This window comes from Carcharhinus amblyrhynchos, chromosome 13 (genome assembly GCF_965287045.1).
Source record: "Carcharhinus amblyrhynchos chromosome 13, sCarAmb.v2.hapA, whole genome shotgun sequence".
Lineage (NCBI taxonomy): Eukaryota > Metazoa > Chordata > Chondrichthyes > Carcharhiniformes > Carcharhinidae > Carcharhinus > Carcharhinus amblyrhynchos.
This window is the reverse complement of record NC_137336.1, coordinates 15235600-15379778: the sequence shown is the minus strand read 5'-3', so window position 1 is coordinate 15379778 and position 144179 is coordinate 15235600. Positions and strand designations below refer to the sequence as shown.

At 42.2% G+C, this 144179-nt stretch overlaps 1 protein-coding gene across 1 annotated transcript; it reads right to left on the bottom strand.

The window, feature by feature from the left end:
• Positions 1-80930: 80930 nt before the first annotated feature.
• Positions 80931-127570, bottom strand: slc36a1 (solute carrier family 36 member 1). Its single transcript, XM_080201328.1, has 11 exons — positions 127355-127570; positions 115432-115608; positions 114836-114926; positions 112606-112694; positions 108754-108849; positions 108043-108127; positions 104275-104493; positions 103099-103197; positions 98833-98999; positions 97635-97804; positions 80931-84429 (listed from the first exon to the last, which is right to left on the bottom strand). The coding sequence occupies exons 2-11, from the start codon at positions 115587-115589 to the stop codon at positions 84161-84163; spliced, it is 1443 nt and encodes a 480-aa protein (XP_080057454.1). The 5' UTR covers positions 115590-115608; positions 127355-127570; the 3' UTR covers positions 80931-84160.
• Between the last annotated feature and the right edge of the window lie 16609 nt (positions 127571-144179).

Sequence of the window (144179 nt, the reverse complement as noted above, 5' to 3'; positions counted from 1 at the left end):
TTCCTAAATGCTCTGTCTGCAAGCTAACTTGCTGTGATCTGGTGTAAAGGTTATCTGGATGTTTCTGAGCACTAACATTTCCCAATCTCTCACCAATTACAAATATTCCTTCACTATTTTTCATTCCGATATTCATGATTTTGCATTTTACCACATTCTAGTTCATCTGCCTGGTTCTTGCCCACACACTTAACATATCTATATAACTGTTACAACCTCTTGGTTTTCTTCTCACAACTAACTTTCCCACGTGGCTATGTACCAAAAATAAATTTAGTTGCAGTAGACTCAAATCCTTTATCTAATTCATTGATATGGGGAAGGAATTTTCACCACCGCAATGTGTTTTGTGGAGGCAGAGACTGCCTGCCTTTGGCCAGCATCAGTATCTTCTGATCTCGCTGCTATCAGTGAGGTTCCCCATTGTTCACACTCTCAGTCACTGGGGAACTCCTGGTGTTGGGGGGGAGGGGGGGTGCAGAAGTGGGGGGGTGCAGTTGTGTTACCATAGGCAGAACTGGAAGATCCCACTGGCAGAACAGCTGGAAAATCCTGCCCATAGAATGTAAGTAGCTAAGTCCCAGCATTGTTCCTTGAATTACCCCAATAGTTTCAGCCTGCCTACCAGAAAATGACCCATTTACTTATGTTCTCTGTTTTCTGTCCAGAAACAAATTCTCAATCGATGCAAATATATTCCCTCCAAGACAATTAACTCTAATGTTGTGGAATAGCCTCTTATGTGGCAACTTGTCAAATTCTTTTTGGAATGAAATTATCTAAATTAATTATTTTTTACATTATCTAACCTGCTAGTTACAACTCAAAATAGATTTGCCAAACACGATTTCTCTTTCATAAATCAGTGTTAACTTTGTCTATTCACATCACAATCTTCTAAGTGCCCTGTTACCTGACAATTAAAAGAGATTATAGCATTTCCCCCAATACTGATCCTCTGGTTCCCTGTTTACTTTCTCTCTCACTTCCTAGACAACATTTGCAGCCTTCCAAACCATAGGGACCATACTGGAACCTGTGGCATTCAGGAAAATAAATATCAATAAATCCACTATCTCTGTAGCCACCTGTCATAAAATTCTAGGATCCAAGCCATCAGGTCCATGTGTTTGCTTTTTGTTCCATTAATTTCTCCAATACCAGTTCTTCATTAATACTAATTTCATTAAAATAAAACTCTGGTGACTAAGAATAACAAGATTGCAGCAATCCCATAAGGAGGACAACTGCCAGCTTGTCAGAGAAATGAAAAATGTAAATGAATATGATTTGACACTTTAAAAAAATTAATGAATGGGATGTGGTCTTCGCTGGCTGGGCCAGCATTTATTGCCCATCCCTGAGGGCATTTAAGAGTCAATCACATTGCTGTGGAGCTGGAGTCATATGTAGGCTAGTAGGTAAGGACACATTAGTGAACTACATTTTTTTTTAATAACAATAGTTGCATCGTCATCATTAGACTTTTAATTCTGATTTATTTTTGTTGAATTCAAATTACAGTACCGTCCATAGTGAGATTTGAACCCAGGTCTCTAGATCGTTACCCTGGATCTCTTGGGTTACCGCTCCAGCAACAAAACCACTGTACCACTGCCTTACATCCCATTCAAAAGAGGAAGTAGAGAGAAAGCAGGGAGCTATATACCAGTGAGCCTAACGTTGGTACTGAGGAAGTTGCTAGAGTCTATTATCAAGGATTTCATAACCCAACATTTGGCAGGCAGTGCTATAATCAGACAAAATCAGTATGGATTTGCATGGATGTGGTTTATTTAGACTGTCAGAAGGCTTTCGACAAGGTCTCACATAACAGATTACTGTGTCAAGTGAAAGCACATGGGATTACAGATAATACCTTGAGATGGATAGAAAGCTGGTTAGCAGACAGGAAGCAAAGAGTTGGCATAAATGGGTCTTTTTCTAATTGGCTGTCAGTGACTAATGGGGTTCTGCAGTGATCTGTGCTAGGACCCCAACTGTACACATAATATGTTAATGACTTGGATAAAGGAACTGAATGTATTATCTCCAAATTTGCAAATGATACAATGTTGGGTGGGAGGGTGAGCTGTGAGGAGGATGCAGAGATGCTTTGGCATGAATTGGACAGGCTGAGTGTGTGGGCATCTGCATGGCAGATGCAGTATAATGTGGATAAATGTGAGGTTAACCCCTTTGGTAGCAATAGTAGGGAGACAGATTTTTATTTGAATAGGTTTAAATTGAGAAAGGTGGATTCTCAATGAGTCCTTGTGCTTCAGTCACTGAAAGTAACTGCGCAGGTACAGTAGGCAGTAAAGAAGGAAAATGGTAATGTTGGCCTTCATAGCGAGAGGATTTGAGCATAGGGATAGGGATGTTTAAATGTAATTGTACAGGGCATTGGTGAGGCCATACCTGGAGCTTTATGTGCCATACCTGGAGCTTTGTGTTTCGGTGTCCTTATCTGAGGAAGGATGTTCTTGCTAAAAAGGGAATATGTGAAGGTTTACCAGGCTGATTCCTGGGATAGCAGGTCTGAGGAGACACTATATAGGTTAGGAGTTTATTCACTGGAGTTTAGCAGAGTAAGAGGAGATTTCATAGAAACTTACAAAATTCACAGCGTAGATTCAGAAAGAATGTTCCCAATGGTGGGGAGTCCAGATCTAGGAGTCATAGTTTGAGGATAAGGGATTAGCCTTTTCGAACTGAACTGAGGACAAATTTCTTCACTCAAAGGGTGGTGAATGTATGGAATTCACCACCACCGAACGTAGTTGTGGTCAAAACGTCTGTTTTGAAGAAGAAATTAGATATAGCTCTTGGGGCTTAAGCGATCAAGGGATATGGGGGGGAGAGGGATCAGGATATTGAATTTGATGATCAGCTGTGATTAAAATGAATGGCGGAGCAGGCTCAATGAGTTGAATGGCCTACTCCTGTTTATAGTTTCTATGTTTCTATGAACAAATTCATGAAAAGTAGGGAAGAAAACTATAATGGTAATTTGTTAAATACCTGTTTGATGCTATGTCACTATGATTGTCGAGAATAGCCAATACTAGCGATCACAGATCGGAATTCTATTTTAACCTGGTCTTAAATCATTTGAAATGGGTTAATGACTCCATTAAAATTGGACAAAGGAATGTGTAATACAGGCATTAAGTGATTATCCCCTAATATCATCACCATAATTTCTAGGCTTCACTCTGAAAAATCATCACCATGGAAAATACAACTGTGCAGAACAAAGCGAGCTCTTCATTTTAGTAGAAACTTTATGAGGCTGTATCTCCCCTTATAGGGTGGGAAACAGAGGTGGAGACCATATTAGAGTCACCAAACCCTGCCCTGGGCAGAAACACACACTCATTGTGATTTTCAGTGCAGATCCCCTTTAATCGGCATTTATTAAAAAAAGCTATCTGCCATTTTTTTGAGTAAGATAGACAGTAACCAGGGAGAGAAAATTCCTGAGTATGCAAAATATCTCGTCCATTCTCTGCACTTAAAAAAGGAATTGTAATTGTTAAAAGAGGCATAATTTGATAGAAATGTTTAAAATTCTAGCAAGTAGTTGAGAAAAGGAGAAATAAAGGGATGCAGGAAGAAAGCAGGCAGGTGCAGGAGCAAAATACAAACAGACTCATCTGAACAGCCTTTCACTGTGTTGTAATTGCTATGCAATTCTTTCAGTTTTACCTTCGATTCTTCCTGCTCTCTCCCTTTATATGCTGTTGGCAGTATTGACTGAAGCACCTTGGATATGTTTATTGCAGTAAAGTCTAAAGTTGCTGTTGAGTGATGACTTCTGGAACACACTGTACTCTGGTTTGGCTAGGAAGAGCCCAGCTTGACTGTCATTTTAACCACTTCAGTGGCATGTTCCTTTGTTCTTTCTTTATTGAAATGTTTCCTATTCAGACACAGTAAATAACTCTGGAAGATTTATCAGTGATAAATGTCCCCTAACGCCTTTTCGTCCTTTGCCCATCCAATCAGTTTAAAGGAAAATGAGGATTCTTCCACCGTACATTGAACCCATTAGCAATTGAGAAGCGTTCCTGGGTCACTTAAAATTGCTAACAGTTATTGTCTGGTGGCAAAATTCTATTTCATTTCAAGTTCAAATGAATAACTTTGAAAGGTAATTGGGCTACATCACAACTTTGTTGCACTGAAGTTTGACTGAAATGGGGGAAACCATAGCAACAAATGTGTCTGACTTTGATGCTGTCTGCTGATCAGCGAAATCCTTTCAATTTTCATTATTTCCGGGAATACAAAGTTCATTCAATTAGCTTGGTGTCACTTTGTGTAAATTTCACATGGTTGTATGTTTGGGACTGCTTTCATTGTTTGTATATCCATGTATTGCTACACACTGAGATATCACAAGTATATGTGGCCTTAGTGCAGGCATTTAACAGCAGTACGCGTTCATAGAAGAATGGCTGTTCTGTTGTTTTGACACTGATATATCCTTTGGTGTAGAATAAGCCACAGAATTGTTTAAAATTGCTTACTTGAAATTAATCCCTGGTCAAGAAATTTGTCTCACCAAGTATTTCAATAGAGGTTACATTTTTAAGATTTGAGAAGAGACTCAGCCATTTATTTACCATAAGACCATAAGATATTGGAGCCAGAATTAAGCGACTCAGTCTATCAAGTCTGCTCCGCCATTCAAATCATGGCTGGTAAGTTTCTCAACCCCATTCCCCCACATTTTCCCGTAATCTTTGATTCCCTTACCAATCAAGAACCTATTTATCTCATGTTAAGTACACTCAATACACAAAAAAAACCTATAACTTTAAAATGCTGTTATCTCTCTTTTTCTCTTTCTTATATCTGAAGTTTCTTCTTTCCATGCCTTTTATGACATGGCTGCACCCATTCAAGTTGTTCTTAACTAGAAATGCTCTCCAATGGTATCAGACAATCTTAGCAGGTTGTGAAAATGGACTCAATAAATCTAATGAAGTATTGGGGTGGCACAGTGGCACAATAATTAGCATTGCTGCCTCACAGTGCCAGGGACACAGGTTCAATTCCCAGTTTGGGTGACTGCCTGTGTAGAGTTTGCATGTTCTTCCTGTACCTGCATGGGTTTCCTCCGGGTGTTCCAGTTCCCTCCCAAAGTCTGAAAGACATGCTAAATTCTCCCTCAGTTTACCTGAACAGGTGCCGAAGTGTGGTGACTAGGGAATTTTCACAGTAACTTTATTACCACACTCAGGCCCTTGTTTGGATACACTGAGGGAGAATTTAGCATGGTCACTATATTTAACCAGCATGTCTTTCGGACTGTGGGAGCACCCGGAGGAAATTCACGCAGATACAGGGGGAGCATGCAGACTCTGCACAGACACAGACCCAAGCCAGGAATCAAACCCGAATCCCTGGTGCCCTGAGGCAGCAATGCCGTTGTGTGACATACCTTCTGCAGGCATATGCTATCCCACTTCCTAATCTACAACACCCTCAACATTTGTTCTCTTGAGGAACTACCTGACTTTTCCTCAGTTCAATGGGATCTCAGGTTCATCAGTTTCCCACTTGAAGTCAATCCCTCCTCACAGCTATGGGCTACCATATCTTAAAGGATGGAAGGATAAATGTACAAATTAAATAAAATTCGGGTACCTGCTTGTAATCCTTAATAGGTGCATTAACATACATGAACACACACAAATGAATGTGAAGCTTTTATGCTAGTATTTAAGAAATCAGTGAAGAGACACTCTTTGGTAGGGTGGGATATAGAGGACAAAATGTTACTTCCAGGTGTGATGATACTGTGCCTTCAAGAAACTGACATGTTTTTTGTAAAGGCTTTATTTAAAATTCAGCTCTGTTTCATGTGATGCTGATTTGTCTAGACAGCAGGCAGCTCAGATATTGAGAATGCAGGGTAATGACTGATTTCAATGAATGGTGTATTTACCTAAAAAACGTTAATGCATTTGTGTTTACTTAATTTTCCTGGGATTTCAGAGTAGGGTTTTTAATCAGGTTGATTGACAGAGAACATCATGTGTTAATTGGTAGAGCTAAGCTTGTACGAGGGACAGTGCTTAAAAATACAAGCAGTTTCGTCCTGGTTCTGAAAGCAGCAAGACAAGTGAGCCTGTGTACACCAGTGGAAGAGAGACTGTAGCCAGGGTGAGTTTCAGCCTGAGTGAGGGCATCAGGAATTCGGAGCTGAGTGGGAGTTCAATGCCAGGGAGAAAGAAGTGTTCACCTTTGGGAGAGGTGGACCTGTGAGGGAGACTTGAGGACAAGTGAGAGGTAGAAGGAAATCGAACGGTGCTGTCACAGCCAGCAGGTAAGTGATTGGTTGTGACTGATAAGTAATTTTTTAATTTTCTTTTTACTCTTGGCATTGTATTTGTTGTTGTTGATGTACACTACAGCAGTGTTTCTGTATAATTTCTGTGATTTATAGTTTGTAAAGGTTATATTAAGTAGTAACGAGGAGCAGGAAAGAAGGGCCCGAGAGAATTGGATATAATCTGAAACAAAACATCTTTCAAAAGTTTAATTTAAAGAGGGAAGACATGACAGGAGAACTCCAAGCTGTGATTTGCTCCTCTTGCAGGTGGCAATTCTAGTCCTCCAGGTCAGGAAGGATTGTGTGCAGGAAGTGTCTCCAGCTACAACTCCTGGAAGCTCGAGTTGCAGGGCTGGAGCAGCGGCTGGAGACACCGTGGAGAATCCATGAGTCAGAGAGTATCATGGATAGCCCATATAGAGAGCAGATCACACCGCAGGCTCAGACTCCACAGGCAGAAAGGAAATAGATAACCACCAGACAGAGCAAGAGAGGTAGGCAGATAGAGCAGGAATTTCTTGTAGCCATTCCCCTGCAAAACAGATATACCGCTCTGGATACTGTTGAGGGGAATGACTTCTCTGGGGAAAGCAGCTATAGTCAAATCCGTTCTGCTGCTAAAGGCGAGGGTTAAAAAGTGTGCCTGTGCAACGGTTATAGGGGATTCAATTGTAAGGGGAACAGACAGGCGTTTCTGTGGCTGCAAAACTCCAGGATGGTATGTTGCCTCCCTGGTGCTAGGGTCAAGGATGTCTCAGAATGACTGCAGGACATTCTGAAGGGGGAGGCAAATAGCCAATGGTTGTAGTACCTGTTGGTACAAATGACATAGGTAAAAAAAGGATGAGGTCCTAAAAGCAGAATGCAGGGAGCCAGGGAGAATGTTAAAAAAATCGGACCTCAAAGGTAGTGATCTCAGGATTACTACTGCTGCCATGTGCTAGTCAGAGTAGAAAATGACAGGATAGCTTGGATAAATATGTGGCTGAAGAGATGGTGCCAGGAGGAGAGTTTCAGGCTCCTGGGGCATTGGGACTGGTTCTGGGGGAGGTGGGACCTATACAAATTGGATGGGTTACAGTTGGGCAGGACTGGGACTGATGTCCTAGGAGAACTGTTTGCTAGAATGGTTGGGGAGGGCTTAAGCTAATATGCCAGGGGGATGGGAACCTATGTAAGGAGCCAGGGAGAATGGAGCAAGGATAAAAACAAAACAGGGTTCTTGGAAAAATATTGGGAGCAGGGCGTACAATGTTAAAAAGACTTAAAAAGCTTAAAGGTGCCGTGCCTTAATGCATGGAGCATTCGCAAAAGAATACACAAATCAGATGCCAGAAATGTTGGAGAATGCAAGAATTAGTGGGAGGGAGATCAATATTAGTAGGAAATGGTGCTGGGAAAGCTTTTAGGGTTGAAGGTGAATAAATCCCCAGGGTTTGATAATTTACATTCTAGAGTACTTAAGGAAGTGTATCTAAAAATAATGGATGCCTTGGTGGTCATTTTCTAGGATTGTATAGACTCTGGAACAGTCCCTGCAGATTGGAGAGTAGTGAATGTCACTCCAATGTTCAAAGAGGGAGGCTGAGAGAAAACAGGGAATTATAGACTAGTAAGCTCAACACCGGTAGTGGAGAAAATTCTCAAATCCATTTTCAAGGACTTTATAGTAGGGCATTTAGAAAGCAGTGGCAGGATCAGACAGAGTCAGCATGGATTTATGAAGGGGAAATCATGCTTGACAAATCTGTTGGAATTCTTTGAAGATGTAACCAGTAGAGTTGACAAGGGGGAACCAGTCAATGTGGTATATTTGGACTTCCAGAAAGCTTTTGACAAAGTCCTGCACAAGAGATTATCATGTAAGATTATAGCGCATGGGATTAGAGGAAGTGTATTGAGATGGATAAAAACTGGTTGGCAAAGAGGATACAAAGAATGGGTGCTTTTCAAATTGAAAGCAGTAACTAATGGTGGGGGGGCACAGGGATGGGTGCTGGAACCCCAGTATTCACAATATATATTAATCATTTGGATGAGGGAACAAAATGTGACATCTCAAAGTTTGCAGATGATACCAAGTTGGATGGGAGGGTGAACTGTTAAAGGATGCAGAGATCCTTCAGAATAATCTGGACAGGTTGGGTGAGTGCGCTAGTCAATGGCAGATGAAGTATAATTTGGGTAAGTGTGAGATTATTCACTTTTGAAGCAAAAACAAGAAGGTAGATTACTGAACAGCTGTAAATTGGGAGAGGGGAGTGTGCAGCAGGACCTGGGTGTCCTTGTGCCCCAGTCACAGAAGGTAAGCATGCAGGTGTAGCAGGCAGTAAATATGGCTAATGGCACGTTGGCCTTCATTGCAAGAGATTTTGAGTACAGGAGCAGGAATGTGTTGTTGCAATTATACAGGGCTTTGGTGATGTCACACCTAGAGTATTGTGTGCAGTTTTGGAGTGTAGGTTTACCAGACTGATTCCAGGGATGGTGGGACTGGTGTATGAGGAGAGAGTGACTAGGTTAGGATTGTTTTCACTGGAGTTCAGTTGAATGAGGGAGGATCTCATAGAGACTTATAAAATTCTAACAGGTCTAGACAGGATAGATGCAGAGAGGATGTTCCTGATGGTGGGGGAATCCAGAACCATGGATCACAGTCTGAGGATAAAGGGTAGACCATTTAGGACAGAGGTAAGGAGACATTTCTTCACCCAAAGAGTGATGAGTTGTGGAATTCATTACCACATGAAACAGTTGATGCCAAAATATTTAATGTATTCAAAAGGCAGCTAGATATAGCACTTGGAGCAAATGGATCAAAGGTTATGGAGAGAAAGCAGGATTAGACTATTGAGTTGGATGGTCTGTCATGATCGTGATGAATGGCGGAACAGGCTCCAAGTATCAAATGGTCTCCTTCTGCTCCGATCTTTTATGCTTCTATGTAACTGGAATTTTTTGAGCACCTGACCAGCATAGTGGATGAGAGGGAACCAGCGGATGTGGTTTATTTGGACTTTCAGAAGGCTTTCAACAACATTGGCCTGACAGAAATCTTGGCTTGTGATATGAGGAGGTAAGCTGCAGGAAATTCAGCCACCAATAACTAGCTTAAAATTCTGTCAAAACCTGACTAGCCTTCCACCATGTGGATCAACAAGAAATACAGAAATGTCATGAAACTGATATACATTCATTTAAAGGAATGGACTTCACAGATAAGCAAAGCACTTTCCATGACCTACAGCTGTCCCATAGCACTCAACTGCTTTTGCAGGTCACCATTGTTGCAATATAGATAAACAGAGCAGTCTACCTGTAGGTAGCAAGACCCCATGAGTAAGAAGAAAATAGATGCTAGATTTTAATGATGCTGGTTACGTAATAAGCATTGGTTGGATTTCTTATGTTCACTTCAGAGTTCGAATGGGCCTCAGCTTAATATCTCATCCTGCAGTGTCAGCCTAGCTTAAGTTGAAGCCTATCGAGCAAGACCAACAACTTTCTAACTCACGAAGTGTGAATATTAATTGGCAGCTAAGGCTGACTCTGGTACACATACTCATGAAGGAAAAATCAGTTTGATTAACTCATTGCATCGAAAGGTCAATGGAACGCACACCAATTTTGAAATTCAAAAGCACTTTGCTCAATTATATAATTATTAAAAGTTAATTAGTTAAATCGGCCAGCACATGAACATTGCAAATATCAAGTCGTCATGGGTGATGGAGATGATGACAAGCCGAATTCTCAAAAGGCAAGTAAAATTAAATATGAAAAGCATCATAGCAAGGATCTATTTAATTGGGGGAATTGTTTTTCAAATAAACAGAGCAGACAGTGGCACAGTGGTTAGCACTGCTGCCTCACACCACCAGGGATCTGGATTCGATTCATGGCTTTGGTCACTGTTTGTGTGGAGTCTACAGCTGGAATTTTACTGTCCCACCCACCACAAGAATCCGAGTGGGTGAGGGGCAGACCATGGAACGATCTATTGCACTGGGGCAGGATTTTATGTTTTTGGGGCGAGTGAGGCCGTGAAATCCTGCCTTGCACATTTTCCCTATGTCTGCATGGGTTTCCTCCAGATGCTCCGGTTTCCTCCCACAAGTCAGAAAGACGTGGTGATTAGGTGGACTGGCAATGCTAATTCCCCCTCAGTGTACCTGAACAGGTGCCAGAGTGTGGCAACCAGGGGAGTTTCACAGTAACTTCGTTGCAGTGTTACTGTAAACCTACTTAGATTCCCAGGCCAGCCACACAGACTCCCATCAACTATGATAAGGTCTGCAAGACATAACTGGATACCCGATGAAGGCATGTAAAATTGCCAGCACCAATACACCCCTCCCCAATGAGCTCAACACATTCTATGCCTGTTTTGAGCAGGAGGTCAGTGAGACCCTACCTTCCACCCTGGAAGCCTTGACCGAATCCATATCCAAGGTCACTATTGCAGATGTCAGAGCAGCTTTCTCAAAAGTCAATCCACAGAAAGTGACTGGTCCAGATGTGGTACCTGGACAAACACTCAGATCATGAGAGGACCAGCTGGCAGGGATATTTGCAGACATCTTCAACTTTTCTTTACACTGGGGAGGGGTGCATTGGTGCCAGTGATTTTACATGTCTTCATCTTGTAGCCTATTGTGCCTTGCAGACCTCGTCATAGCCGCTGGGAGTCTGTAGCTGGCCTGGAACTCTAAGTAGGCTTACAGTAACACTGCAATGAAGTAACTGTGAAGATCCCACAGTTCCCACACTCTGATGCTGCTTGGGTGCACTGAGGGAAAAATTAGCATGGCCAATGCACCTAACCAGCACGTCTTTTGGATTTGTGGGAGGAAACTGGAGCACTCATCTTTACACCAATTGGAGGTCCCTATCTGCTTTAAGAAGATGGCCATCACCTTGGTACAAAAGAAAAGCCAAGCAGCGTGCCTTAATGACTATCGTCCGGTGGTTCTGACATCCATCATTATGAAGTGCTTCGAAATGTTAATCATGGCATGGATCAATTCGAGCCTCCCTGACTGCCTGGATCCACTATAATTCACCTATTGCCACAACAGGTTCATAGCAGATACCATCTCTCACCCTGGAACACCTAGATAACAAAGACACTTATATCAGACTCCTAATTATTGACTGCAGCTCAGCCTTCAACATGATTATTCCTACAAAACTTATCTCCAAACTCCTTGCCCTGGGGATCAGCTTCTCCTTCTGCAACTGGATCCTAGACTTTCCTTACTGACATAAGGAGAAGCAACAACACCTCCTCCACGAGTATCCTCAACAGCGGTGCCCCACAAGGCTGCGTTCTCAGCCTCCTACTATATTCCTTATACACCTATGACTGTACGGCCAAATTCCCCTCCATTTTGATTTTCAAGTTTGCTGACAACATCACCAAAGTGGGTCGGATCTCAAACAACGATGAGATGAAATACAGGAAAGCGATAGGGAATCTGGTGAACTGGTGCGATGACAGTAATCTCTCCCTCAATGCCAACAAAACAAAGGAAATAGTTATCAACTTCAGGAAGCGTTGTGGAGGACATGTCCCTGTCTACATCAATAGGAACAAAGTTGAAATGGTCAAGAGTATCAAGTTTCTAGTTATCCAGATCACCAACAACCTGTCCTGGTCCCTCCATGCCGATGTTATAGTTAAGAAAGTCCAGCACAAGAGGCTGCGGAAATTTGGCATGTCCACTACGATTCTCACCAACTTTTACAGATGCACCATAGAAAGCATCCTTTCTGGTTGTATCGCAGCTTGGTATGGTTCCTGCTCTGTTCAAGGTTGCAAAAAATTACAAAGTGCCGAGAATGAACATAAGAACATAAGAACATAAGAAATAGGAGCAGGAGTAGGCCATCCAGCCCTTCGAGCCTGCCCCGCCATTCAATAAGATCATGGCTGACCTGTCGCTGCTCAGTTCCACTTTCCCGCCCTCTCCCCATAACCCTTAATCCCCTCTCCTATCAAAAACCCATCAACCCGCGTCTTAAAAATATTTAGCGAGGCAGCCTCCACCACTTCAACGGGCAGAGAATTCCAGAGATTCACCACCCTTTGAGTGAAGAAGTTCCTCCTCAACTCCGTTCTAAACCGCCCCCCTTTTATCTTGAGGCTGTGCCCCCTAGTCCTATTGTCTTTTTTGAGCGGGAAGAGTCTTTCCACCTCTATCCTATCCATCCCATTCATCATCTTATACGTCTCAATGAGATCTCCCCTCATTCTTCTAAACTCTAACGAGTACAAGCCCAGTTTATTCAGCCTCTCCTCATAGCTCAACCCCCTCAACTCCGGTATCAGCCTAGTAAACCTCCTCTGCACTCCCTCCAAGGCCAAAATATCTTTGCGCAGGTGCGGCGCCCAAAAATGCACACAGTACTCCAGTTGCGGCCTCACCAATGCCCTATACAGCTGCAGCAAGACCTCCCTACTTTTATATTCAATCCCCTTCGCTATGAAGGCCAGCATCCCATTCGCCTTCCTGACCACCTGCTGCACCTGCAAGCTGGGTTTTTGCGACTCATGCACAAGGACCCCGAGGTCCCTCTGCACCGTCGCCTGCTGCAGTTTTTCGCCACGTAAGTAATAGTCCTTCCTACCATTTTTCTTACCAAAGTGGACCACCTCACACTTGCCAACATTAAATTCCATTTGCCATTTCCTGGCCCATTCGCCCAGCCTATCTAGATCCTTCTGCAGACTCTCCACACCCTCCGCACAATTTGCCGTTCCCCCAATCTTGGTGTCATCAGCAAATTTCGACACTCTACACTCGGTTCCTTCCTCCAGATCATCTATATAAATGGTAAAAAGCTGAGGTCCCAGCACCGACCCCTGGGGCACTCCACTAGTCACCATCCGCCAATCCGAATAGCACCCGTTGACCCCCACTCTCTGCCTCCTATTTGACAACCAATCCTCTATCCATGCTAACACCCTACCCCCAACTCCATGTCCCTCGACCTTCTGCAATAACCTCTTGTGAGGCACTTTGTCAAACGCTTTCTGAAAATCTAGAAAGACCACATCCACCAGCTCTCCTCTATCCACCACCCTAGACACATCCTCATAGAACTCCAGTAAATTTGTCAGACACGACTTCCCTTTAATGAAACCATGCTGCGTCTGCTCTATTAAGCAATTCCCTTCAAGATGCCTCGCAATTTCCTCCTTAATGACAGATTCTAACATTTTACCTACCACAGATGTTAAACTAACCGGCCTATAATTCCCCGCCTTTTGCCTGGCACCCTTCTTAAACAACGGCGTAACATTAGCCGTTTTCCAATCATCCGGCACTTCCCCGGAATCCAGCGACGTTTGGAAAATAACCACCAAGGCATCCACTATCACCTCTGCCATTTCTTTCAGAACCCTCGGATGCATTCCATCCGGTCCTGGGGACTTGTCCACAATGAGCCCCTCCAGTCTGTCGAGCACCGCCTTTCTAGTAACAGTAATGTCATTAAGACCCTCCAGTCCTACCACCTTTCTATCGCTAACACCCGGCAAATTATTCACGTCCTCCTCCGTGAAGACAGAAACAAAAAAGTTATTCAATACCTTAGCCATATCCCCATCCCCTACCACTAGGTCCCCTTTCTCATCCTCTAAAGGACCAACATTCACCCTAGCCAGCCTCTTATAAAAACTCTTGCTATCCTTTTTTATATTAAGCGCTAGCCCAGCTTCATAGTTTCTCCTACCCTTCCTTATCAACTTCTTTGTCAATCTTTGTTGACATTTAAACCTCTCCCAATCCTCTTCTCGCCCACTACTCTTAGCTACTCTAAATTCCTCCGCTTTTAGTTTAACACTTTCCTTCACCTCCTTCGTTATCCACGGCTTATTACCTCTCCTCTTACTATCCTTTTTGACCATCGGAATAAATTTCCGTTGAGCACCAAGAAAGATCTCCTTAAAGATCCTCCACTGCTCCTTAACAGACCCTCCCTCCAACGCGCTCTCCCAGTCCACATTCGCCAATTCTTCTCTCATCCTACCGTATTTCCCTCTATTCAAACAAAGGACGCGTGTCCGGGAACCCACTTTCTCCTCCTCCATCTGCACCAGAAACTCCACCAACCAGCCTCCCATCCATTGACTCTGTATACGCTTTCCGCAGGCTCAGAAAAGGAACCGGTATAATCAAGGACCCTAGCACTCCAAACATACCCTCTTCCACTTTCTTCCATCAGGAAGGAGATACGAACATCTGAGGTCATGTATCAACCAACTCAAGAACAGCTTCTTCCCTGCTGCCATCAGACTTCGGAACGGACCTACCTCATATTAAGTTGATCTTTCGCTACACCCCAGCTATGACTGAAACACTACATTCTGCACTATCTTCTTTCCTTCTCTATGAATGGTATGCTTTGTCTGTACAGCATGCAAGAAACGATACTTTTCGCTATATAACAATTCGTGTGACAATAATAAATCAAAACTTGTGACACTAATAAATAAACTGAAACTAAACATTATGTTCCTCTCTATGGCAGGAAGTTATATTTACTGGTATCGGTACTGAAAATTAACTGCTGCAAACGGTTTGAAGTACTTTAGAAGTTGCTCCAGCCGAAGGAAATTAGGCATTTTGAATTTGGCTAACATTGATATTCATAGCCAGAGGCCAATGAAGTAGATTTTAACACTGATTTCTGCTCATAAATTGCCAGATTTTTCCAGTAAAACTGATTGTGGATCGCATAAGAGCAGGCTTTTCCTGAGAAGATGAATCCCATCATACTTGTGACCACATCCTGAACTTTGCCTGATGGCACAAGTGTGCAACATGTGCATTTACATCACTAGTGCAAGGCATGTGTTTCGGGGTGCAGGCTTCCAGCACCAAATTCAGGGAGATGGGATGATTTGAGAAGTTTCTTTGAGTGTTTCCAAGAGTTTTAGCAAGTGCTTAAGCCTTGCTTGCTAACACAGCCAACTTATTCCAAAATAAAAATGAAGTGATTCTCAAAACTTAGACTCCTGCATCTCATGCATATTCTGATTACTGGCCTCCTAATATGCCTGAAGCACGTCATTAAGCAAGATCAAAGAGACTCAGCAAAGTAAAGCAAGAGGAATTATGGTTTAGACTGAGGATGGAGGAAGGCAGGAATGAAAATATGTCAAAATGTGTGTCACGTAAGATTTTTTTTACAGTGAAATGGTGACAGGCTCTGAAGCAAAACATTAAAACTAGGGATCTTTGAGGAATCTTGAGAACAGTTACTCATGGTATGTATCTGAAAAATTAATGATCAAATATCTCACAGTAGTAATTCCCTCATTCTTAATTCATGATTTGAAATTAATTGGAAAAATATTTTTTGTATAAAAAATCAAAAAATATAACTGAAGTCATAATTAACTCCAGCCACTTAATTCAACGAACAACAAATGAATGAACACCACTCGACAATCACCAGGCAAAAGTGTTCCCTACCAGTCGGGGAACACTTCAGCAGTCATGGGCATTCAGCCTCTGATCTTCAGGTAAGCATTCTCCAAGGCGGCCTTCATGACACACGACAACACAGAAACGCTGAGCAGAGACTGATAGCCAAGTTCCGCACACATGAGGACAGCCTCAACCGGAATCTTGGGTTCATGTCACACTATCTGTGACCACAAGAACCTGCCTGGGCTTGCAAAATCTCACTAACTGTCCTGGCTGGAGACAATACATATCTCTTTAACCTGTGCTGAACCCTCTCTCCACTCATATTGTCTGTACTTTAACATTTGATTACCTGAAAAGACTCGTATTCCAACCATTATCTGGTAAATTGAGTTTGTGCCTTTATATGCCTTGTTTGTGAGTACAAGTCTTCACTCACCTGATGAAGGAGCTTGCAAATCTGAAAACTAGTGCTACCAAATAAACCTGTTGGACTTTAACCTGGTGTTGTGAGACTTCTTACTGTGACTTCAGATATACATTGTTACAAGTCTCATGCATTTACCTTGTTGTTACAACCTTAATGCTATTCCAATGTTATTACTATTACAATTTTTGTATTAAGATTCTCAGTATTCCACCTTGTTGTACATTCCCCTCTCTTAATTTTTAGCCATTCAGATAATGATCTTTGTGTTTTTGCCACCAAGGTGGATAACCTCTTATTACCCACATTACACTGTATCTGGGATGCATCTGTTTAGAAGTTGACTGTAAACAGGGCTGATCAAATAAATAGATATCCTATCCCTTGGGTAGGAAATTTCCAGAGGGGTCATGTATCTGGACAATGTCTTAATAACAGTGGCCAATTTAGAGCAAGTGCTCCAAAGATTCAAAGAAACTGGCGTCTGCTTGAAAAGGGAAAACTGTACTTTTCAAGCCAGTTAGGTCACACAATTAGGATTCAGAGTCGATGCAAAAGGATTGCACCCACTTGAAGAAAATGTAAAGGTGCCTGCGCTAAAGAATGGAACAGAGGTTCCAACTTCTAAAAAGCAACAGGCCTGGGCGCAGGAAATTGGAAATGATAGATTAATTTTAATTCATATGAGGTGATAATCTAAAATAAAATTAAAAATAAGTTTACATTTAAGGGGATTTTAAGGAAACATTTAAAAAAAACATACAGTGCCTGTGATTTTTATGGTTATTAGAACAAAGTTTCTTTTGAAGAAGATCTGAAATGAGCATTAATAGCAATCTGTCCACCCAATAACAATTATTTAAAATTGAGACAATTCTAAGGGGAGTCACGGTGGCACAGTGGTTAATCCCGCTGCCTCATGGCGCCAGGGACCTGAATTAGATTCCTGGTTGGGTCACTGTCCGTATGGAGTTTGCACATTCTTCCCATGTCTGTGTGGGTTTCCTCTGAGTGCTCTGGTTGCCTCCCACTGTCCAAAGATGTGCTAAATTGCCCCATAGTGTCAGGGGGATTACCTAGGGTAAATGTATGGGGTTATGGGGATAGTGCCGAGGGCGGGGGGGATTGTGGTTAATGCAGACTCTTTGGACCGAATGGCCTGCTTCTGCACTGCAAGGATTCTATGATTCCGGGGATTCTATGGAGATATAAAAAGTGCAATGTAATTTAGTAAGCTAGTTCTGAACTGATGTCATCTCAGATAAAGGACAAGCAAGCAAATTATGTTATTGCCTGGAATCAAACAGAAATATTTGATTGCTGTTTCAAAGAGATGAGAATATTTTATTGGATTGCAAATCTTTTCCAGGGCTTGTGACTGGAATAAAATGATAACTAATGGGATGCATCAAATTAGATAAGGTTGAGAGCTGTAGGTAGAATGTAGAGACTGGAAATCCAAATTGCAAATGGGATATTGGGTGCAATTCAATTGAATATTTCAGTCTGGCATTAATGTGTGTTCTAGTGACAGGCAAATGTAGAGGAACTAGTAAATTGATCATTTTCTTTTGGTGATGTCTACGTTCTTGCCTATGTTTTTTTTTAAGAGAACAAAATTTGATACTCTGGCCACTACTCAAAGTATCTGGACCATACATATAGATCAATAAAGAGCAGAAAGAGTTCAAGAATGGGTGGCAAGATACTTGGGGCACTGAATAAGCATGTAGATGAGTTCGGAGTGACTCATGCAGGAAACCAGTTCAAAATAGACCCGGTCAAGGGTTTGCAAGTACTTATAATGATGCATGAAGAGCAAGTCTCAGATGCACACTACTTGACAAACAACCTGAATTAAATTATGGGGCAGCACGGTATAGTGGCACAGTGGTTAGCACTGCTGCCTCAGAGTGCCAGGGACCCAGATTCAATTTCCTGCTTGGGTGACTGTCTATGTGGAGTTTGCACATTCTCCCTGTGTCTGCGTGAGTTTCTTCCAGATGCTCTGGTTTCCTCCCACATCCAAAGATGTGCAGGTTAAGTGGATTGGCCATGTTAAATTGCCCCTTAGTTTCAAGGGACTAGCCAGGACAAATGCATGGGGTTATGGGGTAGGGCTGGGTGGGATTGTGGTTGGTGTAGACTCAATGGGCTGAATGGCCTCCTTCTGCACTGTAGGACTCTATGATCAGTAGAGTGAAACTACATCATTAAATGATCAAAGCATTGACACATACTCCATAGAGAAGCTGATTTTTAAACTATTGGGACAGAATTAAATACATTGATAATCCTGTCGATATGAGCAAAATCAAATCGAAAAGGTAGACAGGAACAATTAAGAGCCTGATAGCAAATAAATCTGTTGAGGCGTATCCACAAAAAGGGTACAGATGAATGGAGAACTGGAGAATATTTTCAGTCCATGCATGTTGTTCATAAGAATTAATCTGTCACCTCATTTCAGAACTATTAACTGTAATTAGATATCAATGATTTCAGATCAAATTTATATATTGATAATGTATAAACGTTGAAAAGTGAAAATGGAAAGGAAGTTAGAACAGGAATTGTCCATACAAAAACATGAACAAATGATAGACATAACTAAAAGTAACCTGGCATAGATTTGAATATCTGCTTACAGGAGGTGGGGCATTTTTAGAGATCTGTTGTGATCCAACTTGCCAACACTTAATGAATCCAAGGGGGGATTGTCACTGGGTGGCTGACAAGCTTAACTTCTGCAAAGCATGATGGGAAAAATAGTTACACACAACACAAGGTCTGCAGAATGACTTGTTTTTCAAGCAACTGTGAAAAGGATGGTATTGTGGCACAGTGGTTAGCATGGCTGCTGCACAGTACCAGGGACCCGGGGTTCAACTCTGTATGGAGTTTGCACATTCTCTCTATGTCTGCGTGAGTTTCATCTGGGTGCTCCAGTTTGCTCCCACAGTCCAAAAATGTGTGGGTTAGGTTGATTGGCCATGCTAAATTGACACTCAGTGTCACGGGGATTAGCAGGGTAAATGTGTGGGGTTAGGGAATAGGGCCTGGGTGGGATTGTGGTCAGTACAGGCTTGATGGGCTGAATAGCCTCCTTCTGTACAGTAGGGTTTCTGTAGAAGGTGTACTCAACAGAGGAAATAAGGCCAGCAGACGTGGACTTTTTTGCATGCTAGTATTGCGGGAAAAGGGTAACAGATCATCCTTGTACTTGGCAAAAAAACTTTCTTGATGCTGGAGGAAACTGGATAAAAGGAAGAAGTTAGAAGACTTAGGAGCAGGATCTGTTAGAAGTTAGAAGACAGCCTTTCGTTCAGTACTCAGTGGCACCTTGCAATGTGTAATGTTTAAGTCCAAGCTGTGAATTTTGTGATTCATTGTAACTTATAAGTAGTCAATACTCTAACAAGTAAAGAGCAGTTCACTGTTTATAAAGTGCTTTAAACATTAATAAAGTGAATTGTACGAAATAGCTCATGTTAGTGTGTCACATCAGTTGACACCTTAATTTGAGGGTCAACACTGCCTTTTGGCATTTCATTTGCTTGCGCTATCTTTCAGCGCAACATGGAAATCCTCCTGCAAGGGATCCCCGAGGTGTGTGTGTATCTGGACAGTGTCTTAATCACGGGGACATCAACCGTGGAATACAGGGCCAATTTAGAAGCCCCAAAAGATTCAAAGAAGCTGGCATCCACTTGAAAAGAGAAAAATGTACTCTTCAAGCCAATTAGATCATTTAGGATTCAGAGTTGATGCAAAAGGATTGCACCCATCGGAAGAAAATGAAAAGGCAATAAAACAGAAGTGCCTCTATTGAGGTGAAGTCCTTCTTTAGGATGGTCAATTATTAGGAATGTTTTTGACCCATCTCATCTATCATTTTGGCACCCTTACACCGCCTTCTAAAAAAAAAATCAATGTTATCTTTGGGAAGCTGCCGAGAGCAAAGCTTTTAACCAAGTTAAAACAGACCTTACAATGATCGACCTCACTTGTTCATCTTGACCCAGGCAAGCAGATCATAGTGATGCATGATGTATCACCCTGTGGCATAGGGGCTGTACTTCCTCCTCGATGTGAAATGGCCTGTTGCTTTTGCTTTAGGGCTTTGACAGATGCCAAAAAGAGGTATTCACAGATTGATCAAGGGAACCTAGCAGTTATACTCAATGTTAAGAAAATTCATCAGTGTGTGCACGGCTGCCATTTCGCCATCATTTTGAATGACAAGCCATTACTAGGCTATTCCACAAAGACAAATCGGTCCAGCCAATCACATTGGCCTGAGTTCAAGGATGGGCTATGGACAGCCACACATTTCAGTGCAGGTCAGGGACACAAATTTCTATTACTGATGTTCTAAGTCAGCTCCTACTTCCTCAGATATCTTCACCACCCTGTTTCACAGGAGACACATCTACAGGAGATGGTACTATTGTTCTTTGTTCTTTAATATTAATCTCATTTATATGTTACAGAAACAGGCCATGGGAATAGTGAATAAGGTGAACTTTCAAGAACATAACAATAAATTATTCATAAGTGTACAGTCTTTGACATTCAGGGAATTAATCGAACGGAAAACTGCAATGTTTATGTATCAGCAAAAAGTGAATTATCTCCTGAACATTTGCAAAAAAAAATTATTTTAAGGAATGATGATTATGAATTAAGAAGCACAAAACTTCTAAAATCTTTATGTTTGAACCACTTTGAAGCTTATGGCCAGGAATAGCACTACTCCCCATCCCCGGCCCCCCACAACACAGTTACCGGAATTCCACCACCCATGGATCGGAGCAGGTGAGGGGCGGACAATGGAAATGTCCATCATCCTCAGGCAGGATTTTCCAGCCTCGCTCGAGTGAGGCCGTAAAATCCTGCCCAATGTGTTTTCCTGCAATGGGGACGGGCCACCAGCAGGATCTTCCAGTCCTGCTGAGGTCTGTGGTGTTTTGTATGGCTCACCCTTCCCATTGTCAGGGAACCCATCGCAGACAGTCGCCTACACTGGGACTGAAAGATCCTGTCAGCGGGAAGGGCTGGAAAATCTTGCTTGTATTACAGTTTGTGGGGCAAATCTTTGGAATGCTTTGGATGGGGACTTGAGAAGATGTCCAGATATTTATAGGTTTAAAAAATGCTTAAGTGTCTGAATTTTAGTGAATATAAAGTTGAGGAGTAAGAGGACAGTATTGTTTAGGACCGGGTTTTTCCAGTCCCCCTGCAGCATAGCTGCCTCATCATTGGCTGTCTGAGGCTAAGTGGTACTATGCCAATAGCTAGAGACCCCCGCAGTAAATAGTTGAACAATAAGCTTAAGGTATGACAGGACAGTTTGACTGTGGGGAATGCCTATCCTATGGTATGTGGGAAGTTGTGGATGCGGGGGGTGGGGGTGGGGTGGCTAGACAGGCACATTTGCAGAAATTATCATCAATTGCAGAAAATTGAGTTCCAGGTTTTAGAACTCAGGTGGTGGTTGGAATTATTGTGGCACATCTGCAATTCTGTGAGCTACGTGAATAGCATGTTTACATAGAACATAGAACATTACAGCGCAGAACAGGCCCTTCGGCCCACGATGTTGCGCCGACCAGTTAAAAAACAATGACCCTCTAACCTAAACCAAACCCTTTCCATCCATAAACCTATCCACGGATCTCTTAAACGCCCCCAAACTAGGCGCATCCACAACTGCAGCAGGCAGGGCATTCCAATCCCTCACCACCCTCTGGGTAAAGAACCTACCCCTGACATCCGTCCTATAACTACCACCCCTTAATTTAAAGCTATGCCCCCTCGTGCTAGCTTTCTCCATCCGAGGAAAAAGGCTATCACTGTCCACCCTATCCAAACCTCTGATCATCTTATATGTTTCAATAAGGTCCCCTCGCAGCCGCCTTCTTTCTAATGAAAACAACCTCAAATCCCTCAGTCTCTCCTCATAGGACCTCCCCTCCATACCAGGCAACATCCTGGTAAACCTCCTCTGCACCCTCTCCAAAGCCTCCACATCCTTCCTATAATGTGGGGACCAGAACTGCACACAATACTCCAAGTGCGGACGCACCAGAGTTTTGTACAGTTGCAACATAACGCTGCGGCTCCTAAATTCAATCCCCCTACCAATAAACGCCAAGACACCGTATACCTTCCTAACAACCCTATCTACTTGATTCCCAACTTTCAGGGATCTATGTACACATACACCTAGATCCCTCTGTTCATCCACACTATTCAGCGTCCTACCGTTAGCCCTATACTCTACACATCCATTATTCCTGCCAAAGTGAATTACCTCACACTTTTCCACATTAAACTCCATCCTCCACCTCTCAGCCCAGCTCTGCAACTTGACCAAGTCTCCCTGTGGACTAAGACACCCTTCCTCACTATCTACCACACCTCCGACTTTGGTGTCATCAGCAAAGAGGTGATTGCACCATAGTTTAGGCACACTCAGGGGACAAGTGAATGGGCAACCACCAAGCAGTCTAGGAGGACCAGGTAGGTAACGGAGAAGTCCTCTGAGTCGTTCACTCACTAGCTAGTTTTCTATTGTGGACACTAGTGAAGATGATGGTTCCTCAAGGGAGCACAGAAAAAAACTATTTTTGGCACCATAGGTATTTCTGTACTACCGGTGTGAAGGAAGAGAATGGGAGAGGAATAGTGTTAGGGGTTTCCATAATTAGGGGAACAGGCTGATGTTTCTGCAGCTGTGGACAGATGCCATGTTGCCTCTCTGGTGCCAGGACCAGAGTGGCTTCATAATAACATTAAGGGAAAAGGTTCACGTTGGTATCAATGATGAAAGAGGAATCAGGTCCTGTAAGCAGATTTTAGGGAGCTAGGTAAGACATTAAAAAGCATGACTTCAGAGGCAGTAATCTCTGGATTACTACCAGCGTCACGCACTAGTGAGCATATAAATAAAAAGTGAGCTGATGAATGTGTGGCTGGAGAGATGGTGTAGGTGGGGGGATTCAGATACCTGAAGCATTGAGATTGGTTCTGGGAGAGGTGGAACTATATAAACAGGACAGTTTGCACCTCAATGAAGATAGAACCAATATCCTTGTTGGAAGGTTTGTTAATACTATTGGAGAGGATTTAAACAAATTTGACAGGGGGGTGGGAACCTGAGAGTAAACTTAGCTGTGGCAAAATCAGATGACAATTGAAGGCAGAAAATCAGGGAGTGAGCCTGGATGACAGGAAACAAAGATTTTAAACAAGCAAAAGGGAATCTGGCAGTGCTCACAGATCTAAACTTCACAGAAAGGAGTATAGCAAATAAAGTAGACAAGCTGAAGATAGAAATGCGACAGTACGATTTCTATAAAAATAGCTACTACAAAGAATCATGACTTAAAGAGGGACAGTAACGACAGTTCAATATTCCTGATTACAAGGTTTTCAGATGAAATAAAGGTGGATAAAAAGGGAGGTGGGCTGTCAATTGTAGTTAGAGGAGTATTTGCATCTGTGGTAAGGGATGATATGTTAGAAGGATTATTGATTGAGTTCAGGAACAAAATGGGGCCAGTATCATCACGGAAAGTGTAATATAGACCCGCAAAAGGTCTGAGGGCAATGGAAGAGCAAATATGTAGGTAAATCCCTAAGAAGTGCAAAAACGGTAGAGAATTAATGGTAGATTTTAACTACCCCAATATTAACTGGGATACTTTAAGAATGAAAGGAATAGAAGAAAGAGAATCCTTAAAATACATTCAGGAGAACTTTGTGGGTCCAGATGTTAATAGTCCAATAAGCGAGCACACGGTTCTGGACTTAGCTTCAGGAAATCAAGCTGGCCAGGTGGGAACAGTGACAGTGGGAGAACATTCTGGCAATAGTGATCATAATTCAGTTAGTTTCAACAAAATTATCGAAAAGGACAAAGATAAAACAGGAATTAAAGTTCTAAGTTGGGCAAAGCTGAGGAATGATCTAGCAAAAGCGAACTGGAAACAACTAATTGAAGAATCTATTTTCCTTCACTATTATGACACTAAGGAAAGACTAAGGCCAATAAAAGACCAAAAAATTAACCAACGTGTGGACCTGAAGGATGTCGGTACGGTTCTTAATGAATACTTTGTGTCTGTCTGCACAAAAGAAGGGGACAATGCAGGCACTATTGTTAAGGAGGAGGAGTGTGAAGCATTGGATATGGTAAAGTTAAAGTTTATTTATTAGTCACATGTAGGCTTACTTCAACATTGCAATAAAGTTAATGTAAAAATCCCCTAGTCACCACTCTCCGGCACCTGTTCAGGTACACTGAGGGAGAATTTAGCATGGCCAATGCACCTAACCAGCACATTTTTGGACTGTGGGAGGAAACAGGAGCATCTGGAGGAACCCATGCAGATACAAGGGAAATGTGCAGACTCCGCACAGACAGTGATCCAAGCCAGGATTCAAACCCAGGTCTCGAGCGCTATAAAGCAGCAGTGCTAACCACTGTGCCACCGTGCTGCCCGACAGGGAGAGAAAAGGCATTAAAGGGATTAAAATCCGTGAGCGTGAATAACACACCAGGGCTGGATTAAGTGTACCTCAGGCTGTTAAAAGAAGCCAGGGAGGAAATGGGAGGGTAGGAGTATCCTGACCATCATTTTCCAATCCTCACTGAGTTGGTGAGGTGACAAAGGATTGAAGATCTGGTGACATTGTATCTTTGTTTAAAAAGTTAGTTAGGGATAGACCGAATAATTCTAGGCCAATCAGTCTTTAAGAAGCACTGTAGAAAGCATTATTTCTGGTTGTATAACAGCTTGGTATGGCTCCTGCTCTGACCAAGACCACAAGGAACTACAAAAGGTCATGAATGTAGACCATTCCACCACACAAACCAGCCTCACATCCATTGACTCATTCTACACTTCCTGTTGCCTCGGCAAAGCGGCCAGCATAATTAAGGACCCCATGCATCCTGGACATTCTCACTTCCACCCTCTTCCATCAGGAAAATGATACAAAAGTCCGAGGTCACGTACCAACGGACTCAAGAACAACTTCTTCCCTGCTGCTGTCAGACTCTTGAATAGATTTGCCTTGCAAATCTAGGACGGATGTCAGAGGTAGGTTCTTTACCCAGAGGGTGGTGAGGGATTGGAATGCCCTGCCTGCTGCAGTTGTAAATACGCCTAGTTTGGGGGCGTTTAAGAGATCCGTGGATAGGTTTATGGATGGAAAGGGATTGGTTTAGGTTAGAGGGTCATTGCTTTTTAATTGGTCGGCGCAACATCGTGGGCCGAAGGGCCTGTTCTGCGCTGTAATGTTCTATGATCTATGTTCTATGCATTAAGTTGATCTTTCTCTGCACCCTAGCTATGACTGTAACACTACATTCTCACTCTCTCAAGAATTGCATATTTTGTCTTAGTGTGCAAGAAACAATACTTTTCACTGTATATTAATACATGTGACAATAATAAATCAAATCAAATTATTGGAATTAATTCTGAGGCACAGGATAAACCAACACTTAAAAAGGCAATGGATACAAAGGCAGTCAGTATGGATTTGTTAAGGTAAGGTACAGTCTCACTAATCTGATTGAAACTTTTGTGGAAATAAAAATGAAGTTAGATGAGGCTAGGGCAAGGGATGTGTTTTATGTGGATTTTAGCAAGGTTTCTGAAAAGATTCCACATGGCAGATAAGTTAAAAAAAAACTTATCCCATAAGGGGTCCAGGGGAATACAAAGTAAGCTGGATTTAACATTGGCTCAATGGCAGAAAATGGAATTGGTGATGGATTTTTTTTTGATTGGAAGGATGCTTCTTACGGGTGGAGTACTAGATCCCCTGATTTGTATAATGTGATTTGGACATAAATATAATGGGAATGATTAAACAGTTTGCAGATGATACAAAAATTAGCCATGTGGTAGCTCGTGAGTGGGATTGTTGCAGACTGCAGTAAGATATCAATGGACTGGTCAGATGGACAGAAAAGTGGCAAATGGAACTTGACCCAGAGAAATGTGAGCAGTTGCATTTGGGAAACTAAACTAAGAAGTGTAGAGGAAGTGAGAGACCTTGGAATGAATGTTCTCAGATCTCTGAAAGTCGCAGGATAGGTTGATGAAGTTGAAGAAGGCATATGGTATCCTTTCAAAATATAAGTTCAGGGAGGTTATGCTGGAACTATATAAAACATTAGTTAGGCCACAACTTGTGTATGGGTGCAGTTCTGGTAACATCATTACAGCAAGGGCGTAATTACATTGGAGGGTGTACACAGGAGATTTATGAGAATGTTGCTAGGATTGGAAAATTATAGCAATGAGGAAAGACAGGCTAGGGTTGTTCTCTCTGGAACAGTGGAGGCTGAGGGGAGATTTAATTGAGATGTACAAAATTATGAGGCACCTGGATAGAGTGGATGAATAGGGTCCATTTACTATAGCAGAGAGGTCAGTAACTAGTAACTAGATTTAAAATGATTGGTAAAAGGATTAGAGGAGCAATGAGGAAGATTATTTTTTGCCCAAAGTGTTGGGGGTGGTTTGAAACTCACTGCCCGAAAGGGTATAATGGGCTCAGAAATTGTCAACTCATTTAATAGATAGCTGGACACACATCTCAAGTGCTGCAAAGTACAGGACAATGGTTAAAATGTTGGCGAGTGGGCTTTGGCTGCATGGCATCATTACTTGGCTCACACAGACATGATGGATTAAGTAGCCTCTTTCTGCACTGCAAACATTCTATGATTCCACAGTCTACCCAAATGATTGCAATGAGAATAAACTGGCCCACGGAAGAGTTACAAGCTGCCCTGCACGGCAGGCACCTGCTGTCGAACGCCCTCCAATCTCAGCCCCCTGCCAAGTCTTCTCTAACCCCCACTAGCCTTGTTCTGAAACAGCGTCCCTGCGGTCCCTCAGTATTCAAGCAGCTCTTGCAATTAATGAGCGTGCATGATAGGTGAGCATAATAAAAAATCATGAAGCTGTTTCATTGGCCTCATCTCAGCAAGCAATCATGCTGAATCTCTTTTAACTTTGTCTCAATTCATTTTAAACCTGTCTTACCCGTTATATAAAATATAACACAACATTTCAATTAGCCAAAAATGAATTAACCTGAACAAAGATTTTCCACTCATTTTTAAATCTGTTCTAAAAGTATTATATTTTGGTGCATTAAACATTGAACATCGACAGACCTTGAATTAAAACCAGGATCAGTAAGTAATATTGAAGAGATTGGCACAACAAGAGTTATTGGAATCGATTACAAGGAGCAAGTGCATCTGTCAGTGTTTTTTCAGCCCAGCCACTGTATTATTTCTAGATTTCCTCGCCAATTAGGTCAAATGGGTGTAATGGTAACACATAATCAATTTGAACTCCAGTATTTAAAGGAGCATTTTCGAACTGGGAGCAGAACACAAGGAAGCAGAAGATTAGAATACATATGCCCAAAGGCTGTGCCTCACTTTACTGACACCTCCCTAAATGTGATGCTAGGAGCTGTAAGATCCTGCAGGAGGATGCTGTTTCATGTTAAAAGAAAGAAAGAAGTCGGCCAATAAATCAAAAAGACCATAGCTGGAGGCCAGAGAGAAGGTGAGTAGCAAGATGTGATATCATGCTCTTAAAGTCCGTGTTGAACACTGTTGAATGACTAAGCAAAGCAGGAAAGGTGAGTACTGTTAGATATTCAACTACATCTTGATATGCAACTCTCACCAACACTCAGTCTGCCTTCTCAGGCCTACTAAGCACATCAGCCCGCTCACCAACAGTTACTTTAGTTCTATTACAGGATGTGAGCATCGCAGGCAAGACCAGCATTTATTACTCACCCTAAATTGCTCTTATGAATAGTCATAGAGTCATAGAGGTTTACAGCATGGAAACAGGCCCTTCGGCCCAATTGGTTCATGCTGCCCTTTTCTTTTAAACCCTAAGCTAATCCCAGTTGCCTGCATTTGGCCCGTATCCCTCTATACAAATCATACCCATGTAACTATCGAAATGCTTTTTAAAAGACAAAATTGTACAACCTCTACTACCATCTCTGACAGCTTGTTTCAGACACTCACCACTTCTGTGTGAAAAAATTACCCCTCTGGATACTTTTGTACCTCTTCCCTCTCACCTTAAACTTATGCCCTCAAGTTTTACACTCCCCTACCCTTGGGAAAGATATTAACCATCTAGCTGATCTGTGCCCCTAATTGTTTTAAAGACCTCTATAAGGTACCTCAGCCTCCTACACCCCAGAGAAAAAAGTCCCAGTCTATCCAGCCTCTCCTTATAACACAACCTATCAAGTCCCGATAGCATCCTTGTAAATCTTTTCTGCACTGTTTCCAGTTTAATAATATCCTTTCTATAATAGGGTGACCAGAATTGCACACAGTATTCCAATTGTGGTCTTACCAATGTCTTGTACAACTTTAACGAGACATTCCAACTCCTGTATTCAATGTTCTGACTGATGAAACCAAGCATGCCGAATGCCTTCTTCACCACCATGTCCACCTGTGACTCCGCTTTCAAGGAGCTATGAACATGTATCCCTCGAACTCTTTGTTCTGTAATTCTCCCCAACGCCCTACCATTAACTGAGTAAGTCCTGCCCTGGTTCAATCTACCAAAATGCATCACCTCACATTTGTCTAAATTAAACTCCATCTGCCATTCGTCAGCCCACTGGCCTAATTGATCAAGATCCCGTTGCAATTGGAGATAACTTTCTTCACTATCCACTATGCCAGCAATCACTGTTTGGTTAGGTTCATAAGCCCCATGTGGTACCTGATCTCTTAAAAGTGCTCTGACCTGGCAGTTTCAACAACAAGATCTCCCTGCTTTCTCTCATAAGCCTGAGCTGCTCTGAAACCTCTTTGAACTGCTTTGATTGACAGGAGGCTGTCAGTTTTGCATGATCTATTAGGATTTTTTTACACAATCAATTTGGGCTCCATTGAGTTTTGTGAGGCCGCTAGACTAACAGGCCAACAGATCAAAGAAGGGATTAATGGCTTTGTTGACATATAGAGATGATGCATTTGCAATGAAATGTTTTTTGACTGACAGCTCCAGGGGAGATCAAAGTTTGCATTGTTGACACAATTATTCCACCCCTCAGCAACCCTGAAGAAGTTCCTCTTTTTACTAAGCTATTGCGTCTGGCCCCATTTTTTTTTCAAGTCTCTGAAGTTCCAAGAAAGCAGAACTTTCCAGTGGTTAGCACTGCTGCTTCACAGTGCCAGGGACCCGTGTTCAATTCCTGCCTTGTGTGACTGTCTGTATAGAATTTATACATTCTCCCTGTGTCTGCATGGGTTTCCTCCCTGTGCTCTGGTTTCCTCCCACAGTCCAAAGATGTGCAGCTTAGGTGAATTAGCCCTTAATGTCCCAAGATGTGTAAGTTAGGGGGATTAGCAGTGTGAATGTGTGGCGTTACAGGAATGTGGCAGAGTAGAGGGCCAAGAATCAGTGCACGACTTGATAGACTGAAATACTTCTTCTGCACTGTAGGGATTCTGTGAATCTATAATATACCTCTTTTTTTAACCACCCTTTCTTTCAGTCCTGCTTACAAAGCTTCTCACTGAAGCTATAAGCTTCATTCCACTTACTGTGCTTTTTTTTACTCTGCCAAGCTTCAAGATAGGGTAGGCTGTGGTTTTTATCTTTGAGATAGAGGAGGTTGAGAGACTACTTAATTTAACTACATAACCAGTGGAAATGTAAGGACCCATTTCTAATGGCAGAGGAGTCCCTGTGAGTGTGGATTAAAAGAAAGTGTCTGGAGGAATAAAGGGAAGTTGAGGGAAAAATATTTAAACCAGAGAGTTGGGGAGGGTGGGGGTTTGGGGGTGTCAGAGGGGTTGGGGGTGAGGAGATGGAGGAGCTAAGTAAGTAGAGGCAAAAATCTTAAGAATCATACGAGTCGCGCTTATGCATTAGAAGTTCCAAGATCGACGGAGCTCCAGCCAATAGCTGAAAAATTGTTTCTCTTTCAGATACCAGACATGTGATGGGCTGATTGGCCGCCTCCTCTGCTAGTATTCTCTATAAATCTTTAGCTACTCTCCTCACATCATCTAATTGAGATCCTCAGATGGACCGTTTGTATAAGTTAAGTCAGACATCAGGCTCCTGTTACCAATGACATATAGCATGAGAATGTAGAATATTGTCCATTTGAACATTGCTCATAAGGTTATTCATGGGCTTCGAGATGCCTGACTATTGTTGTGGATATCTTGGATTTGAAATTGACCTCAGAGTAATGACAGTATCACACTTTCAAACATGCCAGATCTTTCAGGACAGAACTGGTCACTAAAGCACCAGTCTCTTTCTGCATGATTTTGCTTTCTCCTGATCAATGTTCACCTTCTTAGGTCCTGTTAATACTATGACAATGTCATTCCTTAGCACTTTGGGACATTATAAGAACTATGAAAGTCTACTTATGATGGTTCTCCCATTATTTTCAGCATCTATAAGTGAGATGGTGGGCAGTTGTTCACTCGGAGGTATACATGGGCTGGCAATGGGGTAAATTCCTTGCCTGAATGGGGTAGAGTCAAAGAGTTATAGAGAGCTATAGCATGGAAGCAGGCCCGTCAGCCCAACTTGTCCAGTTTTTACAACTAGTCCCAATAGCCCACATTTGGCTTATATCCTGCTATACCCACCTTACCCATGTAACTGTCTAAATGATTTTTGAAAAACAAGAATGTACCTGCCTCTACAACTACCTCTGGCAGCTCGTTCCAGACACTTCACACCCTCTGAGTAAAATAATTGCCTCACTGGACCCTTTTGTATCTCTCCCCTCTCACCTTAAACCTATACCCTCTAGTTTTAGATTCCCCTATCTTTGGTAAAAGATGTTGACTACCCTTATCTATGTCCCTCATTTTTTTGTAGACCTCTATGAGATCATCCCTAAACCTCCCAGTCTATCCATCCTCATAATTTAAACCATCAAGTCCCAGTAGCACCCTAATCTCTTCTACACTCTTTCTAGTTATAATATCCTTTCTATAATAGGGTGACCAGAACTGTACACAGCATTCCAAGTGTGGCCGTACCAATGCCTTGTATAACTTCAACAAGACATCCCAATTCTTGAATTCAATGTTCTGACCAATGAAACTGAGCGTACCAAATGCCTTCTTCACCACCCTGTCTACCTGTGACTCCACTTTCAAGGAGCTATGAACCTGTACTCCTAGATTTCTTTGTTCTGTAGCTCTCCCCAATGCCCTACCATTAACTGAGTAAGTCCTGCCCAATTCGATCTACCAAAATGCATGCATCACCTCACATTTATGTAAATTAAGCACCATCAGCCATTCATTGGCCCACAGGGTAGTGTTTGCCTTTTGGGATTGGAAACTTGTGAGGCATTATATGTGCCGTCTGTCTGCTTTATTATCTATAAGTTGAAAACCCTAGTGTACTATGCCACCCTGATACTCCTACACTAGATCCAGTTTCAGAACTACACCTCATGGGGGTGTGAGAAGGTTAGAACCATTGAGATGCAGTCGTCATGGGGAAAACTATACGTCTGCTTCAGCTATATCACATTTTTTAACATGGACATTGTGTTTAATATCTATTCAATCTTATAATGAACTAATTTTTCGGGGAATAATTCAGTCGCACAATTGAATGTTTGTTTCTGTGAGCAGACTGTCGGAGGTTAATCCATTGTTCCAAGTCAAAAATATTGGTTCTGATGAAAGATGTAACATGAACTGCTTCCTGCAGTAATGTGACAATTGGTTATTGTTCCTTCAGATCTTGTGACAGAAGGAAAAGCAGGAAGTGGTCTTGACTGTTAGCTGAAGATCCGATTGCCAATTGCAGCAGTACATGCATTTGGAGTGTGCAGTGCAGAGTCGGGATGGAGGTAATTTATTTAAATTAGCTGCATAGGATCTGAACACTCCAAATTTCCCGCTGGTGGCAGCACTTAGAATGCAATCTGGAGAATCGCAGCCACCTTGTATTCACAACAGCACAACAAAGACATTGATCGGCCGTTCATGTCCTGCCACCACTACAAGTGATGATGGAGAATTTGGTGCTGAATCTCCATTCACTGCAGCAGGACTAGAAAGTCCCGCCAGCATGAATGGCCAGAATGATTCCACCCATGGAGGGCAGAATCTTCCCCCAAAAAACTAAGGGTGATAAAAAATGGCAGAATGCTGGAGAGAAAACCAACGTGCTTCTCTCCAGAGAACACCAACAAATCTCCCCCCATCCCCCTATTGAGGCTTCAGGGGCTCCCCTTCCCATTCCCTACTGGGATCTACTCCGAACACCCCTATTTTCCAGCCTGCTATGTTCCGGAATCGGCGCGATCTGCACCAGGCACGGTAAGGTCAGAAAATCACCCCCTGATCCTTTAATAACCTCTTTGTGCTATCAATAATACTGTGAACTTTTCGTCTCCAATGAAATAATTGTAGGATGTGGAAAGCAGCCAAGCATTAATAATGACATGGTGATCACTCTTCGGGTAATGTCAAGAAAAGGCCATTGTAACTGCAAGAACAGTTTTCCTTCCCTTCTCACTGACAAAGGCAGGCTGTTCACTTTAAGTTTTAAACGTAAAATAAAGTTTATTTATTAGTCATAGGTAAGGCTTACATTAACACTGCAATGAAGTCACTGTGAAATTCCCTGAGTCACCAGATCCAGGTCAATCCATCTAACCAGCATGTCTTTTGGACTCTGGGAAGAAACCAGAGCACCCAGAGTAAACCCACATAGACACAGGAAGAACATGCAAACTCCATACAGACAGTGACCCAAGCCAGGAATTGGACCAGGGTCCCTGGCACTATGAAACAGCAGTGCTAACCACTGTGCCACCATGCCACCCAATTTAAAGAGCTTTAAATTAAGAATTTAAATAATTTCCTGATTTCAGGAATTCTAGAATAGAATGACATTTCTAGAGATGTTATCCATCTTTCATGCACGTTTAAATGACTCCAAAAATTCATGACTCCCATATAATGGCTTAAATCCTATTCCACAGAGGAAATGGCATTTGTCTGAACTCAGCACTGAATTCCAATGAGGTTGGGTTTCCCTCATGTGTGAGTCATGCCTTGCCCCCTTTTATCTAACAGCAAGAACGAGATCTGTTAGAAATAGGACTAGGACCTCTGATTCCAGATCATACCTTCCACTTTTAAAGGTCTGTGGCACCTCCATGACTCCACGAAAATCCAATCCATAGTGTCTAATCAAAAAGGTGCAAACACTCGAACTTCCATTGAGATTTGTTGGAACAGTGTTGGAGGCCGAGGACAGAGAGGGCAGAGCCACAGTGATGGAGGCATTGCCGTACCATTCAAATCGTCAGTCTCTCACACCCAGAGGATGAGAAAACTGTATAACCATCAGTATCTCATCCAAAGATCCTGTTGGAGGCATTGCATTGGAACAAATAAAAAGGCAGATGTCCCCCAGTCAATAGCTGGAGAAGATCCAGGAAGAGACCTGGACAAAGGCTTGTTGTTTACATTGATTGTGACTAGTGCAATATTCTAATAATATCATTCTACGTAACCATTTCATATGAACATAAAGCAACATGGAATGAAGTAAAAATATTTGACATTGCAGTAGTGAGATTTGTTGAGGATTGTTCCAGACCTGTCTAAGCCCTTTGAATAAGACTGTTCAGGTGACCAGACTCATTCTCCTGATTGTGTAGAATAAAGCCAATAGATTCATCACATTATTAATCTTCACAGCAAAAGAAGCTCATTTCATGTACGGTGAAGAGTCTGACCCCTACTGATTTCAGGACATTTTGATCTTCTTTGTGAGAATTTACAAAGGCCTATTTCCTTTATGTGGTACGTGTAAAGCATAAAAAAAGGAAATAAATCCTCGGCATACCCTGAATAATGAATCTGTAAACCTGTCTATAAAGAAGTTGTGGTTTCATTTAGTATTCAGTGCACAAAGTAAAACTTATGAAAAGACCTTTTTTGATGGAATATTGATGGGTATCAAGAGGGAAATACTGCCATCACTTGGTTGCCAGCAGCACTGCAACTTCTCTAAAATAGACCTGCGTGAAGTCACAGGTGGTTGTTCGATTTGTATATTTATATAAGAAATGTCTTACATAGAACTCACTCAAACTGCAGGTATCATACGTGTAAACCTCTGCATCATGTTAGAGTTACTAATATTAAATGCAGAGAGTATATTGTTAGAAGGAATGAAATAATATTATTTATAGTGTTTTTTTAGTTTTTATTTACAAATAGGTTTACATTACATTGCAATGAAGTTACTGTGGAAATCCCCTAGTTGCCACATTCTGGTGTTTATTCAGGTACAATGTTGGAGAATTTAGCATGGCCAATGCACCTAACCAGCATGTCTTTCAGACCGTGGGAGAAAACTGGAGCACCCCGAGGAAACACGTACTGACGCAGGGAGAATGTGGAGACTCTGCACAGACAGTGACCCAGGCTGGAATTGAACCTGGCTCCTTGGTGCTATGAAGCAGCAGTGCTAGCCACCCTAATACACATATTACATAGGTACTACTTTGCAATTAATTGTATAGAATTATATCAAGATTTATGGCACAGAAACAGGCATTTGGCCCAAATAGTTTATGTTGGTGTTGATTATCCACACAAGCCTCTTCTCATGACCTCTTTATCTCCCCCTCGAATATCCTTCCATTTCTTTCATGCGCTTATCAACTTCCCCTTAAACATATCTTTGCCAACCACCTCAGCTATGTCTTATCTGAGTGAGTTCCAGCTTCTCTCCACTCTCTGGAATTCTCTGCATTCTCTCCGTTGCCTTCACATCCTTCCTCAAATATGGCACCCAGAACTAGACACAGTACTCCAGAGGATGTTTAATTGATACCAGTACCTGCTGCTACTGCTGTTTGACTGGTGCATTAAACACTAAAACCTTGCTCTCGAATTTAAATGTGACAGGACTGAAATCCATCCTAGTGAGTATGGTTTATAGCATTTCCTCATTCCAAATATTGCATCGTTAATTATTAGTGATTAACATACGCTGTCCAAGACTAATAGATAGAACGGTACATGTTCAGCCTCAAATAAATAGGTTTTTCACTTCCCTCATGGCAACTTATTAATTATTCACTCCAAATAACATGGAAAGTAGTTGTGAATTTTGAGTAAGATAGATGTATCCACTAAAACTTGAGTTAAGAACAGCATTAGTGCTTCATTCTAATTTTCAGAGGAAAGGGCTGGCTGCACTTGATCGAACCTCAAGGCAGAAAGGAGAAATCAGAATGAAACTACATTCTGCCTGTCACTGCACAAGAATCTGCAGAAGGAGAAAACCAGCTATGGGGGCCTCTGGCTGGAAATTTACTCCCCCCTCCAAGGTAGTAAAGGTGAGTTTGGTGGTGGGTGGCCATTGGATTAGGCAGGAGGTTAGTGGGTGGAGGTCCTGTTTTCTTCCCACTTCACTTCTGGTTAAGTCCGGGGATGGGGGTGATGGGGAGGGGCTCGTGGGCAGCTTTCCTGGCCCCTGCGACTATTTGAGGCCCTTAAGTGGGCAATTAATGCTCATCCATGGGCCTCATCCCACCGGCACTGGCATTCACCCAGGGGCACGGTCTCATTATGCGGGCAGCTCAAAAAGGAAGCCCTGTCTAGTCCTTGGAGTTCTCCCTCGCCATCAGGCACCCAGTGCCTCTTTTGAGGGACTCAGCACTGGGAAAGGGGTCCCGCCCGCCGACAGCCACACCCCTGCTCTCGCTGCCAAACTCCCTCAATTGTAAAGCGGTCAATTATAATTTTTGAATAATATGAAATACTGGTCCAGGTTACCTGACAACCCTTCAGCTGGAAGCAGAACCAACAGGAAGGAAGTTACGATATGGAGGCTGTTTGGCACACAAAGAGAAAGCGGATAGAAGCACAAAGAAGAAAAGGGAAAGGAGTGCAGTATATAGGGAAGATTCCATGTGTAGAATCCTGTTAATATGGAAGCTGCTGCCTGTGGATGTTTGGAATTCTTTTCTTTAAATTTGAGATTGCTAGATACTAAAGGATATGGAGAACAGACACACTTATGGATCAGCCATGTTCTCACTGAATGGTCCTACAGGCTAGAGGGTTTACCAGCCTGATCCTGTTCCTACGTTCTGGCTCTATCCATCTGAAGTCTTCTTAACTATGTTTCTGAGTTTTACACAATTCTCAAACTTTGAAATTGTTCCCCATATACCCAACTGCAGATCATTCATATATATTTACGTCACTCACTTGTTCAAGGAGCAGCATTCCCAAAGCTTGTGATTCCAAATAAATCTGATGGACTTTGAGAGTTCTTACTGTGCCCACCCTAGTCCAACACCAGCATCTCCACTTCATATATATCTAAAAGGGCAGTGGGTTCTAATAGCAGCCCCTGGAGAATACCACCATGCACCCCTCTGCAGCCTGGGCAACAACCACATACACAAGTCTCTGTTTTCAGTTCCCTCCCAGTTTTGTATCAATGCAACTATTGCTCCTTTGATTCCATGGGCTTTGCATTTTGTTAACAAGTCAACTACACGGCCTTGGATTTCTATGGGTATAAGTTGTTGAAATGGAACAACCGTAGGCCATGTTATATGGCTACTTTAAACAACTTCCACTTCTGCCCACTCTACAACTTCAAGCGTACATGAACTCTTGACATTACCCATACAAAATTGTTGCAGTAAATTTAACTTTCCCACACCTAATCAAATATCTTCTTTTGATTTGAACTGTTGAACCCTACTTGCTTCTCCCTTTCTCTATTACTCAATACAAGAATGGCAATGCAATGATATGGATACTAAATAAAAAATAAAATGGTACATGAAGTATTGTGAAGCGTTAAATGCACCAGGTCAATCAGTGTAACTATTCTCAGATTTGGACATGCTTACATAGTACACCATTCAATTATATGTTGAGCATATCTTTCATAAGGTTGCCGTTCATGCTATGGAACTATTGGACATTAATTCTGACGAGTAAAATGGAAGTTAGAGAACCACACTGAATAGAGAAGCAAGTGGCTATGAGTGTTAACATCAAATTTTTATCGATTTTCCAAAGGCAGTGAGAAGAGATGGCATGAGAATGCAATACTTACCAATTCGCCAAGCAGCTCACTTTCTCATTCATCATGGGTTCAATTTGAGGCCAAACTTGGGATTCTGCTTGGTGAAGAGCTCTGTGGCAATTCATAATTGAACCCAGAACAAATATAGAGACTTCCCATTACCTTGTGTCAAACACAGTTAGTGTCAAAGTTAGTCTACAGAAGGAGGGCCGGACACTTAACCTCACTGTAATGAAAGTATGAACGAAGAATCCAGGGCAGTGAAGCAATCAGATAAAAAACCCAAACCCAACTTCACTTGTCCATACAAGACAGTTGGTATTACATCAGGGACATCAAGTTTACTCTAGCTCCATAGAAAGCCATATCCATACTGTGAAAAAGTAACAAACTCTGCTAAGTCTAGATCCACAAATCAAGGAAACTATGATGGTCAGGGGCATGAGTTGGCTATGATGGAATGGGGAATGTTATTTCAAGGGCTGACAGTGGAAGACCAAAGGTAAACATTCAAAGAGTGCATGGGTGAATTGCAACACGGCCAGTAATATTGTGAGAGGTGAGAAATCGGGCACAAACACGGTTTTTTGTCTCTTACCGGCTCACCATGTCGATCGGCCGGTGTGACAAGCTGGTAAGATGACCACCTGTTGGTGACCAGATCACCGACAGCCTGTCCTGTTTCCTCCACACCCATGTTAAAATAGCCCTCCAATCCTTCTACTTTCTCAGGAGGCTAAAGAAAATTTGGCATGTCCGCTATGACGCTCACCAATTTTTACAGATGCACCAGAGAGATCATCCATTCTGGTGTATCACAGCTTGGTCTGGCTCCTGCTTTGACTGAGACTGTAAAAAACTACGAAAGTTTGTGAATGAAGCCCAGTCCATCATGCAAAGCCTCCCATCCTTTGACTCTGTCTACACTTCCCGCTACCTCAGGAAAGCAGCCAACATAATCAAGGACCCCACGCACCCCAACATTCTCTGTTCCACCTTCTTCCATCATGATAAAGGTACAAAAGTCTGACACCATATAGCAAACATCTCAAAAAATAGCTTCTTCCCTGCTGCTATCGGACGTTTGACTGGACCTACTTTATATTAAGTTGATTCTTGTCTGCACTCCAGCTACATTCTGCACCCTCTCCTTTTCTTCTCTATGAACAGTATGCTTTGTATAGTGCACAAGAAGCAATACTTGTCACTGTATAACAATACATGTGACAATAATAAATCAAATCATGTGTGTTTTCAAGAAGGAATTAGATATCGATATAGCTCTTGGGGTGAAAGGGATGAAAGGATGTGGGGGGGAACGCAGGATCAGGCTATTGAGTTGGACAATCAACCATGATCATAATAAATGGTGGGCAGAACAGGTTTGAAAGGCCGAATAACCTACACCTGCTCCTACTTTCTATGTTTCTATGGCCCAAAGCCCAAAGCCAAGAAAATACACAAAGTGATGAATTGACCTGTAAAAATGTACCAGCTTGAATAATCGCTTTGTTTAAATCTAAGCCTATCTCTTGTTTGAGTGCAAGATTGTAAAATATGTGACATAAGATAAGCAAACATTGAACTCAGGCCTCCTTAAAAGAAGCTATGCCGATCTCTTACTGCATCTCTGGATTTCCAGCGGGCAGACAAGACCCCTATCACCTCCATTGAACACCGTCCAGTAAATATTTCTCTCACCATAGCTGCCGCCTGACCGGAGTAGTTCCAGCATTTTCTGATCTTTTCCTGATTTAATAAATCTGTGCACATGTAGCTAAGATGCTCATCATTACATGAAAATCCATAAAGCAATATTAAAGTCATGTGGGGGCAGGGCACATACAGGAAACATACAGGAAACAGCAACTGCAAAATATGTTGAATAAAAGACACCCTCCCAACTAGAAAATGCGTAGAACTGCAGATTATGTGTGTGTGTGTGTGTGTGTGTGTGTGTGTGTGTGTGTGTGTGTGTGCGCGCGCGCGCGCGCATATACAAGTGGTTTATGGCGTGTGTGTGGTGTGTGTCCCTGTGTGTGCGCATGTGTGAATGGTTTGTGATGTGTGTGTGTGTGTGTGTGTGTGTGTGTGTGTGTGTGTGTGTGTGGTTTATGGTACGTGTGTATGTGTGTGTGTGGTGTGTGTCTGTGTAGGGTCTTGCTTGCTTTTACTGGTTGTGTGGTTTTATCCTTCCCCATTCCCTACACACGTCAAAGCTTTCCAGGTTATTTTTAAACATGTGGACTCCACTTAACAACAGTGTTTTATCCACTTATAAAATATTCCAATTACTGAACACAAGGCAGTCTTCCCGTGTGTAAAGCTGTGCAGTGAGCACCTGAGTAGCAGCACGCAGGCTTGGCCAGACTGCAAGAGCCCAGCCCGGGGATTGGAAGGTTCACTTACTCCAACATTGCACCGCCGTGTCCAACACAAAGCCAAACCTGCCACCCCAACACCCACCCCCCCCTCCCCCAGCTCACTCAGCCTCGTCAGGGCAGGATTGCTTCAGCAGTTGTTGAACAACCATGAACTGAAAATACAAAATTGAGTCCATTAGTCCCACAAAATTCAAACAATGAAAATAATGGACTCCCCAAAACCATTAGGGAAGCAGCTGACTGGTAGCAACAAGACATTGCATTTCCTGTTAATGTACTGACTGTTAACTATGCTAAACCGCTGATCCAGCAAAACTAGTTACCACTACAATGAGGAAACCACTGAGTATATGTCACGAATCCCATAGGTTGCAATGCCTCAGCATTCTCCCTTGCAGACACTTGAGTGAACTGGTGGAGTTTTGTCTTGTCTGTGAGAAACGGGAGGGAGTTTGAAATCAGGTCACCCTTTCTCCCAGCTTCCTCCCATTTTCAACTGGACATAATCCAATTCTTTTTCCAGTTAAAACCAACCTCAGTCAGATGTTTTGCTTCTTCTCTTTCATTTTCATTTTCACTGCAAGGCTGCAGGCGTCTCTCTCCATGCCTGTCCTTGCCACCCTCATCTGACAGCTGTTTAAGACCTGTGTCCTCTGCAGCCATTAAGCCAGCTCAGTATTCATTCGAACAGTGGGTGCCAAGGCACAGAATCTGGTGCAACTCAACCAGTTCCTGCTTTCTTTCATTTTTTAATCCTTTGTGGGATGTGAGCTTTGCTGGCTAGGCCAGAAATCGTTGTCTGTCACTAATTGCCTTTGAGAAGGTGGTGGTGAGCTGCCTTTTTGAAATGCTCAGTAAGATTATTACAGCCCCTACATCAGCTCCTTTCAACCAGCACCTTCTCCCCACATTAATATCGATGTGTAGTGCCTTTTATGATCTCAGGATCGGTGTTTTACAATGAAAGAAATGCTTTTAAATGTATTCACACTGTAATGTAGGAAATATTTTAAAGATATGACAAAACTGGGGCGGCACTGTGACACAGTGGTTAGCACTGCTGTCTCACAGTGCCAGGGACCTGGGCTCAATTCCCGCCTTGGGTCACCTTCTGTGTGGAGTTTGCACATTCTCCCCATGTCTGCATGGGTTTCCTCCAGGCTCCGGTTTCCTTCCACACTCCAAAGTGTAGCTTAGGTGGATTGGCCATGCTAAATTGTCCCTTAGTGTCAGGGGGCATTAGTAGGGTAAATGTATGGGGTAATGGGGATAGGGCCTGGGTGGATTGTGGTCGGTGCAGACTCGATGGGCCGAATGGCCTCCTTCTGCACTGTAAGATTCTAAAGTGAGCTAAACACTTGAATATGTTCAATGACCTCCTGAAGTTCATGAGATCATAAAATTTGTAAACTAGCCAGCAGAAGTGCAGAGTGATCTGATAATCTATTTATTATTTGCAAGTGTAGGAAGAAATGCATTCTGTATTGCTATGGGGACAGAAAACTGATTAAAATACAAGCTGGGAGGCATGTGTGTAGTTTCAACATGATCTCCAGCAGGTACTTAGGACTGAAATCTTATTACCACATGAAGCAATTATGTAACTTATGACTCGAAATTACTCTTTAAAATGCCAGTAAATGAAGGCAGATAATTTAATGGAGTTAGAACTGTTAAACTGGATAAAGAGAGCAAAGATAGAGTATAAGGAAAGAATCTGAAAATATATTAAGGATCTTATCCTACAAATTGTATCAGTATAAATAAAGTGGTGTCGCTACACACAGCAAAAAGGGAAATAGTGAATATGACTTGGAATCGACAAGGCAGAGGACAGGGGATAAACAGAAATTGGAGAGAAGATTGTTTACAAAAGAGAGAGATAGTGGGGACGAGGTAAATCCTGAATGGTTTAAAATAAGAGAAAAGATATTAGAATAAATAAAAGAAAAACTTCAAAGAGGTTAGTTAAGCTAAGAAAAAGGATAAAGTGCTGGAAGCTAATGAGAAATATTTAAGGAATCCAAGAGGGGCAAGATTAAAAGACAATATAGAGACCAGTTTCATCTGGACACCAAATGGGATTAGCAGAGTTAATGAGGGCAGGGGGTATGTTACCTGTTATATATTCCACCAGAACTCCCTTTCCATTGGTCGACTGGAACAAGTGTATAAAATCCACTTCTGTTGGTTTTGCCCTCTTCAAATATTGGACAGGATTTCCCGGCCACACTCGCCCCAAGACTGGAAAATCCCACTCAAGTGGCACTGCTGCTTCATAGTGCCAGGGACCCGGGTTCAATTCCCGGCTTGGGTTTGCACATTCTCCCCCTGCCTGCGTGGGTTTCCTCTGGGTGCTCCAGTTTCCTCCCGCAGTCCAATGATATGTAGGTTAGGTGAATTGGTCATGCTAAATTCCCTCTCAGTGTACCTGAACAGTGTTCCCCCTCAGTGTAGTTGGTGCCGGAGTGTGGCGACTAGGGGATTTTCACAGTAACTTCATTGCAGTGTTAATGTAAACCTACTTGTGACTAATAAATACATTTTAAAAAGGATCAATGGACCTTTGCATAGTCCTGTCCCACGCATTACGATTGCCATAGTGGGCAGACAGAAAATTTCACCCTGTGTTTCAAAGTTTGATTGAGGTTAGCTTTGTGCTAATAGTTTGGTGTAATATACATTTTCAAAAAAGCAACACTAAACCACAGTGGTCAGCATTGCTACCTCACAGCGCCAGGGACCTGGGTCTGATTCCAGCCTTGTGTAGCTGTGTGGAGTTTGAATGTTGTCCTGTATCTGTGTTGGTTCCCTCTGGGTAATCCTGTTTCCTCCCACAGTTCAAAGATGTGCACCTTAGGGTGGATTGGCCATGCAAATTTTCCCTTGGTGCCCAAAGGAGTGTAGGTTAGGTGGATTAGTGTCCAAAAATATTTAGATTGGGGGATTAGCTGTGGTAATGAATGGGATTACGGGAATAGGACGGGAGAGGGCTGGGTAGAATGGTCTTTTGCAGATTCAGTGGGCACAATGGCCTCCTGCACTGTAGGGATTCTACGGATTTTAACTGTGCATTAGGGAAAATGTGTAATCATTAGTTAAAGGGAATGGACCAAATATCCAGATAATTCCAAAATAACAGCACGATAAACTTGCATTCGTCAAGCATCTTTAACACTGTAAAGCATTCCAAGGTACAAGTATTGACAGGCAGAATTTGAGAATAAGAAATTTGAGTAATTCTTACTCACAGATGTATATTTTAAGAAGGGTCTAGAAGGAGAAAAGAGAGGTAGTGAGGAAGAAAGGTTGAGGGGGGTGATTCTAGAGTCTTAGGTTTGATCACTAAAGCTACAGCCACCAAAGTGAAGTGAAGGAAAGTGGTATCAAGGTGCAACAAAGATAGTTTTCCCAGTATAGTGCTGACAAGTGTGAGAGTATTCTTTGAGGAGCTGATAGAGAGAGCGAGAGAGAGGGTGGGGTGGATGGGAGAATAATAGTGACTGCTGTTTTGCCTTTGTAAAGGTGGCACACAGGAGACTATTGGAGAAATTAAGTGGTGTGGAATTAGTGCATTAAAAACTGGTGAGTAGAGAGGAAAGCAGTCAGAACAGTTTCATAGAATGCCTACAGTGCAGAAGGTGGCCATTTGACCCATCGAGTCTGCACTGACGATAATCCCACCCAGACCTAATTCCCATAACCCCACATATTTGCCCTGCTAATTCCCTCGACACTAGGGTCAATGGCCGATCCATGGCCATAGCATGGCCGATCCATCTCACCCGCACATCTTTGCACTGTGGGAAGAAAACCAAAGCACCCAGAGGAAACCCATGCAGATACAGGGAGAATGTGTAAACTCCACACAGAGAGTGACCCAAGTCAGGAATTGAACCCAGGTCCCTGGCGCTGTGAGGCAGCAGTGCGAAGCACTGTGTTACCATGTGCCCAAGTTTCTCATACTGTTTACACTTCCCCCAAGATTCTCTTTTTAAACTATTTCCATTCGCTATCACATGGGTGATTTGGATATAACGTTAGAGGCAGCAATTGCCAGATTTAATGAAAGTACTGAAATGGGAAACAAGTCTCAGGGTTAGATGAATCTGTAAGGGATAGTGAAATGATGGTGGAATTGACAAAAAGTAGCAAATGGTATTTAAATCATAGTAAATGCAGGGGGATATATTTGGACGTACAATCTTAGAATAGAGCACAGCCACTCTCCCAAGAGAAGCACTGATGTTAAGGCATAGCTAAGAGAACAGAAATGCGGCCAGAGAGTTAGAGTGGCACTGAAATGCAAAGCATGTTTTGATATCGTGCCGAGCTACTGCTGCACATTTGTTTTAGTTGGAGCGATACTGATATTTCCATGAAATATAGAAACAGATTCCAACCTCCAGAGATCACACAATTGATGGACAAAACATTTTAGAAAAGATTTTAACTATTGGGTAACCTGAAGATCGGAGCAGGCTCGTAGAGATGTAGGCATGGTGATCGGCCCATATTATTCTGTAAAAGCCTGAAGGAGCCCTTTTGCTCTTTCCGGTCCATAAAGATAATATTACTGCCATTCCTTACATCATTCCTTTTGCTGACAAGGTTTGAATGAACACAATATTTTTAAAGCATATGCAGCTTAGTGTTAGAATTACACCAGTATCTCCTGTACACCACTAAGGAAAAATCTATATGACCCTACCTTGACCAAAATACCTTTCGCAGATGCATCTGTTCCAGACAATGTTAGTTGAGGTGACCATTGCACACAGTCCTTGTGGAGATAAGTCCTGCTTTTACATTGAGGATATACTCCATTGTGTTGTGTAGCACTACCACCATGCTAAATGGGATAGATGATAGAATCATAGAATGGTGCAGGGCAGAGGAGGCCCTTTGGCCCATCGAGTCTGCACTGACACATGAAAGATCCTGACCTACATACTTAATTCCACTTAGAGTCATAGAGGCTTACAGCATGGAAACAGGCACTTCGGCCCCACTTGTCCATGCCACCTTTTTTTTAAACCGCTAAGGTAACCCCAATTGCCCACATTTGGCCCTCTATACCCATTTTACCCATGTAACTGTCTTAATGCTTTTTAAAAGACAAAATTGTACCCGCCTCCACTACTACCTCTGGCAGCTTGTTCCAGACACTCACCACCCTCTGTGTCCACCCTCTGGACATTTTTGTATCTTTCCCCTCTTACCTTAAACCTATGCCTTCTAGTTTTAGACTCTCCTATCTTTGGAAAAATATATTGACTATCTAGCTGATCTATGCCCCTCATTAAGGGTAATTAAGAAGGCAAATGGAATTTTGTCCTTTTTGCTAGAGGGATGGCGTTTAAGAACAGCAAGGTTATGTTGTAGCTGTATAAAGTGCTGGTGAAGCCACACCTGGAGTACTGTGTACAGTTTTGGTCTCCTCACTTGAGAAAGGATATACTGGCACTGGAGTGGGTGTGGAGGAGATTCACTAGGTTGATTCCGGAGTTGAGAAGGTTGGCTTATGAGAAGACACTGAGTAGACTGGGGCTATACTCATTGGAATTCAGAAGAATGAGGGGAGATCTTATAGAAACATAAGATTATGAAGGGAGTAGATAAGATAGAAGCAGGGAAGTTGTTCACATTGGCGGTTGAATCTAGAACTAGGGGGCACAGCCTCAAAATAAGGGGAAGACGATTTAGGACTGAGTTGCGGAGAAACTTCTTCAAACAAAGGGCTGTGAATCTGTGGAATTCCCTACCCAGTGAAGCAGTTGAGGCTACCTCATTGAATGTTTTTAAGGCAAGGATAGATACATTTTTGAACAGTAAAGGAATTAAGGGTTATGGTGAGCAGGCGGATAAGTGGAGCTGAGTCCACAAAAAGATCAACCATGATCTTATTGAACGGCAGAGTAGGCTTGAGGGGCCAGATGGCCTACTCCTGCTCCTAGTTCTTATGTTCTTATTATTTTATGGACCACTATAAGAATGCCCCTCAGCCTTCTGCGCCCCAGAGAAAAATGTCCCAGTCTTTTCACTCCTTTACGAGAAAAATTCTAAGTGACCAGCAGGTGTGAAAATGGAAGAGTTGCAGATCCATTTTTTGGTGAGTTTTTACTCCCAATCTCGAGTGCATGAAAAAATAGGCTAGACTGTTTCTAGCTGCTACATGCAGTGGGTGAGGTTTAATTTGCCAGCTAGCAGCAAAGGGAGCCATTGTGCATGAACTGACCTCTGTATCTGCACATGCACAATTCCAACAACAGAGGGCTGACAGAGAGGAAGAGAGCTAGCGGGCCTAAGCTGCTGGAGCCAGCCTGAACCAACCTGTGGGCAGTGCCAAGGTGCCAGGCTGGCAGTGCCCAAGGGGCACTTCCCCTTGCCCTCAACCTCCTTGGAAGGCCTCAATGTCCTCTGGTTCTACCAGTAAGGGCAACGTGGACAGTTCCCTGTTCACAGGGGGCAGGCGTTTTCCTCGCTGAAGAGACCCTCTCCAGGCGAGATCATAACGCAAGTGAGCCCAGATGATTATGTGCCAGGCTCATTGAACACATGCAAGTTAACACATTAGTACATTTACATAAATTACTCAGCCTCTCACTGGAAATGGGCAAGCTGACCACACCACAAATCTGGTTCTGGTAAACTGCGAGAGCAGAGAATCGGGCAAGGGTCCTGATTTCTCAGCCCTCTTACGATTTTATCAGCTCGCTCCGGCCATCGATGGGTGGGGCAAGCTGGTAAAATCGCAGCCTACATGTGAATGAAATTCTTTTTTACCCTGTTAGTTTCAATTTAATTTTAATCCAAATTTACTTCAATAGTTGGACTCACATGCTTTAGTTTGATTCTAACCATAATCTTTCCTGTCTCTGCTGTACAGTTCTAAGTAAGAAGTGTCATAACACCAGGTTAAAGTCCAACAGGTTTATCTGGTAGCAAAAGCCACTAGCTTTCGGAGCGCTGTCCCTTCGTCAGGTGAGTGGGAGTTCTATTCACAAATAGAACCAAAAACAGAATAATTCCAATGGCAGAATGTGGAACTCAGTGAACCAAAAGCAACACGGATCCAAAGCAATTAAAATATTGAAAAGAGAATTATTTACTTACATTAAGCTGTGTGGAAAAAGGGTAGACGATTGGGCTTGAAAAGGTAAAACTTTCATATCTAACCGAGTGTTAATGAGCTGAATGTCAGGTTTCTGATGCTCTGTTTCGCAATTGAAAGAAACATGTATTTTCTTAATTCATGTTTTAAAATACTAAACAAGGGCATGGTTATTGATTTAATGTTTAAAGTTTATCAACAGCAGAACAGGCTTGAGGGCCTAAATGGCTCATAATTTGTATGTTCTTATGGATATTAATGGAGATTAGGGCTCACCCTTCAAATTTGTGAGCAGGAAATACGATGTAGACAACTGGGCAGTGAATTCAAAGATTGTCAATCTATTTCAGCACAGTCGTTCACCGACCTTTGATCATTATTGAGTTGGAATTCTTGGATCCATTCTGCTGCGTGAACCTCATTCAGGCTCCAGATTTCAGTTAAAATTATTAAATGCATTAAACTCATGATTCCCCAATTGCTGCATATGTTTCCTTTCCCTTGAGCAAGTGCAAGGTAAGTTCACTCGCCCCTGCTGAGCTCCTCATGGTGTTTGTTGGATTTTTCTTGGTGTCATGTTGACAGTACACTTTTAGCACAGTGCTGCTTTTCATGTTTGGAATCAACGAGGAACACCACACAGGCTGAACAGACAGTATCCCACGGTGCTGCCTACCCTGGGGAATTGATGCCACTCTGCACCCGCACTGCATTTGTAAACCTGCTAAATACACTGCCTGCTATTATTTTGGGGTGGCATAGTGGTTAGCACTGCTGCCTCACAGCGCCAGGGACCTGGGATCGATTCCTGGCTTGGGTCACTGCTGTGCGGAGTCTGCGCATTGTCCCCGTGTCTGCATGGGTTTCTTCCGGCTGCCCTGGTTTCCTCCCACAGCCTGAAAGACGTGCTGATTAGATGCATTAACCCGTACAGGCACTGGAGTGTGGCAACTAGGCAAATTTTACAGTAAGTTCATTGCAATGTTAATGCAAGTCTTACTTGTGACTAAAAAATAAGCTTTTACTTTTCGATCGTACAGCAACCATTCAAAGTGGGTGAGCTGCTTGCAACATTTCAGAAGAAGATTGAGATTTGGAAAATTTAAGCAATGGCGTTTCAAATTTTTTACTGCGTTGGTTGAATTTCTGCGTGGGTTGAGTGTGTGAAAGTACGATCACTGCTCATCATATAATGTTGGCTGAGTGCTGCGGTGTTTCTTTTGAAAGCATAAATTTTGATAAGTACGATTAGGTTCAAGATCCATTTTTGACGTTTTCTACATCATCTCATTGCCAAAGTGGACAAATAGAACGTGAGCTGGTAAAACTGAAAATGATCTTTCAGGAGCAAAGGACTTGCCAGTTTTTGGCCACCTGTGCTGCAGCGCATCCAGAATTGGTAGAAGAAGCAATAAAATTGTTAGTACTTTTCCAAACAACATGCATTTGTGAAACATAATTTTATGGTACGCTTGCAATGAGGACAAAGTGCAGGTCCTGTCTGCACATGGAGAATGATTTATGAATGTCATTCTCAATATCACACCAAAGATTGCCAGACACTGCTGATGAAGTAGACACACCTAGCTCACTATTCTATCTCGTTTGTTAAAAGCATTATTAAAACATTTTTTACATGTAACACTTATATATTATAAATATAATAGCATATATTTTATATATATAATTATTCAAACAAATAAAATTTATATGTTGATTGTTAGAATCATTTGTTCAAAAATATTTTTATCTTTTATAAAGGAGACATTGCATTTTCTGGATACTGACCTGGAGTGTTTTTTAAATGGAGGGTCACAAGTTCATCTTTGAACTAAGAGTAAGAGTGCTTGTTTCCAAGAAATCATCTGACCAGCGTGGTACTTGAGGGAAATAAGTTGTCTATTTGTTTTAAGCAGCAATTACTTTAATTAATTGGGGATAAAACTGGCAAAGACTAGTGATTTACTAGAAATCGCGTGACAGAGACAAACTTTTGGACTTCTGGCACATTGGGTTGTATCACTAACTCTGAGCCAGAAGCTCCAGGTTCAAGTCCTGAGGCAGCTCGGTAGCACAGTGGTTAGCACTGCTGCTTCACAGCTCCAGGGACCTGGGTTTGATTCCTGGCTTGGGTCACTGTTTGTGTGGAGTTTGCACATTCTCCTCGTATCTGTGTGGGTTTCCCCTGGGTAGTCCAGTTTCCTCCCACAGTCCAAAGATGTGCAGGTTAGGTTGATTGGCCATGCTAAAAATTGCCCTTAGTGTTCTGAGGTGCTTAGGTTAGAGGGATTAGTGGGTGAATATGTAGGGATATGGGGATAGGGCCTGGATGGGGATTGTGGTTGATGCAGACTCGATGGGCCGAATGGCCTCTTTTTGTACTGCAGGATTTCTATGATTTCTAAGTCCCATCCCAGGACCTGATGGCAAGGAAGGGTGCATTCATAACATGGCTGGGTATCAACATGCAAAATCCTTCCAATATATCAATGGCAGATGTTAAGGGTGGGAGAGACTCCTATGCAACCACGCTTAGTGTGGAATGGTGCTGCTCCAGGTATAAGCCTCTGGTCTAGCGACCTGCTTCAGGACCTGAACCTTGTGCAGAACTAGAAGTGGGAAGAGAAACAATGACAACGTGATTTTTGAAAATCTGTGTGTTTTGACGAAGAAGCTGGTAAGGTGAACCATCTAACTCATGTTCTGTCTGCAACTCTGTGCATAATTATCAACCCACTGCCAGAGAATCCTCATCTGAGTATAACTGATCTGCATCTGGAAACCTGAAAAGCTGAAATACGAAGAATTGATCCAGCACTATAATGACCTCCATGTCAAAGCTCTGTTGGTGAGAACCTCCAGTCATCTACCAGGCCCAGTGGTCTATCGTCAAGTGTGTGTGTGTGTGTACGTGCATGAGGACAGGCTTGTGTGTGTGGCTGCTGGGGTATTTCAAAAAAGGATACATACTTCCAGAGTACAAGTGTGTGCGTGACTTCTTGCAAATTGTTTTAAAAAAGAAATTTTGTTTTATAATCAATTCAAATGGAAAGAAGCCTGGCTACAGTCTCTTTTAGTCTGGGTCAAACAGCTGTGAATGTAAATAATTGGCCATTTTAGTGAGTGAATTAGATTTTTAAATTAATGATGTGACTTGTGCGGTAATGCGCACTCCTCCCATTCCTGTCAAAACAATACAAGTCATTTGGGAGGACCAGATTACGAACCTCTGAAGAGAAGTACTTCAAGCAAACAGTTTTAAAATCGCTGAACTGGGTCTCTATTCCTCATGCTTTTAAAAGACCTAATTCCCTCTGAGTGTAGATGGACACCTGGATCTCCTCTAACAGGGAGCCACTAATCTTGACACAAATCTCACTAGTTCCGTTGTCATTGTCCAGGACACAAAGCATGCCCACTTGATGCAGATGGATTTGTGTGCCACGATCGGATCCGAAAACAGATGAGGCTCTCAATTGTTCAAAATGTTCCTTTCCCAATCAACCATAAAGCTTTTGAGAAAGAGCAAATTTAAATTGCTGACTTTCTTTCACAATTCTGAACATCTTTGGCTAGAACAATCAATCCCCTTAATGCTGCAACATGGCACAGCTTCCAAATTTGTAATAATCCCCCTTCCTCTTTGAGTTAAGCAAGCTGTCCATAATGGAAATACTGCACATCGAGAGATGACCATGACTGCAGGAGTTAGAATGTGTTGAGGAATGTGGTAGATTTCCTCTGTAAGAAGTCTCACAACACCAGGTTAAAGTCCAACAGGTTTATTTGGTAGTAAACACCACTAGCTTTTGGAGTGTTGCTCCTTCGTCAGGGAAGTGGGGAGTTCTGATCACAAATAGGGTGTATAAAGGCACACAGTTTACAAAACATGAGTCTTAAAGGTGCAGACAATGTGAGTGGAGATAGCATTAAGCATAGGTTAAAGAGACGTGTATTGTCTCCAGACTCACACTAATCAGTATTTTGTAAACTGTGTGTGCCCTTATATGCCCCGTTTGTGATCAGTACTCCCTACTCACCTGATGAAGGAGCAGCACTCCGAAAGCTAGTGGCATTTACTACCAAATAAACCTGTTGGACTTCAATCTGGTGTTGTGAGACTTCTTACTGTGTTTATCCCAGTCCAATGCCAGTATCTCCACATTGTAGATTTCCTCCCACAGTCCAAAGAAAGGCAGGTTAGGTGGATTGGCCATGCTAAATTACCCCTTAGAGTGGGATTTTCCAGCTGCGCTCACCTCAAGACCAGAAAATCCTACCAGAGGTCAACAGAACTTTAAGAACATAAGAACATAAGAAATAGGAGCAGGAGTAGGCCATCTAGCCCTTCGAGCCTGCCCCACCATTCAATAAGATCATGGCTGATCTGTCGTGGCTCAGTTCCACTTTCCCGCCCTCTCCCCATAACCCTTAATCCCCTCTCTTATCAAAAACCCATCAACCCGCGTCTTAAAAATATTTAGCGAGGCAGCCTCCACCACCTCAACGGGCAGAGAATTCCAGAGATTCACCACCCTTTGAGTGAAGAAGTTCCTCCTCAACTGTTCTAAACCGCCTCCCCTTTATCTTGAGGCTGTGCCCCCTAGTCCTACTGTCTTTTTTGAGCGGGAAGAGTCTCTCCACCTCTATCCTATCCATCCCATTCATCATCTTATACATCTCAATGAGATCTCCCCTCATTCTTCTAAACTCTAACGAGTACAAGCCTAGTTTATTCAGCCTCTCCTCACAGCTCAACCCCCTCAACTCTGGTATCAGCCTAGTAAACCTCCTCTGCACTCCCTCCAAGGCCAAAATATCTTTGTGCAGGTGCGGTGCCCAAAACTGCACACAGTACTCCAGCTGCAGCCTCACCAATGCCCTATACAGCTGCAGCAAGACCTCCCTACTTTCATATTCAATCCCCCTCGCTATGAAGGCCAGCATCCCATTCGCCTTCCTGACCACCTGCTGCACCTGCAAGCTGGGTTTTTGCAACTCATGCACAAGGACCCCAAGGTCCCTCTGCACTGTCGCCTGCTGCAGTTTTTCGCCATGTAAGTAATAGTCCTTCCTACCATTATTCCTACCAAAGTGGACCACCTCACACTTGCCAACATTAAATTCCATTTGCCATTTCCTGGCCCATTCGCCCAGCCTATCTAGATCCTTCTGCAGACTCTCCACACCCTCCGCACAATTTGCCATTCCCCCAATCTTGGTGTCATCAGCAAATTTCGACACCCTACACTCGGTTCCCTCCTCCAGATCATCTATATAAATGGTAAAAAGCTGAGGCCCCAGCACCGACCCCTGGGGCACTCCACTAGTCACCATCCGCCAATCCGAATAGCACCCGTTGACCCCCACTCTGCCTCCTATTTGACAACCAATCCTCTATCCACGCTAACACCCTACCCCCAACTCCATGTCCCTCGACCTTCTACAATAACCTCTTGAGGTACTTTGTCAAATGCCTTCTGAAAATCCAGAAAGACCACATCCACCGGCTCTCCTCTATCCACCGCCCTAGACACATCCTCAGAACTCCAGTAAATTTGTCAGACACGACTTCCCTTTAATGAAACCGTGCTGCGTCTGCTCTATCAAGCAGTTCCCTTCAAGATGCCTCGCAATTTCCTCCTTAATGACGGATTCTAACATTTTACCTACCACAGACGTTAAACTAACCGGCCCATAATTCCCTGCCTTTTGCCTGGCACCCTTCTTAAACAACGGCGTAACATTAGCCGTTTTCCAATCCTCCGGCACTCCCGAATCCAGCGACGTCTGGAAAATAACCACCAAGGCATCCACTATCACCTCCGCCATTTCTTTCAGAACCCTCGGATGCATTCCATCCGGTCCTGGGGACTTGTCCACAATCAGCCCCTCCAGTCTGTCGAGCACTGCCTCTCTAGTAACAGTAATGTCATTAAGACCCTCCAGTCCTACCACCTTTCCATCGCTAACACCCGGCAAATTATTCACGTCCTCCTCCGTGAAGACAGAAACAAAAAAGTTATTCAATACCTTAGCCATATCCTCATCCCCTACCACTAGGTCCCTTTTCTCATCCTCTAAAGGACCAACGTTCACCCTAGCCAGCCTCTTCCTTTTTATATATTTATAAAAACTCTTGCTATCCTTTTTTATATTAAGTGCTAGCCCAGCTTCATGGTTTCTCCTACCCTTCTTTATCAACTTCTTTGTCAATCTTTGTTGACATTTAAACCTCTCCCAATCCTCTTCTTGCCCACTACTCTAAATTCCTCCGCTTTTAATTTAACACTTTCCTTCACCTCCTTCGTTATCCACAGCTTATTACCTCTCCTCCTACTGTCCTTTTTGACCATCGGAATAAATTTTCGCTGAGCACCAAGAAAGATCTCCTTAAAGATCCTCCACTGCTCCTCAACAGACCCTCCCTCCAACGTGCTCCCCCAGTCCACATTCGCCAATTCTTCTCTCATCCTACCGTACTCCCCTCTATTCAAACAAAGTACGTGTGTCCTGGAACCCACTTTCTCCTCCTCCATCTGCACCAGAAACTCCACCATATAATGATCACTCCCCAAGAGGATCCTTCATTGCAAGGTCCCTAATTCTACCCGCCTCATTACACAGCATGAGATCCAAGATAGCTCGCTCCCTCGTCAGCTCCAACACGCACTGTTCCAGGAAACTATCCTGGCAGCATTCCAAGAACTCCTCCTCGAGCCCACCGTGACCAATCAATATGCAGATTGAAATCCCCCATAACTACGGCTGTCCCATTCCTGCACGTGGTCCTGTCCTGCCTGCTATGATTCCTGTGGCAGATGGGATGAGAAAATTTCACCCTTAGTGTCCAAAGATGTGTAGGTTAGGGGGATTAGTGGAATAGATAATATGGGGTTATGGGTAAAGGCCAGAGAGTGGGCCTGGCTAAAGATGCTCTGTTGGAGAATTGGTGCAGACTTGATGGGCCGAATGCCCTCCTTTTGCACTGCAGAGATTCTTTGATAAATTTTCACTCAGACATGTGAGCCACTGCACTTCCAGCAGAATATTTGGTCTCTTACAAACATAGACTGAAAAAACAAACTCACAAATTAATTCAAAATACAGCCTGTAAACAGCGCATCATTTATTTACAATGTGGCTTTCAACCAAAAAAATATTTTTGACAAAAGATGGAGCAATAGCCAAATAATGCACCAAAACAGAACATTAAAATGGGCAGAAGAAACGGAACATGTAATATTGTCTTTGCTGAAACATTGCTCTGAAAATTCTCACTGAATAATTTGATTCTATTGTTCCAACACCCAAATTGTTAGGATTAATCATTATATAAAATGCACAGCAATAATTAGCGAAGGTCCTTCCAACCATTTGTAAATGTTCCAGTTCACTAATCATGTTTCCTGCACAATCCGTTCACAGTTACTGTTGTCATAATCAATTTCCTTATAAAAAGGCTTTGTAATGTCCTCAGTTTAAGTGTTGACTGAAATCAGACAAATAAAATTCAAAGTTTTGTATTTTATAGACCATTTGTCCATTTTAAAGTATTCAGATTGAGGACAACAGTGACTTGTAAAGAGTAATGTAGTGGTTGAGGTTAGGTGTGTACTGCATTGGATACAATAGGGAGGGAGAGATAGGTGTGTACTGCATTGGATACAATAGGGAGGGAGAGATAGATGTGTACTGCATTGGATACAATAGGGAGGGAGAGATAGGTGTGTATCGCATTGGCCAAGACAGTGAGGGAGAGGTGGATTTAGACTGCACTGTGAGAGACAGTAAGAGAGAGATAGGTATGTACTGTGCTGGCTAAGGTGGTGTGAAAGAGATAGGTGCATGCTGCACTGGGTAAGGTAGTGAGGGAGGAATAGGTGTGTACTGTACTGGGCTAAGGTAGTGAGAGAGAGATAGGTTTATACTGCACTGTGCAAGATAGTGAAGGATATAGGTGTATACTGCACTGGCTAAGATAGAGATAGGTGCATGCTACACTGGATAAGATAGTGAGGGAGGGATAGATGTGTACTGTACTGGCTAAGGTAGTGTGAGAGAGATAAGTGTGTGCTGCGCTGGGTAAGATAGTGATAGGTGCATACTACACTGGCTAAGATAGTGAGGGAGAAATAGGTGTGTGCTGTACTGTCTAAGGTAGAGAGGGAGAGAGATAGGTTTGTACTGTACTGGCTAAGATAGTGAGGGAAAGATAAGTTATACTGCACTGGCTAAGGTAGTGAGGGAGAGATTTTTAGCACAATTAAATTTCCAACTCATCTCCTTGCAGTGTTCTCAATTGAACTTCTGTTAAAGCCAGAAGTGGACAGGTTAGGCTGAGTTTAGATCAAGAAATAGTTTTTTCATGCATTAACTTTACACCTGGCCCAAATCCCTGCTAAAAAGTCCCCTGACTGACAGGGTAAATTTCAGTAACTTTCTCAGATTTAATTAGGATTTGCAGTTTGGTATCAAAAGAGTTTGATGAGACAAATTACATGGAGGTTTTCAAAGGATATTAAATAATTAAATGAGGTTAAAGGTAGGAAGTTGTGTGGAAATTAGGTAGATTGAATAACAGGAGTCATATGTGGAGCATAAACACCAGGACACTCTAGTTGGGCTTAATGACTTGTTTCTATACTGTAAATATACTATATTTTCCACTTTTATTCTGTGCAATCCATGTAATTTGAATGACATTAGACTTATATATCTGTAGTTATCTGGCTTCTTGCCTTTTCTTCTTAAGTAGCAGATTGACATTTGTAATTTTCCAATCAAAAGACAAAATAATTGCATGTTGAGAGCTTCAGAAGATTCTGACTAATGCAAATATAATTTACTCACCTACTACTGTTATGCCTTGAGAACCCATTAATTTCCGTTATTCTGATTTTTGTTTGTACTAAATCCACTAGTTTTCTTGCTGAGTTGATTTTTTTATTATTTCTTTTTATCCCTCTTATTTTCTGCTTCTACTCAGGAGCATTGCCAGATTCTAAAGTTAGGGGGAGCTAGCACATAAAGGCACCACGATGCATATCAAATAATTTTAAATTAATTCTTGATCTCTGCAATATATTTAAATGAGCCAGTTTATTTAAATTAAAGCCGCCAATGTTGGACTCTAGTGGGTTAAATTCTTCAAGTGATAATCACCAAATCTATTTACTCACCCAACCTCAGCTGGTGATGTCCATCGATGAGGGATGCTTGGTCTCAACTGTCCGTTCGTCGCGGTGGCTGCATATTTATGTCCTTTGCGGCCTCTGCGATTATCCTCATGATTGCACGCCCTCTCAGGAGATTGCATGCCTTCCTCGCTGCCTGAAGTCCCCGCATCCGTATTGCATCCCACAATTGCAGTACACGGATTGAGGACTTCAGATCTCGGGAAGAGATCTGAGGGGCCTGTGAGGAACACCCCATTGAAAAGGTGCCACTTTTGAAGAATGTGATCAAGGGGAGCGGTCGCTCCCTCTCTAGCTACGCCACTGCTCTTACTTCATAGTAAAAATGGATACCAAGTGCCATCCAACCAATATTTGCCTTTATTATCCACCTTAGCCCTTAATAAATCAAATTTCCACTTCTTTGCCAGCTTTTTCTTACTTTAACTGTTAGTTCTTCACTTTTTCCTTTTGTACTTCATTGCTTTCTTTCTTTCTATTTCTTGGGTGACTGCTCCAACTGCTGGATTTCCACTTTACTTTGCATTTGGTGTTATTCTGAAACTGTCTCTTGCCTTATTTGTTGAACCAGGACATATCCCAGAAATGCAAAGACTCCACTTAGGTAAGTAAGCAGCTGGTGTCCGGTGAGCTTTTTAAAGATTACATTCCCCTGAAGTATGGGTGTGATGGGTCAAATGGCTTACTCCTGCCCCTATTTCTTATCATCATATGAACTTAAATTGGCCAAAGCAAATTAGGCTGGACTGTTAATGGATAAACCCCACACCCAAATTTAAGAAAGTATTTAATAGAAAGCCAGGACATATACAGGAAATGCAAAGTCTCCACTTGGATAAGCAGGTAGTTGTGTGTGGTGATCCTTTTAAGATTACATTTCTCTGAAGTATGTGCAGAAGTTCAAATTGGTATTGGGGAGATATGTCTCTGACATTTCCCTGTACAGGGCATTGGTAAGACTGCACCTGGAGCACTGTGTACTGTTTGGCCGTCTTATTTCAGGAAGGATATAAGTGGAGTCTTTGTATTTCGCGGATAAGTCCTGATTTTATATCAAATACTTCCTTAAATTTGAGTGTGGATTTATCCATTAACAGTTCAGCCCAATTTGCTTTGGCCAATTTAAGTTCCAAGGTCATAAGAAATAGGAGCAGGAATAGGCCATTTGACCCATCATGCCTGCTCAGCCATTGATAAGATCATAGCTGACCTGATTATCTCCTCAACTTCACATCCCTGTATGTTTCCCGCAACCTTTAACAGTATTGTCAATCAAATCTAACCCAGCCCTGAGTATATTCAATGGCCCACACTCCAAACGCTATATTTTTAAACTGTGCCCCCACGAGGAGAAACATCTTCCCGATATTTGCCTGCACCTCAGAATCTTACATGTTTCAGAAAGATCAACCCTCATTCTTCTAAACCGCAGTGAGCAATCTGCTCAATGTGTCCTCCTAAGACTTCATGCCAGGAATCAGTGTAGTGAACTTTCTCCATACTTATTCCAAAGCAGTTATATTCTTGCTGAAATAAGGAAGCCAAACTGCACACAGTACTCCAGATGCAATCTCACCAATGCTCCCTACAGGGAAATGGTAGAGACTTATCTCCCCAATACCAATTTGAACTTCTGCCCATATTTCGGAGGAATATAATTTTAAAAAGATCACCAGATACTAGCTACTTGCTTATCTAATTTTAGCTGTGAAAACTTACCAACTTCTGGAGACTGAAAGAAAAGACATATAAAGCACCCTTCTCAACCCCCTCTGGACCAAATTCCCTCTCTGTAGTGAATTCCCAAATTAGCACTCATCATCATGCACTCATGAATTATCACATTTTGCGCTCACACACACTCAAATTTATACCTCAACCCTTTAAATTTGACCTCACTTAAATTGAAAGTGTTTCTTTGTGATGCTGTCTCTCAAACCTAATGCCAAGTTAGAGGTTTACAGCATGGAAACAGGCCCTTTGGTCCAACTTGTCCATGCTGCCTTTTTTTTTTTAAAAACCCCTACGCTAATCCCAATTGCCTGCATTGGGTCCATATCCCTCTATATCTATCATACCCATGTAACTATCTAAATGCTTTTTAAAAGATAAAATTGTACGCACCTCTGCTACTACCTCTGGCAGCTTGTTCCTGACACTTACCATCCTCTGTGTGAAAAAATTGCCCCTCTGGACACTTTTCTATTTCTCCCCTCTCACCTTAAACCTATGCCCTCTAGTTTTAAACTCCCCCACCTTTGGGAAAAGGTATTGACTATCTACCTTGTCTATACCTCTCATCATTTTATAGACCTCTATAAGGTCACCCCTTAGCCTCCTACGCTCCAGGGAAAAAAGTCCCAGTCTATTCAGCCTCTCCTTATAACTCAATCCATCAAGTCCTGGTAGCATCCTCGTAAATCTTTTCTGGACTCTTTCTAGTTTAGTAATATCCTTTCTATAATAGGGTGACCAGAATTGCACACAGTATTCCAAGTGTGGCCTTACTGGTACCTTGTGCAACTTCAACAAGACGTCCCAACTCCTGCATTCAATATTCTGACCGATGAAACCAAGCATGCTGAACATCGTCTTCACCACTCTGTCCACCTGTGACTCCACTTTCAAGGAGCTATGAACATGTACCCCTAGATCTCTATTCTGTAACTCTCCCCAGTGCCCTACCATTAACTGAGTAAGTCCTGCCCTGGTTCAATCTACCAAAATGAGTCACTTCGCATTTGTCCAAATTAAACTCCATCTGCCATTCGTCAGCCCACTGGCCTAATTGATCAAGATCATGTTGCAATTGGAGATAACTTTCTTCACTGTCCACTGTGCCACCAATTTTGGTGTCATCTGCAAACTTACTAACCATGCCTCCTATATTCTCATCCAAATCATTATTATAAATGACAAATAACAGTGGACCCAGCACTGATCCCTGAGGCACACTGCTGATCACAGGCCTCCAGTTTGAAAAACAACTCTCTGCAACCACCTTGGGCTTCTGTCAAGAAGCCAATTTTGTATCCATTTAGATACCTCACCCTGGATCCCGTGAGATTTAACTCTATGCAACAACCTACCATACAGCACCTTCAATCATGTTTTGGCCCACATGATTGATGTCTCTTCGCTATCAGATTATGTCATTTTGATTTGAGGCATCAATAAATCCAGCAAAAAGGGGAAATATTGTTGATCCTAAAGGATTAACGACACGGAAATAATGTTGTGCATTTTCATCTTTTCAAAGATTGTTCTGAATGCAACCCACATAATTCAAATGAAAGGTTCCCTCTGCTGGTTGGAAGTGAACAGTATGAAATGAATTTGGATGGGCAAAGCCTTGCGCACAGCTAATACTGGTCCTTGGTTGGCAATCTTACTCAAAGAGCATGAGAGTAGATTGTTCTTAGAAATAAAAATAATACATTGCTGTGGGAGAATGTAATTTCTGAGGTGGGGCCAAAATACAGTATTGGGGTAGAGTAAGGAGTAGTAGCTAGTCAAGATTGATCACTGGAACTATTCTTTGTCTACTCATGAGGTTTCATATATTGCATTTCTGAACTTGGTTTTATTGACTGCTTTATTTAATTAAGATATGGAGTTGCCAGCATTGGACTGGAATAGGCACAGTAATCTCACAACACCAGGTCAACACGAGTCACATGTCACACTATCTATAACCCCCATGACTTGCCAGGGCTTGCAAAATCTCACTAACTATCCTAGCTGGAGACAAATAACACCTCTTTAACCTGTGCTTAACCCTCTCTTCACTCATGTTGTCTGCACCTGTAAAGAATTGATTACCTGTTAAGACTTGCATTCCAACAATTATCTTGTAACTGAGTTTGTGTCTATATATGCCTTGTTTGTGAAACAAATCCTGCATTCACCTGATGAAGGAGTGGTGCTCCGAAAGCTTGCACTACCAAATAAACCTATTAGACTTTATTCTGGTGTTATGAGACTACTTACTTGGATAATTAAGAAGGCCTTTTTTTTTAAAAAAAAAATCATCTATTTGCACCACTCTGGATCAAACATTGTATAAATAAGGCAGAGCCCTTTGTTAGTGACTTCACCTCAAAATGGGCCACAATATGGGCCTAATGCAAATACAGGATTCTGAAGTAAAGACAGAAAATGCTTCAAAAAAATTCAGTAAGCCTGGCAAGATCTTTGGAGAGAGAAAACGAGGGTAGGATTCTTTGTGGCCCAGTACCCGAGGGCACATCCAGTATTAGATCAAGGTTCACTTGCGAGGGATTGGGGGCTTGCTTCAGAAATAGACTTTTCAGTCAGACACAAAACAAATATATCTGCAATGAGTTTCTAATTTAGGATCAGCCTATGTAATTACCTTGTAACTGACTTCAATAGATGCCTGCACACAGCAATTAGACATTGTAGCACAGTGCAGTCAAAGTTATCCAACATAAAAGTAAAGAAGATATTGTGCGTAATGCTCCTGTCCTCCCAAAAAAGGCCCACATTTTTTTTTCAGTGGGAGATTTTCAGTGTTAGAATCACTACAGTGCAGAAGAGGCCATTTAGGCCATTGAGTCTGCACTGACTCTGACAGCAGCTTACCCAGGTTCTCTATCCACTCTAATCCCTCTAACCTACTCATCTTGAAACACAAAGGGACAAATTAGCAATTGGCTAGTCCACCTAAACAGCAGATATTTGGACTGTGGGAGGAAACTGGAGCATCTGGAGGAAACCCACACAGACACAGGGAGAATGTGCAAAATCCATACAGTCACCCAAGGCCTGAACATTGTGAGGTGGAGGTGCGTATGCCCCATTTGAAGCTCAGTTTTCCCTATCCTGCATATCAAGGTTCTACACCCCTCCTCCTCCTCCCCCCCACCCCCTCCCCCGGACATGACTGACGGCTATGACATTATTTGAACAGGTGCTTGAATGTGCTGCCTTCAGCCCAGGTGCTGAGATTCACATTTGCTGCACTCTAAGAATACACTAAACATCAGTGAATATTTATGCAGGAAATTAAATTATTTGCGGGGGGAGGTGAAGCTTTTCTCCTATTAACCGATCAGCGCTACAATTCTAACATACTTCTGAAGCTCATCTAGTTGCCCAATTCTTCTGGAGCTTTTTTGAAAAATTTCCACACTGTGAACAAGGGATTAAAGCAAGGAGAGCGATTAGTGCCACTTTGTGCTATTAGTCTAGAATGAATGGGCATCAGTGTTTAACTTTCCTGATTCCCTACATTGTCATTGAGAGGCTGATTGCATGTCTCAGCTGTGCCTTGCTCCTCATTTGGAATGCACAGTTCAGTTGGATGCCCTTTTAATCATGCCCCAGCCAGTGCACTTGCCCTCCAATCTGCCCTCAAGTCCGCACCAGAGCTTCTCCTCATTTTAATTTTGTACTGCACCATCGCTGTGGGTTGGAAGATGGTGATGAAATCTCATTGCTAGACCAGCTTGACCCCACTTTGTGTGAGCATGGGAATCCCTCCAATGTTCAGGTTTGCCTCCATCACAGACTTTCAATCCTCCCTCTATTATCATAGAAAACTAGAATCATAGAATCCCTACAGTGCAACTATGTTAAAATGATGTTACTGACCTGCTGGGGCAGGGAACACCCCATTGATGGCTAGACTACACAATCACAGTCTGGTTTTACAGTCACATAAAACCATTACTTGTCTATCTCACAATATTTTCCACTCCTGGCCACAATGATGCCCAGCAGGAACTCCAAACCTTTTTCTGGCATGTTTAGTGGCTATCAATTGGGAAGTGCTGCAACTTTGCACCCTTTGTATTTTTGAATATAAGTAAGTGTTTTGCCGAGACATTTGTCGAGGACGGCACGGTGACACAGTGGTTAGTACTGCCAGGGACCTCAGTTCAATTCCGGCCTCAGGTGTCTGTCTGTGTGGAGTTTGCACATTCTCCTTGTGTCTATGTGGGTTTCCTCCCACAGTCCAAAGATGTGTGGGTTAGGTGAACTGGCTATGATCAATTGCCCCTCAGTGTCTCAGGGTACGAATGTGATGGGCCAAATGGCCTCTTTGTGCCCAGTACGGATTCTATGATTGTTGAAGTGACACCACTAGAGGAGCAAGGCAACACTGACAGAAGTTTCGATTTCCAATTTTAACTGTGCACGTGCTAACACCAGAAATTGTTCTCCAAATTTATTCCTGAGTGACAGTGAGTGCGGATAGCTTCAGCATTATCCGAGATCCAGCCCAATATCCTTTCCTGTTTGTCAAGATATCAAATTTCCAAGAGAGCAGCGAGTTACATTCCTGGCTATAGATTTCAATCATAATTGAAGCTCAAGTTTTACATAGACATTGCAATGTGAAAGCCATTTGGCCCAATTTCATGTTGGTGTCTACTCAATATGAGCACAAGACATAACCCTCCTTCCTGCTGCCGTATTCCTTCATCTCCCTTTCTTTCCACCAACTATCTGACCTATTCCTAAACGTCGCCATGGTCCAATCATTAATTCTGGCAATGCACACAAAGCTACTCAAGCTTCCGTGGGAAAAAATTCCTCCTGTTCTCTGCCTTAATACTCCCCCTACCAATGAGAGAAGTGATAGGATGAAACCGTGTTTTATCCTGCTCGAGTTGGAGTTGTTTGAGCATGCTTTATAAAGGATTCCATTTGCGAACCACAAAGTACTAAGATTAATCATCTTGAATGGCCAAAAATATCTCTGGAAGTAATTAAAATGATCATAGGGTCCCATAGTACAGGAGAAGGCCCTTTGACCCATCAAACCTGCACCAAATACAATCCCACCCAGGCCCCATCTCCATTCCCCCGTGCATTTACCTTAACTAGTCCACCTGACACTAAGGGGCAATTTAGCGTGGCCAATCCATCTAACCCACATATCTTTGGACTGTGGGAGGAAACTGGAGCACCCAGAGGAAACATGTGCAAACTCCACGCAGACAGTGACACAAGCTGGGATTCGAACCCTGGTCCCTGGCACTGTTAGACAGCAGTGCTAATCACTGTGCCATCCTTCCACTGTGCCGCCCTTATGTCCATCCATTCCACAAAGCCTTAAAAAGATTTAAATCTGCAATGTATAATATGTAAAAGCTCAGCAATTATATTAATATTTAATTAAAAAGACAGAAAAACAGATCATGGACTTACTTGTTGATTTTAACTCAAGCTTTGTAAAGATGGCGAATCAGATTTGATTGCTACCTGGCTTTAACCGCTTTGCACTCAGTGTGACACTGAAAAATATAAACCAGCATAATAGTAATGTGACACTCTCTTCAAATCCATGCAAGTGTGGTATCTGCTAGATATTTAAGTTAACAATTAAGCAAATAGTGGGGGATGGTTTTAAGTAACAATCTTCCCTGAAAAACACATTAAGTTATATTTGTTTCCAGAAGTCTTTAACTTAGAGTGTTGCTGCTTATGTCAACTATGCCATTTAATGTTTATTTAGTTTCTGAAACACTGCCAGCGAAACAGCTTTCACAATCTGGAGATTACTGCTTCAGTTATCTGCACCAATTAAAATTACTGCCTCTTATCTTTCACCTCTAGTTCTTCTTGCCCCAGTGATTGTTGAAACAGCATTCATTGGCTCGAGTGTGGCTTTGTTACATTTTAATGTGCTCCAGTTACTTTCAACTGGCAGCAAAGGAGCCACATACAAGGAGGCAACATGGAATGGTTCCAGCTGTGATCTATTGTAATATCAATTGCTGCTGGAGGGTTATCAACTCGGTGAAGGGCGTAGTTTGGTCCACCTGAAACTTGCTGATCTTCCAACTGAAAGATTTGTCCTCGGTTGAGTGTTGCAGACTGGCGCATTCCAAGGTCCAGGACTACATGCTGAGGGACATGTTCAAGCTTGGGGCAGCTGCCGCAAAGGCACAATGGGGAAAGGCCACCATGTAAAGCCTTTCAACTGAGAGTCCGGTAACTGCAGAATACCCTTGGCCTGCATAACTATGTGTGAAACTGAAAAATAATAGCACACAGTAAAATCTGAGGCATGTATAGAGTTTTAAGTAATAAAATGTAATGAATGTAATGTCATAAGAACATAAGAAATAGGAGCAGGAGTAGGCCATCTAGCCCTTCGAGCCTGCCCCGCCATTCAAAAAGATCATGGCGGATCTGCTGTGGCTCAGTTCCACATTCCCACCCCCTCCCCATAACCCTTAATCCCCTCTCTTATCAAAAACCCATCAACCCGCGTCTTAAAAATATTTAGCGAGGTAGCCTCCACCACTTCAACGGGCAGAGAATTCCAGAGATTCACTGCCCTTTCAGTGAAGAAGTTCCTCCTCAACTCCATTCTAAACCACCCCCCCTTTATCTTGAGGCTGTGCCCCCAGTCCTACTATCCTTTGAGCGGGAAGAGTCTCTCCACCTCTATCCTATCCATCCCATTCATCATCTTATATGTCTCAATGAGATCTCCCCTCATTCTTCTAAACTCTAACGAGTACAAGCCTAATTTATTCAGCCTCTCCTCAAAGCTCAACCCCCTCAACTCCGGCATCAGCCTAGTAAACCTCCTCTGCACTCCATCCAAGGCCAAAATATCCTTGCGTAAGTATGGCGCCCAAAACTGCACACAGTACTCCAGCTGCAGCCTCACCACTGCCCTATACAGCCGCAGCAAGACCTCCCTACTTTTATATTCAATCCCCTTCGCTATGGAGGCCAGCATCCCATTCGCCTTCCTGACCACCTGCTGCACCTGCAAGCTGGGTTTTTGCGACTCATGCACAAGGACCCCGAGGTCCCTCTGCACTGTCGCCTGCTGCAGTTTTTCGCCACGTAAGTAATAATCCTTCCTACCATTATTCCTACCAAAGTGGACCACCTCGCACTTGCCAACATTAAATTCCATTTGCCATTTCCTGGCCCATTCGCCCAGCCTATCTAGATCCTTCTGCAGACTCTCCACACCCTCCGCACAATTTACCGTTCCACCAATCTTGGTGTCATCAGCAAATTTCGACACCCTACACTCGGTTCCCTCCTCCAGATCATCTATATAAATGGTAAATAGCTGAGGCCCCAGCACCGACCCCTGGGGCACTCCACTAGTCACCATCCGCCAATCCGAATAGCACCCGTTGACCCCCACTCTCTGCTTCCTATTTGACAACCAATCCTCTATCCACGCTAACACCCTACCCCCAACTCCCTGTCCCCTGACCTTCTGCAATAACCTCTTGAGGTACCTTGTCAAACGCCTTCTGAAAATCAAGACCACATCCACCTGCTCTCCTCTATCCACCGCCCTAGACACATCCTCATAGAACTCCAGTAAATTTGTCAGACACGACTTCCCTTTAACGAAACTGTGCTGCGTCTGCTCTATCAAGCAATTCCTCTCAAGATGCCTCGCTATTTCCTCCTTGATGACGGATTCTAACATTTTACCTACAACAGACGTTAAACTAACCGGCCTATAATTCCCTGCCTTTTGCCTGGCACCCTTCTTAAACAACGACGTAACCTTAGCCATTTTCCAATCTTCCAGCACTTCCCCGGAATCCAGCAACGTCTGGAAAATAACCACCAAGGCATCCACTATCACCTCCACCATTTCTTTCAGAATCCAACTGAAAGATTTGTCCTCGGTTGAGTGTTGCAGACTGGCGCATTCCAAGGTCCAGGACTACATGCTGAGGGACATGTTCAAGCTTGGGGCAGCTGCCGCAAAGGCACAATGGGGAAAGGCCACCATGTAAAGCCTTTCAACCGAGGGTCTGGTAACTGCAGAATACCCTTGGCCTGCATAACTATGTGTGAAACTGAAAAATAATAGCACACAGTAAAATCTGAGGCATGTATAGAGTTTTAAGTAATAAAATGTAATGAATGTAATGTCATGTAAATAAGCAAAGTATTGTACTGGAAAAATGATTTTTTTTTTACACTGATTTTTGGATTTGTCATTTTGCAATAGTTTGAGAGTTTTTTTGTGAATAAAGTATATTTTTGAAAAAAAAAACTGTAGAACAGGAGAAAAACAATGATACATGGGGGATAAAATCGACATAGTATGAAGAAAGAGTTACAAATGTACGAGCCATGAACAGTTTCAGGATGAATTAATAAAAGATTTAGACCCCGCTCACCCCGTATGGTGACAGGGCAGCAGAGTGGTTAGCACTGCTGCCTCACAGTGTCAGAGACCCAAGTTCAATTCCGTGTTTGGGTGACGGTGCAGAATCCGCATGTTCTCCTGTGTCTGAGTGGCTTTCATCCCGGTGCTCTGATTTCCTCCCACAGTCCGAATGATGTGGTCCATTGCAATGGCCATGCTAAATTCTCCCTCAGTGTACCCAAACAGGTGCCGACTGTGGGATTTTCACAGTAACTTCATTATAGTGTTAATGTAAGCCTACTTGTGACATTAATAAATAAAATGTAAAAAGATTTCTCCTGCTCTTTGTCCCTTAGGTACTAGTTTATAAATTTTCAAAGAACGTTAAGCACTTGAAAACACCAGCTAATGCTGAAAATACTCAAGTCAGATAACATCTGTGAAGAGAGAAACAGAGTTAACACCATCTTAACTGGGAGAAGTTAGAAAGGTAATGGATTTTAAGCAAGTAAAAAGTGGACAGTGTTTTTTTTTATCATTTATTTCTTCCCAGGATGTGGGTGTTGTTGGCAAGGTCAATATTTAGTGCATGTCCCTTTGTGAAGGTGGTGGTGAGCTGGAACTGCTACAGCTAATCAGTTGTTAGCACATACACAGCACTGATAGGAAGTGAGCTTTACTAACAGTGAAAGAACGGAGATATAGTTCCAAGTCAACATGGTGTGTGACTTGGAAAGAAACTTAAGGTGCTGGTGTTCCCATGCATCTGCTGCCCTTGTCCTTCTGTGGTAGATTGTGTGTGTTTGGAACGTGTTGTCAAAGGAGTGCTGGGAAGTTGCTGCTGTATGTCTTGTAGATAGTACACTCTGCTGCCACTGTGCGCCAGAGAGCTGGATCTTATTGGGTGGGGTGGGGGGTTAGAGGGGAGATAGTATGTTACATGAGTCAGCCAGCAGCTGGCATACTGGAAAGAAGACCCACCATGACACCCAACCATTCCCCCACAACCACACACGGTCATACCACACTGCCAGCAGGCTAAACAGGCCAACGGTGGTGCTTCAGCACCTCAGAGGGATATCTCACCCAATCAGATTAGCCAACATCTCTGGTAATTGCTGCAATACCAGAACTGAGGCTAGTGGTCTCTTGTGGAACTGCAAGCAAACCCATGAAGAAAGCAGCCGTGATGCCAGATACAGGTAAGTTGGGGGTCTTAGACAGGGATAGTTGGGGCAGCTGAAGGAGAGGGGGTTGAGGAGGAGGGGGGGCACAGGATGTGTTTTGAAGACCAGTCAGGAAAGAAGACGGTGGAGGGGGGGGCTAACATCCTAGGGGAGCTTCCAAACATGTGCAAAAGAGCACGCCCTGAATGCTACCTATTTCCTACCTTGTAGCCTGCTCACTTCCACTCATTGGCCATTGCCAGGCATTTTATGGCTCGGGCAGCTTATTATCTGGATTAATTGACTTAGTAACAAACTCAATTGTTCCTTAGTTATTAATTTGGATGGGCTGTCAATTTTGGCACCCACTTATGATATTTTGAGGGACAAAGCACGGTTTGGTTGGAAGGTAGTGGATGTGCTACATGTCAGATTTTACATGCACCCACCACCACCACTGAAACATGCCTAACTTGGGGGACAGGACTGGGGGGGTGGGGGGGTGGTGGTGGCGGCAGTGGGGGTCGCAGTCTTATAACATTCAACCCAAAATCGTTTTCTCGGGGCATCAAGCTGTGACATTTAAGGGAATCTTGGATGATGTGAAAGAACATGAAGGTACAGTATCACTGGACAGGAATGAGTGACCTCTGTCCACTCAGGTGACTCAGGCTAATTTTAACCCTTCCACCCACACAGTTGAACTTGGTGGGTTAAAACTGAAAATTTCAGGCAGAATTTTACCCATCACTAGGAAGTGGGAATGGAGATATGGAGTCAGTAAAAATTCTTGGTGGACTTATAATTAGCCAGCGTGGCACTGAGGTATCCATCCCCAATTCCCAGCTTTCACCCCTGGTTTGTTAGCAGCAGTTAGGGTTAGGGTTGGTTGAAAGAGTGGTAAAATTCATTTTACATCCTAGTGTAAAGAAACAAGGTGGCTGAGAGCAAGATGCCCAGTGACTTAGGCTGGGCATGTTGGCATCACTGTAAACCAGATTCCACACTTATTGCCTGATGGTTAATTACCACCCACTTGGATATATTTCTACATCAAAATGTATTGCTTTTAAATTCCATTGTCAAGTACAGAAATGTAAACAATTGGAAACATTTTCCATGGCAGAGTTGATATCAATTACTTTTTTATATGCGTGCTGCAGCACACCAACAGAATGCTCTATCCTGCATTGGGAAGGCTGCAGTACAATTCTGACACACACTACCCTAATCCAGCATTCACGCTCCAATTATTGATGTTCCCTGCAAACTCAGTCAAGCAATTCCAGTAATGGTCAGATAGGAATCATGTGCACTAGTGCATTCACACTCTAACAACACAATTTAAACAGTTTACTCACTCACCTGTAAGTGTTCCCAACATTGCTACAGTGTCACCCAGTAAGTAACATGTTGACTACTACTGGCAGCTATTCTCAAGTATCATGGCATTTGCACATTCTTTTGACTGCCTGGCCCCACTCAATCCTATTGAGTTTTAAACAAATAACATGATCAATATGGTTCACAAATACTCTTTTCCTCTTCGGGACATAATGTGTCATTTTATACTTTGTTTTATTCTTCAGAATCTCAGTGCCAATTTTCTTTCTCACTTTGTTTAACCTAGTTTTCAAATTGTTGATCACCCCAGGTATAGAGATAACAGAGCGAGATAAGAGCAAGGAACATTTAAGGGAGAGAGAAAGATAATAAAAGGGAAGTCAGAACAAAAAAAGTGAGCCATTTTAACAGTGAAGAAGACCATGGTGGTTCTTCAGAAGGAATGCAACTAATGAAAATACAACAAAACTTACCCCAACTTGTAAATCAAAGAAAGGGTTTAATAAAGAAACATCATTACTCCAAACTTGGGGCATCACCCTGGGCCAATCCAAGCTCCCCACAATGCTACATAGTTCCTTATTTATAGTGAATCAGCTGGTCAGCTGACTATTATATCACTCTGTCATTGGTTCCATGGTTTACTGGGTCAGCTGACCCTTATATCCCATTCCCATTGGTCACGTTACATCCAATACAAAGTTGTCACTGGTTACATTCTAACACATGGAACAGAAATGACAGATGAGGTAAAAACTCAAAGATAAATGGACAGGAGAGGAAAGAAATGGAGAAATAATTGAGGAAGAGAGTGGTAGTAAATAAATGCAGGTGCCTTAATCATAAGTTTAAGTTTGTTTATTTATTTATTAGTCACAAGTAGGCTTACATTAACACTACAATGATGTTACTGTGAAAATCTGCCACACTCAGGCACCTGCTTGGGTAGACTGAGGGAGAATTTAACATGGCCAATCTACCTAACCAGCACAACTTTGGACTGTGGGAGGAAACTGGAGCACCTGGAAGAAACCCACGTAGACACAGGGAGAACATGCAAACTCCATAGAGACAGTAACCCAAGCCGGGAATCGAATGCAGGTCCCTGGCGCTGTGAGGGAGCAGCGCTAACCACTGTGCCGCCCTCTTCAGACATGGAAGAGATCATGAACTGTTTAAATCAAACCTACTTGTCTGCTTATTTAAAGAAAATGGAATGTGAATAGATTCCTCCATCCTTCACTCTAGTCTGCTGAATGACTGCCAAATCTCTGCCTGACTTTCTGTTCGCCATCTGTTGTTGCATCTCCGGCATTGAGTTGGCAGCAAGTCTCAGAGACCCATCATCTGACTAAGCGAGAAGGTGGCTGGTCTCCAGCAGCCCTCCAGTGACCTCATAGAGTCATAGAGGTTAATAGCATGAAGACCTGTGCTGTCTCTGCCTCTGAATGCTGCAGGGACTATGCCCCACTGTTGTGTATCTCTGCACTGGTTGAGGGTGCTGATGAGCATTATGGTGGTTCTTTATCAGCTGCCTCAGTCAACATGGTCTGGGGTCTGGGATCTGGGACTGGTGTTAGCCAGCATTATGGGCCTCGATCTGTTGATTCCTGTAGGAAAGAGTAGAGGGTGTTAGTTCTGAGCATATGGTTTACAAGATTGCATGTTACATACTGTGATTGCCAGGATTTGATGGAGAGATCGAGCAGTGGTCTGACGAGGTTGCTGAGGCACTCTGATCTCCCTTTCTCCACAGGAAAGATTCCTGTCCTTCCAAATGATCTTGGCAGCAGCTTCCTCAAATTCCATGAGGGCAATTATAGACCATCCCTCCCCCTGGCTGCGATCTATCCCATCTGTTGTGGGGAAGTTTGCTCTAGATGAAGACAAGTGAAAGGAATATGATGAGAAGGGATGGAGCAGAGGTTGGGAAACTTGCATGTCCTCTATGTGTTGGGAGCTCTTCCCAGTGTGGGCTGAGGATGGAGGTGAGCAAGATGATAGATGAAATGTTGGTTGTGCGAAAGTTTCTGTGGGAGAATCAGTAGTGAGCTATGTCACCCATTAATGGTGCTGTGAGATCCCAGGAGAGAGTAGCATTTTGAGTACATGATGCCATGTTGAGAATGCAATATTGGAGGGACTTATCTGGCACAACAGATAGGGCACAGTGGTTACCACTGCTACCTCACAGTACCAGGGATCCGAGTTTGATTACTGGCTTTGGTCACTGTCTATGCGTAGTCTGCACGATCTCCCCATGTCTACATGGGTTTCCTCCGGGTGCTCCGGTTTCCTCCCACAGTCCAAAAGACGTGCTGGTTAGATGTTTTGGCCATGCTAAATTCTCCCTTCGTGTGCCCGAACAGGCACCAGAGTGAGGCGACTAGGGGATTTTCACAGTAACTTCATTACAATGTTAATGTAAGCCTACTTGTGACACTAATAAGTACACTTAAAATAAAAAAACTTAAAACAGATGAGATCATTCATCCTTTTCCTGTACATTCAAGTGAATCATTATCTCTCTCTTTGTTTTATTTTGTTTTAAGTTATTCTTAGCTGTAAAATTATGTTCTTTCCTATCTCCTTCTTGCGATGACCGTGCCCCAGGTCTGAATAAACAATACTTCTTACTTGACCTAGAAGAGCGTTTGCTGTGACTCGCTTTAAAATTGACCCCACAAACAGAGGGTTTGTGGAAACATACTGCAGCCTATTTCAGAAAAATAAAACACCTCTGCTTATGGTTAGACAGAGAGAAAAATAAAAGAGTCCAGTTTGCCTCTCACTGGCCATAACAGAAGGAAGAGATTATTAAAGTAGGGTAGAGAGAAACAAAATTCCATAAACATAGAGGGGAGTGGGAGGTGAGAAGGATATGTATATTAAGCATTCGGGGTGGGTTGTAGAAAACATTGTGTTCACTCAACTTCTTGCCAAAACATGAGTGCAAAGTTGGAAAAAATAGCACCTGAAAGCATCTGTTTTAAAACATAAGTGCAAAGTTGGAATAGATAACACCTGAAAGTATCTATTTTAAGGGACTTTTGGTGAAAGTACTATGTAGAGGGTAGAGCAACACCAGTGGGACCAGTCCCTGTCAGGCTCCACAGGGTGGCACGGCAGCACAACGATTAGCACTGCTGCTTCACAGCTCCAGGGTCCTGGGTTCGATTCCCGGCTCGGGTCACTGTCTGTGTGGAGTTTGCACATTCTCCTTGTGTCTGTGTGGGTTTCCTCCGGATACTCCGGTTTCCTCCCACAGTCCAAAGATGTGCGGGTTAGGTTGATTGGCCATGCTAAGAAATTGTCCCTTAGTGTCCAGGGATGTGTATGTTAGAGGGATTAGTGGGTATAATATGTAGGGATATCGGAGGTAGGGTCTGGGTGGGATTGTGTTCGATACAGACTCGATGGGCCGAAGGGCCTCTTTCTGCATTGTAGGGTTCTCTATGAAGGATGGTGCTGAGCAGAGGCCAGGTACTTCCTTACAAGCAGAAGGTGACAGATAGCATTTCCTTGTTATTCTTTGCCTTCTGGCAGCCAGTTGAAGTTGGTTACCACCTGTCTGACCTGCAGTAGGGTCAGGTAGTATGGAACAAGTGACAAAAGGGAGAGTAAAAGCAACACCCAGGAGTACATGCTCTTCATTGTTCTGCCAGAACCGGGGGTTTGAGGGTTGGAGGAATGACAGGAAGATCGGGAAGGAGTTCAGACCTCAGATTCTCCCATCTCCTGGATGTGGAGATTGGGGCAGGTCCTCTGAGTGGCAGTTTCACGTTGCAGATCTCAAATCTTGGCTGCTGGTTTCAGCGGATATAATGAGTGAAACCACTCTGCAGTGCCGGTGTGTATTAAAGAGGAAGCAATTCAGCCCTATCACTTCAGAAAAAACTGTTTGGAATTTTACAAACCTTTGTAAAATCTCCTCTTAGTCATTTTTATTCCAGGGGAACAAAAACAGAAAATGCTGGAAAATCTCAGCAGGTCTGACAGCATCACAGATGTTGTCAGACTTGCTGAGATTTTCCAGCATTTTCTGTTCTTGTTTCAGATTACAGCATCTGCAGTATATTATTTCTTTTATTTTGTTCCAGAGGAGTTAGCTTCAGAATGAGGACAGCCTCAAACGGGATTCCAGGCTCATGTCACACTATCTGCAACCCTTCCCCATGAGACATGAGCCCAGGATCCCAGCTGAGGCCATCCTCATGAGTGTGGAACTTGGCTATCAGTTTCTGCTCGGCGATTCTGTGTTGTCTTGTGTCATGGAGGCTACCTTGGAGAACACTTGCCTGAGGATCAGAGGTTGGACGCCCTTGACTGCTGAGGTGTTCCCTGACTGGAAGGGAACGCTCCTGCCTGGTGATTGTTGAGTGGTAATTGTAAATTGAGTTTGTGTCTGTGAACACATATCCTCACTCACCTGATGAAGGAGCGAGACTCCAAAAGCTTGTGCTGCCAAATGTTGAACTTTAATCTGGTGTTGTGAGACTTCTTACTAAGATATTCTGGCCAGAAAGTCAGTGCAGACTCAATGGGCCAAATGGCCTCTTCAGCACTTGTAGGGATTCTATGATTCTAAGTAGCTGCAGAGATGGAGCAGTTCTGCCTTTTTACATCAAAGGAGTTGACCAAGGGACCAATAACAAGGCATGACAGCTGATGCCTGGAAACATTAGGTGGACAGATAAGTGAGTAATCAGTGAGTTTTTTTCTCTTTGGGCATGTCATTTCCAGTCCCAGTCATGCCGAGCATATTGTGCACAAGACATGGCCATAACATCCCAGGTCTCAGTCCATGTGTTTGTGGCATCACAATGGTGATCTGTTTCCCTGTCCAAGTTTAAGTTTTGAGTTTATTTAAGTTTACTTTATTAGTGTCACATTAACACTGCAACGAAGTTACTGTGTAAATCCCCTAGTCACCACACTCTGGCACCTGTTCGGGTGCACTGATGGAGAATTTAGCACAGCCAATGCACTTAACCAGCACGTCTTTCGGACCATGGGAGGAAACCAGAGCACCCGGAGGAAACCCACGCAGACATGGGAGAACGTGTAAACTCTGCACAGATAGTGACCCAATCGAATCCGAATCCCCAGTGCTTTGAGGCAGCAGTGCTAACCACAGTGCCACCATACCGGGGGAGAGAAGTATGTAGGGAAAGAGTGTATGGCAGTCAAAAAGGAAAAGGCAGGTAGAGTAGGAGTCCCATGAGAGCATCCTACTGTCCAACAAATATGTTGTTCTGAATACTGATGAGAGTGCTGGATCATATGGGGAGTGCAGCTGGAGCTTAGGCCATGGCACCAAGGATGGCTCAGCTGTTCAGGGGGCAAGGAAGACTGGAAGAACAATAGTGATAGGCGTCTTAATTATTGGGGAGCAGATAAGTAATTCTGTGGCCAGCCAATGTGAGTACAGGATGGCGTATGCCTCTCTGATGCCAGGATCAAGGGGATCACTGAGTGCCTACAGAACAACCTGAGGAGTGAGGGTATACAGCCATTGGTCATGTTCAACATTGGTATGAATGACTTTGGCAGAAAGTGAGATGTGATACTGCAAACAGAATTTAGAGAGCTGGGAAGGAAATTAGCAAACTGGTCCTCAAAAGCAGTTGTGCCTGGATCACTTCCAGTGCCATGCGCAAGTGAGGACAGAAATTGGTAACGAATGCATGGCTGGAAAGATGGTGCAGGAGGGAGGGCTTTTTATTCTAGGGACATTGGGACCAGCTCTCATGGAGGTGGGGCCTGTACCTAAATAGGGCCAGGACTGAACTCATTGCAGGGTGTTTTACTAGTGTAATTGGCAAAGGTTTAAACTAACTTGGCAGGAGTGTGGGAACTAGGAAAATTTCAAACTGCCTTCCTGTTAAAGAAGAAGGGCCTATGATTGAAAACTCCCTCCACAATATTTGAAGCAGCTAAGCTGATTAGACTTTGAGATGTCTGATATCAGTTGAGCTTACGCTCCTGCTGCTGCTCCTAAATGCTGGCGTGGCATTTTCCTGAAAGTCTCTGAAGTATATTTATCTCCTTTGTGAAGATAACAAGAAATCTAAAATTAACATTGAGCACTGGACGACACCAAGATGAGTATTTTTTGTTCTTCTTGCTTGAAGTCCTGCTGAATTTTAAATTATATGGAATTTAAGAATATTTAAGATAGAGACTTAAAGGCCGGGTTTTGGAATTTTTTTTATTTGCTACGATCAAAGAAACCTTTGAAGGATTTTCAGAAAAATAAAACCTGGTGTGTTTATAATTGACAGGTTGATGAGACTATAAAGTTGAAGCTGTTGCTGAATGAAGACCTTTTATAAATAACAGTAGAGGGGATATTTGAAGATTCTAATTGATAATTCTCAAAGGAATAGTGCTTGTCAGCTTTTCCTAGTTAACATATAAAACTTTGAGCACTAAATGTGCTGGATAACGTTCTGGCACTCTTTACACCTCTCACATATTCCCCTTGATGTTCTTTTCCATTTCAATTATATAGTTGGCATGTAGGGAAAAGCAACATTCCTCAGTAATGAAACTCTAGCAGGAAGCAAACTGATAATTGAGACACTAATTTTCAACATAAAAATTTCTGCTCCTCATTAACCAAAATTTATCATACTTTCGAAACGAGGTAACATTTCAGTCCAATTGTTTATAATTCCAAATGCAGCTAATTAGCAATTCAAAGAAACCAAGCCCAGAAAAGGAAAGAGTTATCTCAGAACTATAAAGTGCCTCCAGGGACAAGTTACAGAAGTACTTTTTTAATTTCTCCATCTGGAAATAAAGCTGTAAATCTTCATAATTTCCCCAGGTATAATTGACCAGGTTTGTATTGAATCACCAATTCTGTTTATTTCTGGATCACATCCCTTCCCACTATTTTGTCATCTGCAAACCTGGCAGTAATACATTCACTTCTCTCATTCAAACCATTTATGTTGTAAATAATTATGGCCCCAGCCCTGTGGCACTCCACCCAAAAATGCACCTTATATCCAAGCTCTCTTTTTCGGTCAGTTAGCAAATCTTCTATCGATGCTAATATACTATCCCCAACACCAGACTCCTTAACTTAACAGTAGCTCCTGAAATCCAAGTATATTACATCTAAAATTCCCCTTTATCCACTCAAAGAATTCTAGTAAACTGGTCAGGCATGATTTCTCTTTCATGAATGGTAGTGGCACTGTTATTGTACCGTAACCAGCACTGTTGCTGCATAGCACCAGGGATCCAGGTTCAATTTTGGCCTTGGGTGACAGTGTATGGTGTTTGTATGTTCTCCCTGTGTCTGTGTGGGTTTCCTCCACCCATTGATTTCCCCCCACTGTCCAAAGATATGCAGGTTAGGTGGATTAGCTATGGTAAATGATGAGGTTACAGGGATGGGGTGGATGGTGGCCCTGGGTAAGACACCCTTTCGGAGAGTCAGTGCAGACTTCAGGCTGAATGACATCCTTCTGCAAATGTAGAGATTCTGCTTGTTTATACTATATATTTCTAAATACTTCCTTTATAATGGATTTTAATGTTGTAACAACATTAAGATTGAATGTCGTAACAACTGATCTATAGTTATTTTTGTCTCTCTCCATTTTTTAAAAAAGGAGAGATAAACTAAATTGAGTAATTGTAAACGGAAGCAAGAATAGAGTGATCTTAGAGTATATACACAAATCTGTGAAGACAGCATGGAAAGTTGAGAAGGCTGTTTAAAAAAAGGCCTAATATTGCCTTTGTTAAGAGAGTTTGGAAGTTACACTAAGTCTTCGGAAAGCACTTTCGACTTCAACTTATACATTTGTCCAAAGTTTGGATGTCACACTTACAAAGGATGTCAAACCCTTAGAGAGAATGCATATATTTACTAGCAATGTGCAACATTAGGAGGACAGACAAAAGACCTATTAATGGTTAGGGAGAGTTTTAATAGAGATTTTAGAAATCATGTATTTTATGGAATAAATCAGGAAAAACAGTTTCCACTGGCAGGAGGGTAAGTATGCTGGTGCAGAGATGAACTTAGGAGATATTTATTAACACAAATTACAACTATTCTGGAATGCACTGCCTGGAAGGATAGTGGAAACAAATCCAATAAGAAATTTAGGAAATGGAAAAGACTGCGGGGAGAAAGCAGAAGAATGGAAGTAATTAGAACTTAGGAATAGGAGTATTCCACTCAGTTCCTGCTTCACCAATATGGAACACAGTAAGAAGTCTCATAACACCAGGTTAAAGTCCAACAGGTTTATTTGGTAGCAAACACCATTACCTTTCAGGTGTGGGAACTCCCTAACGAAGGTGCAGCACTCCAAAAGACAGTGGCGTTTGCTACCAAATAAACCTGTTGAACTAGAATTAGGGACCTTGCGGTGAAGGATCCTTTTGGGGAGAGTGATCATTGTATGGTGGAGTTTCTGGTGCAGATGGAGGAGGAGAAAGTGGGTTCCCGGACGCGAGTCCTTTGTTTGAACAGAGGGGAGTACGGTAGGATGAGAGAAGAATTGGCGAATGTGGACTGGGGGAGCGCGTTGGAAGGTAAGTCTGCTGAGGAGCAGTGGAGGATCTTTAAGGAGATCTTTCTTGGTGCTCAGCGAAAATTTATTCCGATGGTCAAAAAGAACAGTAGGAGGAGAGGTAATAAGCCGTGGATAACGAAGGAGGTGAAGGAAAGTGTTAAATTAAAAGTGGAGGCGTTTAGAGTAGCAAAGAGTAGTGGGCGAGAAGAGGATTGGGAGAGGTTTAAATGTCAACAAAGATTGACAAAGAAGATGATAAAGAAGGGTAGGAGAAACTATGAAGCTGGGCTTGTGCTTAATATAAAAAAGGATAGCAAGAGTTTTTATAAATATATAAAAAGGAAGAGGCTGGCTAGGGTGAACGTTGGTCCCTTAGAGGATGAGAAGGGGGACTTAGTGGTAGGGGATGGGGATATGGCTGAGGTCCTGAATAAGTTTTTTGTTTCTGTCTTCACGGAGGAGGACGTGAATAATTTGCCGGGTGTTAGAGATGGAAAGGTGGTAGGACTGGACGGTCTTAATGACATTACTGTTAGTAGAGAGGAGGTGCTCGACAGACTGGAGGGACTGATTGTGGACAAGTCGCCAGGACTGGATGGAATGCATCCGAGGGTTCTGAAAGAAATGGCGGAGGTGATAGTGGATGCCTTGGTGGTTATTTTCCAGACGTCGCTGGAATCCGGGCAAGTGCCGGAAGATTGGAAAGCGGCTAATGTTACGCCGTTGTTTAAGAAGGGTGCCAGGCAAAAGGCAGGGAATTATAGGCCGGTTAGTTTAACGTCTGTTGTAGGTAAAATGTTAGAATCCGTCATCAAGGAGGAAATAGCAAGGCATCTTGAGAGGAATTGCTTGATAGAGCAGACGCAGCACGGTTTCGTTAAAGGGAAGTCGTGTCTGACAAATTTACTGGAGTTCTATGAGTATGTGTCTAGGGCGGTGGATAGAGGAGAGCCGGTGGATGTGGTCTTTCTGGATTTTCAGAAGGCGTTTGACAAGGTACCTCACCGGAGGTTATTGCAGAAGGTCAGGGGACAGGGAGTTGGGGGTAGGGTGTTAGCGTGGATAGAGGATTGGTTGTCAAATAGGAGGCAGAGAGTGGGGGTCAATGGGTGCTATTCGGATTGGCGGATGGTGACTAGTGGAGTGCCTCAGGGGTCGGTGCTGGGGCCTCAGCTATTTACCATTTATATAGATAATCTGGAGGAGGGAACCAAGTGTAGGGTGTCGAAATTTGCTGATGACACCAAGATCGGAGGAAAGGCAAATTATGCGGCGGGTGTGGAGAGTCTACAGAAGGATCTAGATAGGCTGGGCGAATGGGCCAGGAAATGGCAAATGGAATTTAATGTTGGCAAGTGCGAGGTGGTCCACTTTGGTATGAATAATGGTAGGAAGGATTATCAATTACATGGAGAAAAACTGCAGCAGGCGACGGTGCAGAGGGACGTTGGGGTCCTTGTGCATGAGTCGCAAAAACCCAGCTTGCAGGTGCAGCAGGTGATCAGGAAGGCGAATGGGATGCTGGCCTTCATAGCGAGGGGAATTGAATATAAAAGTAGGGAGGTCTTGCTGCGGCTGTATAGGGCATTGGTGAGGCCGCAGCTGGAGTACTGTGTGCAGTTTTGGGCGCTGTACTTACGCAAGGATATTTTGGCCTTGGATGGAGTGCAGAGGAGGTTTACTAGGCTGATGCCGGAGTTGAGGGGGTTGAGCTATGAGGAGAGGCTGAATAAACTAGGCTTGTACTCGTTAAGAGTTTAGAAGAATGAGGGGAGATCTCATTGAGACGTATATGATGATGAATGGGATGGATAGGATAGAGGTGGAGAGACTCTTCCCGCTCAGAAAGGATAATAGGACTAGGGGGCACAGCCTCAAGATAAAGGGGGGGCGGTTTAGAACGGAGTTGAGGACGAACTTCTTCACTCAAAGGGTGGTGAATCTCTGCCCGTTGAAGTGGTGGAGGCTACCTCGCTAAATATTTTTAAGACACGGGTTGATGGGTTTTTGATAAGAGAGGGGATTAAGGGTTATGGGGAGAGGGCGGGAATGTGGAACTGAGCCACGACAGATCAGTCATGATCTTATTGAATGGCGGGGCAGGCTCGAAGGGCTAGATGGCCTACTCCTGCTCCTATTTCTTATGTTCTTAACCTGGTGTTGTGAGACTTACTGTTTATCCCAGTCCAATGCCAGCATCTCCACATGATGATCACCAATGAAAATACAGCTAATCTGTATCTTACTTCCTTCTAACTTGCTTTAGTGCCATAAATAACCCTTTAAACCCTTGGCTAGAAAAAGATGCAGTCTCGGACTTGATATTAATTGATGTAACAATTTCTGCAACTTGTGGCAAATATTCATACATTTATCACCCTATGCATGAAGAGTTTTCCAACTTTTCTGAATATTAATTCCTTTCAAATCCAAAAAATCTCAAAAGTCACCCTTTACTTTTATTCCAGTGAATACAAAATTGGGTTTTGCAAGGTCTCTTCATTGTCTGATCCTTGGGTCTCTGGTAACATTCTGGGTTCATCAACAATGCACTACTTCACTGGCTAATGTTACCAAGGTGTGGTCCGACTGCACATACTCCAGCAGGTGTGGGCTAACCAGGGCTTCAAATAGCTGTGCCAAATGTTTGTTCATGTTTCTCCATGGCATCATAGTTATGTGAGCAATGACTCTTAAATCTCTTAGGACTTTTATTGTTCATGATTCAAAAAATATTCATTTTTTTTGGTACAAACTGTATATCCTTGCAGTTATTGCACTGAAATCTGCCTGCCAGTTTTTCTCACTTCCTTAAGCCATCAATGTGTCTCTGTAATTTAATGTTCCTTGCCTATATTTCTTTCTATTCCTCCAAGCTTTGTCTTTTTGCATTAAGCTATTAATTTGGTGAATAATCGAGGCTATAGCACAGATGCCTGGGGCATACCAATAGTCAGTTCCTTCTAATTATTCCTACATTCAACTTCTACCACTAAGATTAATTTCTCAGTCAGATCAATAATGTGCCTTCGATTTCATGAGCTTTAATTTTAGTTACCAATCTCTTGTGTAAATCTTATTGGATACCTTTTGGCAGTCCATATAAACTATATTCATAGCTAATCTCCTCGACTACTTTAGTTACTTCTTCAAACATTCAGTAAACTGTGATCTACCCTTTTATAAATACATATTGGCTCTTTTGAATTGGTTCAAATATCTTTAAGTGTTTGGCCATTCCCTAATTCTAGGTTACAATAACTTTCTTAGATTTAAGACCATCAGATCTACAATTTCTTGGTTTCTCTTGGTAATTTTTCTTAAATACTGAAATTACACTTGCAGTGTTCCAATCTAAAGAGACAATTCCTCAATTGAAAATGCTTCGTAAAGTTATTGCTGAAAACATCTCCAATTTATTCACCTACAATCTTTAAAATCCTGGGACGGAAACCATCAGATCCTGGGCATTATAAGTCTTTAGTGCCATTGTTCTTTTTTCTAATGCTGTCTTCTTTAGTGAGCTCCAGTTCTTAGTTCACTAATTCTCCTGGTATTTCAGGTACATTCATATTTTCCTCTGCAAAAACTGAAAATTAGAAGTTTTTTTCAAAGAGCTGGCATGGGCACGATGGGCAGAATGATTCCCTTCTGTATGGTAAGGTTCTATGAACAGACAGACCAATAAACACAAAAGCAGTCCAAAGTACTTAGCTCAATTTTAATTAGCATTAAAAAGGCAACAAATTTCAATTTGTACATTAAACATAAAAATTACAACACGACAGTCACTTAGAATAAGACAAACCAATGGACTACTCAGTAGTTGCATGTATTACCCTGAGAAGGCTGTACCAAGCTTACACCATGAACTGCAGATCACAAATAATCCCCAGATATACAAGCACATTTTAACCCTTAAATTGATTATTTAAACACTGCTAAATATTTGCCCAACTGACTGAGTCAGGAAGGAGGAGAAAAAAAGGGAAGCAAGAAAGGTTGTGGATGAGGAAGGAGGAATGACAGAATTTCCTATTGCTTTTTGTACACAACAGGCTGATAATTGAATTCTAGAATAAATTCACTAGCATAATTACAATTTTAAAGTAACTGTTAATACTTTGATATTCACCAAGCCTGACTAATTTTGTTCTGGCAAGGTATACATTCAGTATTGGCAGCAATAGTTATTCAATCAATGTAATCTGTATTGCACACACACTGTACACATTTATACATGTACACAGGAGGCTAGTGTGCATTAAGCTGTAGCTATAGTCATGACCTCTAATGCTGTATTTAGAACATGAAGTTATGTATCTTTGTATCATGCAATTTCAACAGTCCAATGGGTAACTTCCCATAAAATCTATTATGGTACTTTAAAAACAAAGTTTGCATGTGTTAGTGACAGACTAACTACAAAAGATTGAACACAACTATGCTGGTTGTACATAAGTGACACTTCATGTCTAGGTAAGACTATGTCCCAAGAAGTCATAACAGATACTCATGAATGATACCAAAGCCTTCAGGACCATTCTCTAAAGGTTAACCTTTCATCATTAACTGGCCTCAAGAGCTAATTCCTTAAATGCAAAAAGTCGGTGATTTACTTTTCTGACACTGTTGGAGATGCTGCTGGGAACACAAAGTTATGTTCACTTCTCCATTAGCCAAAAGAGGGGGATTCTAAATCATTTGTAAGCTGCTGATCCTTCCTTGTTCATTGATGTTATAGCACTTTTACCTTCCTAATTCCTCACAAGCCTTGTGCACATTAAAATTTCCAACTCCCTTTAAATCTACTCTGATAGTTTTGAATGACATGCTCTATTATCTCCTTATGGAACTCAATGTCAAATTTTGTCTGTTAAGCTCCCGTGAATGACCTCAGAACAATTTACTACATTAGAAAGTGCTCTAGAAATGCAAGTTGTTGTTGAGCTATAACAATTGGTTTTAAAAGAATAACTTGAATCAAGTCTGAAAGCCATAAAATCCATTACAGTACAAATTTAAAAGCAGCTTGTGCCTCTCCAACTGTCAGTGTGTAACAGCCATTTATTTTCCCAATCTTCCAATTACTTTGGGAAAAAAGTTCCTCCAACCTTCTGAACATTCGATATTGCACCAGTTGTTCTACAACAATTAAAATTTTAGTGTTAGCTTAAAGCAAATTTCTATCTTTATTTTGGGTGGGATCTTCAAGTCCTGCTGAAGACAATCCCCACTGGCATGCGAGCCATACAAAATGTGATAGATTTCAGCAGGACCAGAAGTTCCCAACAGCAAGACATGTCTGCTGCTGGAAAACACACAGTGGGTGAGGGGCAAGGGGTTGGAAATTTCCAGCTTTGTTTTATTCAGTACTTGCCCCACAATTCTGTAACAAATGATTCGTTATAACAAAATTACACATTAGCCACAGTTAGCCTATGATTAAAAGCTTCTGAACTGATATTAGGCAGTCACTTCCAGACAGGACCTATCTGCAGCAGGGAACACTCATACATTTTAGATTAAATATGGCTATTCTGAAACCAAGCTTAGCCAAGCTAACCATATTACTAAATTTTGGATGTATTCTGATGATGCTCATATTCAATGTTTAAATCTTAATGCTCAATAGGACTTTTTTTGTAAAAACTGTTTTTGCTTCACTTGCAGTTAAAAATATTTTAGTTAAGCCTAAAGTGCAAATAAAACAATTGCACAGTATGTGCTGTAAATAGTTTAGTCATTTCCATTAACCTTCATAACATTCATTAATGTAAATGTCCTTCTACTGGACAATGATGCTCAAGTATATCATTCATGAAAACTAAAAACGTTAGATTTGCCAAGAAGCTGGAGAACTAGGAACTGAGTTAAATGTACACTAATATATTTCAAGTCACCTTACATACAATAAAATGGCATACCATCAGTATGACAGATCTTGCAGGTTAACAACATGAGATCCCTATATTATTAATTTAAAAAATTCCTGCTAAATTCTCTAGTATACCTAATTTCTCAAAAATAAAACTAAAATGAACTTCACTCATCTTGATTGCTGCATGGGAACATGACGGATTTCACAAGCTTATGATAAATACATCACACATCAACTTCAAAGAAAGCAATTTTTCAAAGCTAACTGCCATGATCTCTGTCAGCACGAGATAGGGGAAGGACAGAAACCATTTTGGATCTAATCTGGCGTAGTGATTGAAATAACAGGATTTGGTTTGAATTAATGAGTCCAATTAGCTCTGATCTGAAACAAAGCCAAGGAGGACTTGAAATTAGCCCCAAATGCAAAGCAGACCAAAAGTAACATCTAAGCTTAGGAATAGCTAACTACAGAACCTGATTCAGTTGACAATCTCTAAATAAATCTCGCCATATGGCACTTGATATCTATCTCTATACATATATAAAAAAATGGTTGCATTGGATATAAAGCATCATTACACCAAAAATGCAAATTCACCACAGAATGAGAATGTTGAAATTTTGAAGTTAAATTTAAGCTTTCAATTAAATAGTTAAAAAAAATCCTTCCCACAAAGCTGCTCCACAAAAATAGAAAGTACATAGACATTTACAAATTAGAACTTAGGTACACCTTCACTGACTAGCACCAATGATTTAACTCCCTGCGCTATTGTGAACTTTAAAATAGCACAGGTTCCATCCTGAATTCAATAATCACAGAAATTTCCAAACATGATCATCCATCACTAAAATAAAGTAGAAGAGAAAAACTACATACATTTCACCCGAAACATTCTCTGTCCCTGCACTGAAAACAATGCTTTGTGTAGACTGTTACTTATTAATCTGCACAGGACTTAAAGACAGTAAAGTGCTTTGGGGAAAAAAGAAAAATGGCAAGCAAATCCAAATCACTTTGGACATTGTGCAACAAAGCAAACCAAACTAACTGGCAGTGGTAGCAGTAATATTGGTCATGGAGATCGTTTGAGCCACTAGTTTTTCCATAGACACATAGGTTCCCGCCACAAAACCCACAAAGCCCACCACGCTGATCAAAATGTTTTTGGCAATTGTCCATTTGCTCATCCCCTCGCCATAGTAGGTGGCAATTTCAAGAAGTGGGGGGATGATTAACGCTAGAGTGCTGCTACTTATGGACCCAACTAGTGTGATCACAATTGCCAGATGTGGGATCAGGATAGCCAAAACACCTGTAAAAACAAAAACAAATGTAAGAGAGAAAGGAAACAAAATGAATGAACATCATACAGTACTTCATTGCATGCTAAACCCATGATTGCTAACATCTAGAAGGACAAGGGCACATGGGAACCATCATCTGGAAGTTCAAACCAAGCCAAACACCATCCTGACTTGGAAAAATAACGCTGTTCCTTCACTGTCACTGGGTCAGAATGCTGGAACTCCCTAACAGCACCGTGGGTGTACCACATGGACTTCGGCAGTTCAAGGAGGCAGCTCATCACCACCTTCATGAATCATGCAATCAGAGATGGGCAATAAATGCTCGCTTAGCCAGCGATTTCCACATCCTATGAATGATTTTTAAAAATATCCTAAAGCACTGAAAAATCCTTAATGACATTTTAAGTAATAGTCAATTATGTGGTAAATAAACCAGTCAATTTAGACAGTGTGGTCCCACCAAAATAAATGGCAAGCTAATCCTTTTGCACTGAAAGCTGACTTTTGAGTAGGACACCAGGAGAACAATTGTGCTCTTTGGACAGTTATAGCACTATCATTTTTAACAGGGAGATATGGCCTAAATTTAACATCTCATCTATGACAATAAACTTCCAATACTGCAACTCTCCATTAATATTGATTGCCACCCAAGTTATGTGCTCAAGTCTTAAGACTGAAGTTGAGCTCATGATCAAAGTCACAAAAATTACAATTGTGCCAAGCTATCAGAAGCTCCATTACATACTTGAGAAACAACATTTAAATAACAGTAAAGCCACTGGCATCCATTTTTGGTGATGTATTTGCCAACATAACTGCCAACACATTTAAAAACAATTAATTGGCTGCAAGTGCTTTGAGGTTTCCTGTGAATATTATGTTTTAAGCAACATTTTCATCAAGAAAACGGTAAGAGCGCTTTTTTGGAAGGAGGATGGGAAGGGGGTGGTACCAATCTTCTACAAAAAGTAAATTAATGTCACCCTGCTGAAATATTTTGGACAATGTGAAGTATTAGTCCAGAGCATAACGTGACTACACTCATCTGAATGAGGTCCAAGTCCATTGCCTTGGCATCAAATAACCACAAGCTTATCCCAGTCTTAACTTGAAAGTTTAGAAATTTAAGCTCATTCGAAAGCTCTGCAAGGTTTCATAATTCCATAATTTTTCAATCATCAGACCGTACTAATGTTCAGCAGGATAATGACAGATGCTGGTGGATACGTCCCAATTTTAAGCACAGAATTGAGATAATACCTCAAATAATAATTTATATTGAACTCAAGGAAATGTGATTGAGTATTTTGGTCAATGGAAGATGCAAATTAGTGTTTCAATTATATCTGCTTGAAACTGGAATGCACCACAGTGCAAATTATGTTGTATCCACGAACAAAACTTCTTAATGCAAACTTCAGAATGTAGGAGCAATTTAAAGACTGAAAAATGTTTATTATACAAGTCACAAATAGATTTTTTTTTAAAAGGCAGATCTGTGGCTGGTGGAACTCTGCTCAAGGGAGCATTTAGCACGTCTCATCCATTTCCCACCAAAAATCTGATGACCCAAGTATTTGAAGTAGGGATAAAACGTATAAATTAGGGATAGCACCCATCACTTCACCTGAGCAAAGCTGGATTCCACAGCTGCCTATTAAACACTAGTGCCTAATAAAGCATGCAGCTATATTATAGCTCTTCAAAAGTTGCTACAAACAGGCCTGAGGATGCAGAAATATATTTGGCTTTTAAAAAGAGCAGCTAACATACGTCACTTTCCATTTCTGTCCCCAAACTAGAAACAGCCCCAAACTCTCATCAACAGCTCTCCTCGGCAAGGTTGGAGGACTCTGCTTGTGATGCCCAGAGTCAAAATCCAAGCTCACAATAAGCACCTCATATCATGAAATAATTATATATTTTCAGCTACTCAGATGGGCCCTATGTACATTGGTTCACTTATTTTGGAGCAGAATATTGAATGAGGACCTGGCAGCACAAGTTTAAACTACGTCTGCTCAGGAATGGACTAGGCAGTTCACCTTTACCTAGAGTGTAGTGATACTTCATAATACATTGCCATGTGGAATAGCAGGCTTTTGGTCTAGATGATCATTTGCCCATTAATTTCATAGCAAATTTCTAACATTCAAAGCTTCCTTCAGATTTTACAATGGCTGGTCATTCTACTGCATACATACATATTGAATGTTAAAACAATTATCTCCATTTAAACCATGGTGGTTCATTCCCCTGAAACGGTTCAGCGAGTTACTTAGTTGTGTCAAAACACCACAGAGTTGCTGAATAGGAATGAATCGTGTTGGAATCTGGCTTCCATCCAGGCACTGGAAACGATAAAGGAATACACTGCTCAGATGACCCTGCAAAGTCCTCCTCACCAGCATCTGGTGGCATGGTGGCACAGTGGTTAGCACTGCTGCCAGGGACTTGGTTCGATTTCTGGCTTGCTTCACCATCTGTGTGGAGTTTACATATTCTTCGTGTCTCTGCGTGGGTTTCTGCCGGGTGCTCCGGTTTCCTCCCACAGTCCAAAAATGTGCAGGTTAGGTTGATTGGCTATGCTAGATTATCCCTTAGTGTCAGGGTGACTAGCTAGGGTAAATGCATGGGGTTATGGGGATAGGGCCTGACTAGGTTTGTGGTCAGTGCAGACTCAATGGGCCGAATGGCCTCCTTTTGCAGCGCAGGATTCTATGATTCCATCCAGCACAAGAGGCTTTTGGCAGCCAATCATCTCAGCCCCAGGACATCATCTTGAGGAGTTCCTGCAGCAATGTCCTAGGCTCAATCACCTTAAGCTGCTTCTTCAAGCAGATCAAGTGATCGGCGCAACTCGTGGGCCGAAGGGCCTGTTTGTGCTGTAGTGTTCTATGTTCAATGTTCAATGACCTCCCCTTTATCATAAGATCAAACGTGCACTGTTTGCTTATTATTGAATCCCACTTAAGGTTCCTCAGATGCTGAAGCAGCCCTTATGCTTGTAGCAAGACCTGAGCAACATTTAGACTTGTGCTGATCAAGTGGCAAGTGACATTTGCACCACACTAGTGCCTGACAATGAACATCCCTCTCAACATTCAATTATATCATCACTGAAACACACAACATCAACATTTTCAGGATTACCATTGACCAGACACTTAAATGGGAGGGCTGTCATTTATGGAAAGTTTAGAAGAGTAAGAGGTGACTTGACTGAAACATAAATGATGCTGAGGGGTCTTGACAGAGTGGAAGTGGGAAGTATGTTTCCTCTTGTGGGAAAATCTAGAACTAGAGATCACTGTTTAAAAATAAGGGGTCACACCAAGACAGAAAAAGAGAAATCTTTTTTCTCGAGAGCAGTGAATCTCTGTCAAAAGTCAGTGGAATCAGAGTCTTCGGATATTTTTAAGGCAGACCTAGATAGATTCTTGATAAGGGTTAAAAGATTATCAGGGATAGGTGAGAATGTGTAGTTGAAGTCACAATCAGGTCAACCTGATCTTATCGAATGGCAGAGCAGAGAGAGGTGCTAAATGCACTTCTGTAGCACTAAATTTGTATTTTCATATGCATGTTAACTGAACTAGCAGCCATATAAATATTGAGATTGTAAGAGCAGATCAGAGACTGCACGCTCCCTAGTGAGTAATTAATTAATTCTGAACTGAGGCTGACCTTTCAGCAATGGTTAGTTTCACATTAAGTAATATCTGCGTAATAAGGGAAATTGACGTACGATGACGAAGGAGCTATAATCACTGATGGCAGCTGAGAGGACAACAGTTACCTCTGCAAATGGAAATATCTGGATAAACAATATCTTAAGAGTTCCCGCAGAATTGGAACATTTAGATGGATTTTATAAACGCAGGAAGGATTTCAGTTACTGCAATTACAATTATAGGCAACAAAAATTAAATTACTGATCAGGTAATTAAGTAAGGGAATTATGCCATTATTAGCTCTGCTGTGGCTCAATTTGCAGTATTCATGCCTGAAGCAGAAGTTGTGGGGTTCAAGCCCTACTCTAGAATTGTGAAGTGCAAAAATAGAAAGCTAACATAGCACTGGAGGACGCTATGCTGCAGCAGGTTCTGTCTTTAAGACATTAAACTGAAGTCCTTTTGCTCTCAGATGAATGTAAAAAATGCCATGATACTGTTCCAAAAGAATAACATGGAAGTTCTCTCTGGTTTCCTAGCCAATTTACCTTTGATTACAATAATGACCTACTCATTATCATATTGCTGTTTGTGGGTGCTTATCGTGTGCAAATTGGCTGCCATATTACCTCCATTACAACAGTGACTACAATTCAAAAATACTTCATTAGCAGTAAAATGCTTTGGGACATGCTGCGGATGTCACGAAAGGTACTACAAAGTCTAAGTTTTTCCCTTCTTTCATTAAAGAGCTGATTAAATAAACCAGCTTATTAATTGAAGTAATTGATAAAGGAAATTGATAAACCAAATCTAATTCTGAAGAAATTTAGTTATATTTTATTTTTTATAAAATCATGCAATGATAAAACATACAATGTGTCATTCAGGGCAAAAGAAATATACGAAAGAGTCAGTATCAAAGGTCTGATCAACACATGGGGGGCAGAACTGCATTGCACTGACATCCACAGTCATTCATGCCCAAGTGTAGTAGTATGTTAAGTGTATATTAATTATTGCATATGTGATAAGTTAATACACTGATCTCTGTGCAAGAACCAACAGCTTGTAATAGGGATAAACTGAAAAGAAAGCTTCATTATCCACAACCACATACTGAAACAATTGATGATTTTGAACATTGCAGAACTACATCATTCTGTGTCGAAAGGAATCTTGGATTCGATTGATCCTAATAAATCATTTCAACTTTAGTTTAAATTATCTAATGAAGGTGCTAAAATCCTGATGAAGGGTCATTAACTTAAACATTACATTTCATTTTGAAAGATATTAAAGTTTAAAAGTAAAAGTTTTAAGTTTATTTATTAAAGTAAGGCTTACATTAATACTGCAATCAATTACTGTGAAATTCCCTTAGTCATCACACTCTGGCGCCTGTTCAGTCAATGCACCTAACCAGCACATCTTTCAGACCGTGGGAGAAAACCGGAGCACCTGGAGGAAACCCACGCAGACATGGGGAGAACGTACAAACTCTACACAGTGACCCAAGCGGGGAATCAAACCTGGATCCCTGGCACTGAGAGGCAGCAGTGCTAACCACTGTGCCACCCTTCTGAGCATTTTGTTTCTATTTGTTGAAATTTTGCAGTGTTAATGTATGTGAACTAGCTAAAAATTTTTAAAAGTAAAATCATATCACTCAATAGTCATAGCTTTGTCCTATTCAATTACTTTGTGCAACTTTTTTTTTGTTTAGTTCATATTTCTCCTTTCCCAGGCATTCTTTCTCTTTAACAAATTCCAGTAATAATGCAGGTTTCAGATTTGTCAATGCTCCTTAATTGTCCAAGAGTTTCCCTCATTTTGCTACCAACCAGTGGGAATAATACTTTGCACCTGCATGCCTATATATCTGTTATCAATTTTTACCCCACACCATTTGTTGCTGGGCAACAACTGACTTTCATGCACATTCAAAACATTTGCATCCTATTTAAGACTATGAAAATCCATCTTAAAAATAAATTAAATAATTGGGCAGACATGCTCAAAAATTTCAAATGCATGTTCATGCTTCCCTTACTTGTACTCAGCAATAATGAACTGCACCTGGAATAATTCAGCCCACTTGAAGCTCCGTTTTGAGTCTCAGACAGTTAGGAATTATAGCAAATCCAACTACCTTTTCTAGTAACTCTGAATTTAATCAATTTTCAGCAGCTTCAGAGATAAGGGAATACCCAGTAAATGGGAGGAAATTAAGTGGGGTAGAGTAAGACAGACAGCTTGGAATACATGTCCAGAGTCCAGAAGTTGGCAGGTTAGATGGCAAAGAAAGAATACAAGATGTTTTCCTTTATTGAATGAGATATTAAATACAAAGCAGGGATGTAACTATTATTTAGTATGTAATTACTGTTTGAATTTTTATGTAATCACCAATCTTTAATATAGCAGAAATCAGAATACTCAACAATTTTGGCTGCATCTGAGGAGAGAAAAACAATTAACTTTTCTAGTAGGTGGAGTTCTGGCAAAGGGTCAGCACAGTGGTTAGCACTGCTGCCTCAGAAAACCCAGGTTCGCTTCCAGCCTTGGGTAACTGTATGGAGTTTCTATGCAAGCATAAACTTAAATGGTAGTGCATCAAATGCAGAATAAATTTAGAACTGTGTGAGGTATGCCAACCAAAACTTCTTAGAACCTATCGAAATCCTATGATGTAATATCAATTCTATACATCCCTCAACAAGATGTACTTTTGGTAGCAAATTGGTTCCAAGGTCATTTTTATTTTTAGTATGCAGCAGGAAACTTCTGAATTTAAGCAGCATTCAGGATTAGCAAGACATTTGCCCTGAATTCATGGATTTAAATGGCACTTATTGACTTGATTGGCACATGTGTAACATGGCAAAGGAACATTTTATAAAGTTGGTATTCCATGGAATCTGGGTTCCCCCTTTTTCATGAATCAAAGTTAACATGCAGGTACAGCAAGTAATTTGGAAAGCAAATGGTATGTTATCCTTTACTGTAAAGCAATTGGAATTTAAGGACAAAGAAATCTTATTACAAATATGCAGAGCCTAGGTGAGACCACGTAGAATATCGATATAGTTTTAATTCTCTTTACACAAGGAATGATACATCATCTTTAGAAGGTCTGTGGTGCATGTTTACTAGACTGATTCCTGGGATGAACGGATTGTCCTATGAGGTGAGGATGAGTCATCTGGGTATATACTTCCTAGAATTTCAAAGAGCATTCAGGATTACCTGAAATATATAACATTATATATTAACAGGTTTGACAGATAGTTCCCGGGAAGATGTTGGGGGTCTGGATCAGTTTTAAAATAAGGTGATGGCTATTTGGATAGGATGAGAAACTTCTTCACTTAAGAGTTATGGATCTTTGGAATTTTGTACTCTGGCCATGGATGCTCAATTAATATATTCAAGACGGAGATTTATAAATGTTTGGACACTTGAGTAAGGAGATAGGGACATAGGAATTAGGAGCAAGAGTAGGCAATTCAGCCCTTTGGCCATGATCATATAGAATGGCGGAGGGGGCACAATCTCCTTCTCACCCTAACCCCACTTTTCCCCATAGCTCTTTATCCTGCTTTTGATCAAATATTTATCCCACTCTTTCTCGAATCCATGGATTGATTCTGCATCCACTACACTCTGGGGTATTGAGTTCCATAGCTTCTCATCTTTGCTTTGAACCTCCCCCTCTTACTTTATAACTATGATCTCTTGTCCTAAACTGTTCTAGAAGGGGGAACGTTTGGTTAAAATTTACTTTATCAATCCCATTGAGTATTTTATATACCTCAATCAAATCCCCTTAATTCTTCAGTACTCCAGCAAATAAGCCCAAGCCACTCAACTGCTCCTCTTACGACAACCTCTTCAAACCTGGAATCAATCAAGTGAATCTCTTCTGAACTGCCTCCAGTGACACCACATCCTTCCTCAAAGATGATGACAAAAACTGAACACAATACTCCCAAGTCTTATACTACACTCCAGAGTGTAGTATAAGACATTGTAATGCAATTGTAGGGAAGTTTTACTGTGGCTGTCCAAGGCATTTAAGGCATTTCCCTTCTCACTGTGTCTAGAATCACCTACCAGCTTGACACACTGCAAGACCCCCAGATATTGATCTGAAGGGTGGAGAACTACTCTCGCTCCGAATTTATATGTTCCTATATCCTTACTCTAGTGTCCAAACAATTATCAATCTTTGTCTTGAATATATTTAACTGATCTATAACTCCCTGAAGCAGGACTTCCTGATCCAGAAGGGCAGGGGTCCTATATCAAGTTGCTTAATGGCCATTTAATCATTAAATGGCTGCTAGGCAGCCAGCGTTCCTCTTGATGGGGCACAACCTTTTAACTGGGTTTAGGTGCAGAGACTCCCATGTCACACATAAATCAGCCCTTCATTTTTTTAAAAATGATGTTCTTTTTGTAAGTTTTCACCAGTCATTGTACTCATTCATTTCTATACGTGCTGGCTGTTAGTACCATGATATCTATAGGGATACAATAGGTGATAAAAGCCATACTTCAGCTGCCTGGTGTGTCATAAAAACATAAGAAATAGGAGCAGGATTAGGCCATCTAGCCCTTCGAGCCTGGCCCACCAATCAACAAGATCATGGCTGATCTGAAGTGGATCAGTTCCACTTTCCCACTTTCTCCCCATAACCCTTAATTCCCTTGTCTACCAGAAACCGATCTACCTATTACTTAAATATATTCAGTGAGGTAGCCTCCACCACTTCAATGGGCAGAGAAGTATCAACTTCAGCAGGATATACTGGCCTTGGAGGAAGCGCAGTGTAGATTTTCCAGTATGATACTTGAACTACTCACAAGGAGAAATTATGTAAAAGATGATTTTGTGGCATTTAGAAGATTAAGGAGTGATTTGATTAAGTTTTGAGGCAATGTGGAGCATTTAGGATAGCTGGAGGGAATGCACCAACTACTGGCCAGGGACTCAGATTGATGTCAGGTGTCTGTGCAGTGCATGTGTGTGACTGGGGTAGGAGTGGGGGGCCAGAGAGCAGTGGCTGGAAAGTTTGGAGGGGGGTGCACAGCACAGGAGACATCACAATCTGAAATTTAGAGCCAGAGCTCCTTTCGGGAATGAAATTAAGAAATACTTTTAGACACAAAATGGAAGAATTTTGGAACTGTTGCACAAATGGCAATTAACGCCACATGAATTACAAATTTCTAAACCACCATTGATAGGTTTTTGCTGACTGACATTGAGATATAGGGCAAGGATGAGCATATGGAGTTAGGACATGGAGTAGCCATGTTCTCACTGAATGGCAATAGATCAAACTCGAGGGGCTAAGTTGCCTAATCCCTGTTTCTATTTTCTTTTTAGCATGTCCTCTTCTTAAGAAAGATGCTCCTTAAAGCCTAATTACTTTGCCCTCATGTCTCTTAGTCTCAAATTTTGTTTGATAAAGCTCCTGTAAAATGCAAATTGCTGTATGGCCAGCTGGAATTTAGGCAGAAGTTTGAACACAATTGAACCGTTTGTACTTTCAAATACTTTAATTCAACGGTAGGCTCTAGGTGGTTTAAATTATCCCAGGGATGAAGTATAGCTTTTTCACAAGCTTCTGCTTCGTCTATGCTATAGCTTTCATTAATCATTGCTATAATAGTGAGGTGTTGCATTTTGGAAAATCAAATCAAGGCACGACTTTCACGGTGAATAGCAGGATGTCAGGGAGTATCATGGAACACAGGGACCTTGGAGTTCAGGAACACAGTTCTCTAAAGGTGAGTTACAGGTATAGAGGGCAGTGAAGAAGGCTTTTGACATGCTGGCCTTCAGTCATTGCATTAAGCATAGAAGTTGAGAAGTTATGTTGCAGTGGTACATGACATTGGTGAATTGTGTTCATTTTTGGTTATCTTGTTATAGGAAAGATGTTATTAAACTGGAGTGAGTGCAGAAGAATTTTACAAGAATGTTGCCAGGACTCAAGGGAATGAGTTACAGGGAGAGATTGGACAGGCTAGGACTTTTTTCTTTGCAACGTAGGAGACTGAGGGGTGATCTTAGAGGTGTACAAGATCATTCATGGCATGGATAGAGTGAACACATTCAAGTCTTTTTCCCAGGGTTGGGGAATCAAGAACTAGAGGGCATAGGTTTGAATTATGCAGGGAAAGAATTTAATGGAAACCCGAGGAGCAACTTTTTTTTTTAAAAGCACAGAGGGTAGTACGTAGGTGGAATGAGCTGCTGGAGGAAGCGGTTGAGACAGGGACATTGACAACATTTAAAAGACATTTGGACAGATATATGAATAGGAAAGGTTTAGAGGGATATGGGCCAAATACAAGCAAACGGGGTTAACTTAGATGGGCATTTTGCTGCATGGACCAGTTTGGGCCAAAGGGCCTATCTCCATGCTATAGATTTTATGAATTGCCCACTTTGTTAACTAATTTTGCAGTAGACCCTTAATGCCCCAGCAAGTCATTCAGCTATGTATCAAATCTTTCTGACACATCACTGCTTAATAGGGCTCAACATTACCCATATCTTGAGGTTTTTTAGGAAGTTTTCCTGCCCTGAAGTTCTTAAGATCGCTATAGGGAAAATATGAACAAAGTTTCCTACTTCAAGCTCATGTGCATATTTACATTGCTGACAAGAGATCATTTGTAAACTATTAGTAAATGTTTAGGTTGAATACTCTTATTAATCAACCAAAGTGTTTGCACTGGCAAGGGGAGAATAAATTAAGTACCTTGTGTACCCACTTGAACCATACGCCTTCAAAATAAGGTGAGTGACGAGGTGCAATGTATTGGGCTTGTTTATAGGGTACGCTTCATTTATCCCTTGACTCTGAAAGGATAACCGTTCCCATCCAAGTTTCCTATGGAATGTTTGTTCAGATTAAGATGGAGTTGTATAACATAGCCTGATGAGGGATTCCGTTCGTAAAGCAGAATTTACTGTACACTAAGTATGTAATAACATACTTAAAATGTCTCTATTTTACTCAGCCCCAAACATTTTTTTTTGTCCCTGCTGGGTTGTTGTCTACATACTTATAAACCCTGTTGAAGTTAGCAACATTTTTTGAGCTGCTGTTTCTAAAAAAAAAAGTACATGGGCCATTTTTCAACTTTCACATCAACTTTTAGAACAATTCTAACATGGTTTTAACCCAAACAAACGGATTTGGTTTTCCTGCAAAAAGTTGCAACATTTACTTTGAAAAGAGAACAATGCATCTAAATGAGCTGAAATTGTAGCCCGGCTCTTTGCTGTTGGCAAATGGGACAGAGCAATAATAGGAAATCTTCAAATGAGATTGAGAGTGCAAAAAAAAAGCAGTAAAGGAGCTCCATGGTAAACTGAGGTTAAAATTTAAAAAGCTTTCTACTACGGTTAATACTAAAAATTACTAACGTAGAAAATTTAGTGGGGGAGATTAGAAGAGATCAATGAAAATAGATCGAAGGAAATAATAAGGCATTTTAAGACTAAGGATAGACCGCTCATATGGCAACAGGATACAATTTTTAATAGGTTTTACAAATAGTGCAATGTGGCTGTACTGGAGGAAGATGTTATAAATTCAAAGCTTAAAAACGTAAGGGTGGTGTGTCTAATGATCTGCAACCGATGTTGAAGCTCCAACCACAATGCTTAGATATGTAAAATTTGAATGGGAATATAGTAATATATCAAAGATTAACCAGGCACTGTACAGGCCTGCTAATTTAGAGAGACATGAAGTTAGTGAGCATTGAAAAATATGTGAATCAGATAGTTAACAGTTTGAAGATAAATTAGCATTTAAATATCGAAGCACGTGAACTATGTTTTTGTCCCAGTTTGAAATACCTCCAAGAAGGCTGGTTGCCCAAGTTCAGACAGATAGTATATTAAGGTTGCATCAAAAGCTCAAAGTGGACAGGAAGTAGTGATTGTTGATCTGATAGAAGGATGACAATGCAATAATGGAGGAGTTTGATGTTAGGTTCACTTCTGTTTCTAATAAGTATCCATGTGGCCAAACAGGCCATCAAAATAGCAATTTGTGAAGCACTCTGGGGCAACTGGGCAAGAACTTAAAGGACCGGCTGCAGCCTAAAAGACAGATAAACAGGCTGCAACCCAGATGACTGAATACACAGGATATGGGTCATCTCCAGGACAAAAGGTCAACTGGGTTGTTTACCAGACATAGGAGCGTGTAACCCCTTATTTGGGAGGGAGGTGTATATTCTACATGCCCCCTGCACCTACAGACATGGCCACTGGGGACTGGGGTAAACACAGTAAGAAGTCTCACAACACCAGGTTAGAGTCCAACCAGTTTATTTGATAGTAATCCCACAAGCTTTCGGAAACAGTGTTCCTTCGTCAGGTGTGTGGATGGAACACTAACATTTTCCCACATTATACTCGGTCAATTTTTTGGCCACGCATTTAATTGATCTACATTCCTTTACAGGCTGTTTGTATCTTCCTCACAATTTGCCTGTTTTTATATCAGCAGCAAGTTTGGCCACAACACAGTCTCTCTATCCAAGTCATCAAACAGATTGTAAATAGTTCAGGCCCAACACTGATCCATGCAGCACGCTACTAGTTGCAGTTTGCTAACTTGAAAACATCCCATTTATCCCAACTGCTTCTTGTGAGTCAGTTCATGCTAATTTGTTCACCCCAATGCCATAAACTCCCAAGTTGTGTTGTAATGTTTTATGTGACACTTATCGAATACCTTTTGGAAATCCAAATACACTTCAATTATTAATTCTCCTTTAACCAGCTGCTTATTACACTACCTGCCCATCTCACTAAAGTCTTGAACGCACCAGCTTCTGGGGGTGAAAAAAAAAACAGAAAGAAGTACCTTCTTCCCCTGCACTAAATTCCTAAGTTAGCACGTGTACTTTTGTCACATTGTGGCCTCATCTCACTTCAATATCGAGTTCAACAAATTCAGATCATAACTTCTACTCCTACTATAACAGACAACAACTGTTAGTTACGATTCTGCTATTGTCATGTGTACATCATCCAGACACTTATCCAAAAATGACGTGTCTTATTACCATCTCATTTGGCCTTGCATTACTATTTCTTTTGTCATTAAATCTCTGCTGTTTTTCATCCTATCAGGGCTTTGCTTTTGCTCTATCTTCCTTCACCCTACCCCTTTTCCTCTCTGTACTTTAAACTCTTATATCACTAACTTTTCTCATTACCAAAAGACTTGGACCCAAAACATTCATTTAGTTTTACTCAAACTTGCCAGATCTGAGTATTCCCAGTATTTTCTGCCGTTAATTTGTACTTCCAGCAGCTGCAGTATTTGGCAGATGTTGAACTCAACGTTGTGATCTTTTGGATACTCGATCCTAAAGCTTGCATCAAAAGACTGTTTCTTAGTCTCATTGCTATGGATTGCAAACAAAAGCTGGAAAGAACAGTTTAAATACCCTGGAAACCCCAGCCTCAAAAATGAAACTTTACTTACAAGTGATTGTAACCAGACCAGTTCGAACAAACAGGTTAACGTACAACTGCCAGCGTTCAGAGACCTTGGCTACAACAGCCGGGACAATTATTTCTGCTGCAACAAAGAACTGGACTGCATAGGTTATGAAGATTCCGAAAGAATATAAAATTTTCACTGACTGGTACAACCTGGAAGAAAAGATTTTACACAATTAAAGTCTGAAGAGATTTGAAAGATCAGTGTTAACATATTGGATTTCAATTTTGTTCCCTCCAGCCAGCCCCTCAGCTTTCACCCTGTTGAGCCTTCTCAGAATCCTATATTTCATATGTTAAACCCAAGGCAACCCTCCTTTTTCATTTTTGATAGACTTTATTGGTTTCCACATTTCATTTATGCAGAAGGACAGCAGGTTTCTACACAAACTTCACAGCACAGCACCCATTAAAGTATCCTATTGTTGATGGTGGGGAGAGTACAATTATAATTCTCTCCACTGCAGCACAACCATTTCAACGTTACCCTCTGCTCTTGCTCTATCTGAACTTGAAGGTACAGCACCATACGGCAGAAGAGTTGCTTGGATGCTAGCCAGAATAGACACATCATGCATTCAATAGCTATATTAATCTGCTTTCATTAATTTGGAATAGACTACTGATTTACCAAAATACCATTGTTAACTCGGTGTCAAGTGGGGGAGCAGGCCTAAAGGAACCAGCGATGCAGGTAACGTTTCAACAAGTCCACTGTAAATTAAGACAGGTTGTCGATTGTAGTGCCATCACTTAGCAAAGACTCACTACTGGATGCTGACAGCCAAAGTTCAGCATTTAGGCCTATTCATTAATGACTAATTCAAGATGCTGCCTGCAGATTTATTGCACAGCTACACCACTGCTGTGATTGAAAGCTCGCATCAATTGAACATGACGTTCAGTTCATCTTGCGTTACATTTCAAAATAACAGGCAGTTTACATTTTGGCTTGCTGACTTCATAGGTTAAAAAACTTTTTAATTCTCAGGCCCGATTAGAAAATTATTAGCACCTTCGGGATAGAGAAGGCATCATTCTGGATGTACAAAAAATTTACAGAAGGCTAGCTACACAATACAGAACAGAAATATGTAACCTATTACAGACTGAAACAGTGGTCAAAATAGCTAACCACTGGATACAAGATTGGCAACAAGATTGTCTGAAAAGACACTTACCAGCAGGGTGGCAAATTGAGTGTTATGCTCCCTTTAATTTCATCTCCAAAGCGAATGTATCCCATAACTCCTAGTGTCAAGTACAATACTGTGACTATTGCCATTCCCAAATACAGAATTACTGAAAATTTCTGCGGTTGCTCCATATGATTTTCCAATGGAAGCACCTGATAATTACAACAAGACGTTTTTCATTATTCATTCATTCACACAATGCGGGCATTGCTCAGACATTTATTGCCCATCTAGAATTTCCTTTGAATGCAACCCAGTGGCATTTTACAGGAGAATTAGGAATTTATAAAGTTTCTTTGGGCCTGGAGTTATACATAGGTCAACCAGGACAATAGATTTCCTTCCCTAAAGGGCACGAGGTAACAGATGAGCTTTTATGATAATCTAGTAAATTCATGGTCACCATTGTGGAAACCAATATTTTAATACAGACTTTAATTAATTGAATTTTTATATTAGACTTGGAATCATAGAACCTATAAGTACAAAAGTAAGCATGCCGCCCATCGAGCCTGCACTGATAACAATCCCATCCAGACCCCATTCTTGTAACTCCACGTATTTACACTCCGAATCCCCTGACACTAAGGGGCAATTTACCACGGCCAATCAACCTAATTCCCACATCTTTGGACTTGGCGAGATTTGACTATCGGTCCCCAGATCATTAATCCAGTTCTTGGATTATTGGTCCACTAACATAATTCATTATGCCACTGTGCCTCTAAACAAACTTGAATGCTATCAGACAAAGGAAGAGAGGATATGGAGCAAAGCTAGGAAAACTATTAAAGTGCAGCCATGATCTAAACGTGGGATTGTTGTCAGTGCACTCAATGGGCCGATTGGCCACGTCCTGCGTTGCAGCAAGTTTATGAATCTTAGTGGAAGAAATGGGAAAGTAGAGAAATCCTGTATCCTCCACACTGCGGTTAGAAACTCTTAAGGCATGCTCAGAAAACAATGGCAAGACTTAGCAGAGATTAGTGCCAGAATATAGGATCTGGATGCAGCACAGGAAAATGGCCAATGAATGCATTGTCAAATATCATACCTTACCAACCATACTTACTAGCCTCATTTACTAATCAATGCACTGCAGCCCCAATCACCTGTCAACAATCTTTACTGGAATGCATATCTAACGGCATTAATAAATTACATCTCGCCTTCATACTCTTAGTATTGTTACAAGCTCTGTACCCACATCTCTCAGCTTCCACACACTGGCAGCTGCTTAACAATGACAGTCATTTCACTCAAACATATGAATGAGTCATTGCCATACTTCCCTATTTCTGGCAAGAGTAGTTGCTACCAGGAATTAACAAGACAGGGAAGTGGTATGCTGACATTTTAATCCCCAGGGAGAAGACATTGCTGGCTTTATGGGAAAGGGCATGAGCTAGAGCCCTCTTCTTATAGAAGTTTGTCCTGCTCTGTGAGCTATGATCATTCTCCCAGTCAGATACACGAGCAAGAAGCATTTTTAGGCCTCCCTGGTCTGATTTGTGTAAAAGCTGTCAAGTTATCAAGATCAGAACAGATGTAGGTCAGTTTATCCCATGATCCTGTCCAACCATTAAGTGAGATTTTGGCAGAGGTATCCCAACTTATAATGTCTTTGCCTCATACTCCTTAATATCTTTGGATAATTAATCTATCTCAGCTATAAATCATAGTACCTAACATCATAAGTCATTTGCAGAAGAGCTCCAAACTTTCACCAGTGCATGTAGAAGGGTTTCCTAATTTCATGCATAAATGGTCTCACTGTTAAACTACATCCTCAGTCCTTGACAGAGTAACCTGCAGAAATATTTTGCTTCTTTTGATTTTATCTGCCCCCATTTTGTTTGGAAACTTGAGCTTCTGACCTTCATTATTCATTCATTCACACAATGATCTTCTAAATTCCAGGGAGTACAATCCTACTTAATTTTTTATTTTTAATTTAATCCTTGAAGTCCATGTTACAATCTAGTAAATTAAGCAGTACTTCCTTGGAATTCAATATATTCTTCTCAAGATGTGGTGCCCAAATTTGCTCTAAATACTGCAGGTGCAGTCTAATCTGGAGTTATTTTTGATGAAGAATGTCTTTTATGCCCCTGGATGCTAATTCGCTAGATATAAAGGCTAACACTACATTCACTTCTACTTCCTGTTCATGAATTCATAAAATTCTTACACTGCAAGAGGCCATCGAGCCTGCACCAATAACGATCTCACCCAAGCACTATCCCCAGAACCCCACTTATTTACCATCCAACTGACACCAAGTGTCAATTTTGCATGGCCAATCCACCTAACATCTTTATCTGTGGACTGTGGGAGGAAACCAGAGCACCTGGTGGAAACCACACATATGGGGAGAACATGCAAACTCTACACAAAGTCACCCATTCTGGAATTGAACCTAGATCCCTGGTGCTGCGGCTGCAGTGCTAACCACCGTGCCACCCAATTTTACTTGATCTTCGTGTCCACACACCTTAATTGTTTCTTGTTTTTCACCATTTAGAAATTACACCATCTTTGCTTAGGTCCAAAACAAGTTGTGAAGTTAGGGTTCAGGAAACATCTCAGGAGCAATTTGATAGCTCAGTGCAGCTTGGGCACAAGAGCAGTCCTGGGGAGCTAAGAAAGTGGCAGTCAGTTACTAGCTCCATGCTAAAAATGGGTTAGGGCTAAAAGGCAGCCCTGGGAGCCATTTGTAGTTTGGTATAGCTGGAGAGGTTGGAACGCGGTGAAATTCAGGGACAGTAGCAGCCCAATTAAGCCATCCAGTTATATTGTGCAGACTCAAATTCAGGAGAATGGAGTCTTGTGAGATGAGACTAAACTACAGAAAGGTGCCCAGTCAAGATGCTGTCCAAGTGGGAGCAGCTTCAAGGAAATTTAAAGATTGATTTTCATAAGTGAAAAGTTGGAAATTCCTCATGAGGCAATTCGACTTTTGATGAGCTTGGTTGATTTAGTCTGAGTGGTTGCTGATAAATCTAGGATCTGCCTTAGTCATGTTTGTTATTTATTGTAGAGTGAGGTTTGACCACCATTTGCCCGTTAATCCATATGTAGTTCACATTAACTTTGAATGTTAGAACACAAGATAGATATTTTAAATTGATCTTTTTAACCGCATATAGTGAAGCTTTTTTTTTTGTTTGTTCAAAACCCATGGAATTTTGTGGCTTTATTCTCTTAGCAAGTATCTTGAATCCCAAAACTTTGTCTACTTTAAAACAAAATGTCATTGGCCTCCAAACAGATCTTAAAAACTTGGAGCTTGTCTAGGACCATGACATTCTTCGTTTTATCAATATCATTTTTTAAACCACAGCTACTTCAAACCGTGTGTCATTAGCAAATTTGTTTTGTTTAAAATCCCATTTAAATGTAAATAAACATGAATAGTTGAGGGCCTAACACAGATACTTGAGATACGAAGCTAGTCTCATCCTGCCAGAATACCTGTTCATTATCCCCAAGGTCTCCTGCCAAAGCAACTTTACATGAACTTCCAGAAGGCATTGCTCAGCATCATCTATAGATAGGCACTCTGCTGTCTACTACTTTACAAATAAGTGGATGATTTAGGACACAGCTCAAAGGTGGTTGAGTGAACAATAATTCTAGCTGTTTATGAATCAAAGATTTTTTAGTGCTTGCTAAAACAAATTATCTGATTATCTTACTGCTGTTTCTGGGAACTCTCAACTCAGTTGTTGCACTATCTACTGAATAACAGTGACTAGACTGCAAAAGCACTTAATTGGTTGTAAAACAGCTGCAGATGTGAAAGGTACAACGCAAGATACCCACAGCCCAGAATTTAAAAAAAATGTAAACACTGCCACCGCATTACGCGAGTTCAAAAAAAGGTAGAAGAGATCAGTTTTCAACCAAAAGATACAACGCTTTGCAAATATAGAAAAGGTTATTTAAAAAAAACAAACATTTCTCTCAGAGTAGTAGCTTCTACAACAGTTTTGAAGCAACAAATTTAATTATCAATTATTATACAGGAGTCAGGTATATCTCAGATTTAAGCACTGCCCAACAGGCTGCCAAAATATCAGCCAGGGTTCTCCAATCTCATTTGCCCTGCTGTGACTGCCTGTGAGAATGAAGAAATTGGCACTCAGCCAAAACTCCAGACACTGCAGCAAGACCAGGAATTCCCAGCCACGAATGAGGTCAGAGAAATTCGGTCATCATCTTTGCCATAACAAAAGCATTTTCACTCACCACACCAATGCCTTCAAATGCAAATATGGCTGTTCCAAAAAACATTGCGAAGGACTTCCACTCAGTTATTGATGGCAGAGTATTGGTATATGTGGCACTCTGCAACAGAAAATATTATAATTAGATTAGACATTTAAAAATGATTTCCACAACACACACCTTCCCAAGCTATTCAAATTCACAATGTTAAAATCTAATTCAAGAATGGGTCAGGTACTTTGTGGGGAGAATTGATTAAGAAAAAAGTGCAAGACTAAACAATTGAGACCAAAAATACATTGTAAAAGCTATTATAAATATTGTCATGAGGCTTTGCCCCTTCATTTCTGAAAATAGGATTTAAACTTTAGACTGACTGGAAATGTTGTAATTTGAAATGAGACAACAAATTAATTAAAAATACAAGGCCTCTGTAAGGTGAAGGTGAAAAGAAACCAAACAAGACACCCTAAGGGGAGCATGGAGAGAGATATTTTCTATTAGTCTGAGACCAACTGAAACACGTCACTGTTTAAGGAATAGACATTAACAAGATGTTTGCTACAGATAGATCCACCCAAAACCCCTTGGAAATACACAATGAGTGAAGTATAACATCCCAAGCTACAGCTACTGCAGAGAGCACAAGTCCATATTACTATGTAATGTGCATGAACACCATGCACAATTCGTTGACTCATACCATGACATAGTAAACATTTGCCATGGATTTGAGATGGCAAAAAGGCAGGCAAGATTTGTCCAAATATAGATGAACTCAAGACATGGTAAGATTCTTCTTGAGTTCTCTGCCTGAAGGCAAGTCCTTGGCAATTAGGTGCCACACCATGGCAAAGTGCTGCGATATTATTTTTAATTACAGTAGGGACAGGAAGTGCCCCTCCTCCCCCAAGTCTACCTTGGCCAAAAGAGGAACTGAACTCTCATGCTGTTGGCATTAATCTGTTCGCTGTCTAGCCAACTGAGCTGACCAGCCCTACCCACTTCCCACATTGGGTTATGTGCTACGAAGTTTTAAAAAAAATGGTGTTCACAAGTTTGTGTTTTTATAAAAAAAAACAACCCAACAGTACTTAGAATATTGTCAAGAAAACTGCAGACTATTTCAAAAACTCGATAAAATGAATAATTAAAAAAAATTACATCAAAGTTTAGAGGGGAAAAAAAATTACTCACCGAGAAGATGTACCAGTAGATCAAAACGAGGCTCACACTCATGGCTAGGTTGGCTAGCAAAGAAAAAGGAGCCAGGTATTTCCAGTTGCGAATGTATACCAAAAGAGTAATGAATGGCAGGAAACTAAGCATGTACAGACGGCTGTCCATACTTCTAGATTCCAATGATGTGATGTTTTGGAAGCAGTTATTTCTAGTAGCATTTGCAACATCCACAATCTTAAAAGAAAAGAAGGGATGCAATGATTTTAACATACGTTGCACGTCTTTGTATTTTGTTCCTTACTGGTAAAACGTGGTAATGAGATTGTGGTCCTTGCCTGTTTTGCACTATTATTGGATTCTGCAGAGTTCCCCAAATCCATTTTAAAACTTCCAGGGTAACTGACTAGATTATGCAGATGGATGAATTTTTGAATTCATAGTAAAATCATATACTCAAAATTAGAGCCAATTCAAAAACGGAACAACATTCCAAACTTTGCAAAAAAAACGTAGCTATCCTCAAACTAGACATCTGTACAGCTGGAGTAAACAACCCATTATCAAATAGTGCAGAATCATAAGCTTTGAGCAATACTTACCTTACTTCTCTTCCACTACAACTACCAGCTCCATTTTTAAAAAAACATACAAAATCAACAGTGCCTGTAACAGCCAAGCTTGTTGGCTTGACTCAACAGTAGTACATTCAACTACAGAGATTGAGGGTTCACGGCAGACATAAACATGGAGGTCGATCGTCCAGTACTATAAACTATACGGGATGAAAATTGTCCGTTTCTTCACCAGATGAAAGAAATTTAATATCTTTTGTCGAACATAAACTTTGAGTGGCCTCAAAAAATTACAGTAATTCATCTGAGTTACTTGATCATCCTACAAATAGTGGCTGTACTGTAGGAGCAATCATGGGCTGCCAAGAGCGGAGGGTGAGAAAAGCACCAGGTAGAGGGCATAGCTGAGATACTAAAACAGTATCGTGCATCTGCATTCACTACAGAAGAGGATGCTGGAAAATAATAAGGAAAAGATTGTAGCAACTTTTAATAGGATAAAATGGACGAAAGTTTAGTAGCACTCAGTGGAAGATACTTGGTAAAGGGGGAAATTGCAGAAGGTCTGGCCAAACTCTTCTCAACCTCTTTAGAAATAGTTGAGGACTGAAGTGTTACAATGGTTCACTCAGCCTTCTGCCAGATGGGACCTGGCTGTTGCCCTTATCCACTGCGCAATCCATTCCCAGGGAGTTATATGGAGTTATCTCAAGCAAGATGAGTGAGTGCTGTATCAGTGTTTCTTTGGGGGAGGGGGAGGAGGAGGTGGAGTTTAGGCAACAGTAAATGGAACCATCCCCTCTCCTTACCTTCCTTCCGCTCTCCAACAATGAAACAGTTGGTTTTTCCTTTTTATACGGTGCAGAATAAGTGATTGAAAGTTATAAAAGGATTGAATCTTTCCCTCAAATTTGAATTTACTGTCATTGGGTAAATATGGTGCAATGTGCAGAACATGTTAATGAGGCAGTCACCAAAATCCGTGTTAACATTTGCAATGTTATAACTAAGGGGATGAATCTTGTATGGAAGAAAGAAAATAGCAGGCATGAATGAGGGTTAAAGGATGGGGAGGAGATATTTTTTATAATATTTTGTCATGGGATGTGGATATCGTTGGCCAATTATTGCCTGTCCCCGATTGCACTTGAATTGAGTGGGTAGAGTGTTGATTCCAGTGAGAAAACTGGTGTTTCTCCAGATCTTGCCATACTCTGCGAAAAAAAGATTAAGGGAACACGTGGAAGGTGGGCCTCAACACGTCAGCAAAACCATGTTGCATAATTGTTAAAGGATGCTCCTATCATTACCTGAGTAAACCTCTTCTCTAGAGTACCATGGAGGTCTCATGGTATCCCCCTCCCCATCCCCATCCCTGCCAGCAGTCAGCACTTCTCACTTCACTCTCCACCCCATCCCCGATCAAATTAGTGGAGAAGATAGTGGGGAAGAGTCAATAACATTTAAATACATTCAAATTCACGTAAAGAAGGTTCACACCTGCTATGGGCATGAACGTGGTGATGTCGCTGGCAAGGGGCAAGGAAGATTCAAAACTTGCCATCAAAAACCATTACTTCTGGATCTTGAGCCCCCATTCGCACAGATGGCAAATGTGGGCTCAAGATTGCCCCCAGTGGCTTGCAAGGCCAGTTTACAGGAGATTTGTAAAAATCAATCATATTGCTTTGGGTCTGGAGTCACATATAGACCAGACCAGGTAAGGATGCCAGATTGCTTTCCCTAAAGGATATTAGTGAACCAGATGGAGTTGACAACAACTGACAATGGTTTCATGGTCATCACTGGACTTTAATTTCCAGATTCTTTTTTAAATTTGTATTCAAACGTCAAACCCAGGCCACCAGAACATTACCCTGGGTCTCTAGAGGCAGCATAGTAGCACAGTGGTTAGCACTACGCCTTACAGCACCAGCAACCCAGGTTCAATCACAGGCTTGGGTCATTATCTGTGCAGAGTCTGCACGTTCTCCCCACGCCTATGTAGGTTTCCCCCAGGAGCTCCGGTTTCCTTACACAGTCCAAAAAGAACATGCTGGTTAAGTGCACTGGCCATGCTAAATTCTCCCTCAGTGTACCCAAACAGGCACCAGAGTGTGGCGACTCAGAGATTTTCACAGTAACTTAATTGCCGTGTTAATGCAAGCTTACTTGTGACGCTAATAAATAAAACAAACTAGATTACTACTTGTCTGGTGACAATACCACACTGTCATCACCCCAGGGTCTAGAAACAGGAGAAGTATCAGGGCCTGTGATTTCCCTCCCTGGCCCTTGTATAAGGGCCACTGCTCTTTTTCATAAAAAATGACTTGGATATACACGAAATTATTTCAAAGTTGGAAACTTCATTAGTGAGAACAGGCTACAGAGCAAATTGACAAAATTGTCAACACATGCAAATAAAATTTAACATAAACAAGTGTGATGTAACCTGATTTGGTAGTAAGAATGAGGAGAGACAATATAAATGGTATAATTTGGAAGGGTGCAGGAACAGAAATCTGGGAATATATGTGCGCATTTACCATGGTTACTCCACCTAATCAACACATTTTGGACATACAAGGGGCAATTTAGCACAGCCAATCCTCCTAATTTGCATTTCTTTAGACAATGGGAGGAAACCACAGTACCTCAAAGGGAATACACAGACATGGGGAGAACATGCAAACGCCACTCAGTCATCCATTGCTCGAATCAAACCCAAGTCCTTGGTGCTATGAAGCAGTAGTGCTAACCACTGTGCCACCCCATTTACAGTGCTAGTAACCAGAAAACACTGACTTAATGAGGCAATATAAAGAAAAGAACTCTTGCAGAACATTGCTAGGCTCTGAAAAGAACTGCCTGAAAAGTTAGTAGAATTGGCTTCAAGTCTGATGTAACACTCAAGGGAAAAAAAATGCAGAGGTTCATGAGGTAAGAGCAGGAAATTGGGAATAATTGGATGACATTACAAGGTTGATGATAAAAGCATTAGACACTGTTTGCAACATACCAGTATCATTGATTAGATATGTCACTTCATTAAGGCAGGAATTCCTTCATATAATAGTCCTTGTGAGTAAGTAAAGATTGGGTAAAGATGCAAGGTAATGGTTTTACCAGTGTTGGGACTGCAATCCAGTGTCCAGTCAAGGTGTCTTATTAACAGCATTGCTAACTTGCACTACAAAGTAAAGCTCACCTGCTTAATGTTGTCAGCCAGAAATACGATGTAAACACAGCAAAACCCCAATTGGGTTAGAATCAAAAAGAACTCCACCAAACGCCTGAGAGAGAATAGCAACAGTAATCACAGACTAGAATCAAATAAATAAAAGCAAATTGAAACCAAAAAATGCTGGAATCTCACAGCAGGTCTGACAGTGTCTGCGGAGAAAAAAAAAGAGTTGACATTTCAAAACATTAGCTCTATTCACTTGCCACAGATGCTGACAGACCTGCTGAAATTTTCTAGCATTTTCTGCTTTTGTTAGAGACTAGAGTCAACTGTTTTTGCCTAATGTGCTCAAAGCCAAACTACATAATTAAGTATTAGAATATATTTTTAAAAATATAGTAAAAGTAGTGTAGGGCTTTGACACGCCTATTGCAAATAGAAGGAAACATTTTTAATATAGCCCCAAGCATGTTAGTTTGGAGAGTTGGAAGGTGACAGTAGTACCCTGGGTTACAGTGGCAGTGGAAGGAGATTGTGTTTGGGGATAGAGGTAAATAACGGTGTCCAAGGAATGGAGGAGTGACATAGGAACAGAAAAAGAAAGGAGAGCACAGACAGACATTTCAAGCAACAAACAGAAATGTAATGCTTTCACTTGCACACTGCTATCCATTATATTATAGAACAACCGTATCTCTGTGCAGACGCTCAAGATCTTCCCAAAAATTCAAATACCTTCCCATAACTGAATGTTTTCGCAGCCACAGATTGGGGCATTCTTGCAAACTGCACATCACCGCATTCCCATAATCCAAAAATGGCTTCTGTAACCTAAGTTTAAAAATGAAAAAAAAAATCCAAAAAATTCAACATTTTAAACGTTCTTTCCCAGGAGACAATTTCAACAGGATACGTCTTTCTCACCTAACATGACCTAGACATTTCACATCCCCAGTATCTTTTCCTCATAGATAAAGAGCTTTACTCCAATTAACTTCCAAAACAAAGTACACAAATACCTCAAAAGCACAAGGTTCATTCCAGTTCAATTGCTTATATACAGCAACCAGATGGAACATGTAACAGTCAACAGTATTGCAGACTTATTAACCCAGTGACACCCATCTGAACTTTGAAAAAAACATAGAACTTAGACTGAAGTCTAGACAAGGAAATAATGACATTTATTTTGATTGCATAATAATGACTATTTGGAAATTCTACATTAGATTTTACCCAGAATCCATCCAGTCAAGAGAACTAAAAGCTTAATTGAATAAATCAGTAAATTGGAAACCGAAGATTAGGCGTTTCAGATCCCAGAGGGTCTTTGAGCTTTCTGCTTCTTACTTGAGCAGAGGCTGAACAATCCCCATCCATCGCTATTCTCCTGGGCCTAACTGAACTTGTTCTCTCACTTAACAATTCCTCCTTTAACTTGTCTCACTTGAAGCAAATAAAGGCTGTGACCATGGGTACTCATATGGGCCCCAGTTATGCCAGTCTTTCTGTGGTGTTAGAATACCAGATCAGAAACCCCAAGCTAAATGAAACCAGACTAGACAATTTTTCAATTTTGGCATTAATGCAAGGATAAGATATTTCACTCCAGGCATTCTACTGAGAAACTAGGGAGCTTTGATCAAAAAACTTCATTGACACAGCTTAACTATAACAAATGAATTAGCTTAATTGCCAACAATTGGACTATACATAAATGTAACAAGATATAATTCTTAACTGCTAACCTATCACTATTGGTTCCAATGAAATCAATTCTCTTAGACTTAACCCCTCTTTAAAATTAGTTAGCAGGAGAGAGAGAGAGAGAGAGAAAGACTTTCTTCTACCAGCTCCAGGTAGCAATGGCTCCTCACTTGAAAATGAAAAACTGTCCTTTCCTGCGATCTTACTCCTCCCATTATCACAGACTGTCTCTGCCAATTAACCTAATCAAAACTCACATGAATCTGCATACCTAGTCTAAAAACCCAGGAGAACCCAAGTAAACAACAGATCAATTTATGCTACAAAGTAACACATTCCTGGCTAAAATCAGTGATTTGCTTCATGCTTGGCATCTGCTGCATGTTTCCCAGACAAATCAACTCCTGTAACAAAACAGTTCCTCTTAAAGTAACCCTACCCGAACCAAAATATATCAAAATAGCACAGTATCACCACAGTGGTGTGTGGAACGTGCTTTGGTCTGATCCTACTCAAGCCCTCTCTCAACTCTTTCATCATTAAGTCGATGATTATATCAGTGCCACTTCATTCTCTTGTCTGAGCCTAGCAAAATTTGTTCATTCTGGTTTGAATTTCCTTCCCTCCCTCATCTTCACATGATCCATCTCTGATGGATCTCTGCCTTGACTCCTGTCTCCAATTATGGCAATAGATTAGTCACTAATATACTTTACAAACCTACAGACTACTACAACCATCTCAGCTAAACTCTTCACACCACATAAGGACTTCACCCCATTCTTCCATTTCCTCAAAATAACTCCATCCCATTCTTCCATTTTCTCCATCTCCATTCTGATAATGCCACCTTAGGAAACAGTGCTTCTGACATGTCTACATTTCTTCCTCAACTAAAGTTTCTACTGTGATTCAGACAGGGCCACTCAACCATGTCCGGTCCATCTCCCACAACTCTACCCTCATCCTTTCCCCTCCCTTCCAAACCATGAGAGGGCCAATTTTGTCCTCCATATTTAAAGGATCATCCTCTGCAACGTCTGCCAATTCCAGTATGATGCCACCGCAAAATACATATTTTCCTCACTCCTATGTCAGCATTACACAGGGATCACTCCCTCAGACACCATGGTCTACTCCTCCATCACACCCAACCCTTCATCATGTTCCCATACAATTGCACTTGTGCAACACCTGCCCTTTTATCTCCTCACTGTTTAAAGCTCTGAGCACCTCCAAATGATGGAGGAGCATTTCACTTGCTCCTCCTTCAATACTGTCTACTGTATGCTCTGCTCTCGACACAGACTCCTCTACATTGGAGAAGATAAACACAGACCGGGTGACTGCTTTATGAAGCATCTTCACTCAGCCTACAATCACGAACCCAACCTGCCGGGTGCTTGACATTTTAGCTCATTAACTTCCGCTTATGCCCAGATATCCAATCTTGACCTGTTGCAATACTCCAGTGAAGCCCAATACAAATAAGAGTAACAACATCTCATCTTCCAGTTAGGCATATTACAGCCTCCTGGACTCAACTTTGAATTCAACAACTTCAGACTGTGAACACACACTCACTCCACATTTCCAGAATTTTAAGTCACTTGTTCTTTAGTTTTGCTTTCACTGAGGACTGACTATTCTTTTACCTTAATCAGAACCTTCTTTAGTCCTTAATCTAGCATCAACACTCCTTTGACATATTTGCAATCTCTCTTTAGCTCTGATCTCTGACCCTCTAATCTGCTTCACCTCCTCGATCCCCCTCCCCAACTATGTAATCCATTACATTTTACCCCTTTCAGCTGTGTCAGTCATATGGACCCAAAACGTACTGTTTCTCTCTCCACACTTGCTGCCAGACATGCAGTATTTATCCAGCACTTCTGTTTTTATTTCAGATGTCCAGCATTCACAGTATTTTGCTTTTACATAAGTATTACCTGTTAGTGTTCTAAGGATCGATTCCACTGAATGTAACATGCAAGTGAAAATTACCAACAATTCATTATACAGACTCCAACGTCATAGAATGTCTAATTAGTCTCAAGTCTTTCTTCAAACAACTGCACAACTTTCACATCATATCCTAGTATCCAAACCCTAATGTTTTCTTTCTTTCAACTTGAGGTTCTAACAGTTAAAAGAAAGAAAAAGAAAGCAAAAGTTGATGGTGTTTTTTCAATTCAGATAGGTTTTATTGGTTGGTCAGCATTTAATGCCCATCCCTAGTTGCCCCTGATGCGTAATTGAGAGTCAACCACATTTCAATGGCTCTGGAATCACTTGTAGATCAGACCAGGTAAGGATGGCAGATTTCCTTCCCTAAAGGACACTAGTGAACTAGAAGGATTTTTCCAACAATCTGCAATGGTTTCACAGTCATCACTAAATTCTTAATTCCAGATTTTTTTTTATTGAATCCAAATTCCAACATCTGCTGTGGCTGGACTTGAACATGGGTCCCCACAACATTAGCTGAGTTTCTGGATTAATAATCTAGCGATAGTACCACTAGGCCATCTGCCTTGCCGTTAATATCAGCTGGCCTTTAGTGATCATGGAAGTCACAATCCTGATCCTATCCTGCACGTAAATTTAAAGCTGTGCATTAAGTGCCAGAGAACTAATTTCCACTGGCCAGTTTATGTTCAAAGCGACAAAAATTCCACAGATATGTATAATGGGACTATGCTCTACTGTTATGGAAAAAAGTTAACTCTTCATAGAATAGAAATCTAAAATTGATTAACCACACACTCACCAACTAAAAATCATTTATTTTAATCCCCATAAGTAATCTAGGACTGAGTCAACAAATATGGAGCATTATAGGCTACTTGTTACACGGAAAATATTCCCTATATTACTTACTTCGCACTTAAATAGTGACTGCATTTGACTAGCAAATGCATACAATGTACAGCTACCACTGCCATGACAACTAAGCTGATTGGACCAACCTGTAGATAAATGGAAAACCGAATTAAAAACTTAAAGTATCCACAGTTTTGCACGCAAATATTACGAGATTTTCGATTGATTCCTGTGTCTCCCTCATGTTTAGTGCGTACAATCTTTTTTGCGAAGTGTATTTGAACATTTGAGCCCACACAGTTGGTGGACCAACAGAACCAGAGAGTAAAAAGATATAAAGTTAAACACCAATGCTGCTCATTGTCTGTTCTAAACGTGACCAATTATAAGTCATAATGGCTGAAGGCAGAACAAGGAAGCCATTAATCAGTACCACATTCTTCCGATATCCCACCATTTACCTTCTCTGTGGTAGTCTAGCAGTCTCCATAAACAGGCCATAGACATTACAAAGCCCAGTCTAACAAATCCATGTCAGTATTTCACACCAACCAATAGTTCCAAAACAAAGTATCCTAGAAATTGAAATTTACATTTTAATCTGCTGCCAGAGTTTGTCTAGCCATAATTGCTGCTGGAGCAGTAGCAGCCAGTGGGCCTGGACAAATGGGTTTGGATGGAAGGTAACAGAAGCACAAAATGCCACCAAATAACCACCTCCAGCATTTGACAGTCACCTATCCCAGTTTCAAAAAAGATGTAAATACTTTGCCACCATCACTTACCTGGATGGTTCCAACTGCAACATCTAAAGCTTAATGGAAGACTAAAGGTCAAAGTAGTGCACTTGAAAGAAAAAGTGATGTTTTGGGATAGTAAATGGAATTAGAGAAGATAAACCGGTACAAATAAATTGTGGCAAGAGTGTAATAGTGGGAAATATTTAAAATGGTAATCAAAATGTTCAAGAAACATACTCAACTAAAGAAAATCAGAAACAAATTGAATGTTGAAACAGCATGGATGAATAAACACATGGTGGTAAAATTGAAACTAAAAGGCCAAGGATATTTAAATGCACCGATGATCAAGGGAATACAAATAGATTTGTAAAGTTAAATGAACAATAAGAAATCAAAGAACTATGAATTAAATTATAAGATCAGTCAAGTATTTTAGAGGTGCCTAAAAAGAAAGGTTGAGGATAGTGCCCAAGGGTTGCTAGCACACAAACTAATTGGAAATGGGAGCAACATGGCATATTTATCGAATAGTTACTTTGTTTCAGTTTTATCAAAGAAATGACATTAGATCGGGAACAAAATAAATAAACTTAAGATAGAAAGGAGATCATTGATTAATCAAACACGGGTAAGATAAAACTCTTGATCTGAATGGATTGCATCCAATCACATTAAAAGTTAGGGAAGAGATAACAGAAGCACGATTACAAATAAAAATTAGAAAACTGAACAGTGCCAGAACACTGGCAGATAGAATTAAAAGGTAAGTCAGCGTAGTCACAGATGACCATCGGCTGCTCTCCCCTTAGAAGGGGAGAGCTGCCTGGTGGTAATATAACCTGAGGATCACCACACCTCAGGCAAGGGGCCAGGTTGAGTAGACACCTGGGCCTTCATGAATAACCTCAGCCTGTGTAGGAATTGAATCCAAGCTGTTGCCGTCACTAATCAGAAGGCTGCCAATAAAGTGTTGTATTGTAGATTTGAGCTCGAGTTAGGAACTAATAGCAAAATTGACAGCAAGCAGACTACAGAACAAAAAAAAAGTTAAACTACCCAAAAGGTAGGAAGTGGTGTTCTATCTAGATCAGTCTGAGGCCACTGTTGTACAAAATTCACTTCAACAATTTGGACAATTTCAAACTTTGACGAGAAGTTAATACAATGAAAGAACGTGACAAAATTGAAGGCGGCATTTATAAAAACTTACTAAATCTGCATGCCAGCAAATTATTTTCAATGTAGCAAAAAGTGATGCATTTCAGTAGCAAGAATAAAAAAGTTACATACTGCTTGGATAAAATCTAAATGGAGTAATGCCAACAACCGCCTTCCCATAGATTTAAATTTTAGGTACAAATGGACATGAAGGAACAGAGAAATTCAGCCTCTGGTCAGATGACAATTTCATACAATCCCAATACATTCAGGAATCAGCATTAAGTCTGGACCCGATACACAAGTTGACACAGGTACAATATACAATCATATAGAAAATATCATTATTTACCCAGATAAATAATAAAAAAGTGAAAGCATCTCACCACAATACCCGCATTCTTCACTGCCAATGGCAGGCTAAGAAGCCCAGTTCCAATGTTCCCTTTCAACAAATGAATTAATGTCACAAAATTCCTGAAATGTAAACAAAAATTAATACCATCCTTTTAGATCGTTTACTTCATAGTGCTATAGCCCAGACCTAAACCCACACCTTAGCCCCACAAATAGAATGTATCATTGAGAAAACTGCAGCTGCATGCGTTTTACCAATTTCATTAACACTCCAGATTATGCAATACAACTGTACAGAATTTAACTCTCAAAAACTCATTCTGTTAACTATTTCTAAACATCACTTTCAAAGGAATAACATTCACAGCCTAGTCTGAGTCCAAGAGCTTTGACTGCACTTTCAAAGGTTACACTCATGACCTGCAACAAGTTTATGGTACACCATCCCATTTCTAAGCCTTCTCAAAATTTAGCCCTGAAGATAATCTGTATTTTGAAGTTTCAGAATGAAGTCTGATAGATTCTGCAGAGTGACAAAAAAAAGACAAAAAGCGCTCTTATCTGAAATTACCACACAATTTGTATTCTGAAGGCATATTTTATTTCCCAACTGTACAGGACTTACGATGTACCAGTTCTTTCACTTAGATTTTGATAATTTTCAAAATTATCAGATGATCTTGAGGAAGTATCAGGTGAAGAAGTCAAGCTGTCATGGTCTGGGCTGTTTTCAGTGGAACTATAATCATTGTAATCTTCACTTGTCAGCTTTTGGGTTGACATGGCTGCAGCTTCTTAATAGCTGTTGAAAAATAAAGAAATTTAAATAAGCTTAGCAAAAATTTTCCACAGAAGAAAAGCAAGAGATTGTTTTCCAAACAAACTATACTTTGATTTAAATTTAATTTGTCATTTATATTAGTGTACATTGGAAAGTATTGTATCTTGCAGGCTTTAAGACAAAACATACGTTCATAGAGTATATAGGGGAGAAGAAAAATGACAGGGTACAGAGTATGGTGTTACACTCATAGCATAGCTAGGGTAAAGAGAAAGATCAGTTTAATATATGGTAGGTCCATTTAAAAATCTGTTCTTGAGTCGGTTGGTACATGACCTCAGACTTTTCTATCTTTTTCCTAAAAAGGCGAAAGAAAGTACATCCAGGTGGGTGGGGTCCTTGAATATGCTGGCTGCTTTTCCGAGTCAGCCGTAAGTGTAGACAGTCAATAGATGGGAGGCTGGTTTGCATGATGGACTGGGCTATGTTCAGTTTCTTGTAGTCTTGGTCAGAGCAAGAGCCATACCAGGCTGTGATAGGATCCTTTCCAGATGCTTCTATGGTGCATCTGTAAAGATTGGAGAGAGATGTCACAGACATGCCAAATTTCCTTAACCTCCTGAGAGGGTAGAAGCACTGGTCAGCATTCTTAACCATAATGTGCCAACGACATAGGCAAAATGCAAACTGAGGATCTGGAGAGGGAGTATGAAAAGATGGGAATGGAATTAAAAAGCAGAACCGACAAGGTGGTTATCTCTGGATCACTACCTGAACCGCGTGCAGATGGGCGTAGGGTAGATAGGATTAAAGAGGTGAATGGGTGGCTCAGGGATTGGTGTGGGAGGAATGGTTTTGAATTTATGGGGCATTGGCACCAGTATGGGGGCAGGTGGGATGGTGTTGGTCTGAACCGTGCTGGGACCAGAGTCCTGGCGAATCGTATAACTGGGACTGTAGATAGGGCTTTAAACTAATTGGGGGGGGGGGGGGGGGGGGGGGGGTGCGCGAGGGTAGGTGAAAGTACAGGGTCTAAAGTAAAGTAGAGAGGGTACAGGTACGGGAAGGGGTCAAGGATGTCGCAATAATAAAGGGAGTAGGGGGCATGAGTAAGATTGGTAGCGTTCCTTCAAATAGGGTCCAGGTGAAGGCTGGGATGAAGACACTTTATCTGAATGCACGAAGCATTCGGAACAAAGTGAATGAGCTGGTGGCGCAGATCAGCACAAATGGATATGATCTGGTGGCCATTACAGAGACATGGTTGCAAGGTGACAGGGACTGGGAGCTGAACGTCCAGGGGTATCAAGTGTTTAGGAAGGATAGACGGGACGAAAAAGGGGGAGGGGTAGCTCTGCTGATTAAGGGTAGCATCAGGGTGGTAGTAAGGGATGACATAGGAGCCAAAGAGCAGAAAGTGGAATCGTTGTGGGTGGAGATTAGGAACAGCAAGGGGAGGAAAACACTGGTGGGTGTGGTCTATAGGCCCCCAAATAATGACCTGGAGGTGGGGCGGGCTATAAACGCGCAAATAAATGATGCATGCAGGAATGGAACGGGAATAATTATGGGGGATTTCAATCTACATATTGATTGGTCGACCCATGTTGGACGCGGTGGGCTTGAGGAAAACTTCTTGGAATGCTGCCGGGATAGTTTCCTTGAACAGTGTGTGCTGGAGCCGACGAGGGAGCGAGCTATCTTGGATCTGGTGTTATGTAATGAGGCAGGTAGAAGTAGGGACCTTGTTGTGAGGGATCCTCTTGGGAAGAGTGATCATTGTATGGTGGAGTTTTTGATGCAGATGGAGGATGAGAAAGTAGGATCCCAGACCTGTGTCCTTTGTTTGAACAGAGAGAATACGATAGGATGAGAGAGGAATTGGCGAATATAGATTGGGAGCGCAGATTGGGAGGTAGGTCTGCTGAGGAACAGTGGAGGATCTTTCTTGGTGCTCAGCAGAAATTTATTCTGATGGTAAAGAAGGATCGTCGGAGAAGAGATAATCAGCCGTGGATAACGAAAGAGATAAAGGAGAGTATTAAATTAAAAGCTGATGCGTTTAGAGTGGCTAAAAGTAGTGGGTGAGAAGAGGATTGGGAGAGGTTTAAGTATCAACAAAGAATGACAAAGAAGTTGATGAAGAAAGGGAGGATAGACTATGAATCTAGGCTAGCGCTAAATATAAAAAAGGACAGTAAGAGTTTTTATAAATATATAAAAGGAGGAGGCTGGCTAGGGTGAATGTTGGACCCTTAGAGGATGAGAGGGGGGATTTAGTGGTGGGGGATGAGGAAATGGCTGAGGCCTTGAATAAGTTTTTTGCTTCGGTCTTCACAGAGGAGGACGCGAATAGTTTGCCGGGTGTTTACGATGGAAAGATGGTAGGAGTGGAGGGCCTGAATGAGATCATTGTTACTAGAGAGGGAGTGCTTGACAGACTAGTGGGACTGATGGTGGACAAGTCCCCAGGACCAGATGGAATGCATCCAAGGGTTCTGAAGGAAATGGCGGAGGTGATAGTGGATGCCTTAGTGATTATTTTCCAAACCTCGCTGGATTCTGGGGAAGTGCCGGAAGATTGGAAAACGGCTAATGTTACGCCGCTGTTTAAAAAGGGTAGCAGGCAAAAGGCAGGGAATTATAGGCCGGTTAGTTTAACGTCTGTTGTAGGAAAAATGCTTGAATCCGTCATCAAAGAGGAAATAGCGAGGCATCTTGAGAAGAATTGTTTTAATAGAGCAGACGCAGCACGGATTCGTTAAGGGGAAGTCGTGTCTGATGAACTTATTGGAATTCTACGAGGATGTGTCTAGTGCGGTGGATAGAGGGGAACCGGTGGATGTGGTGTTTCTCGATTTTCAGAAGGCGTTTGATAAGGTGCCGCACAGAAGGTTGTTACAGAAGGTTAGGGGGCATGGAGTTGGGGGTAAGGTGTTAGCGTGGATAGAGGATTGGCTATCAAATAGGAGGCAGAGAGTGGGTGTCAATGGGTGCTATTCGGATTGGCAGTTGGTGACTAGTGGAGTGCCCCAGGGATCGGTGCTGGGGCCTCAGCTATTTACCATTTATATAGGTGATCTGGAGGAGGGAGCTGAGTGTAAGGTGTCGAAATTTGCTGATGACACAAAGATAAGTGGAACAGCAAATTGTGCGGAGGGTGTAGAAAGTCTGCAGAGGGATCTAGATAGGTTGAGCGAGTGGGTGAGGACCTGGCAGATGGAGTACAATGTTAGCAAGTGTGAGGTTATCCACTTTGGTAGGAATAATAGTAGGAAGGACTACTACTTACAGGGCGAAAAGCAGAGGGACCTGGGGGTTCCTTGTGCATGAGTCACAAAAACCCAGCCTACAGGTGCAGCAGGTGGTCAGGAAGGCAAATGGGATGCTGGCCTTCATAGCGAGGGGGATTGAATATTAAAGTAGGGAGGTCTTGCTGCAACTGTACAGGGCACTGGTGAGGCCGCAGCTGGAGTAGTGTGCAGTTTTGGTCGCTGCACTTGCGCAAGGATATTTTGGCCTTGGAGAGAGTGCAGAGGAGGTTCACTAGGCTGATACCGGAGTTGAGGGGGTTGAACTATGAGGAGTGGCTGAATAGACTGGGCTTGTACTCGTTAGAGTTTAGAAGGATGAGGGGGGATCTTATTGAGACGTATAAGATAGTGAAAGGGATGGATAGGGTAGAGGTGGAGAGGCTCTTCCTGCTCAGAAAGGACAGCAGGACTAGAGGGCACAGCCTCAAGATGGGGGGGGGGGGGCTGCAGTTTAGAACAGAGTTGAGGAGGAACTTCTTCACTCAAAGGGTGGTGAATCTCTGGAATTCTCTGCCTGTTGAAGTGGCGGAGGCTACCTCGCTAAATATATTTAAGACGCGGGTAGATAGGTTTTTGGTGGGCAAGGGGATTAAGGGTTATGGGGAGAAAGCGGGAAAGTGGAACTGAGCCACTTCAGATCAGCCATGATCTTATTGAATGGCAGGGCAGGCTCGAAGGGCTAGATGGCCTACTCCTGCTCCTATTTCTTATGTTCCTAATGTTGGCATGGAGTCACTGGGACTAGGTTGATGATCTGAACACAAAAACCTGAAGCTCTCAACCATTTCCACTTCATTACCCTTGATGTAGATAGGGGCATGTCCTCCACTACACTTCCTGAAGTTAATCGCTATCTCCTTTTTTTGTTTTTCGATGAAGAGATTATTTCCGTTACACCATTTCACCAGATTCTTTACCTCTTTCCTGCACTCCATCTCATTGTTGTTTGAGATCCAACCCACTACAATGATATCATCAGCAAAGTTGAAAATAGAGGTGGAATGAAATTTGGCCACAAAGCCATAAATATACATGATTGTGTACAATGTCATTTACTTATACAATATCATAATTCCATTTCAGAGCATCATGTGGCTAGAGAATTTTCAAATACTGGCCAGTTCCAAGAGAGCTGAAATGAAAACTTTTGGGACACAGTCGACTGAAATCGCATCCTTCACAACACTCTTATCATGACACACTACATTGACTCCAGTTTCCTGTCATTAATTTTAAGACAAGTCATTGCTTTCCATATTCACCAGGCTGACAGCTGGTCACCAAAATCTTCCAACTGAAATATCTTAACATGGAACTGAAGAATGACACAGCACTTCCCACATACTTGCCATGAGAAATTTCAGTTATCATTCACTTAAATCACTTGCACACCCTTTCCAAGGACTTGTCAATTTCCTAAAGTGCCCAAAACTGAACACAATACTCTGAATTCAAATTATATTAAACCTTTTGTAAAAAATAATTTCCTTTTCTTGTTTTAGTCATTAATAAAGCGAAGCACATTACATGATACATGTTCTTTTTTCGAAGGCTCCTCAATTTCTCCTAATATCAAGAGTTGGGTACATACATTCACAAGTTTCTGTTAAAACTCTAAAATTGTACCATATAGCTCCTATTGCCTCTTACTCTTCCTACCAAGAAGTGATTTTAACATTTTCTGTTTTTGTTTCAGATTTAGCATCCACAGTAATTTGCTTTTACCAAAATGTTCCACTTCTCTGCCTAAATTTCATTGGTCGACTTCTTCCTAATATATGTTCAACATCCTAAGTATCTGATGCATTCCCGAGTTACATACTATCTGTAAATTTTGAAATGCCCTGCATGCCCAGGTACAGGTATTAATATGGTCATCAAAACAAAGTGATTCTAAAATTTATCCAGGAACACCACAGTGCATTTCTTTCCAGAAGGCTCTCAGCTTTCTGTATATTAGCAAATTCTGTGTTCATACAGCTAGTGCCTTTAATCCCATGGGTGCGAATTTTGCAAACAAGTCTGTGGTACTTTGTCAATAGGTTTTGAAAGCCCTACTTTGTGTATACAAGACATGCCTGGACAATTTTCTGCATTACTAGATAGATGTTAGTATCGTAGCTGTACTGGAACATCTTGACTAAGGGTGCAGCAAGTTGTAGAACACAAATCTTTAGTAAAATTGCTAGAATATTGTTAGGGATTTTGCAATGTCTAGTGCCTTCATCCATTTCTTGATATCACATGGGGCGAATTGAATTGGATGAAGGCTGGCATCTGTGATGCTGAGGACTTTTAGGCACAGAGCTCCAGTACTCAGTGACTAAGTCAAAATGGTGTGTAGCTAACTTGAAAGTGTCCCTCAACAGTTAAAATAAATTGCCAATATCTCAATGGACAGAAATTGTGTAGCAAGTTCTGTTCATCAAAGTCCTTATACTATGAAATGGATTCTGACAAGAAATAAACCTCCTGCTCCTCTCAACGGAATAATCCAGTTAGGTCCCTGACAATTAAATATTGACCACCATAATGGAGGATAATTAGTGAGGTCAGAAAAAGTGAATCAACAATACTGGCTTTGGGCAACCAGATGCAAGCTGATTTAACGTTAACACCTCCTGAGGCATACTACTTTTGGTCTCTAACTATCTTTAGTTACATATGATCTACAATTTCCCTATTCAGAAAGGTCACATACACAACTATCAGTATCTCACGAACCAGTCAAGAAAGCTTTATTGACCTCAAACAGAAAATAGAAATCCAACTTCAAATTAAATTATATATTCTCCTTACAGGTTTAATGTGCTTGTGCCAGCAAAGTTAAAACTCAACATATCAGCAAAATCAATAAATTAATGCTTTATGTGATAGAAATTTCAAAATTTAAAGCTAAGTTTAAAATGCACACTCAATTGACCAATATTAAGAATTGATGTAAATATTTCAGCCCTAACCAATTACCGAGCAGAAATGTGCAAGTTTCACTTATGCACAAAGATCTCAGCACGTTCTACAAGATGCAAGATTTTGTTAGTGTATTGTAACCATTTACATTATCTGGGGAAAAGAAATTTGAAATTTACTTACTAACAAAGTGGCATCCTTTGATAGCAGCTTTAGTATTGAAAACCATCATTAACCTACACAATAGGATCCCTAATTCAATATCAACCTCAATTTCATCTTAAACTTTCGCTCATGTAAAAGATTTTAATGAATTGTTCAGACAAGATCAGCTATGGATTAGAAATGTAGAAAAAAAATCATGCCACAAATCTGAAATGGGTTTTAAAAAATGTGAAGCTTGATCCAAGATGCACCTCCAAAAAGGTTGACTACTGTTTGAAGCGTAAACAAATAACACTGCTAGATTTGCAGCGTAAGCGAATAACACTTAGACAATAACACTAGGGTGGCACAGTGATTAGCACTGCTGCCTCACAACACCAGCGACCCAGATTCGATTCCTGGCTTGGGTCACTGTCTGTGTGGAGTTTGCACATCCTCCCCATGCCTGCATGGGTTTCCTCCAGGCACTCCGGTTTCCTTCCGCAGTCCAAAGACATGCAGGTTAGGTGAATTAGGCATGCTAAATTGCAAGGTGAATGCATGGGGTTATGGGAACGGGCTGGGATTGTGCAGACTCGATGGGCTGAATGGCCTCCTTCTGCACTAGGACCCTATGATCTAGGCTTGCACTTGATTATAAACTATGACAGACACCTTTTCACAGTTATGTCCAATCAAACAGTGCAACATCCTACAATGTATCCAGAAAGTACGTGAACACAGCAACTGTACCTCCTTAACAAATCACCTCATCATTCAGTAAGAAACACACAGTCTGATCTGGATGACATGGCCAATGTCAAATCAGATGCACAAATCAAAATAAAGGGAAAGTGAGACTGAGTTAAGAAAGATAAAGGAAAGTTTAAACACACTTACGTTTTTTAAATTGTCAATAATTTAAAGTTAAAGCGATTAGACTTTTCACTTTTACAAATCTAAGTTGCTTGGCAGTAGATAGATCCCAAGTCATGACCTCGTGAAATGCCAGAGTAGGCCGGAGGGATGAATGGTCTATTCCAATGTTCCCAGTAATGAAGACCGATCAAACCATTAAAAAGTACTTGCACTGGAATGGACAAATCCTAATGTCTTCAAGCAAACAAAGAACAAAGAACAACCCAGCACGGGAAACAGACCCTTTGGCCCAACGAGCCCGCGCTGCCATCTTAACAAAGCATTTTCCTACACCTACCTTGCCCCGTGTGTATGCTAATGGTACCCCTATTGTAACCAGATTCAGGGGAGAAGAGTGTAGGGTCAATTTGGTACATCAATCAGCCTAAATGCACATCTTTGGGGTGTGGGAGGAAACCAGAGCACCCGGAGGAAACCCACGCAACCACAGGGAGAACGCGCAAACTCCCACAGACACCGGCCCAAATCCATGTATCTGCACAGAGAGCAGTGATAGTCACTGAGCTGTTGTGGTGCCCATCTGCTGGTCCAGGTTTAAGCACACAACACGACATGAAGTACTAGGCCACTCTCGAAACATCCAAGAGCAGCCCACGCACGACCCACCATGTGCATGCCCCTCGTTTGACAACAAGGTGGACCGACACATCTGCGGATTAAAAGAGACAAAATATTAACATGTAGTATTACATTTCCAGTATCGTCCCGAGGCTCTGACCCTTTTTAAAACTGTCGCCTATAAAAATTGTGTGCTTGATCCTGGACCGGTAGATGGGCGCCGCAACAGCTCAGTGACTAGCACTGCTGGCTGTGCAGATACATGGAGTTGGGCCTGTGTCTGTGGGAGTTTGCGCATTCTCCCTGTGGTTGCGTGGGTTTCCTCCGGGCGCTCCAGTTTCCTCCCACACCCCAAAGATGTGCTCTTAGGCTGATTGGTTTACCAAACTGACACTATTCTCCCCTGAATCTGGCTAAGTTAGGGGTTCCATTCATAGACACGCAGGGTAGAATAGGTGTAGGATGATGCGACGGCGCGGGCTCGTTGGGCCGAAGGGCCTGTTTCCCGTGCTGGGTTGTTCTTTGTTCTTTATAACCCTCCATCCCTGTGTCACTCATGTGCCTAAGTAAACCTTAAAACCAAGTCCAGCGTGCCTGCCTCAACCACCTTACTTGGTAGGGCATTCCATTCCCCCATGACCCTCTGTGTGAAAAACCTCTCTCTAGTATCCATATTATACTTCCCCCCCCCCCCCCCCCCTCACCCTTAGCTCGTGACCCCTTGTGATTTTTGTCTCCAATCTAGGAAAAAGCCTACCACTGTTGACTCTATCTATACCTGTCATTATTTTATACACCTCTATCAGATCCCCCCTTAATCTCCGTCTTTCTAAGGAGAAAAGCCCCAGTTTACCCAATCTTTGCTCATATCCCAGGCAGCATCCTGGTAAACCTCCTCTGCACTCTCTCCAGGGTCTCCACGTCCTCCCGGTAGTAAGGTGACCAGAACTGGACGCAGTACTCCAAATGCCACTGGGGTAGTCTTTGGACCAGGAGTCGTCGTCGTCTTCTTCTTCCCCCTCCTAACAGTTACCCACCCATCCTTCAGTCCGCGTCTGCGATGTCAATACAAGGAACTTGACATCGTCCCAAGTATTCCAAATGGTGAGACAAATGGTGGGATCCTATTTTCAGGAAGTTTATACAGGAAACATACATCAACCAATCAACACTTTCAAGTTTGCGTGTGCAACTGCTAAAAGTTGCTGCTCGATTTGCAGCAAACACTTAGCCTCAGTTTCTTTCAGCAGAAATTCAGATCGTGGAATTTATACTCTATTTTCTGTGGAAAAAAACAACTCTTTCCTAAATCTGGAGCCCACATTCCCTGCAGCCTTATGCAGCAAACTTAATAGACAAATCTAGCCAGTTTTCAAAATAACAGATTTGATTTAATTTGTCATATTAGTATTAGTAGACAGTGAAAAATATTGTTTCTTACGTGCTATACAAAGCGTACTGTTCATAGAAGGAAAGGAAAGAATACAGAATGTAGCATTACAGTCATAGCTCACGTGTAGAGGAGGATCAACTTAATGCAAGCTAGGTCCATTCAAAAGTTTGATGGCAGCAGGGAAGAATCTGTTGAATTGGTTAGTATATGTCCTGACACTTTTGTGTCTTTTTCCCAATGAAAGAAGGTGGATGAGAGGATGTCTTGCATGCAAAGGGGGCCTTAATTATGCTGGCTGCTTTTCTGAGGCAGCAGGAAGTGTAGACAGTGTCAATGGGTGGGAGGCTAGTTTGAGTGATGGACTGGGCTTCGCTCACGACCCTTTGTAGTTTCTTGCTGTCTTAGACAGAGCAGGAGCCATATCAAGCTGTGATACAACCAGAAAGAATGCTTTCTTTGGTGCATCTGTAAATGTTAGGGTTGTAGCAGACATGCCAAATTTCCTTAGTCTTCTGAGAAAGTAGAGGCGTTGGTGGGCTTTCTTAACTATAATGTCGTCATGGGGGAGGGGGGACAGGACAGGTTGATGATGACCCGGACCTAAAAACTTGAAGCTCTTGACCATATCTACCTCATCCCCATTGATGTTGGGTGGCGAAGGAAGAAAGTGATACCACTTGCATAAAGCAAACAACTGCACAAATTGGCCAACCAATTCTGGAAATTGATAAATTGCATGCTCCTGAATTTAATATCAGGTTTACACATTAAAAACAGCACAAATTAAGCTCTGGTTCTACTTTACTTTCCATCAGGGGAACAAAAAACTTCTGTCAAAACCAGATTCTCTCCTCACAGATGCTGGGAGACCTGCCAGCTTTTTGTTTACTTTTCCCTGACAACAGCTTGCATTTATACTGCAAAGGCTTCACAAGGCTTGACATCGAGTCCCATGGTTAAATATTGAGACAGGTAAGCAGAAACTTGAGTAGCCAGATACGTTTTAAGACTATTTTTAAAACTGAGTCTAGCTGGTGCAGAAGGGGGATTCCAAGAGCTTGGGTTAACAAACAAATAACAACCCAGCACGGGAAACAGGCCCTTCGGCCCAACGAGCCCGCGCCGCCGCATCACCCTACACCTATTCTACCCTGCATGTCTACGAATGGAACCCCTAACTTAGCCAGATTCAGGGGAGAATAGTGTCAATTTGGTAAACCAATCAGCCTAAGAGCACATCTTTGGGGTGTGGGAGGAAACCGGAGCTCCCGGAGGAAATCCACGCAACCACAGGGAGAATGCACAAACTCCCACAGACACAGGCCCAAATCCTTGTATCTGCACAGCCAGCAGTGCTAGTCACTGAGCTGTTGCGGCGCCCGTCTACCGGTCCAGGATTAAGTACACGCACCGACACGAAGTACTAGGCCACTCCTGGAACCTCCAAGAGTAGCCCACGCACGACCCACCGTGTGCATGCCCCTCGTTTGATAACGAGGTGGACCTCCACCTGGGTTCTAAGCAGAGCCAGGGACAATGGAGCAATTGTCAGGAATCATAGAATACCTACACAGTGCAGAAGGCAGTCATTTGGCCTATTGAGTCTACACTGACCAAAATCCCACCCAAGCCCTATCCCCATAACCCCACATTTACCCTGCTAATCCCCCGACACTGAGGCGCAATTTAGCATGGCCAATCAACCTAACCTGCACATCTTTGGACTGTGGGAAACCCACGCAGACGCAGGCAAAGTGTGCAAGCTCCTCACAGACGGTGGCCCAAGGCCGGTATTGAACCCGGGTCCCTTGTGTTGAGGCAGCAGTGCTAACAACTGTGCCACCGTGCTAAAGAAGCTAGAACTAGAGAGACCAGATTTCTCAGGAGAGTGGTAGTCTGAAGGAGAGAGATAAAGAGGAGTTAGGGCATGAGCCATTGAAATATCAATTTAAACTCAAAGCATTGTTAATGTAGATTAGTAACTACTAGGTCTGGATGAACTGGGTCATGAACATAGCCCAGTCCATCACGCAAACCAGCCTCCCATCCACTGACTATCTACACTTCCCAATTCCTCATAAAAGTAACCAGCATAGTCAAGGGCCCCACACAACTCAGATATGCACTCTTCCACCTTTTCCCGTAGAGATACAAACAACTATAATATTGCGTTCTGCACCCTCTCCTTTACGAACGGTATGCTTTGTCTGTATGGCATACAAGAAACAGTACTTTTCACTATACGTTAATACAGGACGACAACAAATCAAATCACTGCCAGGGTCAGGTTGAGCTGGAGGGACGACAACTAAGCCCCAGTTAGAGTCAACAGGCCTGATCTGCCCAGCTCATTCTGACACTCGGAGCTAGGGGAGGAATCAGAGGATGGTGAGAGTGATCCTGGTCCCGTGCCCAATGCCGACAAGCAGGCCAGCCCAGTGTGATTCTCTCCCTCCACGGAAACCATTGCAGCTGTTTGTACCAGGAGCGGGAGTCGCGATTACCTTACCTGGATTTCCCCGGCTGCAGCGGGGGGTGGGTGGGGGAGGCTCGACTCGGCCCGGGCTGGAGGAGGAGGCACGGCTCGTCTCTGCGGTGCCCGGGCTCTGAGCGTGGCGGAACCACGGCGCCCCAGCTCCGATGGCGGCTCTCCCGGATTCTGCCTCTGTCACACCCCGGGCAGCAGCTGGGAAGCGGCCCAGCCGGCACCACGGTCACGTGCTGATCATTGTCACGTGGTAGTCACCTGACCGGCACGCTCTCCGCTGGAGCCAGAGGCAGGAACGCGCTGGAGAGGGGCCGTTAAACCGTCAGAGCGCAACTCAGGCCCCTCCATCCGCTTCTCCCCGCCCGACCTCCACCCCCTCCGCCCCTCCCCCGCTCTCCCCCCTCCGCCCCTCCCCCTGCTCCCCCCTCCGCCACCGCCCCTCCCCCTCCTCCCCCACCGCCCCTCCCCCTCCTCCCCCACCTCCGGCCCCCCCACTCCCCCCTCCCCCCTCCCCCACCGCCCCTCCTCCTCCGCCTGCTCCCCCCTCCACCGCTCCCCCCTCCGCCCCTCCCCTGCTCCCCCCTCCGCCCCTCCCCCACCTCCGGCCCCCCACTCCCCCCCTCCCCCTTCCCCCCTCCCTCCCCCCTTCCCCCTCCCCCCTCACCACATCAACCCAACCTCACCCTACCTTCCTCCCAGCATGTCCCCCCACACATCCTCATCCCCATACATCACCCACACCCTACCTCTATCAACCCACCCTCACTCTTCCAGATCTCACTCCTTCACCCTCTTCAACGCCATTCTTTTCTCTCCAACTACCAACATCAACCCACCCAACCCCCACTCAAACCGCACATCCGTCCTCGCCCCCACACACATTCCTGCCCACCCAGAATCATAGAATACTTGCAGGGCAGCATGAGGCCATTTAACCTAACCCACACATTGTTGGACATTCCACACACCTCGCCCCAACCTTCCCTCCTCACCCAAACCCCTCCATCTGTTCTCACCCAACCCACCACCCTGATCCCTCCCCACTGAACCCCCCCCACCCTGATTCCTCCCCACTCAACCCCCCCCCCACCCTGATTCATCCCACTCCACCCCCACCCACATCCCTCCCCACTCACTATCCTGCAATCCCCACCCAGGTGCCACTACCACACACATCCCATCACCCCTTTCTCTGCCCCCAACCTCCCCCTCTCATTCCTCCCCATCACCCCTCCAGCTGCGGGCAATGAAATCTCTTTACGAGGCCCCTGAAAACCGTTTTCAAAATACATGCCAACTGGCTGTGTTTCAACGCAGGATTATATTTGGAGCTGCTCCTTCAATCACAGGCTGTTTCTCTCCCACAAGTTGGCTAGTCTCTGATTGATGGAGCAGCAATGGTGGGTGAGAAAATTAATGTATGTCGGGGCTGGATTGCAGGCAGCCTGGTGTGGCGGTACTGGGGCATGGGGAGCTAAGTATTGACCATAAGACATAGGTGGAGGAGTAAGCCATTTGGTCCGTTGAGTCTGCTCTGCCATTCAAATACTGATCTGACGGGATAATCCTCAATTCCATTTTGCTACTTTATCACCATTACGCTCGATTTCCCTATTGTTTAAAAATCTGTCCATCTCACAGTTGAACACACTTAATGAACCAGCATCTACAGCCCATTGTGGTAAAGAATTCCATTGATTCACTATTGTGAATGAAGAAATACCTCCTCTGACTTAATTGGTAACTCTTTCCTCTGAGAGTATGCCCCCCTAGTCCTATGCTGCCTCACAAGGGGAAACAACCTGTCAGCATATCCCATATCAATCTCCCTGAGAATCCTATATACCTGAATTAGGTCGCCTATTATTCTTATAAACTCCAGAGGACAGGCCCAACCTGCTCCTTATAAGAAAATCATTCAACATCTGGGAAGGTCCGACAGGCCTAAAGATTTTAATTTGCTGAAAAATTCAGAATTCTTTGGTGTTTCTATTGGTTTGACTTTATTTTTAGATTTACTTTGTGATCAGGTGTTAATGACTTCCAGATTGATACAGAAATATTGATTTTTTTTCATGAGCAAGGTTAAAAACTCAAAATGTGGAAGTCAAGTCTCAACATTGCCAGACTCAGCAATTTGAAAACTGCAGAGCTGGGACAGTTTTCCTGCAGCCTGGCCTTGGACATTCAACTTCCCATTGAAACTAGACAGGCTTGGAACTGCCTGGCTAGGTGCTAACAATCACATTGTTTCAGAATGAAGTACTGTTTATATCTCCAGTAAACTGGCTTAGTTAGGAGAATGCTACACAGGTCAGTAGGAGGCCAGAGGCATAATGTGACAAGGATCGAACACAGGCCTCAGAATCTTTGAAAAGGGCATGAAGAGGGCAACCTGAAGCCGTATCTCTTTCCCGCTGTCTGTTATTTTGCACTTCGCTCAGCTGTGTCTCAAGTGAGCACCTTTGACTGGCAGCTGACTAGCACAGCATCTCCAGATCCTTGTACTTCATGGCGTGCATTATCACACTGATCAGGTGCAGAAGTCCATCCCAATGAGAGGACCTGAAGGCCAGAACCAGCCCTAGGGAAACGGGGAAGCTCAAATCAATGACTGCAAACCCTGAAGCATTAGCCAACACTCAAAGACCGAGGAACAGCCTGAATGGGTAATACCAGTCTTTTCAGAGAAACAGCTCAAATATAGTGAAAGGGTGTAGCAAGTCCTCAGAAGCACATGTTAGAAGTAGATAGCTCATGTAGATTTGAGACTAGAGACTTGAGACTTTTTTAGAGTCCTATGAAGGAATTGAATATTGTTTCTCTTCGATAAAGTGTTCAACAAAGTTGTGTTGAACGTTCATCTGATTCATATCCCCTTTATCTCATTGTGTAACACAACCGAGTTGAAAAGGGTTACTGCAAACTGGTCAAGGGTACATTTACCGACCTTTTCACTTTGCAAAAGCTTATTAAATTTAACACTAATTATATGATACATTTGCTTTATCTTTATGCCAATTAATTGATCTTAATTTGTTTAAATAATGATTTAATTTAATTGAGTTGAAATTAATATTAAATACACATCGGTTAATAACTTCTTGTTCTGTGATGTCACTTTGTGATATATTCCTACCTCTCACTACTGCACCTGTCTCCCACTATTCTTTGATGCTTTGTTATTGCCATTGTTTCTACACTGCTGTGCTCTCCTGCTGTGTTTTGCTGCATTGTCAGTTTCTGCATAGAAATTTGGTCAACAGTATTTTTCTTATTAAGGTTCAGTGTCATGTAGGATAGCGGTAATCAACCACTTCGACTTCAATAACCATGCACTGTTCAAAACCACTGAGGATTTGTGTTATGTAACAAGCATTTTTAGAGAACCAAAAGCAAAACGAAAAACTTCTCTTTCCCTTTTGAGAATGCAATCTTATAATGACAATGCCAAATTGTTCCATAATTTAAATTCATGTATAAAACTGCATGCAATGACGTAAGTTTGCAAATATCAGATCACTGCATGAGCAGTCAGGAGAGATCACAGCCTGAGCGTTTGTGTGTATTTAGGAGTTTGGAGCAAAATGGATTGGAAATAAAGTTTCTGAATTGGTGGAAGGCCAATTTTAATATGATAAAACAGGATCTAGACAAGTTGACTGGGAATACTACTTGTAGGAAAATCCACATCAGAGCTATGCGAGTTATTCAAAAAGGAAATAGAGAAAATGCAAAGCCAAAAATTCCAGAGAACCGTAGATCTTGGGAAATATAGGATTGGCTAAGGAAAAAAAAAGGAAGACATTATAGATATTGGGCTGTAAACAGTGAATGCCTTAGAGCAATATAGAAAGTGCAGTGGATTACTTAAAAAATAAATTAAAAAAGCAAAGAGGGGGCATGAAATAAACGGTGGCAGGCAGAATAAAGGAAAATCACAAGTTACTTTGTAAGTGCATTAAGGCAAGAGGGGAACCAGGGAAAGAGTAGGGACCATTAGGGACCAAAGTGGCAACCTGCATGTGGAGTCGAAAGATAGCAAGGTAGTAAATGAGTCATTTGCATGTGTTCACTATGGAGAAGGACAATATAGGTACAGAAAACAAGGATGGGAACTGCAAAATAATTGACATGATTAGCATTGAGAGGAAGGAAGTGTTATAGCTTTAGCAAGATTAAAAGTAGATTAATCCCCAGGCTCAGATGCAATGTACCCTCGGCTGCTCTGTGAAGCAAGGGACGGGATTGTTGGGACTCTGATGTTAATTTTTAAATCCTGTCTGTCTCCAGGAGAGTGCCAGAGGACTGGAGAACAACTAACATGGTGCCATTATTCAAAAGAGAAGTAGGGGGGAAAAAACAGGTAATTACATGAGTCTGGCATCACTGTTAGGGAAATTAAAGGAAAATAAGTTCTGATGGACAGAATTAATGTCCACTCAGAGAGGCAAGGATTAATCGAGGTTAGTTGGTATGGCTTTTTCAAGGGGAGATCGTGTCTAGCAACTTTGAATTTTTCGAGGAGGTGACTAGGTGTGTAGATAAGGGCAGTACAGTTGATGTTGTGTACATAGGCTTCAGTAAGATTTTGTCAAGGTCCTGCGTGGGAGACTGATCAAGAAAGTAAGAGCCCATGTGATCCAGCGCAATTTGGCAAATTGCATCCAAAATTGGCTTAGTGACAGGAATGATGTGGAACGCACCACATGGAATGCACCACAATTCCACCACATGTGGAATGCTCCTTAGAAGACAAACACGGGACACGGCGGACAGAGTAGCCTTCATCGTCCAGTACTCCCCCGGAGCGGAGAAGCTATGACATCTTCTCTGGAGCCTTCAAAATGTCATTGATGAAGACAAACATCTCACTGAGGCCATCCCCTCACCCCCACTTCTCCCTTCAAACAATTGCACAACTTCAAACAGACCATTGTCCACAGCAAACTACCCAGCCTTCAGGAGAACAGTGAGCACAACACCACACAACTTTGTCACAGCAACCTCTGCAAGACATGCCGGATCATCAACACGGATGCCATCATGTCACGAGAGAACACCATCCAAAAGGTACACAGTGCATACTCTTACAACTCGGCCAATGTTGTCTACCTGATGCACTGCAGGAAAGGATGTCCTGATGCATGGTACACTGGGGAGACCACGCAGATGCTACGACATGGATAAATGAATACCACTCAACAATCATCAAGCAAGAGTGTTCTCTTCCTGTTGGGAACATTTCAGCAGTCGGGGCATTCGGTCTCTGATCTTCGGTTAAGCGTTCTCCAAGGCAGCCTTCATGACGCACGACAACGCAGAGTTGCCTAGCAGAGACTGATAGCCAAGTTCTGCACACATGAGGACGGCCTCAACCGGGATCTTGGGTTCATGTCACTCTATCTGTAACCCCCACAACTTGCCTGGGCTTGCAAAATCTCACTAACTGTCCTGTCTGGAGACAACACACATCTCTTTAACCTGTGCTTAATGCTCTCTCCACTCACATTGTCTATACCTTTAAGACTTGATTACCTGTAATGACGCACATTCCAACCATTAGTTGTAAATTAAGTTTGTGTCTTTATATGCCCTGCTTGTGAACATAACTCCCACTTCCCTGACGAAGGAGCAGCACTCCGAAAGCTAGTGACTTTTGATACCAAAAGACCTGTTGGACTTTCACTTGGTATTGTGAGACTTCTTGCTTTGTGACAGGAAGCAGAGCATGTTTGTCAAAGATTGTTTCTGTGACTGGAAGTATATATCCAGCAGTGTACCGCAGGGATCAATGCTGGGTCCCTTGCTGTACATAGTGTACATTAAAGATCTAGATGGGAATGTGAAGGGTATGATCAGTAACTTTGCAGATGACACAAAAATTGGCGGTGTGCTAAATAGCAAGAAAAAAAGCCTTAGATTACAGGGCAATATAGATGTGTTGATCAGTTGGGCAGAATACTGGCAAATGGAATTTAATCCTGAGAAGTGTGAGGTGATGCATTTTGGGAGGACTAACAAGGCAAGAGAATACATAATGAACAGTGATGCCAGGAAGTACAGAGGATTACAGGGACCTTGAAGTGAAGGCAGGTTGATAAGGTGGTTAAGAAGGCATATGAGATACTTGCCGTTATTAGCCGAGGCATATAAGAGAAGGAAGATTATGATGGAGCTATGTGAAACACTCATTAGGCCGCAGCTGGAGTACTGTGTGGAGTTCTAGTCACCATGCTATATGAATGATGCGATTGGACTAAAAGGATGCAGAGGAGATTCACCCAGCTGTTTAGATGAGCACTTGAAACACCATAGCATACAAGGCTATGGACCAAGTCCTGGAAAATGGGATTAGGATATGTGCTGTATGGCTGGCACAGATGTAATGGGCTGAAAGGCCTTTTTGTGTTATACGTCTATTATACAAGTGCTTGCAATTTGCAAATATTACCCAAGGCATTGAGAAAGGAAGTGAAATAATTGCAGTCAGCAGAGAGAGTTGAGCATGTTTTTAAAATTTTGCTGGAGGATTAGTCATGGATCTGGCCCTCTCAGTTGGCCACAATGAACATTTTCAACATTTATTTTCCCTGTAAATGCCTTTTCTGATCCAAATATATGTACTTTTTAAGGAATGATCAAAAGATATTTTGAGTCAAAGTAATTTTATTAGTTATTAAGCCAGAGAAAAATAATTAACAGCATAATGACACACTCACAAATGCATACATCTGAGAAGTCAGAAAAGTTGGAGTCCAAATAAGTTAAAAGAATGTAAGATTAAGTCCTTTGCATGTCCTTGAGACATAGATTGATGAATGTTGTGTCCGTTTGAAGTTAGTTAGTTTCCTTTAAAATACTGAAGTTAAGATCAAATTCAGATGACTGCACCTTGTTAGGATTAACTTTAGCTTCAGAGAGAGGGATTCCTTACTGCTTCCGTCAGCAGTATTTCCAGATGACTGATTTCTTTTTCCCTCCCTGTTTTTGATTTGGCAAAACCAATTCATGAACCACCTGTCTATATATTCCAAAAGGAATTTGATTAGCAAGTCTTGAACTTATTATTGTCAGAAAGCTAATCACATTTTTGATCTTTCATCTCAGAAACCTTTGGTATATTTAAAGAGCACAACAGGAAATGAAGTTATGTCACCCCCAACATGGAATTTTGAATGTATGTTGCATATCAGACTGGTTAGCAGTTCCCATTGTCTAGACAGTATTAGAGCTGATTAAAGTCTAGGAGTTTTGAAATTTTAATGCCTTCCATTCAAAAGATTATTTTTGAACCAGACCTTGACACTCCAAAAGTGAGCAACATGTTAGCAATGCAATTCACGCAGTATCTTTACAGAAATGGCCAATTTATAATTTCAGACATCAGGTGATTCGTAGAAGACCGTTCAATTTGTTTTTTTTTGGTTAACTGTGTAGTTATAGGTAGATCTCACTCACCCATTATTTTAACACCGTCCCTTCATGAGGAAGGAAATGAGGTACACCCTCATTTCATTACAAGGTATACAAAATAACAAACATTCATTCCCATTCATTCTCTTAGCCCTGGTCTAGATTATTCCATCAATTCTAACTGTAGCTATGTTAGGCCCTGGATAACCTATTCACGTTCAATGTTTTAGTTTGTTCTTTTCACGTGGTTAGTTACATTCACTTGAAAGATTACACTGTTTTCATGCTTCTGAGGTCTCTTTATCTTTTGTGATACTCTCAATACAATTTTATCAGTAACCCTGTGCCTGTCCTTTGCTGTAACTCCACATCAAAGGAGGTCATGTGTTTAACTAGTGGTTAGCTTCCAGATTGTTAATGAAAGCCAAGCTGTGTTGTGTTACCTGTGGGTAAGTTCTCTGCTTCTCCCTTGCCCTGTCTTCATGCTGCTTCTCAAAAATACTTTCAGTATGTAAATTTGTTTGATTGTGGGACTGAACTGCTGTTGTCAGGCTTAACACTTCCCTGCCCATCTCCAACCCATGAATTTATTCACTCAAAGTCAGGCACTTTTATAAATCTTATTACTGGGAGGTTAGTGACCTGAATTTCCACCTCCAGAGATTCTGGTTGAATGACGGTTCATTTTTAGTGAATAATCCATCAACACAGTTCTGGTTGAGGTTAAAATTTGTTCTGTTTCATCTTGCTTATCAGTAGTAAACTTGTATGAATTTCACTGCTATCCTCCTTGTGATCTCCACAAGTGTGGCCTGCGTTGCTTAGGTTACCTACTCTTTTTTGTCTTGGGAAATGGGCTGTTTAAGAGGCTCAAGTTCAACAGGTTTATTTGGAATCACAAGCTTTTGGAGTGCTGCTCCTTCATCAGGTGATGAAGAAGCAGTGCTCCGAAAGCTCGTGATTCCAAATGAACATGTTGGACTTTAACCTGGTGTTATGAGACCTCTTACTACCTACCCCAGTCCAACTTCAGCATCTCCACACCATGGGCTCTCAAATACTACTGTCCTCAGATGATATTCAGCTCCTGAGATACTCCTCTGTTGTTCTTCAACTAACTGGGGCATCACTAGGAGAGCCGGTGGATGTGGTCTTTCTTGATTCTCAGAAGGCGTTTGACAAGGTACCTCACAAGAGGTTATTGCAGAAGGTCAGGGGACATGGAGTTGGGGGTAGGGTGTTAGCGTGGATAGAGGATTGGTTGTCAAATAGGAGGCAGAGAGTGGGGGTCAATGGGTGCTATTCGGATTGGCGTTTGGTGACTAGTGGAGTGCCCCAGGGGTCGGTGCTGGGGCCTCAGCTATTTACCATTTATATAGATGATCTGGAGGAGGGAACCGAGTGTATGGTGTCGAAATTTGCTGATGGCACCAAGATTGGTGGAACGGCAAATTGCGCGGAGGGTGTGGAGAGTCTGCAGAAGGATATAGATAGGCTGGGCGAATGGGCCAGGAACTGGCAAATGGAATTTAATGTTGGCAAGTGCGAGGTGGTCCACGTTGGTAGGAATAATGGTAGGAAGAATTATTACTTACGTGGCGAAAAACTGCAGCAGGCGACGATGCAGAGGGACCTCGGGGTCCTTGTGCATGAGTCGCAAAAACCCAGCCTGCAGGTGCAGCAGGTGGTCAGGAAGGCTAATGGGATGCTGGCCTTCATAGCGAGGGGGATTGAATATAAAAGTAGGGAGGTCTTGCTGCGGCTGTATAGGGCATTGGTGAGGCCACAACTGGAGTACTGTGTGCAGTTTTGGGCGCCGTACTTACGCAAGGATATTTTGGCCTTGGAGGGAGTGCAGAGGAGGTTTACTAGGCTGATGCCGGAGTTGAAGGGGTTGATCTATGAGGAGAGGCTGAATAAACTAGGCTTGTACTTGTTAGAGTTTAGAAGAATGAGGGGAGATCTCATTGAGACATATAAGATGATGAATGGGATGGATAGGATAGAGGTGGAGAGACTCTTCCCGCTCAGAAAGGACAGTAGGACTAGGGGGCACAGCCTCAAGATAAAGGGGGGGGTGGTTTAGAACGGAGTTGAGGAAGAACTTCTTCACTCAAAGGGTGGTGAATCTCTGGAATTCTCTGCCCGTTGAAGTGGTGGAGGCTGCCTCGCTAAATATTTTTAAGACGCGGGTTGATGGGTTTTTGATAAGAGAGAGGATTAAGGGTTATGGGGAGAGGGCGGGAATGTGGAACTGAGCCACGACAGATCAGCCATGATCTTATTGAATGGCGGGGCAGGCTCGAAGGGCTAGATGGCCTACTCCTGCTCCTATTTCTTATGTTCTTATGTTCTTATCACCCTTCCTCTTTTATAGTCTGTTTGGAAATTTCTCTGGACGCTATTTAAATCCGAGAAAAATGTACCTACCAATCCAATTTCCGGGTCATTTCCTTTGTTTTACATTCTGCTGGTTCTTTCAGGACTTCCTTTAACTCAACTGGCCTAATCTTACTCTTTTAAAATTCAAGCTGCTCTATCTTAGCTACTCCAATCTCACAAGTTCTATTGCTGCTTTTGTGTGCCTGAACATTCTCCAGACCTCCAAACCTCTCTCGGCTTCTCTGAAAGTGGAAATATTATAGCTTTTGATATCACCAGGTCATTGTTTAGTAGCAGGTTGACCACTTCCACAGACAAACTGGTGATAATTCCCATGGTCACCAGTCCTGATATAAAGTTGCACACCACATGCTCCTGGTAAAAATGAATGGGCACGTATGCTTTTTCAATACTTTTTACCAACACCTTGATACTACTGCATCCTCTCATGGAAGCATCATGCATTTTCCCAGCAGAATCATTTGGTTGGAGAAATACAGGCTTTACAGTGATGAACCTTGGGCATCTCCAGCTCTCTATCATTCGGCTCCATGATCCATGGGGTAAAAGTTTTGGATTACATTGTGGGATTCAAGTTAACTATCCAAATAGACCGTAAGTGATTAGTCACCCTGCTTAACTAAAAGATTAGCGAAGATACCATCCTGAATTTAAAGTTTCGGCTTATGGCTCACGAGGTTTGATGCCACTGCAGAAAATATCCAAGGTAAGCAGCAAACTTCATCCTTGTGAGAAAGCCAACACAGAATGATGTGCTCTTTGTTGAGAATGGGAGCCCTGCTTCTCCTTGTCCCTCAAATTCCTCCTAGTGACCATCCAGTCATCATCGCCTTAATGTTATGGATGACTTGTTAGTCTATGATGATGGAATTGTCATTTCCAGATCCCTCAGACTAGGCACTCTCCAACAATTACACCAAGACAACTGTGTATCACCAAGAGCAGGGCCAGGGCTTTCAATTCAGTCTGCTAGTCAGATATCTCCAAAGCTACTGAAGTCATGATATTCAAGTGTATTCCTTGTGTCATCCATAGACAAAATCACAATGAATGTCATGAATGTAGCCCAATCCATCACACAAACCAGTCTCCCATCCAATGACTCTGTCCCGCTGCATCAGCAAAACAGCCAGCATAATTAAGCACCCCATGCACCTCGGACATTCTGTCTTCCACCTTTTCCCGTCAGGAAAAAGATACAAAAGTCTGAGGTCACGTACCAACCGATAGAAGAACAGATTCTTCCCTGCTGCTGTCAGACTTTTGAATGGATTCACCTTGCATTAAGTTGATCTTTCTCTACACCCTAACTATGACTGTACCACTACATTTTGGACTCCCTTGTTTTCTTCTATATGAATGGTATGCTTTGTATAGCACACAAGAAACAATACTTTTCACTGTATGTTAATACATGTGACATTAATCAAATCAAAAAACTCCTGATGGTGTCCTCCTTCCCATCCCGACTACAGGAACACCTTGAGATGGATCTTCTTGTCTTCAAAGATAAAACCTTTCTTATCACTGTGGATTATTACTCGATGGGTAGAGATCAAATGGTTATGCTGGCCCAAATCAGCAGTGGCTATTGCCACACTCAAGGGAATCTACTACAACCCGGATAGCACCCTGATTTAGTTGTCTCTGACAATGGCTCACAGTTTGTCAGGGACTGTTTGAAATGTTTCATTGAGTCATACAGCTTCATCCACATCCAGAGTTCACCCAGGTACCCAGAGGCCAAACGAAAGGCTGAATGACGAGTAAGTACTGTCAAATCCTTATTGAAGAAGAATGACATCAACTTAGCCTTACTGATTTGATTTACTATTGTTGCATGTATTGAGACACAGTAAAAAGTATTGTTTCTTGCATACAATGCAGACAAAACATGCCGTTCATAGAATACATAGGGGAGAAAGAAAGGAGAGGCTACCGAATATAGTGTTATAGCCATTGCTAGGGTGTAGAAAAAGATCAGCTTAATATATGATTGGCCTGTTCAAAGATCTGATGGCAGCAGGGAACTGAGTTACCAGTCTATACCATTGCAAAATGGTCTGGTTGCATCAGGACCCTTAAAGCGTACAAGATTACGCACACAGCTCCCAGGTCTGCCATATATCCTTCTACTATGTCCCAAGGCAACAGAGATAGAAAAGTCTGGGGAAAAAAGATATACATCATGCAAACCAGTGTCACAAAGCACAGGATCCCTCAACATTCTCACCAGTGGGGTGTGTCTGGGTCTGAGACCAGAACTGATTTGGCCAGGATTGAGTTAGTCTTTTTTTTAATTCATTCATGGGACATGGGCATTGCTGGCTGGCCAGCATTTATTGTAAAAAGTCTGACAACACCAGGTTTTAGTCCAACCGATTTATTTGATAGTAAATGCCCAAGCTTTTGAGGTTTCCCTCTTCGTCAGGTGAATGGAGAGTTCTGGCCTCAGACAGAGCATATAAAGCACAGACAGTTTAGAGATTACTGATTAGAATGCGAATCTTTACACCTAACCTGCTGTTCAAGTCCTAAAGTGGCCGACAATGTGTGTGGAAGGAGCACTGATCACAGGTTACAGAGATGTGTATTGTCTCCAGACAGCACAGTGAGTGAGGTTTTGCAAACCCAGGCAAGTCACGGGGGTTACAGATAGTGTGACATGAACCCAAGATCCCTGTTGAGACCGTCCTCATGTGTGTGGAACTTGGCTATCAGTCTCTGCTCAGCGACTCTGCGCTGTCGTGTGTCGTGAAGGCCGCCTTGGAGAACGCTTACCAGAAGGTCAGAGGCTGAATGCCCATGACCACTGAAGTGTCCGCCAACAGGAAGGGAACAGTCTTGCCTGGTGATTGTCGAGCGATGTTCATTCATCCGTTGTCGTAGCGTCTGCATGGTTTCCGCAATGTACCATGCTTCGGGACCCTTCGTATACACAGGATTTGCTCAGATGAGGAGGATCGTGACAGACACCTCCAGACGCTGAAAGATGCCCTCTTAAGAACAGGATATGGCGCTCGACTGATAGATCGACAGTTCCGATGCACCACAGCGAAAAACCGCACCGATCTCCTCAGAAGACAAACATGGGACACAGTGGACAGAGTACCCTTCGTCATCCAGTACTTCCCTGGAGCGGAGAAGCTACGACATCTTCTCCGGAGTCTTCAACATATCATTGATGAAGACGAACATCTCGCTAGGGCCATCCCCACACCCCCACTTCTTGCCTTCAGACAACCACACAACCTCAAACAGGCCATTGTTCGCAGCAAACTACCAGCCTTCAGGAGAACAGTGACCACAATACCACACAACCTTGCCACAGCAACCTCTGCAAGACATGTCGGATCATCGACATGGATACCATCATCACACGTGAGAATACCATCCACCAGGTACACGGTAAATACTCTTGCAACTCGGCCAACATTGTCCACCTGATATGTTGCAAGAAAGGATGTCCCGAAGCATGGTACATTGCGGAAACCATGCAGACGCTACGACAACGGATGAATGAACATCGCTCGACAATCACCAGGCAAGACTGTTCCCTTCCTGTTGGTGAACACTCCAGTGGTCACGGGCATTCAGCCTCTGACCTTCGGGTAAGCATTCTCCAAGGCGGCCTTCACGACACACGACAGCGCAGAGTCGCTGAACAGAGACTGATAACCAAATTCCACACACATGAGGACGGTCTCAACAGGGATCTTGGGTTCATGTCACACTATCTGTAACCCCCGTGACTTGCCTGGGTTTGCAAAACCTCACTCACTGTGCTGTCTGGAGACAATACACATCTCTTTAACCTGTGATCGGTGCTCCTTCCACACACATTGTCAGCCACTTTAGGACTTGAACAGCAGGTTAGGTGTAAAGATTCACATTCTAATCAGTAATCTCTAAACTGTCTGTGCTTTATATGCTCTGTCCGAGGCCAGAACTCTCCATTTTGTAGCGGGTAGGTCGTGCCTTACTAACCTTATCGAGTTCTTTGAGAAAGTGACCAAAGAGGTGGATAGGGGTAAGGCAGTTGACGTGGTGTATATGGATTTTAGTAAGGCGTTTGATAAGGTTCACCATGGTAGGCTTCTGCAGAAGATGCAGATGTATGGGATTGGGGGTGATCTAGGTAATTGGATCAGGAATTGGCTAGCAGATAGGAGACAGAGGGTGGTGGTTGATGGTAAATATTCGTCATGGAGTTTGGTTGCGAGTGGTGTGCCTCAGGGATCTGTTTTGGGGCCACTGCTGTTTGTAATTTTTATTAATGATCTGGATGAGGGTATAGTTGGGTGGATTAGTAAGTTTGCTGATGACACCAAAGTTGGAGGTGTGGTAGATTGTGAGGAAGGGTGTCATAGTTTGCAGGGTGACTTAGAAAGGTTGCAGAGCTGGGCCGCGAGGTGGCGGATGGAGTTTAATGTGGAGAAGTGTGAGGTAATTCATTTTGGTAGGAATAACAGATGTGTTGAGTATAGGGCTAACGGGAGGACTTTGAATAGTGTGGACGAGCAGAGGGATCTAGGTGTATGTGTACATAGATCCCTGAAAGTTGGGAATCAAGTAGATAAGGTTGTTAAGAAGGCATACGGTGTCTTGGCGTTTATTGGTAGGGGGATTGAATTTAGGAGTTGCAGTGTCATGATGCAACTGTACACAACTCTGGTGCGGCCACACTTGGAGTATTGTGTGCAGTTCTGGTCCCCACATTACAGGAAGGATATAGAGGCTTTGGAGAGGGTGCAGAGGAGGTTTACCAGGATGTTGCCTGGTATGGAGGGGAGATCCTATGAGGAGAGACTGAGAGATTTGGGGTTGTTTTCGTTGGAAAGAAGGCGGCTAAGAGGGGACCTTATTGAAACATATAAGATGATTAGAGGTTTAGACAGGGTAGATAGTGATAGCCTTTTTCCTAGGATGGAGAAAGCTAGCACGAGGGGGCACGACTTTAAATTAAGGGGGGGTAGTTATAGGACTGATGTCAGGGGTAGGTTCTTTACCCAGAGGGTGGTGAGGGACTGGAATGCCCTGCCAGCTGTAGCTGTAAATGCGCCTAGTTTGGGGGCGTTTAAGAGATCTGTGGATAGGTTTATGGACGAAATGGGATTGGTTTAGACTAGTGGGTTAGTGTTTTTTTTTAAAAAGCTGGTCGGCGCAACATCGTGGGCCGAAGGGCCTGTTCTGCGCTGTAATGTTCTATGTTCTATGTTCTATGTTCTATTCACCTGACGAAGAGGGAAACCTCGAAAGCTTGTGCGTTTACTATCAAATAAATCGGTTGGACTAAAACCTGGTGTTGTCAGACTTTTTACTGTGTTTACCCCAGTTCAGCGCCGGCACATCCACATCAGCATTTATTGCCCATTCCTAGTTGCCTGAGGACAGTTGAGAGCCAACCACTTTCTGTGGCTCTGGAGTGACATGTAGGACAGACCAGTTAAGGATGGCAGATTTCCTTCCCTAAAGAACATTAGTGAATCGGATGGATTTTTCTGACAATCAACAATAGATTACTGGTCATCAGTAGATCCTTAATTCCAGTTTTTTTTATTTAATTCAAATTCCACCATTTGCCATGGTGGGATTTGAACTTGGGTCCCCTGAACATTAGCTGAGTTTCTGGATTAATAGTCTAGCGATAATACCACTATGTCATCACCTCCCCCTACCTTGTGTACACTGACCATGATGTCCTCAGATGGATCAGTCTTGCAATGGTATTCTCCAGCAGACGGACTGGGTTTTCTACCTGGACAACTGAGAAGATAACCAGACCAACCCATACTGGTTCACATGTCTCTCCAGAGGACAACTATGATCCAGGGTCTCCTTCAAAGAAGAGTAGACCATGATTAAGCAGAACAGTCAAGTCACCAGCCTTTCCCTATGACTCAAGGCTGGTGACAGTGACTTTGAGGAGAGTAGGATATTAAATATTTAATGGGTAAAGTTAAAGACTTGAGGGGGAAATGCAATACAAAGGGCTAATAGCTATTATTCTAATAGTCAATATTCATCATCAGTGATGTTAAATCATGTGTCCAGAGTGCAGAGAGATGGTTCTGGAAGGAACCCTTTGCTTATCTATCCCTGTATATAGTTAATATTTGTTTGAAAGTTCCTAGAGGCTTTGATTTCAGCAGTGTATGTCAACACATCATGAAACTGTTAGGAATTTATTCTTCATCTTCCTTTGATTTATAGGTGTTGTTCCATTCTATAATAGAAAGTGAAATATTTGTTCTGGGCTTGGTGCTACTCACTCAACTAAGGTGAATGCAACATTTGCAGATAGCAAATGAACAAGTCAGCAAATATCATGTGATTAAGGATCACATGATCAATGTTGTATGATCATGTACAATGTGACTAAATATCACATTTTTGAACATTCAGCAATATGTCAAACCAGAACTGGCAACTCTACTCTGGACCTTGCTCCGAATCCATCTCTGACCGGATTGCTCTGAATCCATCTCTGACTGGTGGAATGAAACTTCTGTCTGTCCACAGTGAGGGACCATCAAGAAATTAATCTGAGCAATCTAAATCCAGTTCCTTATAATTATGTTCCCACAGCACAGCACAAGCTCTCACTAGTTGAGTGAGTAGCACCAAGCCCAGAACAAATATTTCATTTTCTATTATAGAATGGAACAACACCTATAAATCAAAGGAAGATGAAGAATAGAAAAGTTTATATAATAAAGAATAGAACTGTTTATATAAAACTGCTTCTGTGATGTAGGCTCGATTACAATGAGAAACACTAAGTAAATATTACTGACTCAACAAAGTATCATTTCTCTGAGTAACATCTAACTGAAGTTTATGTACATTTTTTACAATGTACTTCAAATTATAAAATTAATTATAAGACCAGATTCAAACCTAATTCAGTTTATACACAAGTGTTTAATTTTACACAGAGGATGGTTGGTGCCTGGAACTCACTGCTGGGGGAGGTAGTGGAAGCAGATATGATCGTGACTTTTAAGGGGCATCAGCCAGGGAGATT

Coding starts and splice junctions, on each gene's coding strand:
- slc36a1 (XM_080201328.1), bottom strand. CDS start 115,589: ATGTCAACCCAAAAGCTGACAAGTGAAGATTACAATGATTATAGTTCC. Junction 112,695..114,835: donor TGAAGAATGCGGGTATTGTG/GTGAGATGCTTT, acceptor ATTTATCTACAG/GTTGGTCCAATCAGCTTAGT. Junction 103,198..104,274: donor TCTACTGGTACATCTTCTCG/GTGAGTAATTTT, acceptor TTTCTGTTGCAG/AGTGCCACATATACCAATAC.